Source organism: Crassostrea angulata, chromosome 3, assembly GCF_025612915.1.
Source record: "Crassostrea angulata isolate pt1a10 chromosome 3, ASM2561291v2, whole genome shotgun sequence".
Classification (NCBI taxonomy): Eukaryota; Metazoa; Mollusca; class Bivalvia; order Ostreida; family Ostreidae; genus Magallana; species Magallana angulata.
Window position 1 is genome coordinate 20,962,230 of NC_069113.1, and position 111,380 is coordinate 21,073,609.

The 111,380-nt window shown below is 32.9% G+C and overlaps 5 protein-coding genes, 1 long non-coding RNA gene and 2 pseudogenes across 6 annotated transcripts; all 8 read right to left on the reverse strand.

Annotated features, from left to right (window-relative positions):
• Nucleotides 1–7,003: 7,003 nt before the first annotated feature.
• LOC128178510 (uncharacterized) lies at nucleotides 7,004–11,133 on the reverse strand. Its single transcript, XM_052845716.1, has 2 exons — nucleotides 11,035–11,133; nucleotides 7,004–9,577 (listed from the first exon to the last, which is right to left on the reverse strand). Exons 1-2 carry the CDS (start codon nucleotides 11,075–11,077, stop codon nucleotides 7,686–7,688), a joined length of 1,935 nt encoding a protein of 644 aa, XP_052701676.1. The 5' UTR covers nucleotides 11,078–11,133; the 3' UTR covers nucleotides 7,004–7,685.
• A 5,026-nt stretch (nucleotides 11,134–16,159) lies between these two features.
• On the reverse strand, nucleotides 16,160–20,776 carry LOC128175246 (uncharacterized). The gene is made up of 2 exons (XM_052840737.1): nucleotides 20,674–20,776; nucleotides 16,160–19,505 (listed from the first exon to the last, which is right to left on the reverse strand). The coding sequence occupies exons 1-2, from the start codon at nucleotides 20,756–20,758 to the stop codon at nucleotides 17,500–17,502; spliced, it is 2,091 nt and encodes a 696-aa protein (XP_052696697.1). The 5' UTR covers nucleotides 20,759–20,776; the 3' UTR covers nucleotides 16,160–17,499.
• Nucleotides 20,777–37,593: 16,817 nt separating this feature from the next.
• Nucleotides 37,594–44,403, reverse strand: LOC128177640 (uncharacterized; annotated as a pseudogene).
• Nucleotides 44,404–54,266: 9,863 nt separating this feature from the next.
• On the reverse strand, nucleotides 54,267–73,037 carry LOC128179091 (uncharacterized). The gene is made up of 2 exons (XM_052846588.1): nucleotides 72,905–73,037; nucleotides 54,267–57,145 (listed from the first exon to the last, which is right to left on the reverse strand). Exons 1-2 carry the CDS (start codon nucleotides 72,987–72,989, stop codon nucleotides 55,323–55,325), a joined length of 1,908 nt encoding a protein of 635 aa, XP_052702548.1. The 5' UTR covers nucleotides 72,990–73,037; the 3' UTR covers nucleotides 54,267–55,322.
• Nucleotides 73,038–77,483: 4,446 nt separating this feature from the next.
• On the reverse strand, nucleotides 77,484–84,260 carry LOC128178428 (uncharacterized). The gene is made up of 2 exons (XM_052845580.1): nucleotides 83,998–84,260; nucleotides 77,484–78,623 (listed from the first exon to the last, which is right to left on the reverse strand). The coding sequence occupies exons 1-2, from the start codon at nucleotides 84,206–84,208 to the stop codon at nucleotides 77,620–77,622; spliced, it is 1,215 nt and encodes a 404-aa protein (XP_052701540.1). The 5' UTR covers nucleotides 84,209–84,260; the 3' UTR covers nucleotides 77,484–77,619.
• An 8,920-nt stretch (nucleotides 84,261–93,180) lies between these two features.
• On the reverse strand, nucleotides 93,181–98,766 carry LOC128178288 (uncharacterized). Its single transcript, XM_052845389.1, has 2 exons — nucleotides 98,600–98,766; nucleotides 93,181–96,853 (listed from the first exon to the last, which is right to left on the reverse strand). The coding sequence occupies exons 1-2, from the start codon at nucleotides 98,682–98,684 to the stop codon at nucleotides 95,037–95,039; spliced, it is 1,902 nt and encodes a 633-aa protein (XP_052701349.1). The 5' UTR covers nucleotides 98,685–98,766; the 3' UTR covers nucleotides 93,181–95,036.
• A 2,054-nt stretch (nucleotides 98,767–100,820) lies between these two features.
• On the reverse strand, nucleotides 100,821–102,277 carry LOC128175810 (uncharacterized; annotated as a pseudogene).
• Nucleotides 102,278–107,115: 4,838 nt separating this feature from the next.
• LOC128178617 (uncharacterized) lies at nucleotides 107,116–108,295 on the reverse strand. The gene is made up of 3 exons (XR_008242978.1): nucleotides 107,951–108,295; nucleotides 107,650–107,775; nucleotides 107,116–107,233 (listed from the first exon to the last, which is right to left on the reverse strand). It is a non-coding gene; the product is annotated as an uncharacterized LOC128178617 (long non-coding RNA).
• Between the last annotated feature and the right edge of the window lie 3,085 nt (nucleotides 108,296–111,380).

Sequence of the window (111,380 nt, forward strand, 5' to 3'; positions counted from 1 at the left end):
TAACGTTAAAATGTCGATAATTTGAATCGTACATTTATATCAATATAAGTACCAAGGAAACATTCTTTAAACATTTAGAGATAAATTTAATAATTTATGGTCGGAGCGTGATTAAATATATCGTACATGTAATGCATTTCGAGCTTTAAAGGATTTGATCACGCCCCGACCAAAATAATCACTTCATATTACTAAAAAAATATTTTCTTATTCCCTAAATTATAATTTTGCAATTGCTGCTAATTGTTTTTTTTCTAGTATTAATAATACCTCGTTTCATTTTCATAATTATAGTCGCACCCCTTCCGGTAACCTGGTAAATTTCCAAATTCACAAACTCCTTATTATTTTTAAAGTTTATAATATTTTTTTAACGTTGTACATGCGTCACTAGGGAGGTGCAGGACATTTTCTGTGCCGAAGGCTTAAAGAAAAATGTGATAGCAACGAGTACAAATGGGAAAGGTTTTGTGATATCAATACTCAACGATTTTTGCTAGAGATGAACTATAATTGTACGAGATAACGTGCTCTAATTTGTATGTCCAAGGGTGTTCTGGTTATTCAGTCAGCTGGCTTCACACCGTCCATTGTCATATTAGTAACGAACTACACTATGTATTGCAATGTATTGTATTTGTTAAAAACTACTGAATTGTCTAAACGTAAACGTTCCGAAAGTTCTACAGATACAGAACTTTCTCCATCCTCAGCACAACTTTCAAAAAGAATGGCCACATAGAACTCCGTTATGCACCCAGAGGACCATTTTAATGGCCGCCCATACCCCCTAGACAATCTACACCTAGTTGAACATATTTCCAAGTCCCGTATCAACCAATGAGACTTCCTCGCTCATACCCTGTGTTATAACCTTGGGTGTGCACTGGGCTTCATAAGGTCTTTATGTCTGACTTAGAAACCACAAGTATCGCATATGTTTAACCCTCATAACTCTCTTAAATGGCCATGTATCTACTATGCAGAAGGAGACCTTGGAATACCGACGGGAAATAGACGAACATGAAATGTATAGCAGTTATGGCAATTGTGTTTGCCTTGCCGGAGTTACAGAGGACAGGACCGACATTTGCGACATCATACTGGACATCGCCAGATAACTTGACAGCCCTATCAAAAGAGAAGAAATTACTGTTTCAAACAGGGTAGGTCCCCAAAATGCAATCTAATTAAAAATGAAACTTCCTCCCAGCTCCCCGGTTTTCGATACACGGCGTACACGTTTTATTGAAATATATCGTAAAAGCCGATACGGATGAAAAGCTCCAATATTATGAGTTTTTGTATACTTAAAATATAAGCATAAAATTTCAACACACAAATATTGTTTGATTTCTCCTTAATATCATAAAATACATGTAAACTGAAAAACGAAACAAAACCTTAGTAAATATGTAAATATGCAGCTCTGTTGTGGAAGATTCTCTCTGTGTGATAGTTTGTATTAACACCTAGTCAACAGGTCATAGGTATAGATTATTTCGAAGTCGACATCATGTTCATCATTCAGAGTGGGTCGGGGGTGTTATTGTAATCACAAAGTAAAGTTAACGAAAATATGTCCCCCACACCCTAAATTCCCACGGCATAGCATATCTTTATCTTCAATTTCATATTTTCATTCCAATTTTTACATACTCCCAAAAACGTGTGTGTGTGTGTGTGGTGTGGGGGGGTATCAACCCTATGGTCATTCAATTTTTTATATGTAAAATTAAAAAAACTAAATTTGTTACAGGAAGTGGAAGCAGCATTGAAACACTCAAATACAGCCAGCTTCATTGTGCAAATTAAAATGGCAAAGAAACAATAAAAAATATGCGTATCATAACTAAAGACTATAGATTATATCTTTTGGATAAAGAGGACTTATACGATGCAGATTTACATAACGTTTTATGTCATGCTGCTTAAAAAACATACTATAATGACGTGGCCTTTTGTTACATTTAGTTGCAAGAGATGAAGTGTGAACAATCTTACTTGCAGAATTTATTGAACAACAAGTTTTATCAGAAAGGAATTTGAATGATCGTTTTTATTTTCCTTGACAATACCAAAATGTTTCTTAATAAACCAAACCAAACACAACGGACTGTTGTGCAAACATAAGAGCCACTTCAGCTGAGAGCAAATATATGTTAAATCCCGGTCAAAACAAATTGTTCATACATTATTACACCTACATGTGTATTCTTTGCATAATTAACAGCAATATGTATTTCAAAATAGCTACTCTTATCTGGTCTTCCTCTATCTTTAAAACATGTATGATCTTTAGAATTGACATGATGCATCCACGTTACCTGGTCTTAGCGCCCTTCACCAGATCAAGTGCTGAATATAATGAATAAAATGTGCAGAGCGCACAGGACTCGTATTGTAGTTCCAATACAGCAGGAAATTTCAAGCACAAAAGGTAACATATATATACAATTATTTTCGCTAGCCATCAATATAAGAATGATTTCTTCTCAATAATTGTTTTTCTTTAAAAACAAGTTACTTTCATGTAGAAAATAATTTGGACAACATCCCGTAATAACAAATAAAAAGAGTCTAGTTAAACAGATGCGAAGACATATATATGCTCTGCGGATTCCAAAAGTCGTAATGGATATCTTCAAGGACGTAAAAAAGGACTGTTTTCAAGTGGTAAGAAGAAGGTGTGTCGTTTGTTTCGGCACACGAGTCAATCAATGTATGTACAAGGATTTTAATCAACTCATCGCAACAAAACATCGTTCAAACAACGGACAATTTTTTGCTCAAGGACGGAAAACGAGACCAATCATTGCATTACCTATTCATCTCGCTTTTCTGGACCTTTAAGAACACAGTGCATGTATGTAATGTTTCCTCTAATTACTTACAAAGTTTTTGTTTGAAAAATTTTCACAAATTTATTTGACGAATCTGGATGAACTGGAAACGCGTCAAAGCTGTCGAGTCCAGTGGGATATTTTGTTTTTAAAATAACATGAATCCCGAATGGTTCTATCAAAGTTTCCATTAATACTTATTTGTTTTACTTTTTGTAAATAAAATAAAAGCCGTGAAAAACAATGTTCTGAAACATTACCATCGTCAATTTGAATGAGTCTACAATATCCAGGTTGACAGCCACTCTTCTTTTGTACAAACGCAAATACAGAGTATGTGTAGAGTCAATGTATATACATAATATCTAATTAAGGTATCTCACTCCTCATGTTTTGATTTCATTGCGCAGATGATCATTATATTTAAAATGAATATGATTTTATTTATTTAGTCATCACAGATAGATTATTATTTCATAATTACACAACATTCATAAAGAAAATCCATTTGAATTCAAGAAACAAACAAATTTTATGGGGAACTATTTTTTCGTGCGGAAGGCTTTTTAGACGAAAATGACAGAAACAAGCAATTTTATGAATTTTCGATATACTTTTCTTTTTATCATACTTTAATCATTATTCACATTTTTAACATTTAATAGGTTTGTAACATGTTTTATAGGTTCTGTGTGACATGTACAAAATCAAATCTTGAGAATGTGATAGCCGTTTAGCATAAAATCATGCAAATATATAGAACATGTCTGAATTTTTAAAGCCAAATTTTGCGAGAATTTTACCTTTGAAGCCCTATATCTAAAATTTGACATCACTGACCCCCATGTTATATTATGTCAAAATGATACTGAATACATATTTAGACAAACTGGATTAATCTTATAAAATTCTTGATATTCAAAAAGTTTTTATTTCAAATCAAATTGTAACTATTATAGAAATTGTCTATTTTAAGTGCAAAAAGGTCACACACAAAATTATGCAGCTTTGTACAATTTTTTTTCGTAATTCCTCTATTCAGTGTGACCATTGTGCATAATTAAAAACAATATTTGAAGAAAAAAGTTTGCTTTATCAAAAATACTGACAAATCCTAATCAGGATAAATTGCATTTTAGGTGCAAAAAGGTCAAATTAAATGGGCCATAACTCAGATCTAGAGGGATGGATACTGATCCCCCATTATCTTTGTATTTTTTAAGTTTGTTTTGTCTACAGATTTCAATGATATACTTCTCAAGAAAATCTTGATACAACAACATTGAGGAGTGGGATACCTTAAATGCACCACTCATTATAATGGGACTTTTAACATTAGGCTTGGAAACATCAAGGGCCCCAACCCTGGGCGTTGAAATTTTCAGGGTCATCTACTAGAGGTACATCAATACCACTGTTAAATATAGTAATGTGGTAATACATATTTTTTCTAGATTCGAGCTCACTTATAACACACTTCACAATTCAAAGTGAACTGCGTTCGAAAAGCAGTTCGCAATTCAAAATTTATGATTCATATTTGGGGCCTGCAATTTTTAGGGTCATCTACTAGTCGTATCCCACTATCACTGTGAAAAAATGGTAATGTGGTTATCCCTAGTTTTTGAGATTCCGGCCACACTCATATAGCGCTGTTCATTTTTATGGGATTTTCAACATCGGTTTTGGAAATATCGAGGACCCCAGCCCCGGGCGCTTAAATTTTCAAGGTCATCTACGGGTGGTATACGACTACCAATGTGAAAATGTTGTGTTGAAGTCATACCTAGTTTATGAGATTCATGTATTCAGAATATAGAATTGATAGAGTCCTTAATCAAGGTATGTGTGAGATTTTAAAAATGTTTTTGTCATTCTTTATACTTTATCGTTATCAGGGTTAAAATGATTAATATTGTGAACAGTATATTATACAAAAATTCGCCTCGGTTGTTAGAAATTTGGACGTGTATATAATAATACGTGTATTAGATATTAAATTACCTTTAAACATCTTTAATTTAAAAAAAAATATATATATATTCTAATATTGAAATAAAAAAAATGTCAAAACATATAAACACGAGATTTGTTAATCTACAAAAATATGTGGCTGTTTTTAATTTTGAAGATATCTGCTATTCAACATACTTACATGTAATACGTGACGCAGAAATTTTTTTTTAAGTGAAACTTGTCTTTGAAAATAATAAAGAAAGAAACACATAGGCATCATATTCATTAGTTTAATATTATTTTTGATTATTTTAAAGACAAATCTACGTGAGCAAAAGTTCGTTACATAAACAAAGTAAGTATTTGGTTGAACTTGACGTAAATACGTGTAACAGTTGTTCTGCAAAAAACGCAGCGCTGCTTTTTACCTTCTTAGTATATAACCAACCTCTTTCGGCCATTCATTAAATATACGTGTGCATTTTACTCTGATAAAACCAAAATATATATTAAGATAAAATGATAGCAACAGTTTATCACTATATATCGTAATTTTACATCTAAAAAAATGCTCCCTTTAAAGAATATCTGAGGAAAAGTAAATTTGATTAAAAAATGAATACACACACAATTATTCCTTACGTTTATGTGTCCGTTTCTTGAAAGAGTTGTCGCTCATTAAATTTAATAAGAGAAATCACAACTTCCAATTCAGTTTGACTGTATCATCAAAGTAACATTTGATTTGAGAGCGTGTTCGTTTTCAAGAAAATGACATATTCGAAAATGAAAGTATGTGATTTGTTCTTAGCTAGGTCACTTGCAGAAAACTTTTAATGCTAATAAAATTAACACAAAATACAAAATATGTAAGAAAGTATTACACCTCTTAAGAAAACACGAGACGTTCCTCAATTCTATATGATTTTTCTTGATATTTTATTCCTTATTTTTAGCATTTAAACCTGTTAATTCTATTTTAAAAAGGGTTACATTAGCAGGTTACATCAATATGTAATTTTGGAGCTAGAATTTTAAGAATTTTCCTTAAGAAAGCAAGCACAATGAATTTGAATGTTTATAAAAAAAAGTCAAAGTGTAAATTTTCTATTGAACACTTTTTATCTAAATAAAAAAAGTATGATAAACAGTTGAAAGAAAGTAAATGTTATGGAATTACTTAGTGGAAATCCTCACATTGCGGAGATAGGAAGAAATTGAAAAAATGAATGATAGGTTTAATTTCCCTTTTTCTATTTTATACTTTTTGAGGGGATGGGTCTGGGTGTGGATGGTTCCATCGTTATTTTATCGTTCTAGATGACCCAGTCCTTTTGATTCAATGGATTGTTTTCAGAAATACTCTTTGTAATTGTAAAGCTAAAGAGTTTGGTAGTGGAACTTTGTAATGAAGTCAAAACTTTTAAGTGAAATAAGAATACCAAGTCATAAAATAGACGTTAACTGCTGTCAAGATTGAAATTTGCGGCAGATACCCTTATCCAACAGATTAATCTATAGGGTAAAATTCCCTTTGTAGTTAGCAGCTATTTTCTGTCTAAAATTTTTCAATCACATTAATCTTGTGCAATATTTAACGCAAATACAAATACATGTCAAGGTATCTTTATTGAAAATAATACAAGGGGGAAATCCAAAGTTTCTTTCTTGGCACGTCATCTTGTATTAGGCAGGAAAAAAGGAAAAAAACAAAAAAAACATTTTTTAGGAGATTTATAATGGGAAGAAATTTAACATCTTTTATAATTTCAAACCTGCTCAAAACATCTGGTATACCGTATATCCGGGGTTTTTTCGCGTGTCACAAAATTTGCGGAAATGGGGAAAACATGTAGCACTTTTTACTTGCGTAAGTCAATTTTTGCGAGTTTCTTTTTGTAAATATATAAGATATAATTTTTACGTAATCAATATTTTGCATTTTGAAAGAGATCGCAAAAATAGCGAAAATAAGATCATCGCGAAAATTACCGGTTACATGTATACGGTAGTTTGAACGTTATTGTATAGGTCAGTTGCTATGCAACATCCCCATAAACATTAGTTTAGTTAGCTGTTTATTGATATTTGACAATTAAGCACAATCATTGAAATCAATCAGTAAAGAAAAACCATTGCTTGTCACAAATTAACAACAAGAAAATTAAATAATAAACACAATACATCAGTCATCAATTCTTTATTTTAGAAATAAATAGCAATTTAAAACGTTTACCGGGAAAGGAACTTGGTTGGTCACGTAATCAAATCCTGTGAGGCCCGACATGCTTCTCAAAAGATTTTTAAATCATGTACCAACCAAGTTTATTTCCCGGTGAACTTTTTAACTTTGCTATGATTTACTAATATTTGCAATTAAAATGTAAAATGGTTAAAATTGTTAGAATTACAATGTTTTTATGTTTACAAGAATCCAACCCACAAGCAATAATATAAACGCATGCCATAATCATTGTGACGACATGGAATAGTTCACAAAGAATTTGAATGTGTTCGCTATTCTATAGGTTCATATGAGGAAACATATTGGCAAATGTGAGCATTAAACTTAAAATACTTTCGAATTTCTATAAAAAGTGTTAAATCAAGCTGTGTGTAATAGTACATATACAATTTATATCAAACTTACCTAGCTCAATAAACTTTTACTTAAATATCATGATTATGCCCTATAAAATCCCAGTACCGAGTTAACTGAAATAAGTAAATACATGTCTAGTACTTAGTTGTGTACATTGTATATTTATATTGTGAACCTGTGAGGACAGTTTTAAGGTACAGTGTATGACCTATTAGAACCCTTAGATGTTCACATAATAACAAAGTCACTTCAAATTTTGGGTTCACCTGAAAAAATGATTTTTACTAAAAAAATCGTATCAAATACAAGAAATATTCAATATAAAGTTTATTAGTTGCAATCTGCATCAGTCGTTTCGAATTTTGATGAATAATATCGCTTAGCAAACCAAATCCTATTGAATGAAATGATTGCTGCAAGCAATTAAAAGTAATTCCCTCGTCAATGAAATTCATTTCACAAGAGCATAGAAAGGCTAAAAATAGCATATATGAGTTACCGTACACTATAAATTCTGCCGTTAAACAACTTTGAACATCATCTTTTAAATCTTTTGGACAAAGGTTACTAGCTCTATATAGTTCTATTGTTCCCAATTCGATATCCATTATAAAGGATGCGAAATCAAATTCTACACGTTCGAGAAGAAGTAGTGGTTTATCCAGAGCGCTGTAAATCAAACTGCGACATCGAAAATATCTACCTTGACAATACCAAAGTGTAGCAAGGTATGCATAGGAATAAACACCAGCATGCGTGAATAACATAAAAGCTGTCTCTGCCGAAAGTAGATAATCTTTATATCCAGTGAGTATGAATTTGTCGTACAGTATAATTCCGATTCTTCTGATCAGTAAAAGGAACAAATGCTTAAGAAGATCTATTTTCAGTTGATCTTGCTCCGTCTGAAGAAGATTCATGATCATTATTATAGAATCTATACATTCACTGTAAGTGGTCCGATAACCCTTCACCATACATTTTGTTATAAATAATTTTATGAATGAGGCAATTTTCTCAGACATAAAAAAATCTAACAATGATAAACAATTATTGGTTTGTATTCTGTTATTCCGGTCCGAAAATGTCAAGTCTGGGCATAACATACCATTAATCGATAAACACGCATGTATAGACAAACAAATGCCACTTATATCAAATTTTAGAGTTTCAAATATTTTTTTCTCAAGTGTTTTCTTTTTTTCAAAGATTTTCTTTTTCAAGAGAAGATTGCATTCTGGTTTGAAATAATGAGGACAACATCCTTTGAACACATAAAACAACAGTCGTGTCAAACATATACGTATGCTGTAAAATATATTCTGCGGAATCCAGAACTCAGAATGAACATCTTCTAGAACATGGAACAGAACGGTTTTTAAATGGTACGAAGAAAGGGTGTCTTTTGTTTCGGAACAGGAGTCAATTTCCAAATGTAGAAGAATTTTCATCAATCCGTAACAACAAAACTGAACGTGGTTCAACGAACGCACAATATGCTGCTCAAGAACGGCAAACGATATCAGCCATTGATGTCCCTCGTCGTCTCCCTTTTCTGGACCTTTAGGAACACAGTGCATTACAGTTATACTTTCGTTAATAACTTTTGATTTAACATTGTTCCAAAATTTTGTAGAAAAGTTTTTCAAAAACGCATTTGAAAAATCTGGATGAATTGGCAATGCATTACAGACATCAAGTCCATACCAATGATTAGACGATAAACAAGGCCCATGCATATGATAATCAGAGTTTGAATTGTAGCTAAAAAGTTTTCTCTGATTTAAAAAAGTAACCCGAGATATATACTGGTATTCCATCTGATTGGAACACCCACTTATATCCCTGAAGCAAAGTTTACAATATCCTGGTGGACAGTCTTTTTCTATTGCTAGGATTTCACAATTTAATTTCGATTGCATTAATCCGCTGTCCATAGAAACATAATTCGAAAGGGAGGATTTCAAAATGTCAATGTCACTCCAATCGAAATGAAATCCCTCACCTCTACTGCCAGTAAAGTAATCGCGATTTTTCTTATTTGCACACATAACTTTCATATACAAGTCTATACATTCTCTGTAAGTTCGTATATGCTGTTCCGATAAAATTACAATTTGCAGAATCTTCCAAAGATACATGGCATTAACGCTGTTTTCATGTATAGCATTTCTTTCTGTAAAAAAAGAAGCCGTTTAATCGATCCCTTAATCTTCATTACTTTTCAAAAATGTTTTACATGATTAAAATATGAAAGTAAATTACATTTATTGTTTGAGAACGATATAGTCACCAACGGCTATGAATGTTTAAGAGGACTGGATAATCAAAAATCACCCATCAGATAAATATATAACTTTGAGATTTAATTTTCTTTGCTATGATCCATGAAAATTTCAATGAAATTTTGTGTGATTTTAAGGGTTTAGTTAGGAATCTACAGTTTAAGTATTATGTGATATTCCTATAATAGAGATTAATATAATATAAAAGATCAATGACCTAATTTTTTTTATCATAACAGATGAAATATTTACTTTAAAATAAACCCAATGCTAACATCTAGGAATCCATCAAGTTGTAAAGTCACGTTGGTAAGAATTAACCCAATTAAGCATATATCTGGATGTACATTTCTAATCTTTACAGGTTTTATTTTTTTCTTTTATGTCAATGCTAATAACGTAATCCTACAATGAGAGAGAGAGAGAGAGAGAGAGAGCTTTAATGTTCACGACTTTTACGAACAGATAGTAATTACCTTTTGCATACAATTTACCTGATGCAAAGATGCTGATGTAAAGCCGTGGGTTACATACCTCATGATGGATCAGTGAACATGTATAGCATTTATGTATCCCTTGTGATCTATCAAATGTCATTCTGACCCCCAGACTTAATACACAACCGATTATATGTGTCTAAAGTCAAACAAGATTCATTTTAAGGTGGCCAACTTTAGTGGGTTTTTTATGATGTTTTTTGCGCTTGCTTATCCGAATTCTAGTAAAATACAGTGTTGACCAGACCCTACCTAACTATATAATTTTGCTATTGTAATACCTAATAGGGTTCAATATTCAATTGACGTGTGGAAAATTAAACACTTCAGAACATTACTTTGAGTAAAATTGTATTTCCGTATGACCAAAAATTCTGATCCCTTATGAGTCGGGAGTGGCAAAGACTAGCAGTCTGCTTCGAACTCAAGATCGAAAATAAAGCTTGATTTTAAATCTACATACTATCTCAACAATGGTGATATGTAAGGACAACAAAAAAACTGAATGAAACATTTACATGGATATAGTTATTAAATAAAGAATTCTTTGATGTCCTGGGTATTCAACATAAATACACAATGTTGCTATAAGAGATAAGCAGTTTTATGACAAAATATTACGTCTCTTTTGATAATACTAAAGTAGGGTCCGAATTTTATATCACTAATTTTGCAGATGATTTTGTCAACATAAAATTCAGAGAACATATTACAAAACACATCTTGAATTTGAAAAGTAAAGTCTTAGATCAGAATTATCTAGAATAATGTTTTTGCACTGTGATAATAACTTAAAAAGAGGCTAATATAACTGATTATCAATGATGCCGTTTACAATATATTACACTTACCTGCGTTTCTATGCAGATGTCTTCTACATGTATGTTCTTCCATTGCTCAACACCTCAATTTTGTCGTATAGACTGTTTTTATAAGCATGCAGAAAAAAGAATAATGATCTCAGTTCGTTCTTTAATTCAGTTAAATAGAAGTCCCTTTCGTTGAAAGTTAAGCATTAGGCTGATTCGGCATACACTTGCATTTTGCTTTTGGTGAGGCAGAAATGGTTTAAATGGTTTTTGAAATTTAAATACGCGCATGTAAAGTTTATTTACACACCTTTTTTCTCTAAGGGAAGAAGGGGCCCAAAGTTTGAATCTTTGGTGTTTAGTTTATAGTCGTCAAGTAAAAAAAGTTTGTCAAAACTATGACAAAAGCATTACTCTATACGTCTTCTATCGCTCAACAAAGCACACAATGCATATTTTACATGCATTTAGTAAAACTTTATAAACTTATTGTAATGTATTGACGTTCGCTGTCTGCAAATATTTGATTTTCATTTGAGTGGATTTTAAATGTTCGTCAATTTTAGGTATTTTTTCCAGGTGTGTAATTCCCCCTTAATCCATTAATGAGGTGAATTTCAAAATATCGATTAATATAAGCTACATTGAATACCTATTTTTAAATCATTATGAGGTTGACGTAAACCAAACCACAATCGAGAGTATGTATGCAGTCGATTAATTGAAGTTTTTGGACTTGAAGGCTTTTTTAAGAGTTGTCTGCTCTTTGCAAAAATTAGGATAATTCAATTTCTAAAAATATGTTTGGTAAGTTATGATTTCTTTTGCATTTTCAAAGAAAGGTAAAGCTTTCGTCATAAATACATGTGTGAATGCCAAAGCTGTACCCGGTTTCCCTGTTTGTGGGCAAACTTCCAATCTTGTTGTTGGTTTGTGATAAAAATATAAAAGCTAATTTAAACTTATGACATATTTAAGGTCTTCCGTTTCCAACGGAAGACCTTTCTATTATTGTGCTGGTTAAGATTATTCTTATTTTTCTTTTTTTTTTTTTTCTTCCTAGACGCGAACTTTGAGGCTTCATATCGTGCTCATTTTTGAACGGTTTTTGCTCAAATTTTCAGGGCTAGTGGACTTTACAAAACACTATCTTCATCAATTCATAAAAGTTAGAATTCCCTTTCCGGTAACGAGTTATTCCCCTTTTAAATTTTTTTAGGGCCTTTGGTTTCCAGACAAAGGCTCCGAGACTATGATAGCAGGGAATGGGAATCCAACGAATTTGAATAGCAGAGACATTGTATAGGTGCACATTAGTTTTTATTTTTAGATTACGTTTTTTATTTAGGAAAAGGTAGGGGGTCAAAAAACAGGATTCCAAAAAGTGCAAAAATTTAGACATTTTTTCCTTTATATCTTTTTAACGAAAAATATTTTGTAAAGACATGTAGAATAAAAGTTGTGCAGAATATCAAGGGCTTTCATTTAACACCAATAAAAAAGGGCTGGCCCTTTATATTAAGGGCCAATAGCCTCTAAAAGTTTTTGCTTAATAACTCAAAAACGGTTAGGATTTTGATATGGCTGTCGCTGGAAAAGTTGCTTGTTGGGATCTCATAAAGGTCGTAACAATGTTATTTTGTAAGTGATTTGTGTAGTATGAGTGTAAAAAGCTTTTCATGTTGACATGTACCTGTTTTCATTTGACAAGTTAACGAAAGTCTTTGTGCGTACAACTGGCATAAAGTTGCCGCAGAAAGTATGCTGCTTTATACAGGAGGATTCATAAGAATTTTTTTTGTTGTTGGAGTATAAGCTTTTCCTTTAGGAGTTAAAGTCATTGTTGTTAAGTTCTTATAGTGCACAATCATTAAAAACGGCAATTGGAAAACAAAACATTCTTTTTCTTTTCTAGTAAACCACAAAATTTGGAATTAAAAAACTCTGTGCATTACATTTTAGTTATTAACTCCATGCATTTAAAATCTACCTTGAATCAGAGCTGCATGTGTGTGTGTACCATTACGTAAGCTCTCCCTTGCCCGCGGCCGAGAAAATCGGTTACCATGCTCTCGGCTGGACTACCTAGCGGTCAGCGGTTATCTAATACACGAGAGTTGCGTCTCTCATATATGAGTTTATTTAGCCGCGAACTCAAGAATTGTTTTAGTTTTGACTACACAAAATCTTTTGTGGATTAAACGAGTGGATGTCAAGTAAGAAATAGTTCATTTAATTAATAAAAGCAATGTCATTCTCTAAAGCAATAATAGACATAGATCAATTGTGGGGTTTAAGTTTAAAATATATAACTTCTATTTGATAGAGTAAGGTCATTATACTGCAAACTTTTCAAATCTTCCTTGGTTCTGAGCTGTGCGTTTCTGTGCGTTGTACCTTTACGTAATCTATTCTTCGTCCACGGCCGAGGAGATCAGCCACGGCTGCATTACCTAGCGGTAAGCGGTTATTTAATACACAAGATTCGCACACCGCGACTTACACTTACATGCATATGAACGTGTTTGAGTTAATATAGCCGTATATACAAGAACTGTTTTAATTTTATGTTATAAAAGTTTGTCCTACTTGTATATATATTTAATTAAATATTTGAGTGTAAATGAATATTAATGAACGATATTACTCCAAATCGGAAAAATCGTTAGACACCCCCCTTCAAATATTAAACCTTTAAATGATGATCATCCCTCGCACATAGCTGAGGAGATCCGGCGCGAGTGGATAAATGATCCGCCGTCGGTTCGTATTCTTCTACATGTACCTTATGACGCGTTTATGTTTCATATTTTGCACGGACACACCTATATTTTATTATGTTTTCAATTATTATATTGGTTTAAGACGAAAATATAAATTGATTTTACTTGTACAGTTGATTAAGCATTGATTTATACGATAGCGTACAAGGTAGTTTAAACATGAAATCAAATTATAATCAAAGTTCCATGTTTGCGGTAGGGGCTAGCACGATAAAGGAATGCCCTGAATTGAGGCATTCGATTATTATTTTAAAAAATATTCACATGAGTTTAAACAACTTTAGATTAGATTCTATCGGTCACATATTAATCACTTCTGTAGTTTCATTGTGGAAGCAAACTCATTGCTGCCCCCCCCCTTTCCTTCCGCCCCGCTGACAGGTGCTCGCGCTGGATTTTTTTTTAATTGGAGAAAAGATAATAAGATCTGTCGAAAATCATTTTTGGTGGATTCTTCTTATGTGTAACATTTTGTTTCACTTTCCCACCCCTTTGTTTATTCGGCCAGTCTGTGTTAATTCAATTGCCGCATGCGACCGAGAATCTTGTGTCGCTTCAGCGCACACAGCTCAGAACATTTATAGCCCCAGGTCATCAATTGTTATGTAATTGAGTAACAGTTGGAAGGGTGATTTTACTGCATAAAATAATAAAATCATAATATAATCTATTTGAATTGAGTACCATGCGTATATATTCCCATAATAATAATTTTTTTTTATTTCCTCTCTATGTTTACATTTAATTTTGTTCAAATAATTAATAAATTTTCTATCATTTAAATTGTGTGCTTCATCAAATACTGATTTCGATTACCTTGAAGTCATTAATTTTCCATTGGCTTTTGACAAAAGAGAGACGCCTGACCATCCAATGAAAACAAATACACAGAGTTTGATTGACAGGTTCAGCCAGGTGCAGGTCTCACCTGATGTCCGAGGTTATGTGTGCTGTTTGTACACAGCCGAATGGTCTCAGTAAGAGTTATCAGTAGGAGTTATCGATGTAAATAAATAATAAAAATACATGCCTATCAAAACATGATCGTGCATGTTAAAGTTGATTTAGGTTTGTTCCAATAGAAATCATGTTTCACTAACTGAATTTAATATTTTTTATGTATAGCGAATTTTAATATTGTTTCAGTACTGAAACATCGCATGAAAACGTTAAATATACATTTACTCTGTAACTAGTCGTCTTTTAATACATATACCTTTCTTTTGTTTGTTAAAAATTCGTTCAATTTTGTTAAAGTAATGTAAAACACGGGCGCCATTTTGAAACAATTAACTTGTCAGAGAGTTCCGAATGAAATCTGATGAACATTTCACACGGTTCTCGCACGCTTTGCCCGAAACGCTTTGCCTCATTTTTTAAAGAATGTTTGAAACGATGACATAAACTCTGCTCGACAAATAGTTTTCCTAAAATATTTTCTTCCTTTCTTTTTTCAAAACACGTTTTATATACAGGCTTTCAATCACAACACGTTTTTATAACAAAAGCAGAACTGAAAGTATAGTCATTAAAATCGTTTGACACCATATAACATATATTTTCAACTCGCAGCAACAACGGAAGACCTACTCGGGGCTTTGCCACGAGCTCTGCTCTAGTTCTATTTCTATTTGTAAAGGAACAAACGCGAAATAAATTAATGTATTTGTTAAAACATCGGCTGCATAACAACCACATAAAAACCTTTCATGTTCTTATCCAATATATTATATCTTTTTTAATTAGTTTAATGATACTACCATATTTACATACTATGAGGTATTACGTGACGGAAAAATATCCGTTTTTGTTTTTGAATGATTAAAATGCAAAAGAGAGCAGCAAATGCAGAATACCAGCAAAATCTTTAGTATATTCTTATTTTTCATTATTTTTTAAACGGGCATGGGCACGATTATTTGGTCAATTGATTTCCCATATTAAGCATGACCTAAGCATGACATAAGCCTTTTTTACTAACAAAGAATTGTAAGTCCTCTATGTCACCAATAACTCGAACACTGACACTCAATTTTTTGATGTCCATTACAAATGCGTTACTGAAGTATTGTAAACATAAGAAACGAAAAATTTTATTTAGACGATCACGCCCAATTACATGTAAAAAGTAAGATGTTCCGCTTCTAATGCTATATGATGACGCGCTGTTCTGTGTGGTCGACATTGTGTTTTGTCAACATTTCGTATACAAAATGAATATATGATCCCATTTAAAATGACAAAAAAGTGGTTGCCTATTGATCAAGCACATGTTAAAAAATATTTACTAAATCGGTTAATTCAACGGGGAACATTTGAAAATAAAATCTTGACACGTCATCTTATAATTTTACCAGAGAAAATCAAAGAAACAAAATATATTTCTTAATAAGATTTGTAATGGGAAAATTTAACATCAATTTGTCACTCACTCGAACCATTCTACATAGTATAAACGTCATCATAAAGGCACTTTAAGGTCCATTGTAATGCAAAATCATGTCATGAAATTTGACAATTAAGCTAATTGAAAAATAAGCACTACAGAAAAGGAATCTTTGGACATTTTCCTAATAATAAGTAAACATCCTTTGAACCCTTGGTGTTTACAAATATATATCTAACATTTAAACAAAATCTAGTCCAATGGTATGATGGGACAGAGTACTGAAATATTATGGCAAAAGAGTTCACATATTCTACACAATGGTATAATTTTAATAACTGTACTTAGAAAACAAAATGCTAATGACTTTATTGATATATCTATTGTGTTTTGTCAGTCAATAAAATAAGTTTAAACACATGTATGTGAATATTTTTTTCACCACCAACTCTCTGCAAAACATAATATACAATACAATTTATGGCAAAAATGCAGCCAATGACTATCTTAAGCAGACAAAAGTATGTGTATGGGGGCTCTGCATTTAAGCTCCAACAAACAGTATAAAGACTACTACACAAAACAGTTTATGACAGTTGACAAAAATAATTGTCACAAATTAAAAACAATTAGAGTAATCAATGAACACAATGCAGCAATTGTCAATTATTCTTTATTAAACTTACAATACTTTTAATTTTTAATAAGAATTGTTAAATCAAGCTATTTTCACGTGAAAATCTAATTTTCATATTTATAAGTCAAAACCATTTTAAATGAATGCTCACCAAAAATGCTTTTTTGTTTTAAAAATCAAAAAGTATAATCAAGCAAAATATTCTATGGGAAAAAGTTTTCTTTTTAGTACACGTGTATTTGCCAAAAGAAAAAGGTAACTGGATTTTTTTTTGGGGGGGGATTTTATTTGTATATATTATGGACTAACAAAGCATTCATTATATAAATAATCATTGTAGAATAAGACTTTAAATGATGATCGATACCGACAACTTCTTGTATTAGTAATATACAGGCATAAACAAGAGTTTGCTTTTTTCTATTGACAAAAAGATATGTATTTGTTTAAAAAATAGCATTAAGATTATGAATACAAACTGTCAGTATAAAGTTGATACTCATTTATTTCCGTTTTGGAAATGTTTTTTATAACTGTAAACAAAATGAAAAAAATGACCTCATTTTCCATCCGCGCATACATCCTCACAAAGTCAACATAAAATACGTGCATATAATGTTATACTATTTCAAATGTTCAGACGAAAGTAGATGAATGACTTCTAAACGTTTGATTCTTTAACACATAAGCAGGTAGATACTTCACTGAATGTTTTTCATTTTTGTCTCGGCAATATCTACAAGTATTTTAGTATTTTGTACACGCAGATCGCCTTTAAAAGAAATTCTTTGAAATTCTTTATAGGATTCTTGAAGGCTTGAGAGCATTCGAGAACAACCCGCTCTTTTGTGCATATCATGATAACAAAGGAACAGAAGAAAGTATGCATATGCTTTATCAAAAACTATAAACTCGGAAACCTTACAAGTTTTGACAAAGTTTTCTATATCTTTGGGAAAAAGATGACTTGTTCGATGCATATCTACACATACTTTACGGTAGTGATGTCTAATCAACAAAGAATAATCACAGGGCACTTCTCTACATTTAGTTTTTAGCGATTCATTATAAACAATCGAGTTCAAAAATATTGGAGACATGTTAACTGTAACATTATAAAGCAATTTGAGGCAATGCTTATATCTGCCCTGAGAATACCACAATGATGCTAAGTAAATTGAACCAAATACATTGGCATGTTGTGCAAACATTAATGCTACTTCCGCTGACATTAAATACATTGGAAATCCTGTCAGCACATATTTGTCGTACATAATAACTCCTATTCTTCTCATAATTAATAACCAAGTATACTTCAAAGCAGTTGTTCTTACATTGTTTTCCTCATCTTGTAAAGCAAGCAAATGCATGATATTTAGAACTGAATGAATGCATTCACGATACGTAGTCTGATAACCTTTTACCAAATTCAGTGCTAAGCATAATGAACAGAATTTTCTGAGTACATATGACTCGAATTCTAATTCTGTTATACCTATAGGAAAATATAGACTTAGGGTAAAAGTAAAATATGAATTTTTGCAAAAATACACTTCGCAAAGATTGTGCAGTATTTTGCATCTTCTTTGAATAACTCTTGATTTAACGAAAAGGTTACTTTCAGGAATGAAATAGTTGGGACAACAGCCTCTCAAAAGAAATAACAATAGTCTAGTCAAACAAATTCGTACACAGTGGAAAATATTCTGTGGAATCCAAAATTCTTGATGGATATCTTCCAAGACGTGGAAAAGTACGGTTTTTATATGATACGAAGATATCGTGTCATTAGTGTCAGCGTTCAAGTCAAGAACTGTATGAAGAAGAATTTTCATTAATCCATAACAACAGAACTGAACGTGGTTGAATGAGTGGACGATATACCTCTCAAGAACAGAAAAGGATATTAACCATTGACGATCTTCGTCGTCTCCTTTTTCCGGGCCTTTGGGAACGCAATGCATGACGGTAACTCGGTCGTTAAGTATTCTTGATTTTACACTGTTCCAGAACGTTGTATGAAACGTTTTTAAGAATCCATTCGAAGAATCTATATGTACTGGCAACGCAACACATCTGTCAAATCCGTCCGGATATTTTGTGGACAAGCAGGGTCCACGATTTGTGTGGTCAACGTTTTCGTTGAACTGTTGCTTTTCGATTGAGCCAATAAACGCTCCTCTAGAAAGGAAATAATAACAAAAAACATTTCTATCGTCATTTAAAGTTTTTAGAATTTGACAAAATCCTGGTTGACAACCACTCCTCGTTGCTACATAGTAACTTTCGCTATGAGACGATTCCATACTGATAGTAAATAGATTTCTGGAAGCCATGACATCGATGTCACTCCAACTAAAAAGAAATCCTTCACCTTTACTCCCAGACATGTATTCGCACGTTTGATGAGATACATTTAAAGCATACATATACATTTCGTTGACTTCTCGTCGAATTTGAACATCCTCATTTGTTCCAATGACTAACTGTAATTGTTTCCAAAAATGATTTGGATTACAGTCGTCGAACAAGTCATGAAATCCTCTTGCCTCCTTCAAATAATGAAGCTTGCAAAGAACAAACATATAAAACTCCCTGAGTTCTTTTCGAAGATAAACATCACTTGATGCATCAATAAGCATCTGTATATTTTTCAAAAGAAGTTCGGGATTTACATCTATCCGATTAGACTTTTCTGTTATCGAATCTAAATAACAAAAGAAAAGTTCTTAATGGTTTTAAAATTAATGTAAACAGCAATATTTTGACTTTTAGATACATTTGTGACCTTGAATGCGGCCATGAATAACAATAATCCAATAAATTAATGCGTGCGTTTTATATAATGTAACTGTCGTGTTGTTAATTTTGAATTTACCGGGTGGCAGTTAATACAAAATTTACAATATGACAACAAGTAATCACATATATCTATCGTTTACACTCATAGAGTTTCTGAATATCTGTTGTTGGTTTTTTTAACAATCTCCATTCCAAACATTAAAGAAGTTAAATATCCGCTAAATGTTGAATGTTTAACATATCAGTTTTTAATTGTCATAGCTATATTGTTTATTTTGTTGCTTACTTGACTTATGAAATATAGAATCATGTTTAAATTGCAATTGAAAATTCTCTTAATTTAAGAATATTAGTGTAATTATTGATGACATTGCCTATTAATTAAACATACATTGAAACATTTCTAATTTCCAATTTAGGAATTGATTTGCTTTTTTGTTTCTATTTATGTAAATCTTTGCGAGCTACATGTAGAACCAGAAATTTAAAATCCAGATCCTCTTATAAAAAAGACTAGTGAAAATTAACAATAAACCAAGCGATTTTCAATATCGTATACCTATTTACTGGAGAAAAGGAAGTTTAATATCCCCCAATTTAGCAACTATTTCCCGTGGCTATATAAAAATAGTTGTTGTCGAAGGAGACTTGTCCGCATAGCTTGTAAATAGGTATTGTTTTCTACCGAAAAATACTTTACTTGTCGGCGATGCAGATTTTTCGATGGTAGACAAATTCGAGTAATCAGACTTTGAAATAAACGTAGCGACTTGAAAGACACCAGAAATATTGAAGTTTTAAAAAGAGGGAAAACAAATGCCCTGAGTGAATAATTTAAATGATTATTCCCCATGAATTTGCCATGAGCAGATGACACAGAATATATTTCACGATTTAATAGAATAGCATATTTATGCGTTGTAATTTTGCATGTACACAGAAAATATTCTCAAAATTAAAATATTGCATCTTTAACGGATAACTCAAAATAACAGACGAAGCCAACAATTGGTTAACGTAACATTATGACTATTAATCTTACAATTTATGGTTCAATTAAATAATTGAAATACCTGATTGTCTTCTTTGTTTATTGGAAGCAACCCGTGCTCGTTGTAACAATTTGTTTAGAATTTCATCAGCTTTATCCTTTTCCATTTTGAGTGATTCATAGATAACTACACTACTGTTTACGATTGAGTGTTCTTTTTTATTTTGTTTGCCTTTTTGTTACGCCCCATCTTTAAAATATTTCTATGTACCTAGTAACTAATAGTGATATACATAAATAACCTTACCGGTACAGGTTTTAAAGGATATTTATTGTTAACATTATTGATTTCTTGTCTGTGGGCATATTTCCAAATTAAATACTTGGTGTTCAAATGTTTAGCTTGTTCAATCGTATGGTTTGGTTTTAATATTAAAAACTAATTATTTTGTGAGTTATTTATTGTAATTAACACATGATCTCTTTTCAACATCTACCATACATGTATATAATAATTTTAAAAAAACAGTTTTGGAGAACAAAACAAGAAATCTTATTTTGCTCTTATTTCATAATGTTTGTTCGATATTCCCTCTTGCTTTTTTCTAAACATTTACTGTGGTTTCATTAATATTCAAGGGTATCAATTTGTGTGGAAGAAGTAAAAATCATAGTTTCAAGGATAGGTAAATTCGTGGCCAATGACCCTATCAATACAAAATGTTAATAGAAATCGCATTTCGATGAACATTTAATTTCGTGGATGATCAACTAAACAACGAAATCCACGAAAATTGGTATTCAACGAATATTGATGAAACCACTGTACCATAAATGTATATTATAATGAATGATGAATACTACAAAGATCAGTTTAAAAAAAACAAAGCAAAGAAACTTGTTTTGTAATCCTGAATTATAATATCTGTTAAATATTCCCAGATATTTGTTGTCTCTTGCAACACTACTAATATAATATTTTTAGGAATTCTCTTTACTCATAAAAATAATAAAATGTACTTAAATCACTCTACAAATCAAAATGAGTTGAGTTCAGCAAACATTTTTACATGAAGTTTGTATCTTTATACAATTTATACACATCATAAGTTTTGTACATGTTAAGATCAGTATAATTAAATCACGTTTAACATCACTAACAGATTAAAAAAATAAGTCAAGGAATAAAAAAAAAAGTTATTGAATGTAAAATCAGTGATTCACTTATTACAGTAAATTTCTTGTCGACATATTTAAAACATGGGTTATCAAACTAACCGGTGTATACATAGGAAAGGTATGATCAAATTAAAACTTGGAAAACAAATTGTAATGTATGAAAACAGCCATGTCAAACATTCGGACATCGAAAAACAATAAACAAACAATTTAGTTTGTTATATGAGATGCAGTGTGTTTATCTTCATTCCCAGTATGGATACACATAGATAACGACCGTAAAGTTTTAGTAGAAAATAAATATCAGGAAAAAGGGCAAAGATGAATTCACTTTAAAAGATACTAGATGATAACCCGAGCGCGGGAATTAACACTTAACAAATGAATGACATGATGCAATAATGTTGAATCATATTTTTTTAGTATATATTGTGATTTTTTTTCTTCATAGTTTTCTTAACCTATTCTTTAAAATAATAAACAAAAGCAAACTGCATAGCTGGATACTTGGAAAAGGGTTAAGAAATTAAATCTGAATTGGATGATATATACATGAACATGGCCTTTATTCTTTTTGTTGCAGCTGCGTAGAAAATGATTACATTGATTTTTTTAAACCAGTGAGTGGTATGTCTAGATTTTGTTCTTTAAGTCAAATTACACTAATATTTTTTATTCCTGTCCCAAATGTAAAGTTTAGATAAAAGACTGTCTTTTTAAAAATTGGGGAGGGTAATCCCTGCCCCCCCCCCCAAAGTTTGATAATACAATTAATGTATAAAGTTTACTACCAATCTGTCGTGGTATTAAAATGTGTGTATTTTTTTTAAAACGCCAGTGTATGCATATATATTTGTATTTTTTAACTAAAGTCATTTTTAAAGTATCTTGCTCTACACATTCCGCCATTGTGTAAATTTGTCAAACCGCGTTCCTGGGCATCCCGTTCTGCATGAAAATAAATTCTTTCGATCAAAACTCTAATCTCATGAAATTTTTCCTTTTTATTTATTAACTTTCTTGTATTAACCAAAGATGTCCCATCCATGGTTTGAATATCTACTCGCGATACAGGATGAACCCGTCCTACATTTCGCCAAGACGTTAATCAGTCAAACCGCGTTCTTGGTGACCCCGTTCTGGAAAGTTCTATTCCATTCTTTTGCAAGAGGTCGCGCTTCGCTAGGTTCTATATCTATCAAAAGTAAAATCGCTTATGCAAGAAACGAATTGCCATATTTCATTTATTCAACATTTGTCAAATCTTAACTTGTATGTGTAATCCAAGTAAGTTCCTAATAAATATATTCACTGTTTATGTAATCATTCAAAATTATTTCATTGCAAGCATACATTTTGATGCAAACTACCCCTGACTTTGATCCGCCAAAGCGTGTCCACCACCTTACTCTCATTTTTGCTATTTCGGGTTAGTTTATCGAAAACCAAAGTAGGTTTTTGATTAATTTTACATTAATAACTTATCAGTTAAAGTTCAATGCCTTAATTTAAAAGTATAGATAATCAATTTATGGATTACGTTTACTCAAGGGCGAAAAAAAATTCCACTAAAAGGAACAAAAAACTACTTGTTGTACATGTACATTATAGCCATACTATTGTGGTGCTATTTTTCACGTTCAAATAACTAAGTCAAAGACTTTTTTGCTAGTATCCTCTGGATTTTTATTGGAAATTAGTCCAAATTGTCCACCCTTTCAAAATTTTTTTTTATTTTGTAATTATTAGAAATGATTAAACAATTTGTGTTTAATTGTAACGAAACCGGTCTTTTTTCCGTGCACTACCAGATTACTTCGAGTGTGTATTATTTTTCATTTAGTTCATCATGTTGAAAGTTTGCATTAGAGTCGATTCTCTGAATAATTTCAAGAATGAATTGACAGTGTCAGTGAAACACTAGAGAAGGTTTATTCTAGTGGTGGTTTTTTGTATTATAATAATGACAAAGTGACCATTCCGTCACATTTGCCTTTTTTCACCTTGAGTCAACAGGACATTTTAAAAAAAAAACATACTGGCATATATCAACATCTTCTTTTCCAATCTTGTATATATCAGGTACAATTTAAGGTTCTTCATTTTCAGGAAGATTTTCTCACATCACACAAATAGCAGCTCTCATTGAAAGGAGGTTTTTCAGAATATCTCATGCCAAAAGGCAGAAATACATCTTACACAGATAAAAAGAAAATTACTGGAATAACTTTTTTATCACGAAAAATATTTTTAGAAACGTTGAAATCAATCTCACTGCTGTTCTTGATTCCCTACTTATTTTTTTCTCTTAAAAGATTTACTCAAAAGTAGTTTTGATTAACCATAATTTGATATTATTTGACTGCTATTTATTTTTTCAATTTTGTTAAAAAAAATTGAAAGACTAATTTTCTAAGTAAAATGTAATGTTCGTAGACACATTCATAAGGTGACTTTTCGATTTTTTTTAAAATTCAGAAATCAATTGAAATCTTCCTCCCGAAACGGACTGTAAAAGAGTTGTATTTTATTTAATTGCAATGTACATGATGTTTTTAAAGCTGTAAATGTTGCTGTACTTTAAACTTCTAATATTCATAATGTGTTATGACAGAAAATTTGGAACAATTATGTACCTGTAAACCTTATAAGCATGAAATACTATTAAAATAGATGATTATTACTATTATCAATTACCGAATTTACATGTATGTCATCAGTACCTCCAATTGTAATTTTATAAAACCGTTGTTTTGGACATTAACAAAAATAATCTGTAAAAAATATCTGTTTAGTCTAAGTTGTTAACACACATGCGTAAAATTTACATCTGTGTAAATGTAGTATTTTAAGCAATGAATTTCAAATTACATTTACAGAAAATCAAGGAAATTTACCCCCACAGGACTATGTGCGGTATGGTGCAGTTTTCTCCCCCAAAAGTTTTATAGCGAGCTTTAATGATAAGGTGGAAGATGGTTAGAATAATATTGAAAATTAGGGGGTAAAATGTTATCACCACAGTGACATAATAATGTTTAAATGACGTCATGATTTTGATGTTTTGTAGCAAAATGTGGGTTTTTTTCGATGGTTTTCTACTGGGAAACATCGAGCGCAGGCCTGCTCAAGTACCATTTTTTAGTACAATGTGTATAATTATCTGAAGAAGAACATATGTTGAAATCGTATTTGAGCAGACCTGCGCTCTATATATCCGAATGCAATATATAAAGCAGAAATGTGTTTGCAAATTTGCGGAAATTAAGTCATTTGGTTGGCGTCATAGATAAACAGCGAATAAGCAATGGTGACTAAAATCAAGAGTAAAGTACATGTAATAGGCGTCCACCGTACAATGATTTATGAAAATTTGATTTTTATACGATACTATTTAAAAATTGGTAAAAATTGGGGGCAGATATTTGACCATACCACACATAATCCTTTTTTGATGTTAAAATATTATACACAGTCTCAATTATAAATATTTAAATAAAAATTATGTTAATAAAAGAAATATGAAAAATACACTTTTTACAACTTGTTTATAACAGAGACAGCAAATATGGGATATACCGTCTCTTTTCTGAAAATGTGAAAAAAGGTCCACGTGTTAAAAAGTCTTTGAAAATACATTCATTTTTAAACAAATATTCTTTGTGTCAGGTAAAGTGTATGCATTAGGTAATTACTATCTGTTCGTCAGAGTTGTAAACATTCTAGCTACGTGTAGATCTCTTTTATTGACCATTCTAACAGGGGCCAATGTAAGGTTGACGTGTTCTAAATACTATGTTGAGATACACTCAATGCCCGAGTTTATGAGATTAAGAATTTTGCTTACCTTCTAATCAAATTAAATACTTTAGACTAAAGTTAAAAAAAACTTCAGAATGAAGATTGAATCCGTGGAATTTAGTTTAGAGTTGTCAACTAAAAACTTTAAGGCTCGTTGTTTTATATCGCCTATAACAATACACATAAGGCACATGCATTTAGCAATAATATATATATAAAAACTTTAAAAACTTATTGCCTGTATTGACGTTCACCGTCTGCAAATATTGATTTGAATGAATTTTGAATGTTTGTCAAACATTATCATTCAAATCATCCCGTTCAATGTAGAATAAAAATGTTTAAATCAATCCAAACTACATGTAATACAAAAATTGCGGTTATCTTGGTTCAGACATGTTCCTGCAGCCATTTTTCTTAGCTGTTGGCCCTGGTTATAAATGCATGTTTGTAATATCTCATGATTAGAATAATTATTTGCTTTCTATCAATCTAAATAGATTGGTCGATGGTTATTATTTGTGTATAGGTCGTCGTCCATTTTGGCTGGTATATTTGGGAAACATGCATTTACATAGATGATAAAAGTCACAATCCACGAAAATTGGTCCCCACAAATTTAAATGATTCCACAGTATTTGAAGTGCTGATTATCAACATTTCCCAAATATATCATAGCTATCATGACAACAAAATTAGCTTTCAAAATAGTTATTACATTAACATAAATTACATGCACATCCCAAGAGTCAAAAACGGGGGTTTATATATGTTTGGTTTACTTTTGAGGCATATAATTGTAAATGCGCAGTAGAAATTCATGTATATTTTTAAAATAAAAAAGTCTTTCTGTTCAATGTCCCCAATTCTATTTAATGAACGAATAGTCAAATACTAACCGTCAAACTCATGAAAAACGCATTCCATTATTGTTAAATGCGGAACCAAAGGAAAGAATGTATTAACTTTAACAATAGTTCTGCTTCATTTACTTAATACAGTTTGAAATCAAGTTATAAAAACGCATGTTAGAATTTAGAATTGCAGACAGTACATGGATATACTAGAAACCGGTCAAAAGTAAAGCCACAGATAAAAAAAAACACCCTGATATTCCGATTAGCACATCCCATACGGAAGAATTTATTAGAAACATTAAGTAATCCATACAACTATCATTAGCATGGATTACAATCTATTGATTGCTATTAGGATTGATAACCATTTTATATAGTCGATCGGTTTGTTAGGTCCATAGGTGAAATACTTGCCAAAATTAACACTTGCGAATGTTTCCTTTCTTGAACTATTTGATAATTTTACATTACAGCAACAGTGGGTTAAAAAGTCGCGGTAGTGCATTACTATGGGATATAAATTAGGGTTGGTACGTGAACAAATAGACCATAAAGCCATCGGTTTTTCTTGGATTTGGTATCGCGATTAATATGTACTTACAGTACCGATCAGACCCAACCTAACAGAAAGTAAACCCCAACTAAAACCTGGGTTTACTTTCAGGGTTTCCTAGAGTGGACCAAGAGTAAACCCAGAGTAAACCCAAAGTAAACCCAGAGTGGACACAGAGAGTAAACCCCGATCAGAAGTATACCCCTGAAAGCAGACGCTACATGTGTATTCGGAATATTCAAGGGGCAGGAATCACAGGCAGTAGGATGATAAGATAAAATACAAGTTTGCTTCACACTTCAGTGCGTATAGTTGACTCCAAAAGCAATTCTCGAGTAAAACCCAAAGTAAATCCCGAGTAACCCAAAGTAAACCCCAAGTGGACCCAACTTTTCAAAAAGTAAACCCAAAGTAAACCCGGGGTTTAGTTGGGGTTTACTCTGGTGTTAAGTTGGGTCTGATCGGTACTGTAAATCCCCCATAGACGCAAAAAAGCATGCTGGTGATGAAGGTGTAGTGATCGCTTGTTCTGACATGACGTAATCGTTCATCCATTTTGGCTGATGTGCATTTTTGTTGACCTTCTAGGAGCTGGCTCTGGAACTATAGGCTTCCTCAGACTGACTATGTTCTGTAGGTTCTGTCTCTTTTTCTGTGTCGAGATCTGCGACATTCTCATATGGCTCTGTTTCTTCAATGCTCTGGTCTTCATCTTTCGACTCCTCTGACTCTTGACCATCAGTTGATAAACTGACATCAGGTGCATCCTCCATCTGGTCAAAGTGAGTCTCTGCTGTGGTGGCACCGGTACTTAAATGTACAATAAAACCATCACAAATATCATCATCATTAGACTCTTCCTGCTAATTACAATCTACCTTAAAGAGTTTTCTCTGTGTATTCAGGAGCTCTGATTTCTTAAGCTGGAACCTATGTCTAGGTGATGGAACTGGGGATGGGAGTTAAGATCCAATGGGGAGTAGGAAATTTCAGTGCAGCGTTTTACAACTACCCTCTCCATCTTCCCCCTTGACTTTAAATACCGGGTTATTGGTGTTGGGTTGCTGCAACACAACCTATGGGGTATTTTCCCATCGATCAGCAATCTTATGTTTGCCATCAAAGGCTACAACTTTTACCAATACCCGATCCCCTTCTCTAAAACCAACTTCTTTCGCCTTCTGATCGTAACATATCTTTTGTCGATTTTCTCCGAAGTTGTCTTCGCTGCTTCATAAATACGCTCAAGTCTTAGCTGTAGATTCTCAATATACTTTGACAAAGTCTTAACTTTGTCATGTTTATCTCATCCAAAGATTAGATCTACAGGTAATGTTGGTTCTCGACCAAACAAAAAAAAAATATAGGGAGAAACCTAACATATCTTTTGTCGATTTTCTCCGAAGCTGTCTTCGCTGCTTCATAAATACGCTCAAGTCTTAGCTGTAGATTCTCAATATACTTTGACAAAGTCTTAACTTTGTCATGTTTATCTCATCCAAAGATTAGATCTACAGGTAATGTTGGTTCTCGACCAAACAAAAAAAAAATAGGGAGAAACCTGTTTTTTCATGCTTAGTAGCATTATATGCATGTACTACATGTAATGACCCTATTTGAGTCTTCCAGTCTGGTCTTGTTGCAAAGATCCCGGCAGAGAGTTCTGTTAAAACTTTCAGTGATGCCATTGGCCATTGGGTGGTATGAAGTAGTGCGGGATTTAGAAATGCCTTTTAAAAAAAAAGATCTTGTATTAGTTTACCGGAAAAATTAGCACCTTGATCAGAATGAAGTGTTGTTGGAATACCATAAGCAACTATAAAGTTGTGAAACAAGGCATTAGCTGTTGTTTTGGAAGTCTGATTCCTGGTAGGCACTGCAACAGAAAATTATAGCTGAAATGGTCTGTAATAACTAGGATGTTCTGAATTCCACCTTTAAAAGGTTCTAGGGTCAAGTAATCTATGCAGACAAGTTCGAGTTGATAGGATGTCTTTCTTCTGACTAATTCAGCTCGCTGGCTGTCCGGAGTCTTGAACTTCAGACACCTATCACACTCCTCAATCCAGGTTGCTACATGTATAGCTCTCCTCATCCTGGGCCAATAAAACCTGTCATAACAAGTGTTGTGGTTCTGTTTCTACCAGGATTTTCCATGTTAATGTGCAGGTGTTGTAAAATAATATGGATGACTTCCTTGGGAACTACCACCTGGTGCTGTCCACTGTCATCATCTTTATGTATGACTTTGATAAGCAAGACATCTTTAATTCTCAACATGAACTTGTCAATATCTTCTTTCAATGAACCTGTTTTGGTCCACTCTTGATAGAATCAGTCCATTTTGAGATCATTAGATCTTTCTGTTGTAATCAATGAAGGTACAAGTGGTCAGGTGTTGGATTCAATGATGACATCATGCAACTTGCAAGACAACAATTTGATGTCTGTTAAGGTAAGGATTCTATTAAAGGATGCCCCTGATCCGAGTCACAATTAGCCTTAACTGTGTCCATGCATATGATGATTGTATGTGGCAGCCTCGACAAAGCATCAGCATCAGTGTTTATTTCCCGTGGCTTGTACGTAATAAAAAACTGATATGCTGACAAGGCTGCAACCTAGCAGTGACCAGTAGCACCACGCTTAGCAGAGGTTAGTGTGTATGTTAATTGGTTGTTATCTGTGTAAACAGAAAAAGTTTGACCCATAAGATAGTCTGAGAGTTTCTCGGTGATGGCCCATTTGAGTGCAAGAAACTCAAGCTTATGAGTGTTGTAGTTTTTCTCAGACCTAGACAAACCTTTACTGGCATAGACTATTACTCGGTTATGACCATGTTGTTTCTGTTATATTACTGCTCCGAGCCCTGTATCACATGCATCTATGTGTAACTCGAAGAGCAGGGTATTCTAAAATATGGGATGTGGTCAACTAGTCTTTTAGGGCCTCAAAATCTGCTGTCTGCTTTTTGCCTCAATTTCACTTTGTTGATTGTTGTTGCGTACCACACGATTTCTTAACTGTAGCCATAACATCTATGAAAGGACGAGCAAATTTAGAAAAATTTTGTGTAAAATTTCTAAAATAACCAAGAAACCCTAAAAAGGATCTAACTTAATCTAGGTGTGTGGTTGCGGGCCAGTTCTTAACCTTGTCAATGTTATCTGGGTCATCTTGTACTCCTTGTTCAGAAACTATATGCCCAATGTATTTCACCTGTTTCATGAGGAAAGAACATTTCTTAGGGGACAATTTCAACCCATTGTCTAAATACTTTTCTTAGTCTGGTAATATGCTTATCAAAGGTTCTGAAAAAATAACAAGATCATCTAGTAGATAAATGAAACATATTTTCAAATGCAAATCACCAAGACATTGTTCTTGTAGCAGGCGCATTAACACAATCAAAACTCATCTTGTTAAACTCAAAGAACCCTAATGGCCTTATTGTAAAAGCAGTTCTCTCTTTGTGTTGTTCTTCTATTTCAATCTAATACTTACCTGACTTCATATCTAAAACAGTAATAGAAGTATTTTTTACCAGATAAAGAATATAATATGTCGTCAATTTGGGGGAGAGCATAGTTGTCCGTAATGGTTCGGGAATTTAGTTGTCGGTAATCCACACAAAGTCTCAAAGCACCATCATGCTTCCTCACCAACACAACATTGGATGAGAAAGGGGAGTAAGAAGGACGTAAATGAGCTCTTACCTCTTCAATCACTGATGAAGGAATTCTTCTGTATCGCTGTTTGAAGGGTGTCGCATCCTCTAAATCGATGCGATGTTTGACTCTGTCTGTTGTTCCAACATCAGTATCACCCTTGGGAAAGATGTCCGAAAACAAGGTTATCAACTCTGTTACCAACTATCAAAAACCCCTGCTGCTCCCTGGTCGTGATCTCTTTTGAATTCTTAACCTCATCAAGGACAAGTTGTACATCAGGTGAAATTGCAGACTCTGGCAGCACCGCATCTAATATGGTGATAGGTTGCAATTCACAAAAGATGGCTCTAGGATACACTGACACTGTCCTTGTGGCCACTTTGCTGATCTCGAAAGATATACTGGAGTTATCAGTGTAGCTGTAGCAGTGAAGGGATGGTGTGACATCTAGGTCTGAAGGAATGCTTGCCTTGGTGGTGGCTTGCAGCTAGCTAGGAACTGATGATAAGGGAGCTTTCTATCTAAGTAACCTCGAATTCTAACACTTCCATTGGGTGGAATAGTGATACGCTCAGTCTCAGCTGACTTGACAATTCCTAGCCTATGCCCATTCCTCTGGATTTCTCGCCCTCTTAATGTAATGCATTTAAATTCCAAATACCATGAGGTATGAAGGTCGGCGTCTTGTAAAAATCTGGAACCAAACTCTTCACTTGTAACATCAATAAGTCTTGAAATGATGTTTTTTTTCAATACGAAGAGGTACTCTGACTGACTAGTAGGGACAACGAGAAATGAACAACCATGAAAACTGTCAATGGGCATTCCATAGGGTGTTATAGAAGTACAAATGTACCCCAAATACGGCATTACCTGACCATCAGCACACTCAATTTGCAATGCTTCTGACACTGGGTGTAGTTATATGTGACTAAAGGACTGCGTATAGAATTCTTCCCTTATAGTGGAAATTGTGGCTCCAGTGTCAAGAAGTGATGGACAGATAGTGTTATCTACAACGATGGTTATTTCATTCGGAAATCCAACAATGTAGTTGGTTTTTATTGATGGACCGTTCCTCTGCTTAGCCAGATCCCTAACCCCAGAATTTGGTCTGCTGAAGTTTAAATGCCCTCTTCTATGGTCAGTGCGCACACGGCATCATACGGCAATATGTCCTTCTTGTCCACATCTGTAGCCAGTGATCTTGTTGGAATGTCGTTGTTGGTGTGCCCTATCATCTCTCGACTCGGAGTAGACAGGCATGAGTCTATACGGTCGATTCCATCCTCTCCATCTCGGAGCTCCTCTGCCTCTCTGGCAACTCTATCTTGCGACATATCCTAGTTGCTGTGGTGCTTAATTAATGGAATAATGTTGATTCACCATTACCACTTGCATTGGTCAGATAGTTGATTAAGCAGAGTTTGAATTGTGTCCAAACGCTCACCAGGAACACAAGCAGCTTTTACCGTCGCCTGTCTTGATTTGGATGCTGTATGATGTTCTGATTCTAATTTGCAAACAGCAATGCGCAACTGGTCAAAGTCAAGAGCAGTGTGATAAGGATGTCCTGATATGTCTTGTAAACCTTGTCTAAGACCTTTGTATAACATGGTACGGAGCATCTCCATTGCTTCAATCGCACTTACCTTACCCTTGGGAACAGCTCTGTTTATAATGTCTTCTAGCCGAATACTTTAAGTTGCACAATCCTCCGTATTTTACTGCTTGGCACTATTGAATTCTGCAAGGATACCCTCGGTACCAAGTACATTGCATATAACTGTCGAACTTCTGCAAAATCTCGTATATGTTGTCAACAGGACCTCATCGCATCATGACAGTTGCTTGCTCATCTTTAAGTGACCTTATGATGGGTTCAGTATTGTCTCCTTTGAATATCCTTCTTTCCTAAGGCATGCTACCTCATATCGCCAGAGCTCAAGTGATGAATCACTTGTTCCACCAGATAACAAAGCAATTTGCACTGGTTCTTTGTATGACGATGTAGCATCTGTCGCCTTTTGGAAAAATGATTGTGAAAATGCCTCTGTCTTGATTGGGGTCTTAGGGATGGCTCCTGTCTCTATGCCAACATCAACAAGTTTCGACATCCATCCACGCAAGGCTGGTGTGGTGACAGCTTTTGTTTCATCTTCATTGCAAACAGTCTTGACTAACTGCTCCATATCCTCCTTTGACATGAAGTCTTCTCCAGTTGCTCCATCCTCAGCTTTGTTCTATTCGGTGGACATGACTAATAGTAATAAAGATTTTATCAATTTAACACTCTCATGAAAGTTTATGGAGGTGGTCCATTTTTCCCAGCATGCATCTATTCTCTGACGTAGATAAACCACTTTGCTGCTGGCGACTGGGTCAATATGTTTATTTACTCAATTAATTGCATTCTTTGGTGATTCATTCGGGATATGAAGGTAGCGACATTGCAGGAAAAATAAATAACCCGCGTTAGCGGGTTACTAGTATGTAAATTTTTCCTGCAATTATCGCTACCTTCATAACCCGCATGAATCATCAAAGAAAGCATTTTATTGTTCATATTAACATCTTTCTTTAACTGATTATGAAAAGTTAGTAAAATTCACTAAATTACTCTCAATGTACAAAAGTACGTTAGCTAAAATAAACAGCCAAATCGTCTCCTGCGAGACTTTGAGTCTGGCATCGTCATGATTATTTCGTGCAGTCCGGGATTTTACTAAGGTCGTTGTAGGTTCAGACCAATCGATAAACAGGGCGTGTCAATTTTAGTCCTGTCACTTTCAGCCGCTGTAGATTTCGACCAATCGATAAATAGGGCGTGTAGATTTTAGTCTGGCTGTTTCTATAGAGCTATGAATTAACTATAAGTTTCCGTAAGAAATTATTCTTGGTAGATGTAAATATACATACTTGATATAGCTAGGTCAATGTTTATACAGAGTTGATAAAAGTTACTAAGAAAAATTATGCCTTGGTGTAAAGTAAAATCTTATACTGTCGTGAGAGGACAATGAATAAGTATAATTATAAAACTGAACTTTGATAACTGTATGATTTGTGCCAAAAATGAATTGATATTTGTGAAATATACTTACTATGAAACCATCGCATTCCAGATGTTTGCTCGGAAATGTGGAAGTCAGTGTTTACATACATAAAATGGCAATGCTGTCTGTAGATTTCAAATGAATATAAAAATGTAATTTCATTTTCTTTGTGGGGTTTCTTACCGTTACTTTTTATTTAAATGCTCTAACAATCTGTCTGTTATATTTGTTTATATCTTAAGGAAGGAGTCTTTTCTGGTTTTCGACTTGTCAAACGTAAATTTGATTATTTGTTCATTAAATCAAGATGAAAGGAAATTAAAATAGTATATTTTTCTTTCTTTTTTACTATCATACAACTTGGCATAGAAAAATGTAATCAATGTTTAGAATGGAACAAGGACTATATTTTTGGCGTAATATTGGCGTAGGAAAATATCACATGTTGCGCAATTCAGAATTGCTGCAGATTATATACATATAATGAGTCTGTTTTAGCATTTTAAAAACAATAACAATAATGTTGGATTTTTTTTTACTAATGTGAACTAATAATATGATACTTGGGTTTCAGAATATGTTTTTAAAATATGATTTGCCTATCAAATAACATTTTTATAAGCTTTTTAAAGCGCCCATTCTATACATTGATTTTTGTGAAAAAATCACTAAAATCAGTTTTTCTCTCTTATGAAACGGTCAATATATTAGCTTTTCTGTCAATTTATATCTTTATATAAAGTCTTCATAATACATAAAAATTAGAAATATTTTATTATTGGAAGCATAAAAAAATAATTAAAATTTCTTCAAAATTTAAGAAAATTAGAGGAAATGCGGGCTAAACAATATCAATTTTGGTATAAATATTTATTCCAATTTAGTAGTATAAGCTGATAGACACTCTCATAATCTATGATTTCATTGAAGATTTGAATCTTCAAATTTTAAACAAATGTCTACAGAACTATAAAGAGCTACCCTTATTTTTATCAGTATTTACATTGAGGAAAAGGTAGTGACCTTGACGTGACCTTTATCCGAAAACAAAAAGGTCAAATTTAATTTAACTGATAGAATCATTAAGTAATATGATCCGTTTGACTGTGTTAAAATGTCATGCATTTCTTATTATAAGAAGTATGTTTGATAATAAAAAGACTCCTTCCTTAATAAGGTTAGATCTTGATGATACGTATGCCGGTTCGGTTTATTCTGTCAGAAGATTAACAGAACTAAGTCACATTTTAAAAATCAGGATGCTCAGCAATGCACCTTGTGTGCTCATTTATGTGCACACATAATGTTCAAACTCATAACAACAAAATAAGGAAAGTCCTGAGTGCAAGGAAAAATAGGTCACAATAGCATTAATCCAGGGACATTCCATTCTAGTTACATGTAATGTTAACTGCTGGTGAGAATATATCATTATAAATCCAAACATTTTCTCCATAAACCCTGTTTCAAAATGACAATTCTTTACATCTGTTTCAAGTTTCAATTCACATTTTGATGATGGCAGTTAATCTGTGTTACTAAACGTGTGTAAAAATGCAATGTGTCTCACTGACGTCAGCATCGGTGCTGCCCTCTCTTAAACGTTAGAGATAAGCCAGCAGGGAGGTAATGATTTTAACAATATGGCAGCGCTCATGGATTGCAAGAATTAGTAATTCTAAATATACTATCTCACTAAGGAAATCTGTGTTTAAATTGTTTTCCGATATCATTATATACATCAAACAGACAAATTTGAGCCCTCGATAATTTTTTCATGTTCACTTCCTTTAATAACCAGATATATAAACTATAAATTTTACTGCAGGTAATAAACTACAGATCTATAAATTACGGTAAAAAATAAACGAGGGATGGCCAATTAACTAAACACACTGTAAAACTTACGAGCATAAAATGATTATCAGGTGCTGTAAGCCATCTTTGTAATTGAATTAGATTTAAAAATAATTAAATTCTGGTTGTAACGCGCTTTTTGATTGGCTAAAAAAGTATTTTATATCGTATAAAGAATGTTGCCTACGTCATAGTAAGACTAACGTCAAAAACGTATTTATACGCCTGACGTTACGTTTGAATTTTGTACACTTTTACGTCATTCTAAAGGTCAAATGACCGTTTTTATCTACAATGAAGAGTAGAAAAATTAAATTATAAGCAATGAATTCAATATTTATTAGTTTTATACGATATAGAATGGTTTGAAACAGTTAACGCTTTTTTATAAACCGCTTCGCGGTTTTTTGGCAACTTTAACATTGATTTGCGTAGATCATAGCTTTTTGTGAATAAATGCCTCACTTGATGGCCCTAGAAAAAACAAAACCATCATTATTGACTGACAACACAAATATATCGGGTTGATCAATCTCATAGACGGCGAGGCGAAGCTTTGTAGAAATTTTGTAGAAACTTTGACGTCACGATCTTCATCTCTTTTGATAATTCTCATGAAATGTATCGTAACGTTGTAAGTGGACGTTACTGAACAGTTATAAAATTGCGTGTTTATTTTTCACAGACGCTATTGTTAATACTAGTGATACTAAATTCAATTTTATCAACATTGAATATCAAAAAATCAACAGCTTTAAAGCGTTGTATTTGGTAACTGACTATTTATAAAATAATGGTTTGAGGACTACTCCTGCTACGTGTAAACTAATGAATGGTGATTTTTTAATGCTTGTAAAAAACACCTTGGCGCAAGTGTAAGATGGAAAACAAGATTGCGTGGAAATTGGAGAGAAAAAAGTATCATCATGACTCATGTTGTGGGAAACCTACAAATTAACCCAATTTTATGTAAATTGAGCTTAAAAAGTAAAAATTTGACGAATTTTGAGAAGGTAGCGATATGTTTTGACATTTTTAAATAACGAAATATTTATATATCATATATATATATATATATATATATATATATATATATATATATATATATATATATATATATATATATATATATATATATTCATATGAACCCTCAGCAAGAAATGCAAAATACATGACTTTTTGAGGATTTTTCATCAAAATATTTTTGTTTAAGTGTCATTTTTCACTTGCGCCGATGCGATTAATATTGATCATTTGCCGTTTTTGGATACTCACGTCACGTGATTATAAAGTACATATGACGTAAATAATGCGTCAAATGTTGGATATCGCTATATTGTGCAATAAAGATTTAATGAAATTCGCCCGATAATAAAAATATTTTTTTCGGTAATTTTTAAATACCATTTTTTTTACAATATCATTTTGGCTTTGGACATCATCAAAATAGCTGCGCTTATATCATCTTTGCTTTGTTTTTTCGAGGACGAAAAGTTAAATACTACAATATCAAAGCTACATCAAACAGAATTTTATTATAATTGGTTGCAATCCCACCCTTCAAGTCATATGTTCATATCTTTAAAATAATATCCTGTATGAACAAAATTTATCTTCAGAAAAAATCTCCCATGTTGCATACTAGGATATTTTTTTAGGGAGGGAGTGCAACTTTTTATGGGTTTGTCAAATATTGTAAATGACAAGACATTTTCCGTGCCCAAAATATTCTAAGCAACATTTTGAGATCGGAAAATTTATCCAACATCACTGAAGATGAAAAATTTGATTTCTTGTTAACTGACATGAATCAATAGCGACTGTTATTTCCACGTGACTTAATACAATATTAAATACAAATATAAATCCCCAACAAGTAAAATACTAATATTTTACAGAGATATAATATTGCTGATATATAAGAGCTACAAAATAAGGGACGTCAACTACCAAATTATCGGTTTCTCTTGCATGTCTTTTGGTTTTCTTGTAGGTGAACACGATTTAAATACAACAATAGAATTCCGGTTCTAATATAGACACTTTAATGTATCTAATGTGAACAATAAAACATAAAGGCATAGTAGTTGCGAACGTAACATCGCAATGTCAAAACCAGTGTTTATATTAAAATTATATACATTTGGTTATACATATACAACCTGAAAATAAATTTCATGACGTGTATGAAATATCAAATTATTCATTTTAAAAATAAATACATAATTCAAAACCTTAGAAATAAGAGATGACATCTAAGTCTTACTTTGAAAAGTTGACTTTAAATAATTAAAGTTTATAATATCAATGAACTTTATTGTTAAATGGAGTAGCATCAGTTACCATATGCACGCTAGTTAAGTTTTTCATCTTAAGATTTGCAATATCTATCAACTTTTTTGTATTTCGTTGGAGCAAACCACCTCCTAAACGAAATGGATATTCTCTGTATGATTTTAACAACTCCGAATATACCTTAATGCATTCCGTTCTTTTGTGTAAAGTATAATAGCAAAGGAATAATAAAAAGTATGCATACGATTTATAGTATACTATGAACTCGGAAATAGTAGCTTTTTCAACAAGCTCTTTTAAATCTTTTGGAAAGAGATGACTTGTCCTCTGCAACTCTACAGTCAAGTTAACGTAATGGTTCTCAAACAAACTAGTATAATTACAAGGTCCTTTTCTACATTTATTTACTACGGATTTCAAATACACAGGTTCTTTAAGAAGACCGGTTGGTAGATTTTTTCCAGTTTTAGAAACCAACTTAATGCATTGCTTATATCGTCCTTCACAATACCAAAGTGTCGCCAAATAGATCGAACCAAAAATATTTGCGTGTTGTGCAAACATGAGTGCAACTTCTGCTGATAATAAATAGGATTCAAAACCAGTCAGCACAAATTTGTCGTACATAATTACTCCTATTCTCCTCATGATCAAAAGCCATAAATATTTCAGAATGGCAATCCTCAGCTGGTCTTCTTCTCCTTGTAATGCAACCATGATCTTTAGGACGGAATTTATGCATTCACGATACGTAGTCTGGTGACCATTTACAACTCTAAGGGCTAAGCATAATGAATAGAATGTGCGCACCTTGCGAGACTCGTTTTGTAAATCATTTTTTTCTGAAGGAACCTGTATGCATATAATACAATACATCAATGCATTTTCACATTGAAGCACATCAAGAAGATTTTCTTGTATAATGCGTCTTTTCTCAGCCAATCTCGGTTTTGAGAAAAGATTATTTTCGGGTATGAAATAGCTTGGACAGTAGCCCCTCATGACAAATAATAAAAGTCGTGTCAGGCATATCCGAAGACAATAAAATATATTTTGTGGAATCCAAAATTCGGGATGAATATCTTCTATGACATGTAACAGAACAGTTTTTAAATGGTACGAGGAAACCGTGTCATGAGTTTCAGCACATATATCAATAACTACATGTATGAGAACTTTCATCAATCCGTAACAACAGAACTGAACATGGTTCAATGAATGGACAATTTTTTGCTCAAGAATTGAAAACGAGATCAGCCATTGATGTCCGTATTCGTCTCCCTATTCTGGACCTTTAGGAACACAGTGCATTACCGTTATGTTTTTGTTCATTATTTCCAATTTAACGTCGTTCCAAAACTTTGTTTCAAAGGTTTTCAAGAATACATTGGACGAATCTGGATGCACGGATAACGCATAACAACGGTCAAATCCATCTGGAAAATCCGTTGAATAACAGGGCCCACGATTCGTTTGATCAAAGTTCATATTAAAACCCACATGTTGTTCCAGTTGTAAAAACTATACTCTGGAATAATAATCACACTTTGCGTAACATTGAGTTAGTTTACAGAATCCTGGTTGACAACCATTTGTCGTTGCTATGAACGCACAGTCATTACGAAACGACCCCATGCTGATTTCTGCTGGTGGTGGTTTAGATATCATGATGTCAAGGTCACTCCAAGGAAATAAAAATCCTTCACCTTTACTTCCGGACAAATATTCACGACATGATGGTAAACAGAAAGCATACACGTAAAGTGCGTTAACCTCCCTGCGAATATGAACATCTTCCTCTGTACCAATAACCAACTGTAGCTGATCCCAAAACCTTTTAGGATTAATGTAGAATGGATTATATCTTTCTGAAGACAGTCCTTTTTCTAAAGAAAAAAAATAAATGAAAGTCAAAAAGCATTTTTAAAATTATCGGAGCATCACATAAATAGTGACTCATTACTTATATGAAATAGTTTCCTATGATGCATATTATCAACTCCCTTCCACCATATTCAAAGATCCGTGTTTTTCTGATAGAAAGGTTTCGGAAACAAAAAAAGCTACTTATATATAATAAGAAAAGTTTTACATTTGAGTAGAATACTATGATAAGATATTTCCAAATCATAAAAAAAATTATTATACATGTATAAATGCATGGTACTTTTGACTTTCATATGCTGAAAAAACTCTTTTTGTTGAACTATGCAAATTATAAAATGAATATTTTTCAAAACTTCAAATATAAAGTTTCACAAGATATTTATCTATTCGGATAACAATATGTAAACAGTTATTAATTTATCAAATCAAATAGTTTTTTTAACCTAGAAATGTATTCGCAATCGTTTACTTTACAACTTTCAAAATGCCACGATCAAAATATATTCCGTTACAACCCCATTTGAACAACTAGTATTTGTATTAATGTATATACAGTAAAACTCGGTTATAACGAAGTCCTAGGGACCAAAGGATTTACTTCGTTATATCCGTAATTTGTTATAACCATATAACGAATTCGTAATGATAGCTATAGCGAATTCATCATATACATGTTTTCTTTCACTAGACTACAATTTTTGCTGATTAAGACTTAAAATGATAATTCATTCTTGTGATACCTTTAATAATCAGATTGCAAATTGAAGAATTTATCTTAAAATAAATTCATTCTTACTATTATGTGATATTGTAGTGCAGACTTTTTAAAGGGTTAAGAAATTCGTTATAAAAGTGTTAAATTTCGTTATTATTCACATCTACGGGACTCAAAATCACTTCGATATATCCGTAAAATTGTTAAAACCGTATTTTGCAAAGAGTTTTTAAGAATTTTACCAAGGGCTTATAAAAACTTCGCTATATCCGAGATTTTGCTGTATCCTTGTCCGTACTAAACGCGTTTTACTGTATAATTTGTTACCTGTTTGCTTTCCTACGTCTTATGCATTTACTCTTACCGTTGTAAAGCTTTTTTATCATAAGTCAAATTTCTACTATAGTCTGTCCGAAGATATTTTTGCCGCATATTTCCTTAAATTATTCGATATTTATAAATACCTCTTAGTTCAGACAATGTTCATTCAATAGTATGAAAAAAACCCAAGATTTCCCCCTTGAAACGCCCCCTCTAGCTTGTCGGGTATCAATACACGGCTAAAAATAAAAAGACTACCGGGGTTTTCCATTGAAAAGGACATGAAGACGCCCGGATAATAACGTTGAAAAATTGCGCGGGGTGTCCCAAGTACTTCCGAATGGAGAAAAGATGTCAACATTCCCCATTATAAATCTCCGTAAGAAATCTGTTTTCGTTCCTGTGAATTTTTACGAGGGAAAAATGATAATGTGTGAATGAAGTTATCTTGGGAATTTCCACTTTTATCGATTTTAATTGCACTTTTGTCACAGGTATGTGTATTCTTATTAAAAATTTTAATCGTTCAAATATGCAGCATAAATATCTTGGGACAGACTATAAATTAAATTTGGCTAAAAATACATAGTGATATATAATAAGTACATGTATGGCTCTTGAAATGTGGTTCTATGAAGAAAATGATTAAGCATATTTTATTTCATTGTACCTGCAGCTGGTTAATATTATATAACTCTTTCTCATATACCTCAAACAGATATAGATATTTCATTCTCGGTATTGTTACTCGATCTTTTGAAAGTACGAAATAGTCTTGTAAATGTTTTGATTCTGTTATGCCACATGTCGCTTAATCATAACATTCGCTTTTTTTCAGTGTAAAACTTTGGTTGCAACAGTATTTAGAGTTTCTATCAGAATGAATAATGTATGTGGTAAATAATCTTTTTTTTTTTGATACAAAGAGATTTTTTTTCAAATACATGTAACATTGAATTTTTTAGGCTTATCTATTCCCATTATTTATCATTTGATTATTAATAGGACATAATACTATCAAGTTAATCTCGTAACGCAGCAAGCTACATATATATGAGGTGTTGATATATACAAAATCATCTACATGTTGTAAATTTGTACATGTAAGCACCAACCCTAGAATGATTGATTTTTAAGCTCTAAACATAAATATAAACAAAAATAAAACTTAATTTTAAGAAGAGACACAAGAAGTACTCTTGGAAAATGATAAAATAGTTCTTACATTTTTGCTTTTTTGATTTACAGAAATCCCTCTTTCTCTATTTAAAATAAGTTTGATACTCTGTCACTGACAAATAATATTTGCATGTGGTAGGGTCTTTATATGAATAAAAAGCAATCAGTTGGAAAGTTGAGGTAATAAGTACATTATTTGAAGTACTAAGTATCAGTTCATCACATTTCTCGAAAATATCATAACCATCATGACAACAAAGTTAGCTTTCACAAACTGCATAACCCTAATATAAAACTACATCGAGCATTAAAAAACGAGGGTTCGTACGTGTATATGTTTGGTGTACCTCTTGAGGTATGTAGAAGAACCTGCGGTCGAATTGCATAGTAAGTGCGCGGAAGAGATTCATGTATTTATTCAATATAAACGTTTTTCTTTTAAATGTCCTCAGTTCAATCCAGTGCATTAATACATGTAGTTAAACATTAACCGTCAAACCTAAAAAAAATATGCATTCTAATAATGTTTAAAAGTGGAATCGTACAAAAAATATATCTACTTTGAAACTAGCAATAGGTCTGCTTAATTTCTTGATTTTGGTTTAAAATTGCAGACAGTATATATAAGAAACCCGTTAAATGTTAAAGCTATTGATCCAGAAACAAAGCGATATTCTGATTAGCACATTCCATATTACGGTGTTTATGTTAAACCTGAAATAATCGATAGAGCTATATTTAGTTTGGATTGCAATGAGTTGATCTCCATTAAGATTGATAACCTTTTCATAAATATTCAATTCGTTTGTTATGTCCTTAGATAAGATACTTGCCAAAATTAACACTAGGAAATGATTTCCTTTTTTAGCTATTCGTTGATAACTCTGCATTATACAGTAACAGTGGGTCGAAAGGTCACAGTAGAGCATAATCATAGGAAATAAATTATGGTTGGTACGTGATCAAATCTACCATAAATCTCATTCTGTTTTCTTAGGTTTGATCACGATTATTACGTAAGCAAATACATTCCTTCTATTTTCTTTGTTTCTGAAATTGTTAATAAAGGCCTAACAACCATGGAATTAGAATGATGCAATCCAGTATAAAAGAATAAAGAAAAACAGCAATTAACATACGGCAATAACAATAAAACTGTACATGTTTCTGGAACACCATTCCGCATCTTAAAACTTTATCATTTTGCATACAAACAGTAATTGGAGATTAAAGAAAAGGAAGAGAAAAAAAGTTATTATTATTTACAAATGATAATACCCTTTATGTGACGTAAGAATTTATTTAATGTTTGTCTTTTTATCTACATGTAAATCTTTATTGTAGGTTTATTGTTTTTGTTTGTTCATCTGAAATGTTTTGACGACAAGTGTTACGTAATAGCAGGTGCTACGTCTTGGTCTTATTTGCTAAACTTAACTGTTCTGTGTTATGCAAATACTTTAACTAATCAGAGCAGCCCCATAGGTCGCGTATTTGTTTGTCTCTGGGTCAATGTTCTATTTTTAAATCAATTCTGAGAATTTGATAGGATTCGACCAATCAGCGTGGCTTCTCAGATCACGTGACTTCATTGTTTGTAAATTAGAGGAGAAGCCACGCTCAAATAGGCTTAGAATTATTTTCGACAAAAACCCTCCATCCACCCCTTTCTTCCACCTTATGTTTTAATTTAACTTTGATTATGTTTGCGTTTTTTATATTTTGTATATTCCACCCTTTTTTGATGATTGACGTATCAGGGCCATACTTTTCTATGTTTTTTATGAAGGGGGTCAGATGCTATATTATATGTTGCCAAATATTTTGAAAATGTATCAGCGGTGTTTTTCTAGTCCCGTCCGACCCCCTCAATATTTACTGTTTTTTAGATCTTTGTCATTTATTTGAATAAATGGCCTATTTTCATCTTCAACTATGTTATGTGTTTCTATTTTCATCAAAAAATCTAGTGCAGTCGTCTTGTCTCTTAATAACAAAGGAACATGAAATAAATTTCTGAAGCCATTATATGAACTGTTCTTTTACTTTAAAAACACATCCGTATTATATGTATATACTTTGGACTTCTAGATTTATATGTCGATTACAAAACATAATATAGCCAATGCTATTTGTCAGTTGGAGATGACTGCTCTTATAAAAAGAAAAAAAAATTATTATAAAGGTAAAACTAACACGTCAATTACTTATAAGGAGTTTAAAATTAAAAAAAATAATAATATTCCAAAATTACCTGGCATTGTATGTTGTCGTTTAAAAGCCGTCCGAGCCCGTCGAAAAAATTCTATACTTATTCGATCATACACACCTTTTCCCATTTTTAGAGATTCTCAATGTTCTGCAGATTCAGTGGTGTATCCGTATCAGCATCCCCCGTTGTCTAATAAAACACCATTTCACTCAGATTTATTTACCATGATCTCTAAAATCTTCTTATAAATTGCAAAACTATGGCACGTCAAATTCACAAAAATGAGCTAAACATAGTTTCACAGTTGATAAACTAGGTTTATTCGTTGTAGAGTGTAGTTTACGTACAGAAAACTCTAGTTAAAGACGTAAATCTATATTTCACTTTTGTTAACCACATTTAACGCGAACATCTATGTTTCAGAATTGTAAAGACTAATCAACACTGAAATCAACAATTTGCGATCGCAAAACATAGTTTATCTGATAAATATAGTTTCACGATTTGTGAAATTACAATTAACGATTTTTAATTATAGCTAACGAATGTAAAGTAGAGTTAACAGATGTGAATCTATATTTATCAGCAAAATCTATTGTTAACGTTAATTTACAGACAGAAAAACTAAGATTTTAATTCGTAAACTATAGTTTACAACTTTTAAATATAGGTTTACAGATAAAAACAATAATTAACAAATCGTTAACTAAAGTTTGCGGTTCGCATACTATAGTTAACAATCAATAAACCTAATTTATCTACTGTGAAACTAAATGTATATTTAGTTTATTTTTGTGATTTTGGCGTGCCTTACAAAACTGTACCCAGGTTCTCGCGTGAATCATATTAGAAAAAGGTTCCTGATAACGGTTAGTTGTTTGCATAGTTACAACGTTTACAGGTGCTTTGTGATAAATAATTTAAGACATATAAAAGGTCCTTTCGATAACAGTTATTTTTTAAAATAGTTACGACGTATACAGGTGTTTTGTGATAAATATCTAAAGACATAAAAAAAAAAGATCCCCAGACATTCCCAGAAAAACGTGATAGTCTGAAAATTAAATTGTCTTTTACAAGTTATCGTGCTTACATCAGCACATTAGAAAGTTTATTGAACATTGGTCCGATAAGATATTGTCAATCAACCAACAGATATTACAGTATTGAAAAAAATAAACGCTCAAAAATGAATTTTTTCACTTTATATATTTTATTTATTGCTTTCAATCATAAAATAGTTTATGTTTTCTGATGCTGCACATAATCAGAGCAGTGAGGTTTTTACTGAGTTGTATCAACACCCATATTGAAATGAAATATATCATTTATGGGAAAAGACGCGAATAAAAGAAATAGGCAACTCTTCACATTTCATGTTTAGAGGACGGTCTTCCGTTTGTCTTACAGCAAAATACATTGAAGCGTTTAATAGGGGCTTACTCTAGAAAAGTTTCTACGTAATGTTTTGACTGACCTTTGTCCAATCAGATCGTAGCTGGGCGGAGTTGAGACATAATCGCTCGTGACTTAACTTGAGAGAGAGAGAGAGAGAGAGAGAGAGAGAGTTATAATGGGGAAAATTATAGCCGAGATGGGGCAGATGAGCGAACTATCTATCAACAATAGCTATAAAGTGACAAATGAAGGTCTAGTATATGAAACTTTGAAGTATTTTTAAATTCTTTAACCGGGGAACAACGATGTCTATATATAGATACAATGTAATGTGAGGAGGTAATGTCAAACATCGAAGACTGTGCGAATATTTAGGAAACTGTATTTATTACTTACAAGTGTTACCGTTAGTATCCTAATCAAAGTTTGCCAAATCTTCCTGGAATTAAACATAGGCTGTAAATTTACTTTGTATAAAAACTTTCATCTATACTAACTCAGTGTGAAACATTCTTTACCTTAGGACGAATTTGTCCGCCATTGATTTATTTTTCCACTAAGCATCCGCCTCCGTTGCCTTTCCTTTTCACTTAATCTAAATTCATAAGTGATCATTCGTTCGCATTTCAAAATATTTAATGCCCGTATTCTCGGACTCCATGCTAGGAAATTTAGATGGTTTGTTACGTCATTCTTATACAGGTACATGTTATGGACGGCGCGCGGCCAAAGAAATTGTCACAATCGTTCTTTAAAACGCGTTAAAGTTATACCAATATAGGATATACATGTAATTTTTATATTAAGACCTTGATTAATTTGTTTGCAAGTTAATAACTAATGATAATTTCTTGATCGGCACCACTTATAATTTACTCAGTTCACTCTCTCTCTCTCTCTCTCTCTCTCTCTCTCTCTCTCTCTCTCTCATTCAAGTCACGAGCGACAATGCCTTAACTCCGCCCAGCTACGATCTGATTGGACAAAGGTCAGTCAAAACATTACGTAGAAACTTTTCTGGAGTTTGTCCCTATTAAACGCTTCAATGTACTTTGCTGTAATTTTAAAAACATTGATCTGAGTAAAATGTAGAAGGTCAATCATTCATAAAAGTTCCTTTACATAATTACTAACAGATTGTTAGATTTTACAAGGGCAAAATTTAGAAAACAACAACTGATTAAAATAATTGAGATATTCAACCGTAAGTAGAATTTTATGTTTACTTATGATTTATATTCGCCTATACTGAATTAACAGTTTCATGTAAAACAACAAATGAAAAGCTGTCAAAATGACAGCAAACATATTTTCTTTTGTATGAATTGATCCATAATTCAGATATACCACCGACAGTAGAATATGTTTCTTTATTTTACATGGAATTTTTGAAATATTTCATCCTGTAAACTGAAATGCTAATTAATTCCATTGAAAAAAGAAAAAAAAACTGAAGAAAAACCCCCAAATTTTTAGAGTACTTGCTGTGACGACCCGAATTTACACCGATTCAAACAAAACAAATTAAGCACATCTATATACACAGGTCTATCTTTCAACAGTGTTTGGTTGTTTAGGTCTTAGTCGTTTCTGAGATCTTGTTGAGACACGAATTTTTGTCTCGGGACCGGAAATGGACAAACAAAAGCGCCAAATAAAAGTTAAAGTCTGTAATTCTTGTACATTTACCTAATGTACTTTATTATTTATCAGGCAGACTAAAACATTATTTATTAAAAGCACCCAATTAACACATATTTTAACAAACTTAATGTTTATCATCCATAAAAGTGTTGTTTCTTAATCATTTACAGTTTCTGAGATCTGGCGAGAACAAAATTGGGGGGAAAACCCCAACTCATTGAGAAAAATGGAGGTAATATGCGAAACATGACATCTTGAAATGTAAACAAAAGAGAAGAAATGAAGAAATAATTCTAATTTCCCTTTGTTTGTTAGGTGTTTAAAACATAGGATCATTAAGAAGCGTTAAAATGACGTTGTGGTAAGTTTCCGGTTGCACCGGGTCACTGGGCTAAGGCAAGTTGGTCAGTTTACCAGGAATGATCTAATCATGCTATGGACAAAATTTTTTTTACATTGATAAACTCTATCCTAGTGTACGTTTTGGTGAAATTTCAAGGCTTAATCTTTTTCCCCAAGGAAATAAGAGTAAATGTCTCAATAATTTTCCGGTGTAAAAATAGGCAAGATATCTCACCGGAAGTAGAATTGTTTGGGGTTTTTTTTAACGTCGAATAGATGACATGTTATCCTTTTGTACTGAAATATAAATTCCATGTAAAATCAACTTTTTGAAGTTCTTCCTGTGACGACCCGAAGTTACGCCGATTCAAACAAAACTTGTTAAACACATCTAGATATATAGATCTATCTTTTCAGAAGATTTTGTGTTCAAGTTTCTGCCATTTCTTAGCTATCAGACTGGGGAGTTTGTCTCGGGGCCGGAAACGGACAAACAGGGGGCTCAATGTAAAAGGTTTGTAATTATGGCACATTTAGCTTTTTTACTTTACTGTTAATTGAGCCAACAAAAAGTCAAAGAAAAACAGACCATCCGGCCATTATTCTACGTAGAAAAATGACCCTTTTGCCTGAAGAATAAGTGTCATTTTCATAAAAATGAGCACATTCTACATGAAGAAAAGTGACCCCTGTAGAATAATGACCCCCAAATACATTAAAGTCTCAGTATATTTTTTTTATTATTTGTGAAATAATCTATACAATATTGTTATTTTTACTGAAGTTTACAGAAAGTAACAGAAATTATAATTTTTAAAGTGAAAGAAGGAGTATATCTAAGAGAATAAAAATCATTCCGCTATAACAAGATACTGACGAATTGCATCGGGGTATGGTTGTCATCTAAACGATTACATTTACATGTATCTATGGCGTTCAGATAGGGCCACTTCGACCTTTGCACGTTCGCCTTTAGGGCGAAGATGCGTGATTGCGAAGATGCGATGGTGAAGGTGCGAAGGTGAAGGAGCAATACTACATGTACTATTGGTCTTTCGCCTTCGCATCTTCGCACTTTTGCCTACGCATCTTCGTACTTTCGCCTTCGCCTTTTTTTATTGCATTCAGCAAGTCTCAGTCGATTTCATAGAATTTGATGCAAGCACCGTACTCGTCAAGGTTTTCCGATTAATCCATACTATTATTGGTACGCATGCGCTAGGCCATCGCACTTACTATGAATGTTTATAAATATAGGCAACACATTAAAATCATTGCATTTAGAAAGTCTCGGTCAATTACATAGAATTTGATGCAGGCAACGTACCCGCCAAGGTTTTACGATTTATTCATGATATTATTGGTACACATGCGCTAAGCCATTATGCTTACAATGGATTTTTACAAATAATTTAATGTGTACATGTGAAATAATTATATGTTTACTAGAGCTGGCTATGCCTAAATATTATCTACTTCAAATAAAATGTAATGTCCGCCATAATATGTATAATATGTATATATATGCACTTCCAGAATCGTGTCACCTTCCAGCTGTCTGTTTTATAACTGCCTTTTTAGTTAATGATACAATTTTATCATTATACGTCGCGAATGCAAAGCAGACCTAACGCTTAATGAAACAAGCAAAAAGCTAGACGGTCAACCCCTAATGATACAAACATCATCATTCAGCGTTGCAATTGCACTCTTAATGATATAAAAAAAAATGTGAAACTCACGTCATGTAAAAAAATATCTATATAGGAAAGAAAGATCGATGGCAGGAAAATTATACATACAGAAGGAAGATTTTATCATAAAATATTATCCAATACAATGTCGTATCATACGGACCACTACCATAATGTAACATATTACACATAACAATATTAAATCATGATATAATATCATATAATTAGTATGATACAATATCATATTACATGACATAAAAATAAGATTTTGGGATACATATCATACATATTATACAATATTGCATCATTTAATACATTACTATATCATATTTTTTTTATGAGTATACAATGCCGTATCATATGATACAATATTGTATCATTTTTTACTCGTGCTCCAAAGAGAAATGATTTACCATTTTTCCCATGTCTGGTGTTGTTAGATGCCTGCTCTAACGATCTGAATGATGTTTCCGTGAGCAAAATAAATTAGCCGAAGATTGCATTATCATTTACACTTCATACTGTAGCATTATATTTTTCAACTCGTTGATATTGATAGTTTTACCTTTTAACTTAAATTACAGCATTTACAATTATTCATCTGTCAGTAAGTACAAATACTATCCTGCAACAATAATATTTTATTCATAAAACAATTACACTTTTATTATTTTCATCTGATACATGTACAACAATATTATTCTGATTTATTTATAAAGAAATCATTAAAATAGTATATTTAACGCATTATACAAAAGTGAACATTTGTAATATATTGTTTTCATTATTTTCTATATTGAGTTTTTACACAAATTTTAACGAAAAACATTAACTTGAGTATAATAACATTGACACAATATATTAAATCGATAACAGCGATAGAAAATGCAACATATTAAAGTCCATGAATAGTGCAATTATCTTAAAGAAACACTTCAGCTCATTTTGAACAAATACCATGAAATGACAGTTTTCCAATAACTTAAATGAATTTTCCAGCAAAGATTAAATTATAAACTTTGCAAAAATTACGCTTTGTTAACTCTTGAATTTTTTAATTCTCAAATCAATAAATATTGGTAGCCCAGTTTATTTCTATAAAGTATATATTCATAACTATATATATGTATCTCCAATATTCCATTGACAACTGATGTTATTCAGAATCACATGTTGTAAATAAAACTTCAAAGTTCGAGCTGAAATGATGTAAATTCTGAATTCCGGAACATCTTTCACACGATTTAAGAGTTTAATTTTCCAATAAAATAGTTAATACTTTCAGTACATGTACAATTTTTATTATCAATTTTTATTTGAACTGTGTTTAAAAAAACCAAGATGATGAAAATATATTTAGCTTCAGTGTTTCTTTAAAGGAGTAAAATGGTTTGGAAATTCTTGCCATTTTTTGTCGCAGTTTCACGCAGTCTATTTGAATTGTGCCGAATACCTTCGTTTAGTATTTGGAAACAGTCTTCGTTATAGAATAGTTGAATACATGAATACATATCATATAATAATCATTGTTAATCTCATTTACATGGTATTCAAACTAACAAAGAAATAATTAAAAAAATACATTACATGGATCAAACATCATAAAATCAACTTCATCATTTTGAACGTCAAGATTTAAACATCTCATAAATCACAACCTGAGTTTAACAATATCATACACAATGTAAATAAAGGACAAACTGCCTTATTATAAGCCGATTCGATATATAGGAGTTTGAAAATACCATGTGGTAAATAAAGAAAACAATCCCCTACCATTAGCCGATTCTGTATAAAGTAAACAATCCCCTACTATTCGCAGATTCTTTATAAAGTAAAGAATCCTCTACCATTAGCTGATTGTTTATAAAGTAAACAATCTCCTACCAATAGTGGATTCTTTATAAAGTAAACAATCCCCTACCATTAGCTGATTGTTTATAAAGTAAAGAATCCCCTACTATTCGCAGATTCTTTATAAAGTAAACAATCCCCTACCATTAGCTGATTCTTTATAAAGTAAACAATCACCTACCAATAGTGGATTCTTTATAAAGTAAAGAATCCCCTACCATTAGCGGATTCTTTATAAAGTAAACAATCCCCTACCATTAGCGGATTCTTTATAAAGTAAACAATCCCCTATCATTAGCTGATTCTTTATAAAGTAAACAATCCCCTACTATTCGCAGATTCTTTATTAGGTAAACAATCCCCTACCATTAGCTGATTGTTTATTAAGTAAACAATCCCCTACCATTAGCGGATTCTTTATAAAGTAAACAATTTTCTTCCATTAGCTGATTCTTTATAAGTTAAATAATTTCCTACCAATAGCGGATTCTTTATAAAGTAAACAATCCCCTACTATTCGCAGATTCTTTATAAAGTAAACAATCCCCTACCATTAGCGGATTCTTTATAAAGTAAACAATCCCCTATCATTAGCTGATTCTTTATAAAGTAAACAATCCCCTACTATTCGCAGATTCTTTATAAAGTAAACAATCCCCTACCATTAGCTGATTGTTTATTAAGTAAACAATCCCCTATCATTAGCTGATTCTTTATAAAGTAAACAATCCCCTACCAATAGTGGATTCTTTATAAAGTAAACAATTCCCTACCATTAGCTGATTCTTTCTGAAGTAAACAATCCCCTACCAATAGCGGATTCTTTATACAGTAAACAATCCCCTACCAATAGTGGATTCTTTATAAAGTAAACAATTCCCTACCATTAGCTGATTCTTTATAAAGTAAACAATCCCCTATCAATAGCAGATTCTTTATAAAGTAAACAATCCCCTACCATTAGCGGATTCTTTATAAAGTAAACAATCCCCTACTATTCGCAGATTCTTTATAAAGTAAAGAATCCTCGACCATTGGCGGATTCTTTATAAAGTAAATAATCTCCTACCATTAGCGGATTCTTTATTAAGTAAACAATTTCCTTCCATTAGCTGATTCTTTATAAGTTAAATAATCTCCTACCAATAGCGGATTCTTTATAAAGTAAACAATCTCCTACCATTACCGGATTCTTTATTAAGTAAACAATCCCCCTACTATTTGCAAATTCTTTCTGAAGTAAACAATCCCCTACCAATAGCGGATTCTTTATAAAGTAAACAATCTCCTACCAGTAGCGGATTCTTTATAAAGTAAACAATCCCCTACCATTAGCTGATTGTTTATAAAGTAAACAATCCCCTATCAATAGCAGATTCTTTATAAAGTAAACAATCCCCTACCATTAGCGGATTCTTTATAAAGTAAACAATCCCCTACTATTCGCAGATTCTTTATAAAGTAAAGAATCCTCGACCATTGGCTGATTCTTTATAAAGTAAACGATCACCTACCAATAGTGGATTCTTTATAAAGTAAAGAATCCCCTACCATTAGCTGATTCTTTATAAAGTAAACAATCCCCTACCATTAGCGGATTCTTTATAAAGTAAAGAATCCCCTATCATTAGCTGATTCTTTATAAAGTAAACAATCCCCTACCAGTAGCGGATTCTTTATAAAGTAAACAATCCCCTACCATTAGCTGATTGTTTATAAAGTAAACAATCCCCTACCAATAGTGGATTCTTTATAAAGTAAACAATCCCCTACCATTAGCTGATTGTTTATAAAGTAAAGAATCCCCTACTATTCGCAGATTCTTTATAAAGTAAACAATCCCCTACCATTAGCTGATTCTTTATAAAGTAAACAATCACCTACCAATAGTGGATTCTTTATAAAGTAAAGAATCCCCTACCATTAGCGGATTCTTTATAAAGTAAACAATCCCCTACCATTAGCTGATTGTTTATTAAGTAAACAATCCCCTACCATTAGCGGGTTCTTTATAAAGTAAACAATTTTCTTCCATTAGCTGATTCTTTATAAAGTAAACAATCCCCTACCAATAGTGGATTCTTTATAAAGTAAACAATTCCCTACCATTAGCTGATGCTTTATAAAGTAAACAATCCCCTACCATTAGCGGATTCTTTATAAAGTAAACAATCCCCTACCAATAGTGGATTCTTTATAAAGTAAACAATTCCCTACCATTAGCCGATTCTTTCTGAAGTAAACAATCCCCTACCAATAGCGGATTCTTTATAAAGTAAACAATCCCCTACCATTAACTGATTCTTTATAAAGTAAACAATCCCCTATCAATAGCAGATTCTTTATAAAGTAAACAATCCCCTACCATTAGCGGATTCTTTATAAAGTAAACAATCCCCTACTATTCGCAGATTCTTTATAAAGTAAAGAATCCTCGACCATTGGCGGATTCTTTATAAAGTAAATAATCTCCTACCATTAGCGGATTCTTTATTAAGTAAACAATTTCCTTCCATTAGCTGATTCTTTATAAAGTAAAGAATCCTCGACCATTGGCGGATTCTTTATAAAGTAAACAATCCCCTACCATTAGCGGATTCTTTATAAAGTAAACAATCCCCTACTATTCGCAGATTCTTTATAAAGTAAAGAATCCCCTACCATTAGCTGATTCTTTATAAAGTAAACAATCACCTACCAATAGTGGATTCTTTATAAAGTAAAGAATCCCCTACCATTAGCGGATTCTTTATAAAGTAAACAATCCCCTACCATTAGCGGATTCTTTATAAAGTAAAGAATCCCCTATCATTAGCTGATTCTTTATAAAGTAAACAATCCCCTACTATTCGCAGATTCTTTATAAAGTAAACAATCCCCTACCATTAGCTGATTGTTTATTAAGTAAACAATCCCCTACCATTAGCGGGTTCTTTATAAAGTAAACAATTTCCTTCCATTAGCGGATTCTTTATAAAGTAAAGAATCCTCGACCATTGGCGGATTTTTTATAAAGTAAATAATCTCCTATCATTAGCTGATTCTTTATAAAGTAAACAATCCCCTACTATTCGCAAATTCTTTCTGAAGTAAACAATCCCCTACCAATAGCGGATTCTTTATAAAGTAAACAATCTCCTACTATTAGTGGATTCTTTATAAAGTAAACAATCTCCTACCAATAGCGGATTATTTATAAAGCTAACAGTTTCCTTCCATTAGCGGATTCGCAAGAGTAGACGTCGTTCTCACGTTACTTCTTGTACATAGTTAGCATATAGCTTTTCAGCATCAAAACATCAGCTGCTGCGTTTGATGTTGAATTTCATATACTTTTTAGTTTTTGTTAAATGAAAATATTTCCTTTATAAATGCTGTAAATCATTTTTACTGCAGAATAAAATTATAGTGTTGAACTATGAAAGGCATTGTTTTTGCACATATTACACATATTTCATTTACTCTTTCTAAAATATATTGTACATGTTCTTTTATTTTGAAATTGAGATGGTTTTATTTCTACGTATACAACATTTATTTCTTTAGGATATACGTTTTTCGAAATCCTTACTTATAATGAAGACTAAATCACAGAATCTCAAAATTTGAATTATATTCATGCATAGATTGAATGTTTACAAAACCTAGCAGTATGGAGAATCATTAAAGGCTTATTAGCACATTCTAAAATCGAGGTCCCTGAAATTAATTATTTCCATTTCATAAAAAATGATAAATTAGCAAAAGAATTGTTGCTGTACTTTAATTTCTAGTAACATTAAAAATTAGTCATTCTATGCAAAAGTAAATTAGGAAATTATTATCAATGTATGATCTTTTGAATTTAATGCATTTTGAAATGTTGCACATTGCACTCGAATATAAAAACCAAAAGTCATCTCTAAAAGGACACGGTCACAACTGCACCCCAGAACAACCGTATATTGTCGCGACATATGTTAATGTCTCTCTAATGTCTCAACAATGCAAGCATTTAATAACACATGTCTATTAAACACTAAAAATTATCATTATAAAAAGGTTCTTGACTGAAACAATTTTAAACATGAAACACAAGAAACATATAAAAAGAATATGAAAGTCATTGGCAACAATTATTTCATATATTGAAACATGTGCCATGTACCTTTGTATACAAATGTTTTAATGATCTATTAATTTTTAATGGAAAAAGAGTCGTATATCCATATGCACACTAGCAGAAGTTTTGAAACTTCATTGCTGCAATATCTATCAACTTTTTTGTATTTTGTTGGAACAATTTGTCTTTTATTAAAAAAAATGGAAATTCTTTGTATGACTGGCACAACTCCAAAAATATCCAAGCACATTCCGATGTTTCGTGCATGTTGTAATAACAAAGGAATAGTAAAAAATACGCATACGATTTATTATACATTGTGATAAGGAAAACTTTTGCATTTTCAACCAGCTCGTGTATATCTTTTGGATAAAAATGACTGGATTTATGGATATTTACAGCCAATTTCACAAAATGGTTCTCAAACAAACTAGTATAATCACAAGATTTTTTTGAACATTTTTTTGACAGAGATTCAAAATTGACAGATTCAATTAGGGGAGTGATTGGTAGATTTTTAACAGTCTCAGATATCAATTTAATGCATTTCTGATACCTTTTTTCACAATACCAAAGTGTCGCCAAGTAGAGTGAACCAAATATATCAGCGTGTTGTCCAAACATAAATGCCACTTCTGCTGATAATAAATACGATTCAAAACCAGTCAGCACAAATTTGTCATACAGAAGTACGCCTACTCTTCTCATAACCAAAAGCCATATGTATTTCAGAATAGCAATTCTCAGCTGGTTTTCTTCACTTTGTAATGCAACCATGATCTTTAGGACGGAATTCATGCATTCACGATACGTAGTCTGGTGACCATTTACCACTATAAGGGCTAAGCATAATGAATAGAATGTGCGCAGCTTGCGAGGCTCGTTGTTTAATCTCATCATTTCTAAAGGAACATGTAAGCTTATTAAATAATTTATCAATGCATTTTCACAACGAAGCACTACAAGAATATTTTCTTGTATTGAGCGTCTTTTCTCAACCATTCTCGGTTTCGAAAAAAGGTTATTTTCAGGTGTAAAATAACTTGGACAACAGCCTCTCATGACAAATAATAAGAGTCGAGTTAAACAGATACGTAGACAGTAGAATATATTTTGTGGAATCCAAAACTCAGGATGAATATCTTCAAGAATATGAAATAGAACTGTTTTCAAGTGGTAGGAAGAAACCGTATCCTCTGTTTCAGCACATAAATCAATAACTACATGTATTATAATTTTCATCAAACCGTAACAACAGAACTGAACATGGTTTAATGAATGGACAATTTTTTGCTCAAGAACAGAAAATGAAATCAACCATTGATGTCCATTTTCGTCTCCATTTACTGGACCTTTAGGAACACAATGCATAACCGGTATATTTTGGTTAATTATTTTCATTTTTACATCATTCCAAAACTTTGTTTCAAAGGTTTGCAAGAATACATTTGATGAATCTGGATGTATGACAATCGCATGACAACGGTCAAATCCATCTGGATAATTTGTTGAAAAACAGGGTCCATGATTCCTCTGGTCAAAGTTTACATTAATAGCCACAGTTTGTCTTAATAGTAAAAATTGTATTCTTGACCAATACCACTTGATGCCAAATCTAGTTAATTTACAGAATCCTGGTTTGCAACCATTTCTCGTAGCTATCAACTCACATTTAGGATGAAACGATTCCATGCTGATTTTCGGAAAAGGTGTAGATAACAGTACATCAAGATCACTCCAATCAAACAAAAATCCCTCACCTTTACTTCCGGATATGTATTGACACTGATAAGCTGTTGAATCACGTAAAGCATACACATAAAGTGCGATTACTTCCCTGCGAATATGGACATCCTCCTCTGAACCAACAGCTAGCTGTAGTTGATTCCAAAAGTATATAGGGCTTATGTAGTATGGATTTATTTCTGAAGTCAGTCCTTTATTAAAAGAGAAACAAGTTGAAACTCAAAATTAAGAACATCTGGTCATTACATAAAACATGACTTTTCAGTTATATGATATTTTTTTCTATAATAGATATAGTCTATCATCATGTACTATCTTAAAACATTCGGGTATTTTGGGTATGTGTGTGTATTTTTATTATTAAGGTCTTCCGGTTCCAACGGAAGACCTTATTGTTATTGCTTTGTTTCTTTTTGGTATCAAGAAAAAGGGGCTGGTCCCTCAAATTAGGGGCCATAAGGGCTCTAAAGTCTTTCTTCCATAGCACTTTACTGAAAAATATTCTGTAATATGTTTAAGACGCAAATATGTTCATCTTACAATTATAAAACTATACATTATAAAAATTGTATCATGCGTTACGTAATTAGGGGTTTTAAGGGGCCAGGAGTCCAAAACGTTGATCAATTATATCTCAAAAAGGACAAATATTTTGAAAAGCAATATAGAATAAAAGATGCTTAGAATGATGTTTTAAACAATATTCAATCATAAAAGTTTCGTTATCTGGCCCCAATTACGAGATAAGGGGTCGGCCCCTAAAAGGTCCCATCAGAGATAGCTAAAAAACGGCAAAGAATTTCTAAACACTTATTGAAGAAAATATGTTTAATATCAAAAGACCTGTCATATGATGTCAAGAAAAAGGGGCTGTCTCTTTAAATTAGGGACCAAAAGGGCTCTAAAGTCTTCCATAGCACTTTACTGAGAAATACTTTGAAAAGCAATATTGAATAATAAATGCTTAGAATGATGCGCTTGTCAATATTCAACCATCGAAATTTTGTCATATGGCCCCAATAAGGAGACAAGGGGTCAGCCCTAGGCCTAAAACCGTATTTACAAAATAGCTCAAAAACGGCAAAGAATTTCTTAACACTTGTTGAAAAATATATGTTTAATATCAAAAGACCTATCTTTTTATTTTTAGGGGCCATAAAGGCTCTGAAGTCTTTCTTTTATAGCACTTTACTGAACAATATTTTGTTATATGTTTCCGAAGCAAAAATGTTCATTTCACATTTATTTAACAATAAATTCTAATTATGTTATCATGTGTTCCGTAATTAAGGGTTAAATATCAAAGTCAAGGTCATATAACCTTCAAAAAATTGCACGGAAGTCCTCCTCGTTGCTCGCAACGAGATCGTGTCTAGTTATTATTATTTTTAGAAAGATACGTTTTGAAACAACCAAAAACTACTTTCATAGTTTTGAAAATTTGACGTGAATAAAAAAACGAGTTATAATTGTAAAAAATCTATCACTTTTATGCTTTACGGTCGCAAGATGAAGCTCTGCCATTCAGTCAACTGAATGATAACTGTATGGTCCGGACAGGTGACTAAATGGCACACATATGCAATTTAGTCACCTTTCAGTCACCTTTCAATTGACAGAATGGCAGAGATTCATCCTGTGAGTGCAGCAAGAATTACACATATATATTGCACCATTGTCAAAAATGTGATATTTTGAGAATTATCGACAACTTCAAAGAATTTGTGGTGTGTGTGTGTGTGTGTGTGTGAGAAAGAGAGAGAGAGAGAGAGAGAGAGAGAGAGAGAGAGAGAGAGAGAGAGAGAGAGAGAGAGAGAGAGAGAGAGAGAGAGAGAGAGAGAGAGAGAGAGAGAGAGAGAAAGAAAGAGGGAGAGAGAGAGAGAGAGAGGAGAGAGAGAATTTCTTTGTTGAAAAAAATCTTACAAAATACATAGCAGACTTGCTTTCCTCTAAGATCGTTAAACTGATCAGCCTGTAAAATCTAATTTGTGTTTAATTTGATCAAATGTGTAAACCATAAATATTATTTTTCTTTTGTACCTTGTTATCTGACCTTTTTCCCGGTTAATAAATTTCGAGTTCTTATTGGTTTATTTTTGCATGCTAAATACCAATTTTGTATCCATGCCGCTAGAACCATTTTGTACAAGTGTTTTTATTTCCAATTTTCCAATGTAATAATTTGACAATACGCAATATTTACATAGATTTTATAACTGCGTATTATTTTCTCTTTATTCTCTTTTTAATAACTAAACAATGACAAACTGTATTTTTTTTTTATTCATTTTCAATACAAATACATCTATACCATCATTCACACCACACCACTCCCACACAGATTGGGAAAGTAGATATAAAAATAATAATACAATAATGAAAGGGTCTTACTACACATTATGCCACGTCAAAGAGGCATACCCATCTTGACCATTTCTTTTGGTAAAATCTATTTTCCAACATTAGTTTCTCTAAAGAATAGTAATTTTGTAAATATTTCACAATATTCTCAGATGCAATATTAGCAGATTTTCTGGATTGACTAAAGATATGTCTCTTAACTAACATGATAATTAGGTTTATAACTAAGTATTTCTTTTCTGGAACACCAAAAATAACAGTTTTGGCATCAAATACAATTCTTTCACCAGACTTTCTAAAAATCCAATCAGACATTAATAACCATATCTGAAAAATAGATGGACAGTAAAAGAAGAGATGTGCAATTGTTTCTGGTTCTAAAAAACATATTGAACATAGTGGGGAATTTTTAATTTTACACATGTGAAGTATTTTGTTAGTACCTAATATTCTGAGGATAATTCTATAGTTAAACCATATCAGTCCTGAATCTTTTGTGGCAGATCTAGGGTTTGAATAAGCCTGTTTCCAGTTAAAATCTAGAGGTAAATTTAAATTGAAGGCCCATTTGTTTTCACAAATAGGTTTATGATTAGATTTTGCCATCAAGTGATCATAGATATTCTGTGCTCCTTTTTTACACAAGCAAAGTATTTTGATAGATTCAGGTTGGTATGGTTTGATTATTACTTGATGTGAAAACTGCTTAACATTTGGCCAAGCACAAATAATTGCACGTTTCAAACCTTCATAAGTAGTAAATGGAATCTTAACTGGATATTCATTATGATTCTCTCATAACTAATGAATTCACCTTGAGTATCAAATAAATCATGAACAATATGAAATCCTTTCTCATAAAGAGCCTTACAAAATACATATTTATTTTGAATCTTTACTTTATTATTGTACCATAGTGGCTCACGCATGATATTGATATTATCAGTCTCTATAGTTTCCAAAAAATCACATAAATTAAATAAGGTTTCTTTCCAAAAATTATTACGAGTGGCTTTTGCCCTCTGTCTACAATATTCAGGTCCAAACTGACATAGTTTATAAGTATGACACCCAGTTATTTCAGAAAAAATACTTATCCAGCTTGAGTTAGTTGTTAGAAGTCTCCTAATCTATGTTAGTTTAAGAGACTTAATAAATATTTCAACATTTGTCATTCTGCATCCCCCTTTTTCATAATTTAATTGCAATGTTTTTCGAGATATTTTGTCTATTTTATTTCCCCAAATAAAATTATACAGTGTTTTTTCAAATTGCCGTATCCATTGAGTACTTGGTTTTGGAAGAGAGGTAAACAAATGTGTGAATTTTGATAAAAGTAAACTTTTAACAACTGTTATTTTTCCAAATGTTGAAATATTTCTTTTTAACCAGTGGTTAATTTCTTTTTGAACTAGTTTTAGTTTATTATCAAAATTCAGTTGTTCCATGTCTTTTAGGTTAGCAGTATATGTTATTCCGAGAATTGTAAAAGGTTCTGTCGTCCATTGTAAACCAGTATCACTGCAAATTGTATTTGAATTAATTTTTGAGCCAATCCAGACTGCTTTTGTTTTGGAAATATTGGGTTTTAGTCCAGATAATTTTGAAAACTGAAAAAGAAGATCAAGTGCGCTTTTTAAACTTTTTTCAGATCCATCCAAAAAAAGAACTGTATCATCTGCATATTGTAATAGACATACTTTTTCTTTTCCTATTTTAATACCTCTAATGTTTTTATTTTGTCTTATCAAAAGTCCTAATATCTCTACACATAAGTTGAATAAATATGGGGATACTGGGTCACCTTGTCGACAGCCCCTGCCTATTTCAAAAATTTTTGAAAAAAAACCATTTTGAATAACGCATAATTTGGCCCCATTGTATAGTACTGATACCCACTTGATAAGATCAGGACCAAAGTTAAAAAAATGTTATGTATTGTACATAAATTTCCATGATATAAAATCAAAAGCTTTTTCGAAATCTATGAGTAGAATCATACCTGGAATATGTTTATCCTGAGGTACGTCAATTACATCATAAACCATTCTTGTGTTTTCTCCAATAAATCTACCTTTGAGGAAGCCCTTTTGACTGTCGTGTATTAAGAAATCGAGGACATTTTTAATTCTATTTGCGATGCATGCTGAAACTATTTTGTATGTAACGTTAAGGAGAGATATTGGACGCCAATTAGTTAAATACTCCCGTGGTTTATCCCCTTTTGGCAGTATAGATATAATACCTTGTTTTTGAGTGACTGAAAGTTCACCAACATCAAATCCCACATTTACTGATCTTAATAAAAAGCATCCAAGATCCTTCCAAAAAAATTAAAAAAATTCTGTACTAAAACCATCACTTCCTGGGCTTTTGTTATTTTTCATAATTTGTAATGCCAATAAGGCTTCCTCGTTAGTTATATAACTCTCTAAATTATTAGACATGTTTTACTCTAATATAGTTCTTATCAATAGTAATTTCAATATCAACATCTTGTAATTCTTTATCATAGCAGGAATATAAATTTTTATAAAACGTCTCAATTTCTGCTAAAATATCTTCCTGTGAGGTAATAACAGTACCATTGCTGCGCATAAGTTTGCCAACAGTTTTATTGACATAATTTCTTTTTTCTAAACTAAGAAAATATTTTGTTAGTTTTTTCACCCTGTTCAATCCAATTAAGTTTTGTTCTGATAAATAAATCTTTAATAAAATCTTTTCTGAATTCTTCCAAACTGTTCCGTGCATTGGTTAATTTTTTAAGAATGTCCTCTGAATCATTACTATTCCTCAATATTTCTAGTTGTTTAATTTCTTTTTCCAGAAGTTTTATTCTTTCGTTTTTTAATTTTTTCTTTCTAGAACAGTACTGTATTGTAGCACTTCTTATGCTCAGCAATAGTTGTTCAAAAAACATTTGATCATCGATAACTAAAAATAATTGTCATTCTTAACTGTATGGATACTTGCAGGATTGTATGGAAACACAGCATATTGTTCTTTAACTTTTTGTATATTACTTTTCACTAAATTAACATAAGTTTGATCATGGAGGAGTGAATTATTGAACTTCCAAAAGCCTTTACCCTTTTCGAATTTAGTAAAATAAATTTCTATATAAACCATAGAATGGTCAGATCTATAACCAGGTAGAATATCAGATTTATCCAATAAAGCCATTAATTCGTTTGAAATTAAAAAGAAACCAAGTGTATCTTTTTCGTTGTTCATATTTCACTCTCCATGGATCAATTAAACTGTGTACTACTTTCATGTTCAAAACCTTCTCCCTTGCTCTTTTGTTATTAATATTGGTATAATTAAAATAATCTAAATCTATATCCTGAACAAGGTTAAAATCTCCTGCCATAATTATAAATTCACCTTAAAAATTTGAAATGATGTCCGATACTGATTGAAAAAAGTTTGGATCATCATTATTTGGACCATATATATTAACTAATAATATGTCATATTTCTTATACATGTTAATTTCTAGAACAAGTAAATTACCTTCCGTATCCTTGTATTCATTCAGTACATGATACTCAAAAGTATTGTTAAACAAAATTGCAGTGCCTCGAGAATTAGATTGTCCAGGAGATACATAGATGTCATAGCCCCAAAAGGATCTAACTTGCTCATAATCATTAAGAGTGAAATGTGTATCTTGCAAAAATGAAATAGAGAATTGTTTTTGTTTTATGTAATTTAACACATCTCTCCTCTTGTCGAGACCACCTAGGCCTCTACAATTAAATGTCACTACCTTAAAACTCATAACAAACTAAGTGTATAAAAGAAAAATGTGTATAAACAAGGTGACATGAAAGATTTGTGCAGAGAACGAAAATATGGTTTATAGAAGAAAAAAAACACTTTTCACTATAGCAAAGACCCCTACCATTCTCATACAATACAAACTTATTCCCTTTGAGATATGTATATGTAATTTACCAGCAAAGTACACAAGACTTCCACACAAACATACATACCAAGAAAAAAAAATTGTCAAAGGAACAAGTTTCTGGAATAAACTGGACATCGATCCCGAGTTCGAGCTTTCGCTGCTACAGATTCGATCCCGATGCGTTTATGCGACACTACTACCGGTACAGTGGACATCACGCTCGAAGTTTTTTGTTTATATCATCAAATATATCAAATGTGTAACTACGGTCGTTTTTGTCTATTGCAAACACTTTGCTGTTAAAATACCAGGCAGAATGCACAAGTTCGTGTTCTTTTGAGTTTCTGTATGAGCATTACGTTCTGCTGAGTAATGTGGTCAACCATCAAGAACTCCTCTTTCATTTGTTTGCGGTGTTTCATGATAAGTGTTTTACTTTCCGGACTTATCATCCTCACGATAATCGGTCGGGGTCCACCGCTCCTATTCCCGGGGACTCGGTGAATCGCGAGAATGTCGTGAGGGTTTACATCAACGTTCACCCTTTGTTTTAGGACTGCACAGAACTCTTGTTTGAGGTCTTCCTTCGATTTTTCTCTCCAACCCAGTATTTTGATGTTGCATTTTTGGGAATATTGTTGGTTAAAATTTGCCATTGAAATGGCTTGTTGTGCATTTTTTGTTGTTATTCTAAGATCATCACTCATTTTCTGCAGCTCTCTTTTTTTCTTTTGCGATTTTCTCCCTTATGTCGGTAAGGTCCATATTGAGAGCATCAAATTTTTCGTTGGTATCAGCACGGGTTTGCTTCAGTTTTTGAAGTCTACAAATCTACAGTCTACAAACTGTATTTTTGATACCAATTCTGCCAATATATAGATATTTTTGATTTATTCCTTCAATTAACTAACTCTATGCAAAATTAGATTAAAATTGAATCAATATGCCAATAAGGAATAGGCCATGTTCTTATATACAAAATCTCTCTATCTAAGGCCCCCCCCCCCCCCTAAAAAAAAATTAATAAAATCTGAGGCAGGTATGGCAGTTTATACTGAAAAAGCGAGAGCACGAAATACGGATGTTTGATCTACTTCTAAATTTATCATGGGAAATTTAGCGTGAGATCACTGTGACTTCAACACGTTAAGGTCAGACGACACGTTCCTAGAGAATTATTTTGTATCTCCTCGTAATAAAGAGTTTCAATAAAAAATATCAATTTTTTAATTATTTTTAAAATGATTAAAATTTACTATGATATGATTTATATCTTGATGGCCGAGTGGTTAGAACCGTGGTCGCTCACTTCCAGAAGCGTATAGGTTCTAGAGATCGTGAGTTCAAAGCCCTGCCCCCGGCGGATATAGAGTTCCGATATAGTGAATTTCGCTGTGCTGTATATTTTTTTTTATATCAGCAATTCAAGTATATTTTCCAAGACGATTATATAGGAAATAGTATACTCTTGTATTTTGCAGAAATGCTTGGTAAGGTACTCAAAAGTTTTGCAAGAAAGCTTGTCAAAGTAGTAGTAAACCAAATTCCTGTAAAAAGTTATATAAAATTGAGGAACGTGTTGTCTGACCTTAAACCTTTTTTCATTTGTTTACGTATCTCGACTGAATACGAAGAAATTGAAGTATGTTAGAAATCTCTTGGGTCTCCCCAGAGCTTGTGCGATACTCAAAACCTCAAGGAACCGTAAATTACGAACTAAATGTCAGTCATTTTTGGCATAGAACTTCAGGAGTGCATTATGAGATGTTGGCATAAATATTTCTTGATGAATCTAGGTTTGGCTCGTTCTTTTTCCCGCGCGCGCTGGTTCTTATAAGCTCTCTTTGCTCGCCTGCGCTCGCTCTATTATATGAATGCATGATTGTCACTTTTGTCAGCTACCATTTTGAATCTGGTTGCCACAGAAAAAATCCAGTTATTAAAACTACGGGAGGGTGGACAGATGCCAAAAGGGTATCCCTATTGTACGGATAACTCCTACAACAGCGTTCAAGGTGGAAAGTTGTTGTTTTACAGATCAATCCTACATATATCAAAATAGTGCATATAACTTGAATTTTGTTTTTTGTAAGTTTTTTTTTCAAAAGATAACAGTTTTAATTATTTCGATTTAAATTATTATTTTTTAGCAAAATATTGCATATGGAATGCCCAATTTCTCTTGATAGGTAGTGTTTATATTTTGACAAATAAATTAATATGGATACTGTTTACACAAACGATAACCCGGTTTGCTGGTACATTGGCAGCATTTCTCTTGCTTATTTGTTCATGCGAAGTATTGAGGTACAAATGTACTCGTCTTAACGATATTTTATATGCTGGATATAGATTGCATTTAAAAAAAACTTATATATTTTTTTTAATGCAATCTATATCCAGATATTTAAAACTTGATTTTTTCTATTTCTGCAATTTCATGATGATCCAATTGAGTCTTTTACTTTACATCAGTGAACTAACATGACCAAAGGATCAAGAATATATTTGCTTTATGGGTAAAGATCTCAGTCGTTTTAAGGATATTTGGTGCTTCTTGTTTGATTCCTTCATATTCGTTAGAGATCAGGACTTTCTATTCGGAAGGTGCCAGGACCACTTCTGAGGCCCATGACTTACAAACCATTTGATGCAACTTAACACAAGTATCAAGGAAACATATGGTTATAGGATAGGGATCTAACCCTGTTTCAGATATTTGGCACTTCCTGTTTGAGGGGGGTCAGGATCACCGAGGCCAAAGACCTACAAACCATTTGATGCCACACGACACAAAGACCAAGGATGTAAAAGGTTTATGGGTGGATATATTAACCGTTTTCAAAACATTCCTGTTCAATGGGGTCAGGCCATCTCGGGCCTGTGATCTACACCTAATTTGATGTCAGTTGACTCAAGTGGCAAAAAAACTAGATAGTTTAGGGATAAGGCACTCACCCCCGAGGCACCTATTACTTACATACTATTTGACACCATATGACACAAGTGAAAAAAATATTAATTATTTAAGATGGGGATTTAACATTTTTAAGATATTTGGAGACTTCCTATTTGGGTGAGGTCAGAACCACTCCTAGGGTCCATGACCTACATTCCATTTCATCCCCTTGACACAAGGAACAGGAATATAAATGGTTTTGAGTTGGTATCTTAACCGTTTTCAAGATATTTGAGCTTTTCCTGTTCGAGGGGTTCAGGATCCCCGATGCCCATGACCTACAAACATTTTTTTCCGTTTTCAAGATATTTGGACACTTCCTGTTTGAGGAGCTAGAGGGGGTCAGGGCTATCCTTAAGGCTCTTGACATCAATACCATTTGATGCACCTTGACACAAGAAACAACAATACATATGATTTGAGGATCAGGATTTCAACTCTTTTGAGGTACAGTGGGACTTCAGATATCCGGACACTTCTGTTCACGACGATTTTATTTAAGGACAGATTTTTTATACATATTTTGTCTTATTTATCCGGAATACCGCCTTCCAAATCCTGACGTTCTGTTTTTACCAAAAAACACCGTTTAACTATAAAAACGGCATCATTTTACCAGACGGTTAAATATATTGAAATTCCGCCTAATACAATAGAGAGATAACGCCTGTAAATTGAGTTTTACTTTACGTGCTTGATCCTTACAGTAACTTGTATAAACACTCTGATTTCCTTAATCACTTTCAAATTACCGACAGTGCTGGCCAGATAGGATTAGCCACGCTTCACTACAGCTAGTAATTAACATTAAATGGTAATTATACCCGCACTTTCTAAAGAAAGTTCAGGTATATTGTTGTTACCCTGTTCCGTCCGTCCGTCTGTCACGTTTTACTTTCTCAAACTGCTCTTACATCTTATAATAAACCAGCAAACTGAACTCTTGGAGTTTGATTTGGGGTATCATGTTGTTTTGTATGAAGGTTTCTAAAATTCTCTGTTAGTCCTGGGGGTCAAATAATTGGTAAAAAATGACGTTTTTTCACAAAAAACCTTCATCTCGAACTCCTCCTACATTTTCAACAGTAGACAAATCATCTCTTGGAATATTTTTTAGGGTATCCTATAGATGCGCAATAAGGTTTTGGAATTTTCAATTTTGTCTTAGGGGTCATTTAATGGCTGAAAAATGACGATTTTTTTTACCAAAAAAAACTGGTTTCAAAAATGTCATTTTTTGGCAGTAGCCAAATGATCTTCTAGAATAAGATTGGGGGTGTCATATTAAAGTGTGATCAGGTTCCAGTTTTTTTTTATTAAGGGGATCAGTGGGCAACAAAAAATGACGTTTTTTTGCAAAAAAAAAGTGTGGTTCCCAGAACTCCTCTTACAGCTTTTGGAGTAGCTACGTCATCTCTTGGGATATAATTGGGGCTGTCCTAAAGATGTGCAATAAGGTTTTAAAAATTTTTAATTTCATCCAAGGAGTCAAATAGTAGCAGAAAATTAACGTTTATCAATAAAAAAAAAAAACATAGATCCAAGAGTTCCTCTTATGATTTAATGGATAGACACATCATATCTTGGGATATGATAGGGACTGTTCTATAGATGTGCAGTAAGGTTTAAAGATTTAAATTTCATCCAGGGAGTCAAAAAGTAGCAGAAAATTGACGTTTATCATTTCAAAAAAACATAGATCCTAGAACTCCTTTTATGATTTAATGGATAGACACATCATATCTTGGGATATGATAGGAACTGTTCCATAGATGTGCATTACCGTTTTGAAAAATTAAATTTAACCCTAAGGCCCATTACCTACATACCTTTTGATGCCCTTTAAGGATCAAGAATATATATGTTGAAGGGGTGGGGATCTCAACCGTTTTCGAGATATTCGTGCACTTCCTGTTCGAGGGGGGTCATGATCACCCCCAGGGCCCATGACCTACATACCGTTTGATGCCACTTGACACAAGGAACAAGAATATATGGTTTAAGGGTGGGGATCTCAACTGTTTTGAACAATTAAGGGACTTGCTGTTTGAGGGGGTCAGAACCACCCACAGGGCCAATGACCTACATAACATTTGATGCCCCTTGACATCAGAAACATGTCTATATATGGTTAAGGGGTCATGATTATAACTGTTTCTGAAATATATGGAAATTTCAAATTCCGGGGGTGGGGATGACCCCAGGGGTCAGATCTAATAAACCCTATATATTGCCAGTAACAGTCAATATATGATTATGAAAACCCTATATTATTATCTTTGTCCGTTTTCAAGTTACTATTTACAATAGAGTCTACGATTCTTCCTACAAGGTTCAATGTTAGACCCCACCCCACACCCTTTTGACCCCTCCCCCTCCCTCCCCCGAAAAGTGGTTGTCTAACCCAAAATGAGTACAATCAAAACAGGGTGCACAACTACATATGAGTCAATGGACGTCTTTTACATGTACATGTAGCACCGGGCTGTCATTAAATAAATAGTGCCTGTTTGGGAGGGTAACAGTTAAAATTGACACCCCGAGAAAACCATTGGCAACCGACGCGAAGCGGAGGTTGAAAATTGGTTTCGAGGGGTGTCAATTTCAAAATTAATTAATAACTAAAATAATTAAAATCAACTCCCGTCAGTTCATCAGTACTCTGATTAATTGAAAGTAAAAACTATTACTTCCTGACCTGACCTGAACATTGGCACGTTTAGCTAGTTTGGCAAGAAGGTAAGAAAATCATTATATTACGTTGCATCTTTCGAGGGGCTGGCTAATACCCTGTATCCCATATGTGGGCCTTCATTTTTGGTGGGAATGGGGTCCCAGGGAAGCCCAGTCGACCCTCAAAAGGAATTGGGTTTACACGGCCATCAACAGGCTTAGCTAGCCTGGCAAAAATAGGAAATGTCGTATAATACAATTATGATGGGATATCTTTCGAGGGGCTTGATAATACCCTATATACCATATTTGGGCCTTCATATTTGGTGGGGATGGGGCCCCGAGGAAGCCCAGTCGACCCTCAAAAGGAATTGGGTTTACACGGCCATTAATAGGCTTAGCTAGCCTGGCGAAAATAGGAAATTTCGTATAATACAATTATAATGGGATATCTTTCGAGGGGCTTTGTAATTTGAAATTCATTTATTTCATTTATGTGTCATTGCTAAAATTCGAGATGTTCATTCATATTAAACTTTAGGTTGAAAAGGAGAGTTTTTTGTGGAGGAAATGTGAAGCAGATATTTCTGGGGGGGTTTTTCAGCTGATTTTTAAATTTGTTTAAACTGTTTTAAATGTAGGGGAGACAAGGTCAGGATTCATTTCAGACATTGCAGAATAAATGATGTACAACTTACATAAAACATTTTTACTTAAATAGCCAGGGTTGATCTCAAAGTTTATAAAGATTTGTCCCTTATTCGCTGTTTTGGACATACGTAGGTCCCATTATACTATCCAATCTCCGGCAATGCCCATAAACTACAACAGGATTTGAAGCTAAAGCAATGTAAATATTCAACAATTGATTTGAAATTATACACGTTCCCTCCGAGTGAGATTTCATGTTCTGACACCCCCCCCCCTTTCCATTATAAAATCGAAAGTGAAAATTAAGGTCATTTAGCATCTAAAGTGTTGCATGTCAATAATATAGACATTAGCTCTTCTATCCACAGAAAATATGAAATAGATATTCTAGGAATTTATACCCCTCAAATACCCAACAAAACCTCACCTTTACCCTTTTTTCTAAAATTTGACCGAGTCTTTCCTGCAAAACCGTCCCATGCCACCTATCCTAATAAACAAAATATCCATTTGTTGACATGACAGTCGAGCTCAGTTTCAATATTTAGAAAAAAACGCGCAAGACAAAAAATTGCTTAATCTCATTTATTCTATCATACGATATGTCCCATTTTCGCCAGGCTAGCTAAGACTCTTACTGATCGTGTAAACCCAATTCCTTTCGAGGGTCGACTTGGCGTTCCCGGGGCCCCATCCTCACTAAATATGAAGGCCAAAACATGGGATACAGGGTGTAAGCCAGCCGCTTAAAAGATATCAAATTAAAACTGTATTATACGAAATGTCCAATTTTCGTCAGGCTAACTTAACTTCTTACTGGTCGTGTTAACCCAATTCCTTTACAGCGTGGACATGGCGTTCCCAACGCCCCATCCTCCTCAAATATGAAAACCCAAATAAGGGATACAGGGTGTAAGCCAGCCCCTTAAAAGATATCAAATTATAACTGTATTATACGAATTGTCCCATTTTCGCCAGGCTAGCTAAGCCTGTTACTGGTCGTGTAAACCAAATTCCTTTTCAGGGTCGTTTTTACGTTCCCGAGGCCCCATCCTCACTAAATATGAAGGCCCAAATATGGGATACAGGATGTAAGCCAGCCCTTTGAAAGATATCAAATTATAACTGTATTATACGGTATGTCCCATTTTCATCAGGCTAGCTAAGACTCTTATTGGTCGTTTAAACTTAATTTCTTTTGAGGGTCGTTTTTACGTTCCCAGGGCTTAATCCTCACTAAATATGAAAGCCCAAATATGGGCTGCAGGGTGTTAGCCAGCCCCTTGAAAGATAACTTATACGAATTGTGCCATTTTCGCCAGGCTAGCTACGCCTCTTACTGGTCGTGTAAACCTAATTCCTTTGGAGGGTCGTCTTGGCATTCCCGAGGCACCATCCTCACCAAATATGAAAACCCAAATATGGGATACAGGGTGTTAGCCAGCCCCTTGAAAAATATCTTGTTATTACTGTATCATACGAAATGTCCCATTTTTAACAGGCTAGCTAGTAAGCCTCTTACTGGTCGTGTTCATTATGTCAATGTTCAGGTTATAGGTCAGCAAATAATAATATTTACTATAAAACTGTTTTTCAATTGAAATGGAAGTTTATTTGAAAATTTGAATTTAAGTTAATTAGCATGTTTACGGCAATTTGAATAGCGAACCGACAACAGAATTCTTTTCGCTATTCGAATAGTGAATAGCGAAAAGCATGAATGCCCCACATGTGTCTAGGACAATGGTATACGAATGGCATCAAAGGTTTAAAGATGGAAGGACTGATATTTTTGATGACGAGCGAAAAGGATGACGACAAAAATGGATACCAATGTAACTGAATCGTTACTTAGGAAATTAAATAATGATAGGAGAGGCACTGTGCGTGAGATTGCCGATAAATTCGACTTTAGTATTCCGACAATTCATCAGATCATTATAACAATTCTTGACTTTCAAAAGGTTTATGCACGATGGATGTCCACACTGCTGTCTCTGGATGAAGAACAAAGGCGGGTTTCTGCATCCAGCTAGAAGGTGACACGTTTCTAAGCCGAATTATCAACACGGATGAGACCTGGTTATACATGTACAATTTTGACCCGGACACCAAACAACAATCGGGCATGTGGAAGAGGAGAGAGTCACCGCCACCGAAGAAAGCTAGAATGACAAAATCGGCCGGAAAACATAATTATGTTTATCATGTTCATGGACATGAGAGGAATGATATTGACGCATGCCGTACCGAGTGGACAGACTGTCAACGCTAACTATAATTCAAAGGTACACTATTAAAAAAAATTAAGTAAGAAAAAAAAGATGAAATATTTTTGAAGTCAATAGGAAATTCACTAGAACTTAATAAAAGTTATGTTTATGCCTCCTGTCAGTTTGTCGCTATATATTCAACACTCATCTATTTTCGCATAGTATGCAAAGGATTTATATAGCGTAAGCATACTATGCCGAAATATAGCACGGCGAATGTTTTCAACGAAAATCTTACAAGCGCCAAAGCGGGTTTCGAACTCACGACGCTAAAATCATTTCAGCTTGAAGCCCAACGCGTTACCGCTATGCTATATTCGCCGTTAACATAAATGACGGTATTTATATATATATATAACGTAGATATGTACGACTGACATCAAGCAATTAAAATTATTAATCTTTCCAAAAATACTTCATTATTGACGGTAATTTTAAAGTTAAACAATTCAGTGAGATTTCGTCTGCTAAACATTTCGAGTTTTTTCGGTAAGGTCAAACGTCTCTCATTTCTTGAAAAGAACATAAACCTTTGTTGACTTTTAATTGTACAACAACTTGTTGATTAAATAAACAATCAAATCACTTGATTAATTTGAAAAAAAAAAAAAAAAAGCAAACGCTTGCTTTTCCGGTGATTATTAGTCAACACTCAAACGTCACAGCTAGGCTACTTATAGCAAAGCACGTCAGTTTATTCAACAGTCGGCATAATAATAACAATAGTGTTGTGTTGTGCATGTACTATGCCTAAATAGTAGTCAGGGTTTGATACATAGTACATGCACATAGTACATGCACAACACAACACTATTATATAAATGGCAGTGTCTTCCACTGAAGACGGAAGACCCTAATTAAAGAAACCGAGGAAGAACAAGAGAGTCTTCTGTTGTAAAGGAAGACCCTAATAATAGCGAGGAAAGACAGAACTAAAACAATAAGGTCTTCCGTACAAAAATAAACAGATAATTATTGATCATCGATAACAAAACATAATATAGCCAATTCTTTAATTGAAGATAACTACTTTTTTAAAAAGAATAGAGTGATAATAAAGATAAAATTAACACGTCTATTACGTACACAGAGCTAATGAAATAGAAATGTCAATTACCTGGCTTTGTTTGTAGTCGTTTAGAAGCCGCCTGAGCCCTTTGAAACAATTCGAAAATTATTCGATCACACAAGCTCTTTCCCATTTTCAGAGACTCGCGAGAATCGGCAGATTCATTAGTGTATTCGTTATAGCGTTCCCTGTTGTCTAAAAATACACACACACACACACACACTCTTTCTCTCTGATATCTATTCACCGAAATTTCCAAAAGCTTCTTATGAATTACGTAACTGTATCTAGGTTCTCGGTGTAAATCATAGACATGTAAAAAGCTCCCGACAACTGTTATTTGTTTACTAAGTTCCAACGTTTACAGATGCCTAGTAATAAAACTTGTATGACTTGTAAAGGATTCTCAAATACCTCCTGACTTCATTTTTCGCTCAACTTAGCTTATTTCATGTTTCTTTGTCTGGCGTCCGTCTATCTGTCTATCTGGAAACTTTTTACATTTTCGCCATCTTCTCAAGAAACACTGAACAAATTTTAACCAAACTTGGCACAAAACATCATTGTGTGAAGGGAATTCAAGTTTGTTAAAATGAACGACAATGCCCTCTTCCAAAGGGAGATAATTAGGAATTATTGTACTTTTTGTTATTACTTGTATTTTTAAAAATCTTCTCAAAAAGCAATTGGCCCAAAAAGCTAAACATATGTGGAAGTATCCAAAGGTAAGGTAGATTCAATCAAAGCGGGGGTAATGGTTGGACACAATGGGGGTGGGGACAATTTTTTACCTAGGAATACAGAAATATTCTGTAGAAATCTTCTTTTAAGTTCTTGGTATTTTTCAAAAACCAAATTTGCCAGAAAAGCCCAGACTAACTTGTGTGGTAGCATACTTTAATTAGAAGCGTATATTCAAGTTTGTTTTAATAATGGTCCTTGGAAGTAGATTTGGGCCACAGGGGAGGGGGGCTATTACTAATATGCAATCATTTTGACATATTGCTGTGTTTATATGTTAAGGCTTTAAATCTGAACAATTCTTTGGCATCACATGGTATTTAAACTCTAAACTAGCGCGGATTATGTATTTTTTCTACAATGTCGCCGCCTTCGAATTCATATCCTGCATGGATTACCAAAGAGAGCGTTTTATTGTTTATACATGTAATAAATGTCCTTACCACACCCTGAACAACATTGCATCAGTCCATCATTAACTACTTAAAACTGATAGATGAAAAGACTAAACAAAAAAGATAGTGAGGAATGTTAAGCTTTGTGAATAAAGGGTGCATATGTTTATCCCTTATCAAACACATCAGTTTCTGAGTCACTGAGAACGGTATACTGGACATATTCACTTTCGAAATAATCTGTTGACGTTTTTGTTGTAGACGCATATGTTTATCCCTTATAGAATACGGGTAATATTACTTAAATGTAATTATAGATTACTGTGGAATCATTAAATTTCATTGGGGCCAAATTTCGTGGATTGCTTAAGTTTAACAATTTCGTTGGGACGTAATATCGTGTATTCTCTTAAACCTTCAAAGGAAAATTGACTTTATTACCCTAACTAATTAATTTTTGGAGGATGTTAATTCGTGGATGAGAGGTACCCACCAATGTTACGAAAACTGAGCCACCACGAAATCTAAAGACTCCACAGTAATAGATTCATGTGCCTTTGATATTATACATGTAATATCATAAACAGAAGGTGTTTTGTTCAAAGGGGACACATATATAATAAAACGTGTAGATTGTGTAAATTTCACTCACTTGCGGTATGATTTATGTAAACTGTGTGTTCCATTATTTTTTTTTTTACTCATGGGCCTGAATCTTTCTTGGTGCGTCTAAGTCAATGGCGTTTGCAGACCCATTTTCATGAATTTTTAGTGAAGTTTTAGTTGTAATTACTATAAAATTTCCCTTTAAAATATTTGGTTTATTTCTCATCTTTATATTTTGTGTCTGCTTTAATTATTAATAGCGAGTGAAGCGTGCTCCAAGAACCAGTGCGTGCAAAAAAGAACGACCTAACCTACCTGTCAGATTTTTCAAGAAAAAAAATTGGCAGCATCCCGTGCTTTTACCTGTAGTGCTATGCCAAAAATTCTGATATTTAAGTTGTAATTTACAGTTCCTTGACGAACACGTTTTGACTATCGCTCAAAACGTGAAATCAGCTTTGGTGAAATCAGAGATACTTCCATTCCTTCGTATTTAGTTGAGATACGTACAAAAATGAATATTGATTTGAATGTATGACGGGACAGTGATCTCGCGCTATATTTCCGTGATAAATCTATAGGTGGATCAAATATCTGTAATTGTAATGTCTGTTCTCGATACTTTTTAGTTTTTCATTAATATTTGGTTTACAAAGTGAACATATATATATATATATTAATATACATGTATATAGGATATTAAACATGGGATATTAAACATATATTGGCAAAATTGCTATCAAAGATAATTTATATACAGCCTCGTCATTGTGAACGAAATAAAAATAGAACGAAGAGGAAACAATAAACAGTTAAACAATCTTTGTAGATATTGCATATTGTCAGATGGGAAATTACACACATACAAAGTGGGTCAGGGGGCAGAAAAGCAACATACATGTATGTATTCAGCATGAAAAAATGAACAAATTTTAAAAAGTATGATCCAGGGGGAAAATCAGATAACAACAAGGTGCAAAAGACATATAATATTCATTGTTTACACATTTGATGTAGTTTAACAAATCACATTTTACAGAATGACCGAGATATATTCTCTCTCTCTCTCTCTCTCTCTCTAACTCTCTCTCTCTCTCTCAATTTAATGCGTAATTGGTTTATCAATTAAATAAATATCTGTTTTAAAGTTTTCATGTGTGCTTAACGGCGTAACTCAGTTGGTTACTAAATAAAGATGATTTTACATAGAATAAATTTCAATCAGTGCATGATAATATACACGTGGGTCTTGTAACCTTTCTTTGGTAAAACATTTTTTGTCGATTTCTAATTGATTATAACATATACGTCAAGCAGAAATGAAGACTTTGCATAAATTTAAAAATATCAAAGAGGGTTTTATATACCAAAAAAGGAAGAATTGATAGTTTCGTTCAGGTAGGTGACTGTAAACTAGCTATTACTTGTTGTGCATTCATAGGTTGTTGGTTTTTTTTCACGCTTAGTCAATGTAATGTTGAATGAACAGATAAAATGTTTGACAAATTCTAAGGAGCGGTATGACTATTTTTTTAAACATTAAATAATTCTCAGAGATATGTTAAAAAAAGGGTTGGTTGTCTGAACCCATGCCGTCAGCATGTACAAGAACACTCAACTAAAAATTCCCCGACCATTGGTCGATTCATAAGACGAAGAGTATTTCATAATTAAGTAAGTACAATATTAAGTTACACGTTTTCTTTCGACTTATCTTTCAGCCCTTAAGTGCAAACATAGGCAATTCGCTTCGTCAAATGTGTCTTTCCGGTCATCCGAATAACAAAAATGACTTATCTTAATTGGTATTCGTATGTCGTCGTGCGTCGTTAAAAATTTTACTTGTTTAACTAATCAAAAATTACACGGTTAAAGAGTGTTTCGATTTTTGGTTTAAAACATATCAGGGATAAAATAAGTATTAATAATTGTAAACTTATGATTTTTAATTAGTAGCAAGGAAAGATAAATATTTATCTAACATTTGCTTTGATAACGGTTATTTAGAATTTTCAGAAACAATTTACTGACATATGATAACACCTTAATTGACAATATGACATTGTTTACAAATAAATCTTAAAATATAAACTTAAAAATGAAAACCTATTCTTCTAAGACACTTCACAATTCTTATGGAACATAACATCGTTAGATAGGCCAATATCTTATAATACAATATCTAAGTCATGTATAAATAAATGAAGTATTGTTGATTTGGCTTGGACTGTCGTAACAAAACACGTGCTTGTGTGAAAAACTGCCATTTATTGTTGACAATTAAAACAACCGACGAATGGGGAGGTTTTAACAGTAGTGCGATCATCAGACAATGGATTTGCATGCATGATCTAATGAAAAAAGAAATGTGGCCTTCCAACTGCGAAACTTAACTGTATAAATATAAATATAACATATACATACTACAAAATATTTATAAAAGAAAAAATAAGATAATACAGGTATTCGAAACTGCACTTTAGACTGGTACATATGGTTGTAAAATACATGTACCACCTTCAATCGTCTATTTGCATAAAATCCGCCACATAGTATTTCTGTGTTTAGTCATATGAGGTTTTTGACCATAAATTTGTTATATTACAAACCAATGTTGTTTTAAAATCGATTTTAATGCAATAAAAATATGCAAAGCATTACTTCCATAGACGATTTTAATAGATAATATACATAGGATACACGGTCTAGCTAGTGTGGAAATATAACTATTAAGTAAACAATATGCTATACAAATAATCAATTATGCGTCTAAAGTGCTGTTACATGTATTTGAATATGTGGAAGAATCACACTGTTACTTTTAATTCGAGTAGAATTTTCATTTTTTTCCTGCGATCCCAGTCTGAAAACGCACACTTCCCATATGACGTCTTTGAAATATATGAACAAGAAAATGCGGAGAAATATAAGTCCGTAAGATCAAATTTTAATATACCAAAAAGCTTTTTCTCAATTTGTTTACTGTTTTCTAAGATTTTCCTCTTCAATAGAATATTACACTCAGGTTTGAAATAATGAGGACAAAATCTTTTGACTACGTACGACAACAATCGTGTCAAACATATCCGTATGCAGTAGAATATAATAATGAGGACAAAATCTTTTGACTACGTACGACAACAATCGTGTCAAACATATCCGTATGCAGTAGAATATATTCTGTGGAATCCAGAAGTCAGAATGAACATCTTCTAGAACATGGAACAGAGTGGTTTTTAAATGGTACGAAGAAAGGGTGTCTTTTGTGTCGGAACAAGAGTCAATTTCTGAATGAAGAAGAATTTTCATCAATCCGTAACAACAGAACTGGACGTGATTAAATGAATGAACAATGTACTGCTCAAGAACACAAAACGATATCAACCATTGATGTCCCTCGTCGTCTCCATTTTCTGGACCTTTAGAAATGCAGAGCATGACAGTTACATTTTCGTTGATCACCTTTGTTTTAACATTGTTCCAAAATTTGGTAGAAAAGTTTTTCAAAAATGCATTGGAAAAATCAGTATGAATTGGAATTGCGTGGCAGTCATCAAATCCATTTTGATTTCCATGTGCAGTTGATACACAAGGCCCATGAACATGTATATCAGAGTTTGAATTGATGGAAAAGTAAATCTTTTCATCTAAAAAAGAATCCCGAGATAAATACCGATATTTAACATCGGTATGCTGACTTCTAGCCCTGTATAAAAGCTTACAATATCCTGGCTGGCAGTCTTTATCTATTGCTATGTATTTACATCTAGGATGCATTAATCTGTTGTCCATGGATACATATTCTGCAATCGAGGTGCTCAAGATGTCAATGTCGCTCCAATCAAAATGAAACCCCTCACCTCTACTACCAGTAATGTAATCCCGGAATGTGTCATTTGGACCTATAACTTTCATATACAAGTGTAAACATTCTCTTAAACTTTGTATTTGCTGCTCCGTATATATTACAATTTGCAGACATCTCCAAAGTTCTACTGCGTTGACGCTGCATGTTGCATTTTCTTCTACAACAAAAATACACGAACATAATAATACCACTGTTTTGGTGTGATTTCTTGATTCCTTTTCTAAATCTATGTAAAAAAAAAAACGATGGTAATTGAACACTTGTAAGCTTATCTTTAAAAATAGAGATGTCTGTGAAGTTGGCTATAAAAATCATAAACAATATTTGATTAGAAATCGGTTTTCAATTTTATTGACTCTATTTTGGGTTTTTTCTGGTTTTTATAATAACAAATTAAAATCATGACAATATATTACATGAAATAAACATAAAATAGACATTCCTTTTAAAGGACTGATTGACATTTGATATTACATGTAATTGTCGCATAAACTGTTTTAAGTATAAAGCTCAAAGTTCTACATGCACTATTAAGAAAGGATCACAATTTGGCATTGCTTACCGAAATAACAAGAAATAAACTTACTTTTAACATGCGAAGCGTACTAAAGACGTACGCATGCATAAAAAATCATGATTTGAATTATAATGTTACTGTTAACATGTTGACAAATACGTCAAAATAATATCCCTTATTATGAAACTTTATACTGAAATATTAACAAAACTGTCGCTCCAAAATAAGCAGGGTAGTGCAGTGCGAAATTTGTTTGCAAATAGTAATATTTGTCAGATGCTTTATACGGACACAACCGTTATCGGCTTCGACAAAGAGTAAATTCTTGAGGAATTAATGTTTATACAACAATCATAACATTTCATTCCCACACTTTTTTATTGTAGGCGAGAAGACACTCGAGTATTTCCCTCTATCTTTAGAATCGGTAGGACAACAAATTAGTCCTTTAAGAAAATAGTTTCTAAACTTGCAGAGTGGATATACATTAATTGTGACATTTTCAATCAGAATGCTTGACATATGTCAGAAAAGAGAATATGCAATTTTAAAAACAAGTATCAAAATTGAATTATCATTTGAAGGAAATTATTGAAATTGTTTGATGTACATCCTTTCCAAAACTGTGAACATCCTTTCTTTTACTTCATTTTAAGAGTTAAAAAAAATTAGGACTGGAGCTATGAACCCTAACGTTACCGCCTATGGAAAATGCATTTAATTAAGTGGACTATACTCACATGTGTATCGGTGTACATACAAGGGATATGACTGAGAAATGCCATTGTTAATTCTTTAAATGCACAAGCCAGTCAGATTGTACACCAACCTGTCTCATCATGCGTAGTTTGACTACAAAAATTGACCAGATTCATAACTTATTTAAGGAGGGGCACTCTAACACCCAGCTTTGCCTGGCTTCATTGGCCTGGCCTGGCCTGGCCTCAAATTTGGCTGCTCCTAAATTTTGGCCAAGCCTCAAAATTACATTTGATCTTACCTTAAATTTGGCCTCTACAAATATTTTTGGGCTCAACTTTATTTTTATAATTACATTATTGTAAAGTTTTATTGACTTTTTTATTAATTTTTATTGCACATTTAATCACATTGGTTGACTTTTTGTGTCTTAAAATGATAAATCAGTTAAAAAACAAGCATGACAACAGGTACCGTAATTGATTCTGAAAGATTTTGATTTACTATTTTTAATTCGTAAGTGCCTAAGAATATGATAGTGCTATTTAACTGCATTACCATAACATGTTTTTCAACGTACTAAATTTAAACTGCTCTCAGGATTGGACAATGCCAATGTACCTAATCTTATATCAAATACTTGTTTAAAAGAAAAAAAACGGTGGAGGTCATTTTGTTATACGAACATTAAAGTTCACAAAATAGTTTGCTACCTAAAATTTGGGATAATGAGTTTTACTTACATCCTAAATATAAAATCAACACATGCATGAAACTTTATACTCTAGGTCTGATCACGAGGTATTAATTAATAACTATTGCTGAATCAGATATTATTAGAGGATGTAAAAATGCAGCCATTCCAAATAATATCATTTAAAATGAACCGTGTAAAATATAAGATGGCAGTGTAGTCAGTGAATCTGACCCCAGTATAGCAGATTAGCAACAGAAGAGGCTGATACAGAATTTCTGCTGGGTATGCAAAATTGGGCTTGGTCTGTGTTGACAGGTAATGTAAGTAAACGTTTTGCAATTTGAAAGTGCATTGCACGGAGAGGGGAATTTGATGCTTTAAACCAATTAACAAATCTTTGAAATATCTTGACCTTTTGATTCTTTAATCAAGGTCAGTCTCTTAAAATTATGTTTTTCTTTATTATTCTGATAACAGTTCGTCTACCCGTTAAATGGGAGAAGAGCGTGACGGGTCTGAATTTTAGTTGTCCTATTTTTGGTTATAGTTTCTTTTCCTTTTTTTCAAACTTATTACCACAAAGTATGTTTATGCATGTAAAAGTCTATGCATTCTGAAAGCTTCGATCGGAAAGCAACCAACCATAACTTTCTCAACCGGTATATACATATATATCCCAGTAGTAGTTGAAGAGCGATCAAAACTAATATGGCGACCACATAATTTCATGGATTATATAAACTTGTATTGCCTGACGCCATAACGCCTTCTCCGAAACAGTGCAGACAATGGGAGCAAGCAATATCAAGATTTTCATAAAAATATTAACCGATGGAAGTTAAATGTGTCAGCATTTACATTCACAATTGATGAAAATGTTATAATATTCGATGTAATAAGCAATAGTGAGCCATGTACGTGTGTAATCCTGATTTTAAAATATATTATAGCCATATTTGAACGGTGGAAATGGGGGGGGGGGGGGTTACCGCAACAAGTTGTTACAAATTGTCTACTACGGTACAGTGTAGGTAATAATTGGTGTTGGATCATCATCATTACCAAAGAATCATCAGTTTGGATTAAAACAAATATATATTTATATAGCTGGGATATTTACATGAGAAACAAAATCGCCAAAGCGGGTTGTGACTCGATTTTCGATCAAAGCAGGCCTTCGCGCCAATTCATAGTTTTTGCGCGGCGATTAGTGGACGAGCCAAATTGGGATCATGAAAATTTGAATAATCCAGAGCACACCGTGAGTACACATCACAGCCCTCGTCTTCTACTTTTATCGGAGCACAATCAAATTAAAATCAGCCATTCTGATATGCTACCCTTTTGACAGCGGTGGCGTACGTACCAGAACGGCTGATTTTAATCAGATTGGTCGGAGCACATAATGAATGAAACTGAAAATGGGGAATTCAAATTGAATTAAATTGAAGTTACAATTACGATTTCCTTTCATGATTTTGAGAATTCACCCCTTTGTTTGGATTGCTTGTCAAGATTTTTTGGATGAAGCTGCCCCCACACACTTTCAAAAACAATGCTACGCGGTTGGATATCCTTTCCTATTTCCAATGGTTTGAAAATCCTTTCGCGGTTGGATATCCTTTCCTATTTCCTATGGTTGGAAAATCGTTCAGTTGATTTTCATTTTAATATAACAAATACGATTAAAATATTTGACAGTTTTATTTTCCGCTTTCAAGCTTACATTCAGTTATTTGATATATGTGCATTCCTAAAATAATTAGAATTAATGAAATAATTTAATTTTAAGTTATATGCATGTTTTTGCTCCAGATCAAAGAAAAGACTCAAAAATCTTCTTTAATCTGCACAGCCCGTTTATGAATTTATGATCAGCAGCGAAAATTAACATTCATTTCTAATAAGCCTAATTGATACATGCTTGCCTCCATTGAATAGATTTGTTTAGTTAGGCAAGCTTTTTGGAAAGCTATTACTTGTCACAAGTTTACCCCTAGAAAACCATAAATGTAATGAGCGTCTACGGAGTGTCTACGGTTTTGCATATTCCAGCAACCTCCAAAGAAGCTATTGAATTGCCCTACCACGCATTCCCTAGCTAGCATCTGGTTTGCAGAGCCAGCGCCACAATTCGACTTGGCGGCCACCAAAGATATACACGTGCGTGTTGAATCTTCATACAAAAAGAGATGAATTCCACAACGAGCAAATTACATTATGTCGACACAGTTATATTCCTAGAGTTTCTAGATCTCTTGCTGATTAGGTGACAAAAATGAAAGTTACTTTAAATACCACCAACACTCAAGCGGGCACACAAATTAATTATGACACTGCCTTCAGTTCGTTTTAAAGAATATAATTTTCCGAATGCTAATGACTTGTCTTTTTTCCATTTTATACATAGATAAACCCTAACTGATTGCCAAAATGATTCTTTTCAATCACCATAAAGTAACAGAATCAATTTTAAGATAATTACTTTTCCGACAATGACAATTGTGATTAAAATATGGTTTAGAATGTTAATGTATTGTAGATTGGTAAGCACCTATAGTAAAGAAAATCCACTTTCATATGTATCTTCAACTACTCATTATCGTGTGGATGAACAGGTATATATAATATACGTACTGCTGAAGCAATATCTGTTTATAGCCAATTAACCTTTTTCCCCCAGCTTCATTATCTGTTTAATAGAATCATCTATTGTTGCATATGAAACTAAACACAACCATTAGGAATAAATCAATCCACATACATGTAGGCTCCATTTGAATAAGACAGAATATGAATTATCCAAAATTCATTAATTTCTCTTTAGGATACAACGTTAACACCAATAGGCAAGCACTGAAGATTAGAAAAGGGGGAGGGTGAAATAAAGGCACTTGCACCTCTACCAAGGGATTTTTTTCTGTGATTTTTTTTGCTACTATATTTTTTGACTGTTGAACGATGATGAATTCTTACAATTGACGCTTCTTGGATTTGACTAATCTCCTCATGTGCGATAAATTATTGCACTTTTTTTCTACACAAATGTAATTGTTTTAACATTGTTGGGTATAGTATTTTCCATTTTTGTGAAATTCAGGTGGAGTTCTATTTTGTATGGAACTTTTGATAGTCATGTTTGTGACGGAAATTTAATTGGGTTCGGGGTTGACGAAAAATGGTGGCCAATACTTCTATTGAACTTATCCCCGAGTAATCTAATTCTCTTCTATACATTTTCTCTGTCGCTTATCGTATGTTAGCCACGCCAGTCCAAAAACTTTACTTGCTATCTCTCAAACCATCTCACGAAGTTTGATTACTAATTGATTTTTTTTAAATATTAGGCCAAAAAATTCAAAATTATCCTCTATTCTTTAGATCTACATAGACGTTTTTTTTATGCCATACTCAGAAATGCCAGCACTTTGGAATTGCAATGGTTTGCCCGAAGCGAGACTATACTGGGGGGCAGCTTGATAAAATCAACGTATTTTTAAACTAAATTTTGTTTTTTAATCTTGCATCTATCTGAGATGTCAACAGAATCACTCTTCGATGATGATGATAAAATATCAGAATTATCTGATTATTTTTCATTACTCTCAAAGTTTGTACCTGGTGTGTTAAGTGCTCTCTGTCTCTTAGATCCATGTCTTTTCTGCTGTCTTTTCCTCCTCTTATGGCATTCTTTGTCCTTTTTGGAAAGAACTTGCAGCACTCTCTTTGTGACTGCTGCAACCAATAGCGACTGTGTGGGTAAAACATCATCAGACTTAACATCATTTTCGGAGCTATCGCTTGTTTCTTCATTCATCATCGCTGCCATTTGTGTGGCTGATTCAATGCTGTAGAAGGACTAATTCTTGTTACCTTTTGACCTGTTGTACAGTACTTGAATTCATCTAAAAGTATTTTACAAATGAGGGTTCGACAGGACTAACTTTGCTAAAAACCTGAAAGTTTTTTCAAAATATGCAGAACTCCAAAGTGTGATAGAGTGTGATAGATAATTTCCGATGGTCCCGCCAAAGTCCGATGATGTACGTAAAACCCTGATGGATTGACATGCCAAAGCCCGATGGTCCGCGTGCAGTCGACAACGCCCGATGGTGTAATACGCCAAAACCCAATGGTTTTAAATAGAATTGTAGCACACATATTGTTTTCTTTATTCATCATTCGTCACATGCACGTTGTAATAACACATGCAAAATAAATTAAATGAAGAATAAAGAAGAAAAAAAAATCTGTGAGCCAGTGCTAACTAGTGATACCCTCGCTTTGATGTGAGTATGCAAAATAAGCAAATTCGGCGTTTAACAGGAAGTTAACATCTGATTGGTACAAAAATATATCCCACGATATGGCATTCCTAGACAAATGGTGTGTTAAATTTTCAAGCATCTGCGATAAATAGTTGCTGAGAAATCTTTGACGAAAATTTGTATGAAAATTTAGGCTAAAAATAAACAAAGTCGTCATTTAACACGATGTTGACGTCCGATTGGTACAAAAAGACATCCTATGATATGACATGCCTAAACAAATAGTGTGTTTAAATTTTAAGCATCGTCGATAAATAATTGCTGAGAAAAATGCGACAGAAATTTTTGTTACGGAAGGACAGGATGGCAGACGGACAGACAGACACACAAGGTTAAAAGAGTATACTCCCTTCTCCTTCGAAGTGGGGGTATAATAATGTTCATTATATTTTTACAGTCTAACCAGTTTGTTTGCTTCCATTTTATTCTTGTTGACTTATTCATTCATTTTTAAATTTTTTATACCATATTTTGGCATATATTTTATCTCAGTACTCGTACTGTAAGCATCATTCAATTTAGAAATGATAGCAGCAACGTCAACAATGACGTCATCATAACGTGACGTGACAAACATATTCTGACAACATCGGAATTTGGCGTGGCAGGCTATTGGACATAAGCACAACCATTAGACTTCGGTGTGACCATAGGACCTTCCAGTCTTATATAGTATTACAAACCAGATGTTACAAATCTGCAAGAAGCTATTTACTTAAGGAACAGAGTTTTGATTTTAAGAAAAAGGAATGACAACAATTTAAGATTTTGAATTACACATGTAAATGCGCTTGCGTACTTTGGATTTTTTGGAAGGAATTATAAGACAGTAAGTGAAAAAGAAATGACAACACAATAGGTCAGTTTCTTGGTCAAAGTGTCTGCATCTATAGTCTAGCTTCTTGATAAGAAGGTTTGCTATTATTTTTATAGCCAAACGGGAAAATGATACTGTATATAAGGCGGATTTGCAACGAAGGCTCACATTTCAAAGTAATCATATATTTGCGAAATTACAATAGAGGACAGAGATGCATGGTATATCATCAAACCTAAACGTCGTGTTTTTTTAGTGTTTTGAACAAATCATCTTTGATTTATACAAAAACAACATTTACTCTTTATAAGGTTTTGCTTTGGATTTGTATTGGCAATTGTAATGATATGCAAGATCGTCTAATATACCACTATTTTACTAATCATAAATTAATTATCATATAGATCCGTACGAAAATGCTCTTTAGAAAAAAAACACTGACTTTGTGATATGTTTTATTTCAGGTTACTCAATGTCGCATGTAAAAAAAAACGAACCACTCTAGGTGATTGGATATTACATTGAATGTTCATTCAACATCAATGGCAATTTACGGTATTTTAATGAGAAAAAGCATAAGTACATAATTTACGCCTCAAGCAATTATTCTTGATGATACCCATCAATATACCAATTAAAGCAAATGTGAATATATCAAGATAATATTTGAAGATAAAGTATATATCACAGATGTTCAATGTATACACTTACCTGTATTACGACGCCTTCAGAGTTCCTCCATTGCTCAACACTTCCCGTTTTTTGTACCAACATTTTCTATAGCATTGAATCATGATTTTTTGAAGTATACACTCTCATAACTGCAGCGGTGTGTGCATACAACGCCCATTCTCAGTAATAAGGTGCAAATAAGCCTCACAAGATTTCAAAAAATAATATTTCGGATGGCACTTCAACTTATTCATTTTTCGAAAAAGCAAGGTTTCAACAAAATAATTTTAAAATATCAACAACACCATTTATCCGGTCTTTGAGAAAAATTACTGCAAAATAAGGTATCTGTGACATTATTTTTTCTCATTGATACATACGTAACCACATGTTATGTTCATAACTGTCAGAAATTATTTAAACTAATCTGATTTTTTCTTTGGAACATAACTTTTAGAACAGTTTTCTATTTTGAATTTGTAACGAAAATATTATTTTACATAAACTTTGTTTTAATTTTACAAATTTATCTGTCATCTTAAAACAAGCAAGTGAAAATGTTAATGTACAGCTACTTACAGAATTATCTGTTAAGCCCAATTTATCTTGAAATAAAAAAATATTGATGAAAATAAAAGGTATTTGATCTCTTCTTTTAAAACAATATCATATTGCACGTATCACATCCATTTTATAATCATTATACATTCCGTCAAAAAAGGTGATAAATGGTAACGTATGTATCACCAGGATACAAGACGGTGTGATGTTCGAGATTCAACTGACATGCCTACCCTGGCATAACATTTTTTGTCGTATATATTATAATTAATATCTATAATGATAACTTGAGTCGCTGAAAGAAATTATTTTTGTAAAAAATTTAAACACTCATAAACTAACACTAAAATCATTTTTTTTCTGCTTAAACACATATACTTTAATGATATCAGATACATTGATGATTATAATCAATGAACTATTACTGCATTTATGAATACAAATGTTCTTTAAGAAAATCCAATATTATTTTAAAGTACCGTTAAAGAACATCGCACTGGACAATACACAAATATTTACGTAACGTATGTATTTGTGATGAATTTTAACCAGTAAACTTTGATTCAATTATAGAACGGTCAAATTTGTCCAAAATAAAATTTCGTGCTGATTTTCCTGATGGAATAGGCTGTGATATCTCGCACAGAACATCACTGTATGGTACCCAAATCTGATCTTTTCTATTTGGCCAGCGGTACAAATTCTTTGACCTTTCCATAAAATTTACTTCAAGTTCTTTGTCTTCTTCGTCAAAATCTGTGATTTGACCTATATACCAGTGACCACTGTAGGCACAAGCAACAAAACTACCAACTGCAAAAGAAATTGCAGATGATTCTGGTGTAACAGCGGCAGGCATTGGTATAGAGGTCAAATCACTGATATTTTCAGGATTCATCACATCATCAAGACTCTCCTCGTGCCTCTCTTGTCTCTCTGGACCCCATTCAACTGTTTCTTTATCAGCAACAGGAATATTTTCTACAGTTTCCAACATCGCAGTACCCCTGGGACGCTTTGCCTTTCTTTGTAGGGTTATGGAAACCCATGTGTTACAGTACATACCTGCCATGCAAAGTTCACAATAACAACTTGTAACCCTGATAAGTATTGCGTTTTCTGAAATCCCAACAACAGCATGGAGCTTCATTGTGTCTTTAACCGGTTTGATTGGTTCATTTTTTATTTCAGTTTTCTTTTTCTCACATATGTCCTTTCCAACAAAGACGAAATCGACTTCTTTCATGTTTGACTTGCTTGCCCACTCATAGAAATCTTTCGCATCTTGGATCTCAACCTTTCCTTGCCGCACAGCCTCATCAGCAAGACGTTTTGTTGTTCCTCCTAAGCCATCGCAGGGCCCTTTGCCATGACCAGCTTCGAAATAATTCCAAATAGCTTTCATGCCGTAAATAGTTTCATGCTTTGCAATAGTTTCGAAAACGAATCTGTTCCTGTACTGACTCGAAGGTGAGTCGGTCCAATAATGAATGTTCTTTACTTGTGTGTCTAATTCTTTAATTCTGGGGACTATAACATCCAAAAATGCACAAACGGTAGATGCAGAATGATTGGTTTCATCTGAAATAATGACCAATGATTTATGTTTAAGTGTCTCATCCTTTCTGTAATACATCACAACTGGATGAAGTGTAACTGCCGTTTGATTCCAATATGCTGTTTGCACCTCATCTAAAGAACGACAGGAAAAATTTTCTGCAAAGTCCATTTGCAGAATGAATTCATGCTCTGGAAGACTTTCCTTTAAGCGTCGTAGTTCAAAAAACTGTTGCTTAACTCTTTCAACGTGTTCAGAGAAATCTGCCATTTCTGCTTGGAACATGAGAGAAAATGCTTCTTTGTCTTTTGTTTCTTCAACTATTCTCATTTTGTGGACACCGTTTTCCAATGGCACCTTCTTCCATACTTTATAAGGAATTTCGTCAGGCAATTTGCTCATTGTGTTACTGAAGTTATTCATTTCTTTTAAAGCATTCTCAGGATTTTTATTCATGTCTGCACCAAGTATTCTCAATGACTGGACCTTGAGAGCAATGTTCTGATGTCGGATACACTGGCATGCATTTCTGGAAATGAATGAAGCAAGCAGAACATTCTTTGGTCGCATCCTACAAAAGGAAGCAAATGATACCTTTGTTTCTGGGTTTTCTGACAAATATTTCGCATGCAGATTGCTCATATAGTCAGTGAGTATAGCTGTCTGTCGTTTACCCCCATTTTCATCTTTTTTGGAATCAGATTTCCCTGGCTGAATCCGACAGTTGTCTTCTCTTTGCAGGAACTCATGAACTGAAACAAGGATTGTTTTTGTCAGACTCTTTCTCTGTTCAATATATTTCTCCAGTTTCTTATATTTACACCTGTAAAGACTGTTTCTGCTGAGGCCTGTAGATTTACTTATTTCTGAAAGTAAGCGATACTTCCTAGTCACACGACCTGCCACGATATTGTGTAGCAGCGATCTTGATTTTCTGGTTGTGCATTTTTTACTATCATTTATTTCTTGTAAAACAGCATTTCCTAAAATGAGTTTTCTTCTTATCTTTCCTTTCCTTCTTGGTGTTAATTGGAGTTCTGATATATCATTGTCAGTCTCTTTTCGTGGAGTTAAATTTTTCTCTCCCGATTTTTTGTTTACTTTTGTTCTCATTCTTTCTATTTGTTTGCTTTTTGTTTTGAGCTTTTTTTTCAGTGATTTAATTTCGTCTTCCATTTTCTTTATTGATTTCCTAGCTCTAGCAAGTGCTCTCTTTTTTGTTTTCTTAAGCCCTGATCCCTTTTTCGTTTGCTTATAATTTGGTAGTTTCACTATTAGTGGTGTGGCGGATTGTGTTGATCGGGTTGACGGTCCTGGATCTGACTCCCTTCTGTCGGATAGTCCATGATCCATAGAGCCATAACCGCTAGTACATACATTGGTATCTGACTCATTTAGTAAATCTATATTTTGCTGTTGTTCTTTCTTTTTCAACCTTGATAATCTATTTCTAAGTTTCGCTTTATGATTTCTTTCTGTTAATTTTCGTTTGTTCATACTGGCTGCAGGTACATAATTACTCTGTGCTCTCTGTCTTTCCTTCTGTAGAAATGCCGGTCCTTTCGCTTTCTGTCGTTCCCTGTACGCCTTTTGAATTTCAGCACGACTTTTGGCCATCCTTAAAGATAATATGTAAAGTAACGTATAAATTGATACCTACGTTACCGTAAATAATTGGGGTTAATAGAATATTATCACGTATTTATAGTTACACACAGAAAGACACTAATGCATTTTATTGTATTCAGTAATTTTAGAATAAAAAAATCGAACAAAACACTCAATATTTTTGTGTCACATAGTGAGCTTAGATCAAAGAAGATTTCTCTTATATCTGTTTAAAATATTCGTTAAGATTTGTAAAAATGAGGTCAAATTAAAAGAAATAATACAAAATCATTGCTTTGGAATATTAAAGAAAAAGGTAATGTAAACCAAACATATTGAAACGTTCATTTCATAGGAACAATCTTTACAATATCGAAGCACTAATATTTGTATACATACGTTACCTTATGTAACGTATGTATCCAATTTTTGAAAGTCATTTGTAACAAATTAAACTTAGAAAAGTTATAACATTCATTTGATTTAGCATTGTAATGGATTCAAGAACCAGAATATATATACCTTAAACATTTATCAATATATTAAAGATATACTCACGTGAAGTCCGAGATAAGGCTATTTCAATTTTTTTTTCATCCAACTAGCGCAATGACCTTCAATTTTCCCTCGATGATAACTTTCACATGACGTAAGCAATAAAATTCAAATCACGTGGAACAATGATGTAAAGTTAGTTTGATTTATTTCTGTTAGTTTCGTCTATATGGTAACGTAAGTATCGGTAACGTATGTAATTTTCATACTCTTATCAACAAGCTAACTAATTAAAAATCACTTTATTATTCTATTTTGTATTGATTATAAATAAATGACGGATGTTAATCACATTATTTATAAAAAACCAAAAAACTTTCTCATTTAACCATCGGTGAAAGACTGGTAACGTGTGTATCACAAAAAATACAACCTTCGTTGTGTGCGCAATTGCCGATAAATAATTCATATTTTTGTATCATTACGCCTTTTTTGAGGATCCAACATGTTTTAGATAGCATGCTAGAAAATTTTGTCTGATTACAGTATAAATTGTACGAACATTACTGAAAGAAATGCAAATATAAAAATGTAGTAACGTATGTAATCGAGACTCGGCGACATCGAAAGTTGCAGTCATAAATAAAAAATGCAGGTGTACATCTACATCTACATCAGTTCCCTGCATTTCTTTATACTTATTCATAAGATAAAAGCAAAGTTTAAAATGACTGATAAAGAGCTTTATCTAAAAGCTCCAATTCTATAAGAAAATACGGAAGCGGCGACAGTAACGTATGTATCGTTTAATATACTTCAACAAGATTTTTTTTTGTACACCAGACCACTAACTAGGTTAATGTTATTGTAACAAATTAATCACATATAATAGACATTATAAGCGTGTGGTATGTTTGTCCATCTCATGTTTTCCTCACTCTGAGAACCGACGACACTGATTGCACCTTATTACTGAGAATGGGCGACAAATTGAGTAACGCGCGTAAGCGCGTTATGAAAATTGGTATGCACACACCGCTGCAGTTATGAGAGTGTATACTTCAAAAAATCATGATTTAATGCTTATATTTACATTTTTTTAACTTCTTGCCTTGTCTGCAAATGTTATTCATACCTAAAAATTCCTATCTTATCCTAAGGGTAAGTTAATACTAATGGAAGAGCCACAGTAACAGCCACAAGCGTGAACTTTGATTTCCGCTTGTGACGTTGCAGTTTACAGCGTTCAACGTTTGTGACGTCATAATAAAACTCGTCAATTTGACCTTTGACTACTTGTTGCATTTAGAGGCATTTGAAGATCACAGAATTTAATGAAAAAACACAGTAGAATGTAAATATTCTCTTATAACTACCCAGAACTAGGACAAAGTGCGCAATTATTAAAAGAAGTGTTCTCGTTCAAAACAATATAGTGGTTTACATACGGTGATATTTTCATTTCTATTTAAACCCTTTAAACTTACATGCATGATTGCATATCGATTCTTTATCGACAGACTTAACTTAAATAATATCGATCGATAAACTGTAAAATATGTCAAATGAACGATAATTTATGGTATTAAATTTCGAAAATGTTTTGAATATATTTTGGTTTTGAGTCCTTGACATATCAAATATATTTGCTAATAGAAGATAGAATTGAAACGTGACGTTAATACCGTTAATACTTCTGCGATTGTAGCAAGCGCGATACCTTCGTCATATTTCAAAAACAAAACTTTAGCGGGGTTCTGGTTGTGTTTTAGTTTAAATTCATTGAAAATGCATGTTCAAAACATAATTATAGTTCTATTCAATAATTTAGTATTACAAAGTTTACAACAAAGTTTAAATTGATATTTGTGATGGATTAATGATTCTTTACAGCGTGTAACATGATTGAAAAAAGAACGTGACAAAATAGAATTTTATATCTCATATAATTCTTAGAAAAAGTTTTGTTTTTTATACCAGCTTATTCAAAATTGAAGTGAAACAAGAATGTTTACTATGTGAAAGCCAAACACAGTACACTATTAATGTGTAAGATAGCATACACTGTCGAACTGTAAATTCGACACACTGATCAATCTGGGTCTTGTTTTCGTTGCGTCATTGAAACATAAATTCATATTTACATGTATCTATCATTAATATCTTTTAATTTATTATTAATATGCTTCATTTAATTGGCACTATGAGGTAAGTTATCAATTACGACAAAATGTGGGATCTGTTGGTCTTCAAACATAATCTACTGTACTGATATAAGAATTGTTTATACCAAATACAAATTTAAAGCACTTTTTATTACATAGAATTCTAAGTAAATACATGTTAATAAGTTACACATCAACGTCTTTTTCAAATGGCCCCTGTAAGAAAACAAAGGATTCCAGCAGACTCCTTTGAAACTCTATTTTCCAATATTCATCGTATTCGTCTGTATGTTTAGTGACATTGTGCGATTAATAATAATATTCACAACGGCACGTATATCTCAATTCATCCACAATTACTTTCATTTTCAAATAAAACATAATTGTAAATTAATGATAAATTTAAAAAAAAACTAAATTGATGATTGATCGGACGCACCGATTCTGTTGATTCAAGATCAATCCTACATTTTTGACGCATTACTGACATATACATCTTAATAAAAAAAAAACCATGTTTTTCTTAAAAAAATTAATATACATACACTTTTTTTTGCACTTTTTCTGTATTGTTCACTTTATCAACATGTGCATGATATTTTCAAACTTAAATACTGAATCAGGATATGGTAGGAGATTGTTCATTTTTATTACCATATGCATGGTATTTTCAAACTCAGATTTTGATTTTATCTCCTGTTTAAGTCTTGTTCATCTACATTGAATAATATTATGAAAATCTATCAATTTTTACCACAAGATCTGAAATTAGAGAAAAATTATCAAAGAATAGTATATTTAACTCATCATACATGTACAAAAGTGAAGATTCCCAATATCTTTTTTTATTGTCTTCTATATTGACTTTTTACACCAACTGTAACGGAAACATTTATATACTGAATTTGAATATAATAACATTGACACAATACATTAAATCGATAACAGTGATAGGAGTTATTTTCACGTCCTGTTTATTTCTATGAAACTATCTACAATATTCCATTGACAACTGCGGTTCTTTAAAAGCACATAATGTAAATGAAAATTTCAAAGTTGCATTCGATAAGATGAAAATTTGAATTCCAAAATTCATTTACAAGCATTTGAGAGCTTCATTTTACAGTAACAAAGCTTTCAGTACATGCACAACCTCTATTATTTTATTGAACTGTGTTAAAAAAAAATATGAAGATGAGGAAATAAGCTCTAGTGTCTCTTTGAAGGAGTAGAATGATTTGATGCCATAACTTCTCTGTGAAAAAAATCTTATATGTGTCAAAATTAACATGTGACGAAGTATGATATGTATTGTTTTGCCCATATTTCCTTTTATTTTTTCAACTTTCTAAAATATTTTGTAATTGTTCTTTTATTCTAAAATTGAGATGGTTTTAAGAAGATTATTTATAAAGATAAAATTTTACCTGTATCTTTGCATATAACGAAGTGAAAATCACAGAATTTAAAGTTTCGAATTGTATTCATACATAGATTTAAAGTTTGCAAAGCCTAGCAAGATGGAGAATCATTTGAACCGTATTAATACATTAGGAAACCAAATTTAAAGTTCCTGACACTAATTTCTATGTTATAAAAAATCGTTAATGGCCTCTTCCGTTCATAACTATGTATAACAATTGTTGCTGTTTCTTTAATTTCTATTAACAAATACTTGCAATAATAAACTCTGCTAGCTATGTCTAAGTTATTTTATACAAAAGTGAAATAGGAAATAAATGTATGATCTTTTAAATTCCATGCAACTCTGCTAAACTATGTCTAAGTCATTTTATACAAAAGTGAAATAGGTAAATAAATGTATATGATAATGTTTTAAATTCCATGTATTTTATAATGTTGCACATTCAAATATATACCATCAAATTGTGTCTAGTCAGACACAAGACAAAACTCTTCCCAAAAAGAAAAAAAGTCATCACAACAAATCAGAACAGTCATATGTTAGCGAGACATGTATTTTAATGTCTCAATAATGTCTCAGCAATGCAAGCAATCTTATCACATGTCTGTAAAACATGCATTGGAAAGTATTACTGTATACAGGGTTATTTTTGCCTCGTGTTATTTTCGCCCTTCTACACTTGCAAACAGTTTCGCCTAGTCTTGAATTCGCCCAGTTGCAGTTGTGTTAAGAGAGATATTTTTGTAACATTGAATTCGCCCAGTTTTAAATTCGCCCTCTGACAACGAAGGCGAAAGGAGTGAAAAAAAATGGAGGCGAATATATTCCTGTATACAGTATAAAAAGGTTCTTGACTGACATATATAATTTAAAAAAAGAAAGACAAAAACATGTAAATAGAACAGAAAAGTCACTGGCAACAATTGTCGTATCGATTGAAGGTTGTAGCATGTACCTTTGTATTCGAATGAATTAATTATCTATTCGTTTTCAACAAAAAAGAGTTATATGGCCATATGTTCTCTGACTAGTAGAAGTTTTTCATCTTTATTGCTGCAATATCTAACAACTTCTTTGTATTTTGTTGGAGCAATTTGTCTGCTAAACAAAATGGAAATTCTCTGTATGATTGCAGCAACTCAGAAAATGTCCGAGTACATTCCGCTTTTTTGTGCATGTTGTAATAACAAAGAAATAGTAAAAAGCACGCATACGATTTATAATACACTATGAAACAGAAAATGTTTGCTTTTTCAACAAGCTCTGTTATTTCTTTTGGGAAAAGATGATTGGCTCTATGCATATCTACAGTACATTTAACGAAATGGTTCTCAAACAAACTAGCATAATCACAAGGTTTTTTTGAACATTTGTTTGCAAGAGATTTAAAATTAACGGTTTCAATTAGAGGAGTCGTTGGTAGACTCCTAGCAGTCTTAGAAATCAACCTGATGCATTTTTTATACCTTCCTTCACAGTACCAAAGTGTCGCCAAATAGATCGAACCAAATATATCGGCATGTTGTGCGAACATGAGTGCCACTTCTGCTGATAACAGATATGATCTAAAACCAGTCATAACAAATTTGTCGTACATAAGTACACCTACTCTCCGCATGATCGAAAGCCATATGTATTTCAGAATAACGACCCTAAGCTGGTTTTCTTCGCCTTGTATTGCAAGCATGATCTTTAGGACGCAATTCATGCATTCACGATACGAAGTCTGGTGGCCATTTACCACTCTAAGAGCTGAGCATAGTGAATAAAATGTCCGCAAAGTGTGAGATTCCTTCTTTAATCTCATATCTTCGAAAGAAACATGTGCTCTAATTATATGATGTATCAATGTATTTTCACAACGAAGGACTTCAAGAAGATTTTCTTGTACAGTGCGTCTTTTCTCAATCATTCTTGGTTTTGAAAAAAGATTGTTTTCAGGTATAAAATAGTTAGGACAGCAGCCTTTTGCGACAAATAATAAAAGTCTCGTCAAGCATATCCGAAGACAGTAGAATATATTTTGTATAATCCAAAATGCAGGATGAATATCTTCTAAGACGTGAAACATAACTGTTTTCAAGTGGTAGGAAGAGATCGTGTCCTGAGTTTCAGCAGATACATCAATAACTACATGTATAAGAATTTTCATCAATCCGTAACAACAGAACTGAACATGGTTCAATGAATGAACAATTTTTTGCTCAAGCACGGAAAACGAGATTAGCCATTGATATCCATCCTCGTCTCCATTTACTGGTCCTTTAGGAACACAATGCATGACAGTTATGTTGTCGTTGAGTATTTCAATTTTGATATCGTTCCAAAACTTTGTTTTAAAGGTTTTCAAAAATGCATTTGAATAATCTGGATGTACGGATAACGCATAACAACGATCATATCCATCTGGATAATTTGTTGAAAAACAGGGTCCATGATTCGTTTCGTCAAAGTTAACATTAAAAGCCACATTTTGTCTAAATATTAAAAACTCTATTCTGGAATAATAATCCGAGTTAGTGCTAGATTGAATTAATTTACAGAATCCTGGTTGACAACCATTTCTTGTTGCAATCAACGCACACTCAGGATGAACTGATTCCATGCTGATTTCTGGATAAGGTGTAGATAACATCATGTCGAGGTCACTCCAATAAAAGAAAAATCCATCGCCTTTACTTCCGGTCATATATTCACAAGATGTTGAACGTAAAGCATACACATAAAGTGCTATAACTTCTCTGCGAATATGGACATCCTCCTCTGTACCAATCACCAACTGTAGTTGATCCCAAAAATTCTTGGGGTTTATGTAGAACGGATTGCATCTTTTTGTATTCCGTCCTTTTTTTAAAAGAAAACATTCATACATGTTAAAACACTTGATTTAAATGATCGCGATATAAAATAAAAAGTGACTCATAACCTTTATGCTATTGTTTCCTAAAATCTATACTTATAAAGTAAGGCATTTGCAAATAAACTTCGCCTGCACCGGAGTAACTGCTTACACCTTTGGTGTTTCAACACATCTGAGATAATGTCCGAATTTTAACTGATAAGTTATAATTGTGATATTAATCAAAAAATAAATAATACATATGGCAATCTATGTAGTGTTTTAAAAGTAAAAAATGCCCAATTGTTAACACACGACGCACGACAACGGATAAAACCAATTGCAATAGCTCACCTGAATTACAAAGGTGGCCTTAAAAAGAGAAGCAAATTTCTTACGTCATCATGAACTCTTCTTTAACACATATTATTGTAATAGGACGCATTTTATGATAATAATTACTCTCATGCATTATTCATATTTCATCATCATCAACATCATCATCACCAAATCCTACATTTCATCCATATTTTGCCTGTATATATTTAGAAACAGACTACTGTCTCTAGAACTCAACGTCTTTTATGCACCAAGTAATCATTATGTATTCTAGTGGCTTCTGATATTTTATAGCCTAAGTCATTTTACCTGTATGGCCACTTTCATAAATGTGGACAGGGTCAGGTTGTTTACTATTTAAAGCCAATAGTGTGTTTTTGTAATTTTTTCCGCTTTTACTGAGTAGCATTTGTGACAGATCAAGACTCGGCTTCATTTGAGAAAGACCTGTTTTCTTCAAGAGACAGTTTAACTTATTTATTTATTTATCAAACATTTTGAAGCAGTCAGTTATAGTAAGCGTTCTATGTTTGGTATTCTTGATGTTTTATAAATGATTTGATAATCAATAATGATATTTCTGTCAATTGTTACATTTCAATTGGCTAAATAAATTCTACGTTTTGAGGTTATAATACATTATTTGTAAAAGAATGTATTTTATAAAATATCCCAGTAATTCTTAGTCTTGATACTTAATCTATAATAATTTATTTTTAATATATGTGAAATGTTAGTCATTGTTACCATATTCAATATTTTTAGTTAGATAGAACCATAATCAGAATATCAGGAGCTAAGTGAAACCTTGTTCCATAGACAGGTGATCGTTGCAAAGTTATATTTTTATGTTTATATACGTATCCTGAAATAATGTAATCTACAAAGGTGCTACATTGAAAGTTTATTTTTAATTTAATTTGATAATTATATAAACTACACATCTATTTTTTTTTTTAAATTGTGTTCAATGGAAGTAACTTTTAATGACCCTGAAAGTATAACGCAATATAGTCAGAGTTATCTTTCTTTACAAATAGTTTGATGAATGAACTCAGCAGTAATGTATTTCATGAATATATATTTGAGTATGATTGTATTTTTTATGCTAAACCTGATTGTAAAACATTGATCATTTTTATACTGACATCAATATTATAGTACAGGGTTTAATCCTTTAATTCCTATATCATCAGAATGAATGAAGTTAAAGTGAACTTGTTTATCTTTGGGACAACCCACAACCACACTATACCCTATATATTATTGATCATCGGTAACAAAACATAATGTAGCGTATACTAACGCTTAATTAAAGATAACTGCTTTTATCAAAAAAAAAAATAGAATGATTTTATAGCAAAGATTGACACCTTCATTGCCTGTAAGAAGCTTATGAAACAAAAAATTACCTGGCCTTGTCTGTGGTCGTTTAAAAGCTGTCCGAGCCAATTGATACAATTTGAAAATCATTGGATCATACAAACTTTTTCCCATTTTCAGAGTCTCTGGAGAAACAGTAGAAACAGAGGTGTATTCGTTTTAGCGTTCCTTGTTGTCTAATGAAACGCACTTACTCTCAGACTTATTCACCAGGGATATGAGCTTCTTTTAAATTGCACAATTGTACCTAGGTTATCGGTGTAAATCATATAAAATGTCCCCCGATAACGGATATTTGTTTACATATTTCCAAAGTCTAAAGGTGCTTTGTAATAAATGTCTTACGACATGTTAAAGGTCCTCAGAAACCCCATTTACTTTATCTTTTATGAGAAGCGCAATGATTTGAGCTTTATTTAAGTTTATCAAATGTTTTACTGTAATCAATAAGTTTTCTCCTTGAATGATAAAGTCATGGAGGGTTGATCTAATATTGTAACGATAGAAATACTATAATTGAACTCTCTCTCTCTCTCTCTCTCTCTCTCTCTCTCTCTCTCTCTCCTCTCTCTCAATCAATCAAAAAGTAAGTCACGAGCGGTAACTCCGCCCAGCTACGATCTTATTGGACAAATGTCAGTCAAAACATTACGTAAAAACTTTGATGTGACAGTTTCGAATTAATCCAAGATGGCGGCGATGGATACTTTGTATTATTTATTAGGGAGACGATTTATATTTTTTATATATGAGAAATATATAAAGACAGGTGCCTATGTCTAAAAAGGATTTTCCATGCCGATTTTGTGTGTTGTCAGTATAGTGACGATGTGGAATGTTGCCAACACAGTCATTACAGTCGTACGTGTTGCCCATTCTTGAATTAAAATCTTACATATAACTAACATGATGGTATCTGCTTCATTATGATGGCATATTTGTGTAAGCAGTGGAGCAAATTAAAATTATTATCACGACTCAAAATATACAGAATATAACACAAATGTAAAGTCGGTGTCTTTATTTCGGAACTTGACCCCAAAAATACCCTCATACCGGATTTGTTAACTATGTCTACGTAGTGAATGGCAAAGCATTTTTGTGCCTGGTTTATTTAATCTAAAGCATTATTTCAAGATCGGAGATATCATTCAACATCTTTTAAGTTGATAAAATTTATTCCCTCTTTACTGTCAACTATAAGATACAGCCGGATATATCCGTCTGGTTGTCGATAAGGTTTAGGAAGCTCTTATTACAACTAGATGCGAGAAAGGCCTCTAAGTTAAAAAATAAAAATAGGATATATCATACAATATGCATGAAAAAAGCATGTATCATAAAAAAAAAATACAAATATAAACCCAATACGACTTAAACGATGTTATTGTACATGTGTAAAAAAAAAAAAAGGATTGCATGTGATTACCAAAATATTAGATTCTCTAGAAGATCTTTTCATTTTTTATATACAAATCGTACATGTAAAATTATTGACTTTTGTTTCTAGTAAATCAAAAGGACACAATGTTCCCCAGTACTATCGAACATAACATTGTAATTGTTAATATTAAAAGTACATGCATGTACTTTTGATATTGAAATTGATTTAAATTCTTAATTTAAAAGCATATAAGTCAACTGAATAAGATATCTAAAATAACAATATTTTTATAAATTTATGTTATTTTCACTGTTCATCACAAGGAATCAGTTACTTTTTGTACGCTAGATGAAGTTTTTCATTTTCATGTTTGCACTATCTATTAACATTTTTGTATTTTGTTCGAGTAATTTGTCCGTTAAATAAAATGGACAGTTTCTGTATGATTCCAGCAACGAAAATGTCCGTCTGCACTCCGCACTTTTGTGCAAATTGTAAAAGCAAAGGAATAATAAAAAGTATGCATACGATTTATAATATACTATAAATTCAAAAATTATAGAGTTTTCAACAAGTTCTGCTATATCATTTGGGAATAGATGACTAGTTCTATGCATTTCTACAGTCATTTTAACAAAATGGTTTTCAAACAAACTAGTATAATCACGAACATTTTTCGTACATTTCTTTTCTAAAGATTTTAAATTACAACAAATAATTCATATCAGAGGATCCTTTTGTATATTCTCCTAGCAGTCTTAGAAAGCAACGTGATGCATTTTTTATACCTTCCTTCACAGTACCAAAGTGTCGACAAATAGATCGAACCAAATATATCGGCATGTTGTGCAAACATGAGTGCAACTTCTGCCGATAATAGGTACGACTGAAACCAGTCAGCACAAATTTGTCGTACATAATTACTCCTATTCTCTTCATTGTCAAAAGCCATATGTATTCAGAATAGCAATTCTCAGCTGGTTTTCTTCATCTTGTAATGCAACCATGATCTTTAAGACGGAATTCATGCATTCACGATACGTAGTCTGATGCCCATTCACCACTCGAAGGGTTAAGCATAATGAATAGAATGTGTCCAGCATATGAGGCTTGTTGTGTAATTCCACTGTTTCTAAAGGAATTGGTTGGTCTACAATAAAATATATTAACCCATTTTCACAACCAAGCACTTCTAGCAGATTTTCTTGTATAGAGCATCTTTTCTCAACCATTTTTGTTTTTATGAAAAGGTTACTTTCAGGTATGAAATAGCTTGGACATGAGCCCCTCATAACAAATAATAAAAGTCGTGTTAAACAGATACGAAGGCAGAAGAATATATTTTGTGGAATCCACAATGCAGGATGAATATCTTCAAACACGTGAAACAGCACTGTTTTCAGGTGGTAGGAAGAAATCGTGTCGTGAGTTTCAGCATATACATCGATAATTAGTTAGACATGAATAAGAATTTTTATCAATCCGTAACAACAGAACTGAACATGGTTCAAAGAATGGGCAATTTTTTGCTCAAGTACTGAAAACGAGATTAACCATTGATGTCCATATTCGTCTCCTTTTTCTGGACCTTTACGAATGCAAGGCCTAACCGTTATGTTGTGTTTAATTATTTCTGATTTAACATCATTTCAAAAAAAAAATTCCATTTTCCATAAAAACACATTTGACGAATCTGGATGTACGAGTAATGCATGGCAACAGTCGAATCCATCTGGATAATTCGTTGAATAACAGGGTCCCTGATTCGTTTGGTCAAAGTTTACATTAAAACCAATATGTTGTATCATTTGTAAAAACTCTATTCTAGAAAAATAATCATACTCGGCGCGACATCGAATTAGTTTACAGAATCCTGGTTGGCAACCATTTTTGGTTGCTATGTATGCACAATCATAATGAAACGATTCCATGCTGATTTCTGGAGAAGGTGAAGATATCATGATGTCAAAGTCACTCCAACAACACAAAAAACCTTCACCTTTACTTCCGGACATGTAATCACAAGATTTTGATGAATCACACAAAGCATACATGTAAAGTGCGATAACTTCCCTGCGAATATGGACATCGATCCTCCTCTGTTCCAGTAACCAACATTAGCTGATTCCAAAACCTTTTAGGGTTTACGTAGAACGAATTATATTTTCCTGTAGTTAATCCTTCAATATAAAAAAATAATATATTTTACTGCAAAATAAAACAAAAAACTGATTCAAATGGATCCATTGGGGCATAAAATGAACAGAGGGTCACATTTTTATAGAAAAACTAGTATACTATTTGTTTTCAAACAGTCAGACATCTTTCCACCTTATTTAATTTTCATGCTTAAAGCGTTTTTCTTTCCCTGAAAGTTTTTTAATCTTGTTAAAAACGCAATTTGAATCACACAAAGTAGAGACTTCAAAACACTTCAAAATGAAAAGTTGACTGTGACCGATCAAAATGATATAAAGATTGAAGGTCAAGGACAATAAAATGTTTTGACATTATTTTTTCATATAGTAATGCAGGGTTATAACTTATTGAGACATTGGATCCTGACAGAAAAACTTACAACGTCAACTTAAGACATTGGCAAAAACGAAAAGCCTCTTACGGTTAAAGGGAAATAGAAATAACAAGTATTAAGTAAAATAAGGACAATAACTGTAAAACTATTTGAGGCGGGGGCTGAATGACTACATTTATTTTGAAATGTCCTACCACATCCATGAAAAAGTTTTTCCTTACCGCCTTAAACAAGAGATATATAAAAACTCGTTAATACAAATTAATTTTGAATGACCTTTACCATTTACCAATGTGTTATTTTGATTGTACAAGGTAGAGGAACATATCCCAAGTTGTCCGATACCTCAATAATAAATAATTCAAAAGTTGTAAGTGTTTTTTGGAAATTTAAAATACTTTCCGGGTCAATGATTTTTAGAAGGAAGACTCTGTCCCTATAAATGAACCCAATGTATTCGTAAAACTCCATCAAAAGTCTGTTGTTTATGGTTTCAGAGAAGTAGCGATATATGAACATTTTCTTCACAAAAGACAATACCTTTGTAATTTTGGCGAGTAATCATTAAAGGGTCGTTTTGTGTTTTAACTTTTATTTTTGAATTACTTTGTTTCAGTACCTCTAGTAATAAAAAACTGTCCCGAGAAAAACAGAGAAGAAAAATAACTAGAAGAAGAAAAACATAAGGAATAGAGGACTTCCACCTGGAAGGTGCAAATACCTACATGTAATTAATTTAAATGGATGAAAACAACTTCCATGTACCAAATAAAAAGAGCATTTCAATAATGAAAACGACTAGTGAGAAACAATTTTTTTATTATCTTTTTCCAATCAAACCAAAATATTGCATATCATATACATGTACAGCGATTTCTGTTTATAAATAACGATATTGATATCATCATCCATAATAGAACATTTTTAGCTGACTTTTTATGGAATTATTTAAGAATTAAATGATTCGATTTGATGAATTTAACGCCCATCTGTTGAATGGATGACATGTGGTGATAACGAACAGTGTTCAAAATCGAAAGTCCAATGGAAAAATACAAAACAGGAGCAGAACAAACACGGACCTCTAAAATAGAGGTAGGATCAGGTGCCATGGAGGAGTGAGCAACCTCTACTGACATGGTCACGAAAACGTTAAATTAATATATTTACATCTACAAAGTATTATTCCCTCTATTTCTTACGGAAACCTATATAATAGTTAATTTATAGCTCTATAGAAACAGCCAGACTGAAATCTACACGCCCCGTTTATTGATTGGTCGAAATCTACAGCTGCTGAAACTGATAAGAAACTGACAGGACAGATATAGACCCGCTTTGTTTATCGATTGGTCCAAACCTACAGCGACCTAGAAAAAATCACGGACTGCACGAAATAATCATGACGATGTCAGACTCAAAGTATCACAGGAGAAGTTTGGCTGTTTCTTTTAGCTAATGCACTTACGTACATTGACAGTAATTTAGTGAATTTTACTTACTTTTCATAATCAATTTATCAATTAGCTAAAAGAAAGATGTTAATTTAAACAATAAAATGTTTTCTTTGATGATTCATTCGGGTTATGAAGGTATTTTATTGTTTAAGTAAATACATAAAATTACGAATGAGATTGCTATATTACCTGGTATTGTCATTCCTTTTTTAAAAATCGTACGAGCCCATTGAAATAAACCAAAATTCATTTCATTAAACACACCCTTTCCCATACCGGCAATCTTTTTTTAGAACGCAGTTCGCAATTGAATAGTGAACTGCGTTCTAGAACGCAGTTCGCAATTCAAAATTTAGAATTCATATTTGGGGCCCGAAATTTTTAGGGACATCTATTAGTGGTATTTCACTACCACTGTGAGAATATGGTGATGCAGCTATCTCTAGTTTTCAAGAATCGGGCTTATATGCAATTGAATAGTGAACTGCGTTCTATCTAGAACGCAGATCGCAATTCAAAATTTAGAATTCATATTTGGGGCTCGAAATTTTCAGGGGCATCTACTGGTGGTATACCACTGCCACCATGAAAATTTGGTGAGGTGGTCTTCTCTACTTTTTGAAATGTTGGCCTTTTTGCAATCGAATAGTGAACTGCGTTCTAGAACGCAGTTCGCAATTCAAAATTTAGAATTCATATTTGGGGCCTGAAATTTTCAGGGTCATCTACTGGTGGTATACCATTACCACTGTGTAAATATGGTAATGGTCATATATTAGGTTTATAGACTTGGGCCTCACTCGTTAAACACTATTCGCAATTGTAAAGTGAATTGCGTTCTAGAATGCAGTTCGCAATTCAAAATTTAGAATTCATATTTGGGGCCTGAAATTTTCAGGGTCATCTACTGGTGGTATACCATTACCACTGTGTAAATATGGTAATGGTCATATATTAGGTTTATAGACTTGGGCCTCACTCGTTAAACACTATTCGCAATTGAAAAGTGAACTGCGTTCTAGAACGGCAAATAAGCCTGATTCTCAAAAACTTTAGATAAATGCATCAACATATTTTCACAGTGGTAGTGAAATACAACTAGTAGATGCCCTTGAAAATTTCGGGCCTCAAATATGAATTCTAAATTTTGAATTGCTAGAACGCAGTTCACTATTCATAGGCAAATAAGCCTGATTCTCAAAAACTTTAGATAACTGCATCAACATATTTTTCACAGTGGTAGTGAAATACCACTAGTAGATGCCCCTGAAAATTTCGGGCCCCAAAAATGAAATCTAAATTTTTGAATTGCGAACTTCGTTCTAGATAGAACGCAGTTCACTATTAAATTGCATATAAGCCCGATTCTTAAAAACTAGAGATAGCTGCATCACCATATTTTCACAGTGGTAGTGAAATACCACTAGTAGATGCCCCTGAAAATTTCGGGCCCCAAATATGAATTCTAAATTTTGAATTGCAAACTGCGTTCTAGAACGCAGTTCACTATTCAATTGCGAACTGCGTTTTAAAAACTGATAGCCGACCATATCTAGAAGAAGCGGTAGAGGGGGCGTTTCAAAACAGATAATCTGGACATTTTTCATATTAGTGGATGAACGTAGTTTGAGCACAAAGGTATTTACTATTATTGAAATATCAAGCAAAAAGTGGTGGAAGCAAAACTCGGGACAGGGTTTAGATGATATCCCGTGCGAGCGCGGGAATTAACACTTTACACATTAAAATATGATACAATGCTTAATATGTTTAACCATATCTTTGTTAGATTTTTTATACTCTCAGTGTCCGATATTGTTCGTACTTATTTTGCTTTCTTAACATATTCTTTGAAACTGAAATAAGACTAACTGTATCGCTAGAATTTTAGAAGATGGGACAGTGGTGCAAAATCTATACTGAACTTGTACGTGACCTAAAGTCTTTTCATTGCAGCCGACTGGTAAATAATAACAAACTTTTTTCCTTAATGATAGTGCGTCGCATATCTAAATTTTGTTCTTAAGGCCTTTTAACTATAATTTGTATCACGATCCCAAAGAAGATTTTAGATGAAAAACAAATTGGGGATGGGGTCACCTCCCCCCCCCCCTTCCATTTAACTTTCCCTATTTTTGCATACATCATTTATTCTAATATAGACGTAAAACACAAACTATTCATTGTTTATAAATGAATGTATGAGGTTCTCCAAACCTGGAATTATATAAAATTGTATGAAATTAAAAAACCACTGGTGTATGAATATTTTTGACATACGCATTATGATAAAGCAAAGTTATTTGCCTGATGGTTAAAGGAATGCGAGTACCAATGCACCGGATGTTGACATCAGACCAATGTTAATACAAGATTGAGCCGAGCAGAAAAAGGTAGGGCTTAGGTGATTGGCTGATTAAGTTGTTGAAATAATGATCATTTTAAAGTAAAATTATCAGTGTTTAAATAAAATGATGAAATGAGGAAGTACTGCAGAGAGTAGTTAAAGTAGGAGGTGGGTGTCATTTTAGAGACTTGGGTTAATTTGCTGCGGATCACTGTAAGTTGTAAACAAGTTCAATTTTGACCTGTAAACGCCATGGGACCATATATATTTCTTGTGATTTTCTGTCAGTGCTTGGAATGAACTTTCAGATTTTACCAAGGATATGTCTGTAAGTAATATAGCAAAGTAGCTAGGGTTGTTTAGGTTAACATTGAGTTCTATGGGAAATTAATTGGTACTCTTTTTCCTATAGAGAGCCTATTTTCCCCTTGTCATGTGACTTTTTAAGGAGAAATAGTTCCATAGGAAGTTTAGTTCTGTTGATATTTGATCATGGAAGATTTCTTTGAACAGAATTTGGAAAAAAGTGAAATTCATGGGGGACCGGGTGTTTTGTATGGAAAGGCACCACCACTGCCCATGGGTATGGAGTGTTAAGGTGGATCTCTACACCAAATAAGTGTAGGAGATTTTTGTTGCATGCATTTGTTACCAATACTAGGCACAGTATTCAACAATAATATACCTCAAAATACAATACACTATTTTCTCGAGAATTTTAAAATATCAGTCTGGTTCCAGATAACCCCTTATTCATCAAATTTTTAAACATTCCTGTCTTAAAACTCATATGAAAGTGAAATGTTATTAAGTTTAGAAATGAAAAACAAAAAAAATCATGAATTAAGTTTGTATGATTTTTATTGGAATCCACATAAATATGAAACTAAAATATAAAAAAATTCTTTTAAGGCAAACTGCTGGACAAAATCCCACAAAAACCTGAAAATAAAAACAATATTCGTTGGTGAATGGGATGAAGAAAAGAAATTGAATGAAATTGAAAAATTAAAGGAAATACTTAATTATTGCAAAAATCTTGGTATGAAAGATCCTGTTTAAGAGTTGTCTTTCTTTATTTTACATGGTCTCAAATATCTTGGGATCAATTTTTTAATTAATAAAAATCACGAAGAAAAATTAAAAAAGGAACAAGTTTATGCTAAATATGTAGATATAAGATAATTAGTGCTTATGATAATGTTTGAAGCTGAAAAATAATATTATTGATGAATGCATTATATATATTTAACTCTTCAGAACAAAATATTAGTAGTTAATTATGTTATAAATTGCCTTTTACTTTTTTATATACAATAGCAATTATAAACAACAACCATACGCATATTAATACATACATTAGATGTCCATAGTGATACACATGCATGTGTGGAAATGAAAAACATGCTCCTTTTCAGAATTCTGTCTTTCCCTCAGTTGGCTTGCAAATCCGGGCTTCCACTGCTATTGCTACCTAGTTGTATCTATTTTAATCAAAATACATTAGTTTAATGTCAAAGTTTCAGTGAAAGTCTTTTACTGCAAATGTTTTTTTTTAATTTGGGAAGTTAGGATCAATTCAAGAGATCGTACTACGGTACTTTCGTTTTATATTCATCATACATATATAGTTTAAATGAAAATTTGACATCTGCTTACCTATATCGATAATCCGCCACATATGTATGATCGTCTGTTGCAGATGACATGACAAAATTGTGTTGCCAATAGCAGCAGAGCAGGGAAACGGTATATTATTTAGATTCCACGTTTTCCGTAAAAACAGCTGATAATCAATGTTAGTTGAAAGCTTTAAACAGGAAGAAAATTGACATATTTTCTAAGCGTTTTGGTGATTTCATTCCTATCTCACCTCCTTAGTTAGAAGAGTTCAATTAAACGGTGTATAGCTATTTTGTACCACGACATAATGTTATCAATCCGGAACACAATGGCGTTTCGAACGGAAGTCAGACATGTTTTGACGATGTAGCCTTCCACCTTAAGAGTGAGATGGCCAGAGGAGGGACCAAAGTTTGAGAGGGTTCATAGGGCTATTCTTATGGCAATGATGCGCTTGACCCGATCACAGTTTCCAGGTGGAAACCTGGAGGTCAGCCATCTGTGCCATAAGAAGCTTTGCGTCAACGCCGCCCACCTCGTCATACAATAGATGTTTAGATTGTTAAAAATTTTTGGAGTTTTCAAATTCCAACGCAAATTTAAAAATATTAGTAATGCCATCTTTCCAAAACTTTGCATACAAATAGACATACATCTAATGTCTCATGTAAAAAAAAAAGTAGGGATCACATCTCAAAAAATTGAGATATGCTATGAAATAAGCTAATTTTAGGCAAAAATTGGGGTAAATTTTTTCTTGACTTCGATGAAATATAATTAGCTAAACAGGCCAAAATATATTGATAGAATATCAAAATATTGTGTGTGTGTATATATATATATATATATATATATATATATATATATATATATATATATATATATATATATATATATATATATATATATATATATATATATATATATATATGTTTTTCATAACAACATGAAAATATCATAAAACTCAAACTATCTGGAAGTTTGGTCTGCACCGAAAATTAGGAAGCTAAAGTAACAGTACTCTAAAACTATTGAGTTATTCCGCCACAAAATATAGTCCCTTACTAAACTATGTAAATATCTTTAAACAATTTTATTCAGTATGGTTTATTTGCCATTGTAAAATATAGATGTACAAATAGAATTTATATATGATGTAGAATTTTTAGCCTAGAGGTGACATAAAATAGTTACCCAAAAACAGAGAAACCTCTGTAAAGGAAAAGTAGAATCGTTTCTCAACAGCTTCTGTAAAACCAAACCAGATATAAATGGGAAATATCAAATAGAAGGTTTAGTAATTGTTCTTTCCCATGCAACATGTTGCAGGGTAAAATATTTTCTCTCATGTTCATCAATTTTTTTTTTTTTTTTGGGGGGGGGGGGGGTGGGGGTCACTAATACCGACTAATAATAAGGTAAACATTGTCAAGTTTATCTTTTAAAAAGATTCGTGTGCTAGCGCTGAGGCCATCCTAGAACACGATTTTAAACCATTTAATTTTCTTAATCATTTGATTTTTGATAGGAGGGCACAGTGGTGAACTGGATTGTGTTTGGGTAGTGGTAGGAGTCTCAATTTAGCAAATTGCTAATCTAGAGTGGGCTTAACATCGACAATGGCATAGAACATTCCTTTTGCTTTAATCATTCTGTATCTACCGAAACAATTTTGAGATGAAAATTTTTAGGATCAATAGAATCATTCGTACTGTTTTGTAGCAACTCTAACTTCTCGGGCCTTTCCGGCAACTCGGAAAACATATCCGAGGTTATTTTTTTCCGAGCTTGAAGGTAGTGAAGATAGAGCTATCTATTTATCATGATTTTAGAAATAACTTGATATTATAAGACCTAAGCTACTGTTACTCTTTGACATTTACAATAAAACACAAAACTTCAGATCATGTGTAGATGAGAACGAAATTCACGTGGTAAACACAGTAGTACAGTATTCCCAGAATCCCCTACCATGAAGTCGAACATGCGCATTCCAGTAAAAAAAAATAACGCAATACAGTAAAAAAAAAATAATAACGCAATACAGTAAAAAAAAAAATAACGTAGTTGCTAGCGTTCGAGAGCGCTAGCAATAGATATGGGGTATCAGTGGTAAATTCTGATGCGACAAGTTTCAGCTGTTCAGGGGAAGGAAGACAAGACGTCAATAGGAGTCCAGAGGTATCATTCTATTATAGAAACTATTTTCTGTCTTCGTCGAACTGCGATTCCACACGTGATCCTACAATATCTGGGGAAAAAAATTGAAAAGTTTTAAACAATCAAGACTTAGCCCAGGTTCTTCGTGTTCTCTATTTACAATTATTTATCATACACGAATAATCATCAAGGTTTTGGGTCGAATGATGGATATACTAGTGCAAATTTTTGTCTTCTTAGTTTAAATAGCTCTTACATGTATCAGTAAAAAAAATCCAAAATTTAAGGCGCGTTGCATGACTATTTTGTGGCTCATTTTAGCATGAGAACGTAGGAAAGTCCAAAAGGCTTAGCCTATAAGAGATTAGATATTCCAAAAACGAGATTTGAAATACGAATATTGAACTTCGGGTTTCAAGACTCAAATTTCAATATCTAAACTGATTAATTTGATTGTAAAATAAAAGGTATCCTAGCGACATCATTTTTTATCTCACTGCCTTACCTCATTCTCTCTCTCTCTCTCTCTCTCTCTCTCTCTCTCTCATCCCATTACCTCGCTCGACTCTCTCACCCCAATTTGCAACTACACTCTCCCACCTAACTAGCCCCCTCTTATCTCACTTTCTTATCCCTCCATCTTGCCCTACATTTTTCATCCCACACTCTCACTGTACTTTCTCACTATACGATTCAATTAACTCTCCATCGCCACTTTCTCATCTCTTTCGCCAACTCTCTCGACCCAATCTCGCGCCGAACACTCCCGCTCATTCATCCATACTCTCTGCATCACAACCCTCCTTCCCTACCCTCTCGTATTTTCCTCTTTCTCAACCCCTGTCTCGCCACAATCTCTTGTTTCTTACTCAACTCTATTTCTCCAACACACTCTCTTATTCCTCTTTCTTTCTCTCTCTCTTTCTCTCATTCCTCTCTCTCTCTGGGATGAAAATGAAAGCAGGCACGTAGCACTGTTTTTGAAAGTTGGGGGGGGGGGCAAACTCATCCAAAAAATCTTGACAAGCATAAAAAAAGGGAATTTTGATTTTCCATAATCTTCAAAACCCTAATCCGGGGGGGGGGGGGGGGGGGGGGGGGGTTGGCGTCGTATATCTATAACTTCAATTTTACTCCTAATTTCCTTATTTTCATACCAGTTGCAATTTACTTTTATACCAATGTTTTACATACTCCCCAAAAAGTGTGTGTGTGTGAGGGGGGGGGGGGGGGGGGGTTGATGGCCAACTCCATGATAATTCAATTTTTCCTATGTAAATTAAAGAAAATTAGTTGATGCGAGCTT

What these genes read in the sequence shown, in the direction of transcription:
- LOC128179091 (XM_052846588.1), bottom strand. Translation starts at nt 72,989, where the DNA reads ATGGGAAAGAGCTTGTGTGATCGAATAATTTTCGAATTGTTTCAAAGG. An exon ending in ACGACTACAAACAAAGCCAG is followed by an intron (nt 57,146 to 72,904) that starts GTAATTGACATT and finishes CTTTTAATAAAG; the next exon opens with GACTGACTTCAGAAATAAAT.
- LOC128178288 (XM_052845389.1), bottom strand. Translation starts at nt 98,684, where the DNA reads ATGGGAAAAAGTTTGTATGATCCAATGATTTTCAAATTGTATCAATTG. An exon ending in ACGACCACAGACAAGGCCAG is followed by an intron (nt 96,854 to 98,599) that starts GTAATTTTTTGT and finishes TTTTAAAAAAAG; the next exon opens with GACGGAATACAAAAAGATGC.
- LOC128178510 (XM_052845716.1), bottom strand. Translation starts at nt 11,077, where the DNA reads ATGGAAGAACATACATGTAGAAGACATCTGCATAGAAACGCAG. An exon ending in ACATCTGCATAGAAACGCAG is followed by an intron (nt 9,578 to 11,034) that starts GTAAGTGTAATA and finishes CTTTTTTTACAG; the next exon opens with AAAGAAATGCTATACATGAA.
- LOC128175246 (XM_052840737.1), bottom strand. Translation starts at nt 20,758, where the DNA reads ATGGAAAAGGATAAAGCTGATGAAATTCTAAACAAATTGTTACAACGA. An exon ending in TAAACAAAGAAGACAATCAG is followed by an intron (nt 19,506 to 20,673) that starts GTATTTCAATTA and finishes TTTGTTATTTAG; the next exon opens with ATTCGATAACAGAAAAGTCT.
- LOC128178428 (XM_052845580.1), bottom strand. Translation starts at nt 84,208, where the DNA reads ATGGCAGCGATGATGAATGAAGAAACAAGCGATAGCTCCGAAAATGAT. An exon ending in GAGAGCACTTAACACACCAG is followed by an intron (nt 78,624 to 83,997) that starts GTACAAACTTTG and finishes TTTTTGTTGTAG; the next exon opens with AAGAAAATGCAACATGCAGC.